Source organism: Bufo bufo, chromosome 5 (assembly GCF_905171765.1).
Source record: "Bufo bufo chromosome 5, aBufBuf1.1, whole genome shotgun sequence".
Taxonomy (NCBI): domain Eukaryota; kingdom Metazoa; phylum Chordata; class Amphibia; order Anura; family Bufonidae; genus Bufo; species Bufo bufo.
In genome coordinates, this window is record NC_053393.1 from 158,621,685 (window position 1) to 158,765,863 (window position 144,179).

Here is a 144,179-nt window from a genome sequence, read left to right on the forward strand (position 1 = left end):
CTCTAAGCAAATGACAATAATTATTGACCCATTCAAGACCATTTACCCCCCCCCCCCTTCCCTAACAAACACATCTTCCAATTATTTAGTACATGTGTCATCAAATGCCATAACTTTTCTTTTCCTATTTGGTCATTTAGATAATGTCTGCGTTTTTTGTGTGATAAGTGAGACATTTTATGTCATTTTTATTATTTTTTGTTTTTGGGAAAATGAAGAAAGAAAAAAATAGTCTGTTTTCATATTTTCTTAAGTGTTTCTGTAAGTATTCCCATGGTGGTCCCATCCACCAGAGAGGCAGACACATTTCTTTGTTTGACTCCTGGGTCCCACCGCTTACTAGGGAAGTGGCACTTTGTCACCGCATTGGGCTGCGCCTCTTTGTCAGAGTATTTCTCACTCAAAGAGGCGACCTTGGCGTGGTGAGTGGGCTTATGCTTTTTGATCAAAACGTACACTAATGCCTCTTGTACAGCATGTAGTATGGGGGGCTGTACACTTCAATATGGCGCTGAGTAGCGAGTTTAATTAGATCAAAGCATAGCGTTGTGGATATGCTATCCAGTTCTGTTTTCTCCCCCTGATATATTTATTATTTTTGGGAAAATGAAAAAAGAAAAAATAGTCTGTTTTCATATTTTCTTAAGTGTTTCTGTAAGTATTCCCACGGTCCTAACCACCAGAGAGGCTGACACTTTTTCCTATGGTGTGCAAGCACGACCACCACTGATGAATGGCAGGGTGGTCATGACGCCTGGATATGAGCAGTGTATAATGTGATTGAAAATTGAATCAAGCCAGCAATGGAAGCAATATAGACAATCACAATACATTAGTAAGTGCCTTTCATTAATTTTGTTTACGTGATATATGACATTTGTCATATTGAATTAAAAAACTTGAAAACAGACTATTTTTTCTTTTTCCCCCCTTAACCCCTTATGGATCGGGCTCATTTTCACCTTAAGGACTAGGCCATTTTTTGCAAATCTGACCAGTGTCACTTTATGTGTGAATAACTTTAAAACACTTTTACTTATCCAGACAATTCAGAGTTCGTTTTTTCATCACATATTGTACTTTATGACAGTGGTAAAATGGAGTAAAAAAAAAAAATAATGTATTTATAAAAAAATTCTAAATTGACCAAAAATTTTGAAAAATTAGCTAATTTCCAAATTTCAATTTCTCTACTTCTATAATACATAGTAATACCTCCAAAAATGGTTATACATTTTATTAATTTACATTCCCCATATGTCTACTTTATGTTTGGATCATTTTGAGAATGCCATTTTATTTTTTGGGGACGTTACAAGGCTTAGAAGTTTGGAAGCAAATCTTGAAATTTTTCAGAAAATTTCTAAAACCCACTTTTTCAGGACCAGTTCAGGTCTGAAGTCACTTTGTGAGGCTTACATAATAGAAACCACCCAAACATGACCCCATTTTACAAACTACACCCCTCAAGGTATTCAAAACTGATTTTACTAACTTTGTTAACCCTTTAGGTGTTCCACAAGAATTAATGGAAAATAGAGATAACATTTAAAAATTTCACTTTTTTGGCAGATTTTCCATTTGAATCAATTTTTTCCAGTTACAAAGCAAGGGTTGACAGCCAAACAAAACTCTATGGGCCAGATTTATCATTCCTCTGACAGCTCACTCCACTTTAACATATGGCTAAAGTCAGTTTTAGCCAAGTCAGATTTATGATCGGCCCTTTAAGACTGTAATAAATGTGGTTTGACGGTAGCAGTTTATCCGTCAGTAAGCAGCTTTACAAAAGTCGCACATCTTTACGAAAAAGTCGCACGTTTTTATGAAAAAGTCGCATGTTCTATTAAAAAGTCTCATAAGATAAGCATGGTCCTCACTGGAGTGAAATTGGGACTTTTTTGCGACTTTTTTAAATAGTCCCAATAGTAAATCTGTCTAGAGATTCATTTACATAAGAAGACACGCCCACTTTCTGAAAACTGGCGAGCATAGTGCAGAGCAGAAAAAAGTCGCAAATTTGTGCGCAGTTTTAGCGTTTGGGACTTTTTTGGGACTTTTTCACTCCATTATTCTGACCTGAGCTAATGATAAATCTGGCCCTATATTTATGGCCCTGATTCAGTAGTTTACAGAAACACCCCATATGTGGTCGTAAACTGCTGTACGGGCACACGGCAGGGCGCAGAAGGAAAGGAATGACATACGGATTTTGGAAGACAGATTTTGCTGGACTGGTTTTTTGACACCATGTCCCATTTGAAGCCCCTCTGATGCACCCCTAGAGTAGAAACTCCAAAAAAGTGACCCCATTTTGGAAACTACCGGACAGGGTGGCAGTTTTGTTGGTACTATTTTAGGGTACAGGTAACAAGAAATAGCTGTTTTGGCAGCGTTTTTATTTTTTGTTATTTACAACATTCATCTGACAGGTTAGATCATGTGGTATTTTTATAGAACAGATTATTACGGACGCGGCGATACCTAATATGTCTACTTTTTATTTATTTATGTACGTTTTACACAATTATTTCATTTTTTAAACTAAAAAAAATCATGTTTTAGTGTCTCCATAGTCCGAGAGCCATATATTTTTCAGTTTTTGGGCGATAATCTTGAGTAGGGTATGTTTTTTGCGGGATGAGATGACGGTTTGATTGGCACTATTTTGGGGTGCGTATGACTTTTTGATCGCTTGCTATTACACTTTTTGTGATGTAAGGTGACAAAAAAATGCCTTTTTTTACACAGTTTTTATTTTTATTTAGGTTAGGTCATGTGATATTTTTATAGAGCAGGTTATTACGGACGCGTCGATACCTAATATGTGTAGTGCATTTTATTTTTAATCATTGGCAAATGTGTGTTTTTATTTTTACTTTTTTTTGACCCAGACCCACTTGGTTCTTGAAGATTCAGTGGGTCTGATGTTTGTATAATACAGTACAGTACACTAGTATAGTGTACTGTACTGTATTTTAACTTTACACTTAGTCTGATCAGACTTCTGCCTTTAGCAGAAGTCTGATCAGCACCATGGAAAGCCGGAAGCCTGTGAAGGCGTCCGTTTGCCATGGTAACCATCACCCGCTGCCACAACAGAGCAGCGGTTTATGTCAGAGGGAACGGGGGCTGAAATGGCACAGCAGCCCCCGATGGGAGAGAGCTCCCTCCCTGTTAATTCCTTCCATACAGCGGTCCCTACAGGCCGCAGCATGGAAGGGGTTAAAAGGCTGATATGACAGCAGAGATGTTAGCCGTTTCAAGCAGAGTGTCAGCAATGTGCTGACACTCTGCTTGCTAACCGCTCGGCCATCCTGGAAATGAGAAGGGGCAGGCGGGATGATCGCGTGCCCTCCCCCCCCTGCACAGCCCGCTGGCAGATAACAATGAGGGCTGTGGGGGGGGGGGTTAAAAATGAATTTAGGTCATTTTGAAGTTTCTGATCCCCGAACTCCAGAAACTTCCGAAAGCGCTGAAAACCGCAGGTCTGAATTGACCTGCGGTTTGCAGCGATCGCTGATACAGGGGGGTCACAGGACCCTCCTCGGCATTGTCCCAGGGTGCCTGCTGAATGATTTCAGTAGGCACCCAGTTCCGATCACCGCCCGCCACGCGGCGGTGATCGGAAATACACAGGGCGTACAGGTACGCCCTGTGTCCTTAAGTACCAGGACATCAGGGTGTACTTGAACGAGGTTAAGTCCCGTTTCAATTTTAGTCATTTTTATATAGGGGATACACAGTGGCGTTGTGAGGGGGGGGTGACACCAGTCTAATGGGGTGTCATCCGCCGGACCCAAGTTCCCAACACCATTTGCACCTGCCCCCTTGTACTTGTGTCGCTGATCTGATCCTGTACTTGCCGGCTGCATGGTCATAAGTTCAGTGACTTTGGTGCGCAATCCCGCGAGACCTGTGACCTCCCGCGGTGGGTCTTACGGAATTGCGCGCCGAAGACACTGAACTTAACTGAGCTCATGCTCGCGCAGCCGGCAAGTACAGACTGTACAGGATCAGTGACACAAGTACGGAGGGGGGGGGGGGGAGGGACTACATAATAAAGGGCTGTGTGGGGGCAAAATTAACTTGTGTGGGGGCAAATTTACTTAGTGTGGGGGGCAAATTACTTAGTGGGGGGCAGTGTGGCGGGCAAACTACATAATGGAGGGCAGTGTTAGGGCAAAATTACTTAGTGTGGGGGCAAATTACTTAGTGGGGGGCAAATTACATAATAGAGGGCAGTGTGGGGGGGGCAAACAACATAATGTGGGGGCAAAATACATAATATGAGGCAGTGTGGGGGGCAAATTACTTAATGTGGGGCAGTGTGGGGGTAAATTACATAATGTGAGGCAGTGTAGGGGGCAAATTACTTAATGTGGGGCAGTGTGGGGGTAAATTACATAATGTGAGGCAGTGTAGGGGGCAAATTACTTAAAGTGGGGCGGGGGGAAATTACATAATGGGGGGGGCAAATTACATAATGTGGGGCAGTGTGGGGGCAAATTACATAATGTGAGGCAGTGTGGGGGGGCAAATTATATAATATGGGGCAGTGTGGGGGGCAAATTACATAATGTGAGGCAGTGTGGGGGCAAATTACATAATATGGGGCAGTGTGGGGGGCATAATACTTAATATAGGGCAGTGTAGGGGGGCATATTACTTAATGTGGGGCAGTGTAAGGGGCAGTATTACTAATGAGGGCATTCTAGAAGGGAATTACTATTGGTGGGACAAGGAGGAGCACTATTACTATGGGGACACTATTATTTCTTCAGGATAGTATTTGTGGTATTGGGGCCGAGGCACAGCGAGCAGCAGGATACCGCTGTGGGGACTCCAGGTTGGGGGATGATGATAGAAAAGTGAGGACACTAAGATGTCTGTGTGTCACACTCTGCAGAGACGAGAAGCGACTGAAAGTAGTGTCTGGACCAAATGGAGAAGATGATGAAAGAGAAGATCTACATTGGAGGAGACGTCACCTGAGGGGCCCTGGATGTGAGAGGTACGTGCTGCTGTATATGAAGTACAAAAAAGTGCGGAGGGACGGGGAGACTTAGAGAATTGGACCATATTCATTGGGGCTGTATATATAGTGTATTTATGTATGTGTACCATGTATATGGTGTATTTACGTGTATGTGTGTTGTAAATATATGGTGTATGTGTCGTGACGCCGCGCGTCCGCCGTTGAGTAGGGAACCTGTTCTTAAAAATTTTAATCCAACCCCTACCTCTTGGGTCGGTCGGCACGCTCATTGAAGGAAGTGAAGGGACGTCAGTGGCGGCAGGGCAGAGCTTGATGGACGTCCCCTACGTGACTCATCCCGAGGGGGGTGACACCATTTTCTACCGCACCGGATGACATCAGCGGTAGCAATGCCACTGGGGATACATAGGCCCCTGCTACTATTACTATCATTAAAGATTCTATCAAACCCACCATCAAACGCAGGGACAGAGTAGTATAGATGCTACCAACCCACTCACCCTTGAGGATGCTACTAAAAATCAAATGGAACATCGGCATAATAGACACCTGTCAAGGAATACAAATATCCACGGTATCTCTATATGTCCCTACCCTGCATATAGAATGCCCCTTTATGGACGGGACATCCAGAATAGGGAACAACATGGATCCATGAAAACACAAGTCCGGACGCATGCGCAGTACATCCACAGCATCTGAGGAGCTATTACCCGGAGCATGAGCTGTAGCCCGCAAACAGGATCGGGAGAATAAGGAGCATTGCGCATGCGCGGAAGGGCGCGATGGGATACTGACATCAGCGCTGGAAAGGTGCATGCGTCGCGCACCTCCTGTGACGTCACAGGTATCGAGTTATGATCGTAGCGGATTCCGGCCCTGAGGTAGGAGGTCATAGTGGACGCAAACATTCTCCCCATGTAGACTAGGGACAGCGATTGGCTGTTACCAATCGCAAAGTGAAACCGAGTGTTTAACCACTTCAGCCCCCCTAGCTTAAACACCCTTAATGACCAGGCCACTTTTTACAATTCTGCACTACACTACTTTCACCGTTTATTTATTTACCGTCATGCAACTTACCACCCAAATGAATTTTACCTCCTTTTCTTCTCACTAATAGAGCTTTCATTTGGTGGTATTTCATTGCTGCTGACATTTTTACTTTTTTTGTTATTAATCGAAATTTAACAATTTTTTTTTGCAAAAAAATGACATTTTTCACTTTCAGTTGTAAAATTTTGCAAAAAAAACGACATACATATATAAATTTTTCTCAAAAATTATTGTTCTACATGTCTTTGATTAAAAAAAATGTTTGGGTAAAAAAAAAATGGTTTGGGTAAAAGTTATAGCGTTTACAAACTATGGTACAAAAATGTGAATTTCCGCTTTTTGAAGCAGCTCTGACTTTCTGAGCACCTGTCATGTTTCCTGAGGTTCTACAATGGCATGACAGTAGAAAAACCCCACAAATGACCCCATTTCGGAAAGTAGACACCCTAAGGTATTCGCTGATGGGCATAGTGAGTTCATAGAACTTTTTATTTTTTTGTCACAAGTTAGCGGAAAATGATTTTTTTTAATTTTATTTTTTTCTTACAAAGTCTCATATTCCACTAACTTGTGACAAAAAATAAATACTTCCATGAACTCACTATGCCCATCACGAAATACCTTGGGGTGTCTTCTTTCCAAAATGGGGTCACTTGTGGGGTAGTTATACTGCCCTGGCATTTTAGGGGCCCAAATGCGTGCAAAGTAGTTTGAAATCAAAATCTGTAGAAAATGGCCGTGAAATCCGAAAGGTGCTCTTTGGAATGTGGGCCCCTTTGCCCACCTAGGCTGCAAAACAGTGTCACACATGTGGTATCGCCGTATTCAGGAGACGTTGGGCAATGTGTTTTGGGGTGTCTTTTTACATATACTCATGCTGGGTGAGAGAAATATCTCGGCAAAAGACAACTTTTCCCATTTTTTATACAAAGTTGGCATTTGACCAAGATATTTATCTCACCCAGCATTTGGATTCCGTGAGGGGTATGGTGAGTTCATGTGAGATTTTATTTTTTGACACAAGTTAGTGGAATATGAGACTTTGTAAGAAAAAAAATAATAATTTCCGCTAACTTGGGCCAAAAAAATGTCTGAATAGAGCCTTACAGGGGGGTGATCAATGGCAGGGGGGTGATCAGGGAGTCTATATGGGGTGATCACCCCCCTATAAGGCTCCATTCAGATGTCCGTATGCGTTTTGCGGATCCGATCCATGTATCCGTAAAAAACATACAGACATCTGAATGGAGCCTTACAGGGGGTTAATCAATGACAGGGGGGTGATCAGGGAGTCTATATGGGGTGATCACCCCCCTGTCATTGATCACCCCCCTATAAGGCTCCATTCAGATGTCCGTATGTGTTTTGCGGATCCGATCCATGTATCAGTGGATCTGTAAAAATCATATGGACGTCTGAATGGAGCCTTACAAGGGGGTGATCAATGACAGGGGGGTGATCAGGGAGTCTATATGGGGTGATCAGGGTTGAATAAGGGGTTAATAAGTGACGGGGGGGGGGGGGGGGTAGTGTAGTGGTGTTTGGTGCTACTTATTACGCTGGCAGGCTGGAGATCCACTCGCTTACCTTCCGATCCTGTGAACGTGCGCGCCTGTGTGCGCGCGTTCACAGGAAATCTCGCGTCTCGCGAGAGGACGCGTATATGCGTCCACCCAGAATAGCAGGGCCGCAGCCAGGATGCAATCCTGCGTACGGCGGTCCTGAGGCGGTTAAATGCCCAGACCCCGCCCCCAACACAGAACCTGTGAGTTTCCCCTGAAGACGCCGAATCGCTCGGCAAAACATGTAGGGAAGCAGGCTTCAGATTTTAGGCAGGAAGGCTATTTAGGGATCCACAACATGTGTATGTGAGCACTCAGTGTGCAGCTCAACCCTTCGGGGGCGACATTTCCCATTATGAACACTTCTCCTGTGACGTGACCATAATGATTTATAAGACTGTATGATGGCATTATGCGAGTACAAATCAGTACAGTGGAAATCGGGCAGAGACACACCGCATTATAAATCATCCTGTCACAGGTGAAATGTCCATGATGGTAAATCACACTTGGACACGCTCATTTGAAATTAGCCCTACACAACTAATCTTGATTATTACCACTGTTTCCTAACCACCAAATTGTCTAGGCATGGAAACTTTCTGATGTCATACTGTGTTAATAAAGGTCAAAGAGCGGGCAGTGGATTTAAGGGGCAGGGATAGGAGGCTGCTGTAAATTTGCGAATTGTGTGGATTGTTTATGATGGGGTTGTGCCTTTTGTGCTTGTGGTCTCAATAAAACAGTGGATTATACAGTATATGAAGAGCAGTAATGTCATAGGCTTCACATGTCTTATCCAGGAAAGACTTACATTACTCTTACCGGTAATCGTTTTTTCCCTTTAGCCTCCACAACGGCAGTAAACATGGAAGATTATCCCGCCTTCTCAGGGACAGGAAAACAGCTTTGTGGACCAGCCCATATAAGGCCCCCTCCCTCTTACCTCTCCAGTTAGTAACCTAGTACTCAGAGATAAATGCAAGGAAGGTTTAATAAAGAACAAAAGTAACAAATATCAGAGCCAGTCTGCTCTAACTTAGAAGAACATATATATTTCATCAATAGAATATATAAGTATGAATACGTATTAAATAATGTATATCTAAATATAGTAGATTTTTTTTTTTTTTTTTTTGGGGGGGGAATTCCTCCTGCCGTTGTGGAGGCTAAAGGGAAAAAACGATTACCGGTAAGAGTAATGTAAATCTTTTCCCTACGCCTCCACAACGGCAGTAAACATGGAGGAAGTAACATAGGATAATAGCCTAGGGTGGGACAACTGCAGATAGGACTCTCCGCCCAAAGGCTAAATCCCTATTTGCAGAAACATCTAACTTGTAATGTCTAAAAAATGTACATGGATTGGACCATGTGGCTGCACGGCAGATGTCCTCTAAGGAAGCTGAAGCACCCTCGGCCCAGGATGTGGCTAGGGCCCTGGTAGAGTGAGCTTTGAGAAACGGTGGAGGAGGAACACCCTCTGTCTGGTAGGCTAGATAGATACAGGACTTGATCCATCTTGATATTGAAGTTTTGCTGGCAGCTTTCCCCTTCAACATGCCCAGGTATTGAATTAGAAGTTGATTAGTCTTCCTAATCTCCTTAGTGGCTTCCAGGTATTGGAGGACACATCTCCTGACGTCCAGGTTATGAAAAAGTCTCTCTTTTTCGTTCTTTGCCTGAGAACAAAAGGAGGGAAGGATAATTTCCTGTTGGCAGTGGAATTTAGAGACTACTTTTGGGAGGAATTCAGGAGCATGTTTTAGTGTGATCCTGTCGTCAGAAACGGAAAGGTATGGAGGCAGGATAGAAAAAGCTTGTATTTCGCCTACCCTTCTGGCCGTAGTGATGGCTAGCAGGAATGATGTCTTAAGAGTAAGAATTCTTAAGGGTATATCTGTAATAGGCTCAAATGGAGGGTACATAAGCTTGGACAGTACCAAGCTTAAGTCCCAGGGAGGCACTAGGGATCTTAACCTAGGGCGAATCCTGATGGCTGCCTTAAAAAACCTTTTTATTATTTCCATGTTAGCCAGTTTACAGTCCATAAATACACTCAAGGCTGCTATCTGAACCTTCAAAGTACTTACTGCGAGGCCTTTATCCAACCCTGCTTGGAGAAAGTCCAGAATGAGGGACATCTGAGGTTCTCCTGATGGGTCGTATTTATCCTCCCCGAAGAGTAGAAAGGATTTCCAGGCCCTCAGATATATTTTCGAGGTGACTGGTTTCCTACTAAGAAGTAAGGTGGAGATCACTTTCCTAGAGAAACCTTTGTTCCTCAGGATGTTTCTTTCAGCCTCCAGGCCGTCAGACGGAGTTGGGCGACTTGAGGATGAGAGACCGGACCCTGAAGTAGAAGGTCTGGGCGAGGAGGGAGGATCCAGAATTCTTCTCCTGCCAGAATCTTCAGGATCGGAAACCATGATCTGCGGGGCCAAAATGGAGTGATCAGGATGATTCGTACTCTTTCTTCTAAAATCTTTGCTATGACCCGCTGTATGAGGGAGAATGGTGGGAATGCATATAACAGGATTGGCGGCCAGGGTACCGAGAGCGCATCCACCTTTAAGGGTTGATCTTCTACCGCCAGAGAGTAGAAATTCGGAACCTGTCTGTTTTTTCTCCTGGCGAACAGGTCGATCTTCGGCGTTTCCCACCTGGAACAGATCTGTTTGAATACCTGAGGGTTTAGCATCCACTCTCCTGCGTTTAGCTGGTCCCGGCTGAGGAAGTCCGCCACCTGATTCTCTTTTCCTCTCACATGTGCTGCTGAAAGGGACTGAATATTCTTTTCTGCCCAACTGAAGATTTTTGTCACCACCAGGGCTAGTGACAGGCTTCTTGTGCCGCCCTGTTTGTTCAGGTATGCCACTGTTGTAGAGTTGTCCGACAAGATCTTTACATTCCTCTGTAGGAGGGAGGGTGCAAATGTCTTCAGGGCTTCCCAAACCGCGGACAATTCTCTCTTGTTGGAGGAGGCTTTTTGCAGAACGAGACCCCACTGGCCTTGAGCTAGTTTCCCTTCCATGTGGGCTCCCCACCCTTGTTGGCTGGCGTCTGTAGTAATAACTACCTGATCCGATGGTCTCCAGGGTACTCCTTTCAAAAGATTTTTCCGATCTGCCCACCAATTCAAGGATGTTTTTACTGCATGAGGGATTTTTACCTTCTTGTTTAAGGATGTTTGTTTTTTGTCCCAGGTTCTTAAGAGAAATGATTGGAGGGTTCTTGAGTGGAACTGTGCCCATTTTACTGAAGGGATAGTGGATGTCATTAGACCCAGGATGACCATCATCTCTCTGAAAGAGACCAAGTGTTGTTTCTGAAATCTTCTCACTGTTGTGATCAGGCCATCTTGTTTCTGTAGAGGAAGAAAAGAGATCATTTTCTCCGAGTCCAACAGTACTCCTAGAAAGTTTATCTGGGTTGAGGGTATGAGACAGGATTTTTCCGTATTGATTATCCACCCCAGGTTGGTAAGTGTGGTCCGGATTGTCTGGAGCTGCAGGAGTAACAGATAGGATGATGGGGCTGCTATTAGGAAATCGTCTAGGTACGGAAAAAATAGAATTTCCTTTAGGTGAAAGAACTTGGATACTTCTGTTATGACCTTCGTGAAAAGCCTTGGGGCTGAGCTGAGACCAAACGGAAGTACCCGGAACTGGAAGTGGCACAGCTCTCCCTTGAACCATGTTGCCAGTCTGAGAAATTTCTGATCCTCCTTCTTGATGGGTATATGGTAGTAGGCATCTTCCAAATCTAATGTTACCATGGCGCCGTTTTTTGGGATCAGGCTGATGACTGTTTTTATGGTTTCCATCTTGAACCTTTTGTATATGATGTATTTGTTTAACATCTTCAGGTTTATTATTAATCTGAACGATCCGTTTGGTTTCTTTATCAAGAAGATCGGGGAGTAAAACCCTTTCTTCTGTTCTTGCTTTGGGACTGGGATGATGGCCCCTTTCTCCAGCAGAAGTCTCAACTGATGATCCATAGTTAGTTGGCTTATCTCCCCTGGACGAGGGTTCTCCATATATCTGTCTGGTGGGCAGGTTTTTAACTCTAGACTGTACCCATTTTTTATGACTGACAGCACCCATGGAGAGGCCTGGATATTTACCCAGGCTGGATAGAACTGGGACAGTCTTCCTCCCACTACGCTTTTGGCGTCATTGAGTAGAGGTGTGGGCCGATTTGTCAGGGTTAAACAGGAACCCTCTGCCTTTACCCCTATTGGACTGCCAGGTTGGTCTAGTGTCCTTTCTTTTTTGGTCCGGCCTACCTCGTTTCTGGGACCGAAAGGACCGTCTTTGTTGAAAAAATTTTGATTCTGTAGGAAAGCCCTTCTTTCTATCAGAAGTTTTCTCTAGAATGTCGTCCAAGGCCGTACCAAACACCCTATCTCCCTCACATGGCAGAGTGCACAGCTTGTTTTTAGAGGCTGTGTCACCAGACCAGGAGCGTAACCATACTGCTCTTCTAGCAGAGTTAGAGAGGGCAGCAGATCTGGCTGAAAGCTTCACTATGTCTGCTGACGCGTCTGCCATAAAATTAGCGGCTTGTTTTAGCATAGGTATAGAAGCTAGGATGTCTTCTCGTGGAGTGCCTGACTCTAGATGTTCCTCCAACTGTCCCAACCAAAGGCCCAGGGTTCTAGCTGTATAAGTTGCAGAGATCCCTGGTCTTAGAGTGGCCGTAGAGGATTCCCACATTTTTTTAAGGAGGCTTTCACATCTTTTGTCCATCGGATCTTTCAGAAGGCCGAGGTCTTCAAATGGAAGGGCAGTTTTTTTGGAGATTCTTGCTACTGGGGCATCTACTTTAGGGGTCTTATCCCAGGCCACAGAATCATCTTCCGCGAAAGGGTATTTTCTCTTTAACCACTTAGAGGCGGACTGTTTTTTCTCAGGGTCTTTCCATTCTGAGTGTATTAACGCTCGGATGTTAGGGTGGACGGGAAAAACACGTTTTTTCCTGTCCCCTAATCCAGCAAACAATTGGTCCTGTACTGAAAGGGGTTCTCTGGGCTCTTCCAGGTTTATTGTAGCCCTAATAGTTTTCAGAAGGGAATCCGTCTCCTCAACTGAACAGAGAGGTTTACCGCCTGCTTGATCTGAAGTATCAGAGTCAGACCCAGAGGAAATTTCACCTTCATCCAGGTCAGAGTCCTGCATATTAGAGACTATGGCTCCTGAGGTAGATGGTCTGGGAGGCAATGTAGATAACTTAGCTTCTACAGCTGCACCCACTTCTTCTCTGATTATGGTTTTCAGACTTTCAATTAAGGATGGGGTCTCCTCTGACACAACCTTGTCACAACACTTTTGGCACAATGATTTCTTGTATGTACCAGACAGCGATTTCTTGCACATTACGCATTTTTTCTTCAAAGGCGGATCCTTTTTTGAGGATTCTTTACCCTGAGAGACACAAAGTTAGAGAGGAAAGTTTTATCCTTAGTCTCTAAAAGAGAAGGGTAAAGAACCACCACCAAGGAGACCCCCATACAGGATAAGCACCCTGTTATTTTAGTAATGGGAGGAGGCTTACCGGGCTAGAGGGCCTGGAGGTATCTGTGGGCCGCCTGGGCGAATCGTCAGCTTGCTGGGACATCTTTCTCAGGAGAAGAGCGCAGGAGCTGCATCTGGACGCCGGCAGCCGCGCTCTTTTACTTCCTGGTTCCCCTGATGACGACATATGCCCCGCCCCCCCCTCGCGTCACGCGCCGGCCTTCTGACGTCACATAGAATCCAACTGCCGGCGCGCGCGCATAGGGGAAGAAGTGGGGAGCGATCCCAGGCCCAGGAACGCTCCCCCGGCTCGCAGAACAGGGCCGGTCCGCACTGGACGCGGGTCCAAAGCCCGGGGTGGCCAGCAACGCTGGGCTTAAACCTCAGGGAAGGAGGAACTTTTATAGAGTTCCGCGACCCTATCCCCTGCCTCAGCCCTCCGGCCAGAGTCGGGATACAAACCGAAAAGGCTGGGCGCGTGACTGATCCATTCCGGCAAGTCCTGACCTTCTGAGGGACAGGAAAACAACTGGAGAGGTAAGAGGGAGGGGGCCTTATATGGGCTGGTCCACAAAGCTGTTTTCCTGTCCCTGAGAAGGCGGGATAATCTTCCATGTTTACTGCCGTTGTGGAGGCGTAGGGAAAAAAAGGAATTCATATATAAGAAAGCATGGGGTTTATCTGCGTTTTCTAGGTTTACTTGTGGTTGATCTTAGGAGAGGGTGGAGAGGAACCTTGCGTGTCAGTATCCAGACTACCATTCTTGAAGCATAGTTACTTAGGTCTTTCAGTACCATGACAAAGCTTTCTGTATTCACTTGGAATGTGAATGGATCAGGAGAATGGAAAAATAGCGGTGATATGAACTCTCCCTTAGCTATATGGTTAATAGGAATGAGGTCTGGACTGACCACACCTGGGGAAAAGTAGTTATATTAAGAGGTTGGCCACTTTCTGAGTACAAGTGACTGATGTGTTTGTGAGATGATTATACGGCACTTACTAATATAGCCTTTGTTGAAATTCTGCACTATTTTCTATATTTCATGAGGTATCCCCTTGTTTACAAAGTCTTCTGTGCTGTCCACACAGAGGTCCTGTCCATAAAATGGCCGCTGATGGTGGTCATGTGACCAGGCAGATCACCTCCATGTGATTTTCCTCCAATCAAACACAGTGCACCTGCACTAAACTCCCAACAGAACAAGAGAATGGCAAGTGAATTTGTATGGACGAGAAATCATATGGAGATGATTTGCCTGGTCACATGACCGTCCATCAGCGGCCATTTTATGGACAGGACAAAAGACTTTGTAAACAAGGGAGCAAACTTATAAAATATAGAAAATGGTGCAGAATTTCAATAAAGACTATATTAGTACGTGACATATAATCATCTCAAACATATTGGTCAATAGTAACCTGAAAGTGGCCAACCCCTTTAATGTTGTTGATTAAATGTATCTAATAACTGATTTTGTATTTAGGAGAAATTTCAATAAACTCAAGTTTTTTAAAGAAAAAAATTAAAATAGAACAAAAAAAACAGACACAAGGCACAGTTTTATTACTTTCAGATCATTTATATAACTATATGCATTCATTCTTCCAGTGCAAACAAGGCACCCTACTCATCAAAAGGTGCAAAAATACAAAGAACGTCCATATTTATAAAAGTAAAAATATACATAATTAAATATTTTTGAATTTTTTTATATTTTTTTGTTTTCAGTCAAACATTAAAAGAAATCCATCACCACAACAACACAGTGCAATCTACAGGCAGTATGTTACGGAGCAGGAGGAGCTGAGCAGATTGATGTATAGTTTTATGGGAAAAGATTCCGCAATTTATTTGCTAAACCTCTTCCCTTTTTAATGAGTCAGTCATGTGGGTGGTGCCATAACTATGCGTGACTGAGTATACAGGGAAGGCTGTCAGTCACGGAGTAGGACCACCCACATGACTGATGTATACAAGGAGTAGTGGTTTAACCCCTTCATGATCAGCCTGTTTTGGCCCTTAGTGACCAAGCAATTTTTTTCCAACATCGCACTCCAAGAGCTATAACTTTATATTTCTGTTGATGTAGCCATGAGTGCTCGTCTTTTGCAGGACACATTGTAGTTTTTAATGGCACCATTTTGGGTTAGACATAACTTACTAATTAACATTAACGCTTTTTTGGGGGAATAGGAAAAACAGGAATACTCCCACAGAATTTTAAAATTTTGCAGTATTCATTTTTCGGCATAAATAACATTAGGTTATTGCATCACCACATCCGAAGACCCAATACTTTTTATTTTTCTGTTCTATAGAGCTGTGTGGGGACTTGATTTTTGAGGGACAACTTGTAGTTTTTAATTCGCAACACTTTTTGCTCACTTTTAATTCCATTTTTGTGTGACTAATACACGAACAGCAATTTCCCCAAAGTTTTTATTTTTTTTAAGGTGTCCTCCGTGATGTGTAGTATGGGTCGTTACAGATGAGGCAATACCAAATATGTGGATTTTTGCAATTTATTTCCATTGAAAAGCTTTTTTTTTTATGGGGAAAAAAGTATTTTTTAGCTGAGATTTTTTTTATTTTATAAAACATTATTTAACTTTTTTTTAACCATTTACTAGTCCCATAAGGAGACTTTAACAGGCGATCTTTTGACTAGAACGGAAAGAAAGGAAAATCCAGCACCTTGTTTTTCTTGCTTGACGGTGTTTATTCCACAAACCAAGTGTACAGCGGTAATGGAACCCTCAAAAATAAGCCCCAATGCGGTCAACCGCATTGGGGCTTATTTTTGAGGGTTCCATTACCGCTGTACACTTGGTTTGTGGAATAAACACCGTCAAGCAAGAAAAACAAGGTGCTGGATTTTCCTTTCTTTCCGTTCAAGTTCATATGCTTGGGTCTCATCCCATCCGTGCACTCTTGAAACTGCTGATGCAGGCGAGCTGGACTTTTACTATTATTTGTTGGATCTTTTGACTACTTATAAGCTTATGCAATACAGCGTACTATACTGTCAAGCACCAGTAGAGGAGCAGCCTGATAGGCATACACTGCAGGCAGGCCTGAGGCTTCATTAGGCCCCAGGCTACCACGCAAAGACATCGGCACCCCACAATCTTATTCACAGGGTGCTGATGGGAGACAGAGGGGAGTTCCCTTTGATTCTGAAGTTGCAATTGAGATTATGCGGCCCGGATCGGTGCTTTTGCCAGTCCAGGCCATTACAGCTGAAGACGGACTCATGTGAAAGGTAAGCCCATGCAGCACTTCGTGTAGGCTGCTGTAAAAAGGCGGCGGCCTAGCCTTTGGCCCATTAGTGACTGCTGTAAAAAAAAAAGCATATTAGTGGTCACTAACGGGTTAAACATATAAATTACAAGTCTTACTGAATAATTTTCCACAATACTATACATCAATCTGCTCAGCTCCTCCTGCTGTACGACATGCTGCCTGCAGTCTGCACTGCATTTTGTGGTGACAGGTCCTTTTTAAACCATATATAATTTTTGCACCATCAAATAGTGTGCTTAGCAGGAACTGGATGACATAACAGTAGTGAAGCTTTATATCTAAATTTCACATAGACCATCCAGTGCACTGCAGCACGTACAGTATCCAGGCTTTAATAGGTTTACAGCTACTCAGGCACTTAGGTGTAAATATCAGTTAAACATATACTGCCTTATTTGCCTGTGCCTAGTAAGCGCTAAAAACCAAGTATAAAAAACATGCTTGACGGCTTTAGTCTGAGACTACACATTTAAAGAAAAAGTAATGTGAGTTAACTAAGTCTTCTGTTCCTTGCCTTTTGTGGAAAAAATTGCATTGTATGGTTGTCTTCTCCGTGGTCTCTGACAAGGGGACATCTGCTCTTTTAGGTAACCTTTAGGGGGGGGGAAGCAAAGCATAGTTAATCATTTAGCTCAAAACCAGATTTGCACCTGCTGTCCATGATGCCAATACGTGTGGCCCATAATCTGGACATGCTTGTCTGCTCACATGTCAGAAATGAAAGGAATGGCACATAATGTGGGAGCAGGGAAGTGCAAGTACTGATAATTAACTGTGTAGCCATTTGAGGAACCCCCATATATTAGCAGAATGGGGGTGGCGTGAACCCAGGGTGACACTCTAGAATGGATCAGATTAGGCATTGAGATGGTCATGCAGACGTGTGGCTATGTTCACTGCAGTTTATATAGGTAGTTTTAGGAACTCAAACTAGAATAACAGAGGTGCATACCTGTACATGTATGACCACTTCTCCACCTAATCTACTCCTTTCTATCATTCTAGAGTTCAGAAGAACCCTATTCCACTACTCCTATGGAGAGAGCCATATGCATCAGGGTCGCTTCTTTTTCTAAGGGGCAAACAGATGAATGGGAACCCCCATTCTCCAGATAGGTGAAAGTCTTGGGCGTGGACCAGTCACCTATTTCACATTCATAGTATATTCAGTCTATGTGCCATAAAAGGTCTCAAATAGTGATAGCCCTTTAAGTTTTACTGCAGCCCTTGAGATTGTTGCCCCTCGGACCAGTAAAGGTTGTGCGCCTAAGGCCTTCTGTGAGGGTTTGGAAAGGACACAACTGCTTTTAGTGCCATTTAGAACAGATCATCACTATAATTATTGTGTCTGCTGCTAGATTAAGGGAACAAGAAAAGGAGTTCCATGCTAACACAAAAAGTCAATTTCTATGAAATGTAGCCATATTATAAATTGCTGTGCCTTAGTGGCTCATAGCCTAGAGCCAATGCTTGTTATCACTAGGATTTGCCATCAATGTCATATAGGGGACCCCATTTTCTAGAGTGGGTCTCAGAGGTGGGATCCACACATGAGTGGCATGCTCTCCATTCATTGCTATGGGAGTTACAAAAATAGTTCCATAGTGGTGAATGGAAAGCACACCGTGTAAGCACAGCCACCTCTCCATTCACTGCTATGAGACTGCTGGAAATAGCTGAGCCAACACTCGGCTACTTTTGCAACTCCCATAGCGGTGAATAAAGGGTTGTCACATATGTGTGGCTGCTCTCTTTTCACTTCGAGGGTCCTGTTATGTAGATAGGAGCGGGTCCCAGATGTGCTGTGGGTTAATATTTGCTAACAAAAAGGAAAAAAAAAACAACTTACCTCTTTCTTTGCAAGTCTGGGTAGAAGGAAAGCCCACCTCCCAGAAGTTTTCTGGAGTACTAGGTGGGATGTAACGGAATCTGTGCCTGGAGCAGGCTGCCAATTTTTTGGCTCTCTCTTCTTCTGGAAGGTCTGCATAGTACTGGTAAAAGTGTACAGGTAAATTAATTTAACAGTGAAAGGGGTTACCCAGACATGTTCCCCAATGCCCAGGCCCCTCATATAGATTATACATAACCCCCATATCGCTTCTGATCCCCGCACGGTTGCCGCTGCATCTCCCTGCATCAAAACAACCAGCGACGGGGGGAGCAGCCAATAGCAGGCTGCGACAGGGATGAGCCTCCCTAGCATCACGGCGATTAGGAGAGACGCAGGTGCCAGAGAGCGGGGGAACTAAGTATAATCTATATGAGGGGCCCAGGCATGTGTTAGACTTTAGATAACCCCTTTAAAGATCTGCTACTATCTGCCAGCAAAGAAGAAGAAAAAAAAAAAAAAAAAAGATATTTCTATAATACATAGATTGTAATAAGAGACACAATTGGTCTGAGAACCTCGTGTCTGCAAGTAGTGAAACAGCAATGTTCCCAAACATCTGTCTTCATATATTAATACATTTTTAAACATGATAAATAATAAACATTATACATTTCTTAAATGTCAGAGGGGTGCAGCAATTGGTTGCTAGGATCACATGACACTGAATCACTATTGATCCCACAAAATGCTAACAGGCAGCCTGTTAGGCCCTGCCACTAACAGGAGTAGTAAAATGACAGCCATGGGGGCCACTGTTAAGCCCACCCTGGCTGCCATAGCAACAATCAGTGCCCAACAATTGCCTTGAAGAAGTTGATGGAGTTGTCAATACCCTGTCAATCCCCTCAAATGCCACACTGTCACTACTGACCATGGCATCTAAGGGCTTAAATTGCCAGGATCAGAGCCAGCTGGCTGATCAGGCTCAACCCTATCACTGGATGGTACATTTACGTTGCAGAGTATAAAGTGCCTTCTTGATGCACTGAAAATGTATGCCGGAGTGACGGGAGGAGTTAACAGGATTGCCCTGCGGGATAGTACTTTTTAGACAAGAAGCAGAATCAATAGCACTGTGCTTGGCATGCCAAGAGAGGGTTGCAGCACTAAAAAAAAACTAAATAAATAAAAGCAGCATTACTCATTTGAACAATCCTTCACAGCTGCCATTATAACACTTACTAGGTCCACGCTGGTCTTAGCTTCAAGGTCCGGGACTGACACACAAGAAATGGCTGAGGCCAGCGACAGGCTAAGTAGGCATCGCTTGGTATTTCCTTCTGTGTGTCAGGCTGGAACCAGGAGGGGCCTGGTAAGCAACAGAAAGCAGAGGCCTGATAAGGAGAGTACTGCTTTTTTATTTATTTTTATTATTAATCACCATTCTGACCCTTATGTTTAAAAAAGTATATCGCCAGACAACCCCCTTAAGTCTTTGTTCTACCATTGGCATCACAGTTTTTTATTGTGATGTAAATATTTTGAGATAAAAATGTGATATACTACAAGTTTACATTATTTATAACAAAGACAGAGTCTTATTAACTTACCAATTCACATTCTTTACAAGTGTGCCCCAGCAATTTCCTCCTCTCTTCCTTGTTTCGCACAACCTCAATATGGGGGAAATCCAGTACAGACTTTTTCCTATTTATATATAAAAAAACAAAAAAACAATCATATGAGATTACACAACACTCACTCATTGCACACTGAGGCTGTATTTGCAATGAGATTTTTGTTTTAAGCAATTTTTTGTTATTCACTGAGAAAATCTTTTACCTGCTGAAAACAGGCATACATGCTGTGTATGCGGTCACCTGCTTTATGTTTTTCGTGGGTCATGTGTAGGTTTGGTTGCCAAACCTCCTGTTTAATGAGGTTTTCCAGCATTTTAATATTGATGGCTCACTCTCCGGATAGGCCAGCAATACCTGATTGGCAGTTATCAGCTCTGTTCACTACACAATGAGCAGAGCTTTATAGTTCCAACGCCAGAGCTACTGCAGAAGAGCTGATCCACAGGGGTGTCTGACCCCCCCCCCGATCAGATATAGATGGCCTATCATGAGGATGAGCCATCAGTTTTAAAATGACAGAAAACCCCTGTTCTCTGCAGTTTCACCGGTAAAAAAAGGACCGGTCACCAAAAAAAGGAGACTTTTGTATTACTTACCAGTAAAGTCTCTTTCTCGCTCTTCCTTGGGGGACACAGGAAACCATGGGTATAGCTCTGCTCCCTAGGAGGCGTGACACTAAGCGAAAGCTGTAAGCCCCTCCTCCATCAGCTATACCCTTCAGCCTGGAGAAGAGACTGCCAGTTGCGTGTCCAAGTAGTGAAAGATAACCACCAACCGGAAAAAGAACTGTCGAGCCCCAACGGGGGCAACCAAGCCGGAACCACAACTGTAACCCAATGAAGGGCGGGTGCTGTGTCCCCCAAGGAAGAGCGAGAAAGAGACTTTACTGGTAAGTAATACAAAAGTCTCCTTTTCTCGCCCATATTCCTTGGGGGACACAGGAAACCATGGGACGTTCCAGAGCAGTCCCAGAAGGGAGGGACCAGAACAAACTAGACCAACACCAGAGGCATCAATCAACTGCCGCCTGCAACACCAGACGGCCTAAAGCAGCGTCAGCCGACGCATGAGTATGCACCCTGTAGAACTTGGTGAAGGTGTGCAAGGAGGACCAAGTGGCCGCCTTGCAAATCTGCTCCGAAGAAGCCCGATTTCTCTGAGCCCAGGAAGCCCCGACCGCTCTAGTGGAGTGAGCGGTAACACCAAGGGGAGGAACCCTGCCCTTGGCGAGATAAGCCTCAGTAACAGCCATCTTGACAAAACGGGCGATAGCAACTTTGGATGCCGCCATCCCTCTGCGCGACCCTTCCGGGACCACAAAGAGCGAGTCAGTATGCCTGAAAGAGCTGGTTACTTCCAGGTAAATCTTGAGCGCCCTGACAACGTCCAGGCGATGAAGCTTCCTCTCCCGCGGATGGGAAGGGGAAGGACACAAAGAGGGGAGAACGATGTCCTAGTTCAGATGAAAGGCGGAGACCACCTTAGGAAGGAAGGAAAGGACCGGACGAAGAACCACCTTGTCCTGGTGGAACACTAGGAAAGGTTCCAGACAGGAGAGTGCAGCCAATTCGGACACCCTCCGAAGAGAGGTGATGGCTACAAGGAAAATAACCTTGCAGGACAGAAGTCGCAAGGAAACCGTCCGCAGAGGCTCGAAAGGAGAAGCCTGGAGCGCTGAGAGAACCAGGTTCAGGTCCCAGGGCGGTACCGGAGGGCGATACGGGGGAACCGCGTGAGCCACGCCCTGAAGGAAGGTCTTGACAGGACCAAGGGGGGCCAGTGGGCGCTGAAACAAAATGGACAGCGCAGATACCTGACCCTTCAAAGAACTAAGGCCTAGACCTTGGGCCAGTCCGCTCTGCAGGAAGGACAAAACGGTGGGGAGAGAAAAGCGGAGCGGAGGAATCCCCAGATCGGCACAGAACCCCAAAAAGGTCCTCCAGGTCCTATAATAGATCCTAGAAGAGGACGGCTTACGGGCGCGGATCATGGTGCGGACGACGTCCGCAGAAAAACCCCTACGCGTCAGGACGGTGGTCTCAACAACCACGCCGTCAAACGTAGGGACCCTAAACGCGGGTGGAAGATCGGTCCCTGAGAGAGAAGATCTTCCCTGGCGGGCAGCGGCCAGGGCGCGTCTGCCAGGAGCAGCATGAGGTCGGCATACCAAGACCGGCGGGGCCAGTCCGGAGCGACCAGAATCACCGAGACGCCTTCCGCCGCGATCTTCCGAAGGACCTTGGGCAGGAGAGGGATGGGAGGGAATATGTATGGGCGCGCGAAACCTCGCCAAGGAAGAACGAGGGCGTCGGCTCCGCAAGCTCCCGGATCCCTGGCCCTGGACAGATAGGCGGGGACCTTGTGATTGAATTTTGAGGCCATGAGGTCCACGTCCGGTATGCCCCAACGAAGGCAAATGGCCTCGAATACCTCCAGGTGAAGAGACCACTCGCCGGGGTCGACGGTGGTGCGACTGAGGAAGTCCGCCGCCCAATTGTCCACCCCTGGAATAAAAATTGCAGATAGGGCCGGGACGTGGGCTTCCGCCCAACGGAGAATGCTGGAGACCTCCCGCATCGCAGCAGCGCTGCGAGTGCCCCCCTGGTGGTTTATGTACGCCACAGCCGTGGCGTTGTCTGATTGTACCCGAACTGGATGACCCTTCAGCAGATGAGTCCAGTGTCGTAGAGACAGAAGGGCCGCTCTCAGTTCCAGGACATTGATCGAGAGTTTGGACTCCGATGGAGACCAAATGCCCTGGACGGATCGGGGAGGAAACACGCCTCCCCAGCCCGAGAGACTGGCATCGGTTGTAACCACCAACCAGTTGAGTGGCAGAAAGGACCTTCCCAGAAGAGGGGACTGTAACCACCAGCGGAGAGATGACCGCACCGGAGGCGAAAGATGGAAGGGATGATCCAGAGACTGCGGTGATTTGTCCCAGGAGGAGAGGATCGCCCGCTGGAGAGGGCGGGAGTGAAACTGCGCAAATGGGATCGCCTCGAAGCAGGCAACCATCTGCCCCAATACCCGCATGCAGAAGCGGAAGGACGGTCGACGGTGGAGAAGGAGACCCCGAACCGCCCCACGGAGGGTCAGACGTTTTTCCGAGGGAAGACGTACCTCCGCCGCTCCCGTGTCTAAAAGCATTCCCAGGAAGACGAGTTGTCTGGAGGGGGGAAGGGAGGACTTGGGGAAGTTGATGACCCAACCGAACCTCGCCAGAGTCTCTAGAGTGAGATCCACGCTGGCAACCGCTTGAGAAAGGGACGGAGCCTTGATGAGGATATCGTCCAAGTACGGTAGCAGAAAAACACCCCTGGAACGGAGTAAGGCTAAAACCGGGGCCAGGACCTTGGTGAACACCCGGGGGGCTGTTGCCAGCCCAAAGGGAAGGGCGACAAATTGGAAGTGGAGGTCCCCCACGGCGAATCGAAGGAAGCGATGGTGACACCGGGCTACCGGAACATGGAGGTAGGCATCCTGTATATCGATGGAAGACATGAAATCTCCCTGCTCCAGGGAAGCCACCGCGGAGCGGAGGGACTCCATCCGAAACCGTCGAAGGAGGAGAAAACGGTTGAGCTTTTTGAGGTCCAAAATGGGCCGCACCGAACCTCCCTTCTTGGGAACTACAAAGAGGTTCGAGTAGAACCCTTGGAATCTTTCCTCTGGAGGAACGGGGGTAATCACCCCCCTGTCCAGTAAGGCTTGAACGGCCGCGGAGAACGCTGCCGCGCCTTTCGGGTCCCGCGGCGGGCGGGAGTGAAAGAACCGATCCGGAGGGAAGGATGCAAATTCGATTTTGTATCCGGAGGACACAATTTCGAGGGCCCAGACGTCGGAGACGTGAGCCATCCAGACGTCCTTGAAAAGGAGGAGCCGGCCCCCCACCCGGGTGGGTGGGGGCGCGCCTTCAGGCAGAGGACTGTTTTGCTGCGGGTGTGCGGGCAGCCTGCGGCTTGCGCCAGGATGGCTGCACCCGAAAAAACGGCTTCCTACGCTTGTCCTGGGGAGGAGCCGAAGCGGCAGCTGTGGTGGGAGCCCCAGAGGCCCTGCGGGAGGACCGAAAACGAGACGCACCAGGGCGTCCGCGGGGGGCGCCCCTGGCTTGGGGTTGAGGAAGATGGGTGCTTTTACCACCCGTGGCCTCTGAAATAAGCTCGTCTAAGCGGACCCCGAAAAGGCGGGAACCCGCAAACGGTAGCCCCGCCAAGGAACGTTTGGAGGCAGCGTCCGCTTTCCAGACCTTCAGCCAGAGCTCCCTCCTGACGGCAACTGCCAGGGCGGAGGAGCGTGCAATAAGGGCTCCCGCATCAAGGGAGGCCTCACAGACAAAATTCCCGGCCCGAATAATAAGCTGGGCCAAGGAACGTAGGTCCTGGATGGGGACGTCCGAGTCCAACTCCTGTTCCAGCTGCGCACCCCAAGCAGAGATTGCTTTCCCTGCCCAAGCAGAGGCAAAAACCGGTCTGAGAGCAGAACCGGAGGCAGCAAAAATGCCCTTGGAAAGGGTCTCCATGCGACGGTCCTCCGCTGACTGAAGAGAGGACCCGTCGGGAACAGGGATGGCCGTGTTCTTTGACAGCCGAGCCACAGGGGGGTCCACCTTGGGTGGGGAAGACCAGGTGGCCACGACATCGGCTGGAAAAGGATAGCAAATGTCCAGCTTCTTTGGGTTGACAAAACGAGCGTCCGGGCGAGCCCAAGCCTTAGACACCACGGAGGAGAAATCAGAGTGGATTGGAAAGACTTTTGAGGCCTGCCTGGGTCTGATAAAGGAGACGCTAGCTGCGTCCGAGCTAGGGGGGTCATCCTGCACCTTAAAGGTGTCACGAATATCAGAGATGAGTTGGCCCATCGCTGAGGCTAGCTTGGACGGCAGGGCCGAGTCCATTTCCAAATCTGAAACCGCCAATTCACCTTCAGAGAGCGAATCCTTTGGAGAGGAGAGGCCCGTCTGGGTGCGCACGCGTGGCGGAGAGAGTGAGGCCTCAGAGGAGGAGGCTCGCTCTACTCTAATACGCTTCTGAGAGTGCCTAGCTCGGGAGGGGTTACTAGGAGAGGGTGAACCCGCTGCAGCGGCAGAAGCAGTGGACCCGGAGGGCGCGACAGTCAGAGTGGCGTCCTGCGGGGTAGGTGGCCTGTCTATTAGGCGGCCCACGACATGAGTGAGGCTTTCCACGGCCTGGGACAGGGATCTAGCCCAGTCAGGCGGGTCAGAGGAAGCAGGGAGCGACACAGCGGGCGACTGAGGCTGCGGTGGAGCTCGGCATGCAGTACAGTGCGGATCAGACTGCCCCCGGGGAAAGGGTTCCCTACAAGCAGTACAGGCATGGTACCATGGCTTGGCGGCTGCAGAAGGGTCTGACATGGTGGAAAGATGTTGCACTTAAAGTGAGAACCAAGCAACAGTACTGTGGCACGGAGGGGGTTAACAGTCCTACCAGACCCGGATGATACAAGCGGCAGCTGTAAGGGGAACAGACTGAGGAGGCTGTGGAGGAGAGGCAGCAGCACGGAGCTGAATGGCTTCAGGATCGCACGGCAGAGAGATGAACCCGGAAGTAGCGGAGCGCAGCGGCACGGAGCTGAATGTGTAAGGAAGCTCCGCCCCCCCTCTGCCGCGCTGAAGCCGAAGCAGAGCCGCGCGCGCGCGGCAAAACGATTTTAACCCCCAAGGATGTTGAAGTGCCGGCCATGAAATGGCGCCGTTCATGCCAAGAAAAACGGCTCCCGCCGCGCCTGGATGTAACAGACGGCTTGCTTGTCTGCAGCCGTCCCCTGTAAGGCAGCGTTCTAGGACTTGCCCAGATAAACTGCCCTCCAACTAAGCCCGGTAACGTCCCGATATGGGGGGGGGGGTGAAGTGGAGGTCAGGCGGTGAAGTGGAGGTCCCCTTGGACAATGTAGCAGTGGCCATGTTGGTAGCAGCGGTGGGAGGGAGGAAGGGGAGGCTGGAGCAGCCACTCTCACCATACGCTGTCTTCGCCCTCAGTCCATCCAGCGGGGGTCGCCCCTTCAGCTCCTGGCACCGCAGTGGCAGGAAGCCGGGGGAGGGACTTGGCGTGCGGGCGACCCTGAGCTGGCGGGACGCAGGGGAGCGAGGCTGCCCTGGTCCACCTTGTCTTCTGTGGGGGAGGCGGCAGTGCGGAATTACCGGCACTGGCGCAACTCAACCCCGGGAGAAACAGAGGGGTCTAATGCGCCTCTGTTGTCCCTGTAGGTAGAAAAAAACCGAATTAAAAAACAACAAATAACGTAAAAATAAAAAATCATAGGAAAACAACCCTGCATAAGCAGGGGGTGTCTTGCCTCCTTGGACACTAAGCAAAAACTGGCAGTCTCTTCTCCAGGCTGAAGGGTATAGCTGATGGAGGAGGGGCTTACAGCTTTCGCTTAGTGTCACGCCTCCTAGGGAGCAGAGCTATACCCATGGTTTCCTGTGTCCCCCAAGGAATATGGGCGAGAAATGTGGTGCAATCTGCAGGCAGCAGGTTATAGAGCAGGAGGAGCTGAGCAGATTGTTATATAGTTTTGTGGGAAAAGATTCAGAAAAATGTGTAATTTATACATTTAAATCTCTGACCACCCCCGTGTACAGCCATCTCTGTATACACATTTACATAGGGGATTCTATCAATTACTAGTATCACCTGCTCTATGTACAATCGAAGTGAGAAAAAGCAGAGCTTTAAATGAATAAATTACAGGTTTTACTGAATCTTTTCCAATAAAACTATATATCAGTCTATAGACAGTGATATGTAACAGGAGGATCAAAAGGTCTTTTGACATCACAGAGGAAGTACTAGTTACAGTTGTGTTTAAAATAATAGCAGTGTGTTTAAAAAAGTGAATAAAGCGCAAAATCCTTCTAATAGCTTTTATTCCCATACACACAAATGCAGTGGGAACATTACACATTCTATTCCAAATCAAAACATGAAGAAAAATTATTAAATTTGTGTTGTTCCTCTAAAATTTTTTTGAAGAGAAGTGAATGTTAGACTGTTCAAAAAATTGCAGTGTTTGTATTCTTTACAAACTCAAACATTCACTATATAAACTGAAAAATGCTTGAAGATTTTGCTTTCCTTTGAAATCACTGAACTAATATGTAGTTGTATGACCACTGTTTCTGAGAACTGCTGTACATCCGTGTTGTATGGAGTCAACCAACTTCTGGCACCTGTGAACAGGTTTTCCAGCCCAGGATGATTGGACTACATTCCACAGTTTTTACTTGGTTTTGCCTTAGAAACTGCATTTTTTTTATGTCACCCCACAAGTTTTCTATTGGATTAAGATTCACAATAGGCGTCCTTCTAATTGAACAGTACTCCAGGTAACTTTAGACCTTCTTTGATCTCCCTAGAGCTGATTGTTGTCCGAGTCTAGGGATCGACCGATTATCGGTTTGGCCGATATTATCGGCCAATATTGAGGATTTTGACCGTTATCGGCATCTATTTTGCCGATATACCGATAACGTATTGGGAACACAGAACGCGCTGCTCTCAGTGTTCCCTCCGCAGCACAGGGGAGAAGGAAGCAGTGTCTCCCCCCCCCCCTGTGCTGCTGCTGCCGCTGCCGCCAATGACCGGAGAGAAGACAAGAGGAGGGGAGGGGCTGTGGCCACCGCTCCACCAATGAAGATGAGTCTTTCATTAATTCATATACAGGAGGCGGGAGCTGCAGAATCACATAGCCGACTCCCGACCTCTATGAGCTGTAGCTGCGGTCCGCGGTAGTTAACCCCTTAGGTGCCGCGGATCGCAGCTAACGCTCATAGAGGTCGGGAGCCGGCAATGTGATTCTGCAGCCAGCTCCCGCCTCCTGTATATGAATGAGAGACTTATCTTCATTGGTGGCGCAGTGCGCCCCCCCCAGTATTAATCATTGGTGGCGCAGTGCGCCCCCCACCCCCATCCCAATAGTAAAAACCTTGGTGGCGCAGTGCGCCCCCCCACCCAGTATTAATCATTGGTGGCAGTGGCCACAGGATCCCCTCTCCCCTGCTCCTCCGATCAGAGCCCCAGCAGTGTAATCCTGGGGCTCTGATCGGTTACCATGGCAGCCAGGACGCTACTGAAGCCCTGGCTGCCATGTTCAGCTCCATGCTGCTGTGTGCACAAAGCACTGGGCAGCAGGGACAGTGTGAGATCCTATTCACCCTGATAGAGATCTATCAGGGTGAATAGGACAAGGGTTCTAGTCCCTAAGGGGGCTAAAAGTTAGTAAAAAAAAAAAAAACACAAAAATATTAAGTATAAATGAAAAAGATTTACAAAAATAAAATAAAAAATACACGTTAACAATAAACATATTAATTTTCAGCAGATTTGTGTAGGAAATTTTTTTTTCTCAAAAATGAAAATTCCCAGAATATCGGTATAAATTATCGGCTATCGGCCTGAAAATTCACAAATTATCGGTATCGGCCCTAAAAAATCAATATCGGTCGATCCCTATCAGAGTCCTTGCCATTTTGGCTATTCTTCTATTCATCTGAATGGTAGTTTTTCGCTTTCTTCCACGTCTTTCAGGTTTTGGTTGCCATTTTAACCACTACAGGACCACCGTACGCAGGATTGCGTCGGCCCTGTTATTCCGAGTGGACGCGCCGGCGCGTCATCTCGCGAGACGCAAAAGTTAAAAGACAAGTTCGTCATCAGCCTGCCAGCCAATGATAGTCGCTGGCAGGCTGATGATTTTCAAAAAAACGAATCAGAAGCCAGTTAACACATTATATTTATAAATATAATGTGTTAAATGGCTTCTGTGCTCCTCTGCTGGTCCTTTTCGTCGGTTGGTTCCAGCAGAGGAGCAGACATCACAGTGAGTACACCCAACACTACACTTAGCCCCCAGATCACCCTCCATCACCCCAATTAACCCCTTGATCGCCCCTGTCAATCACCTAGTGAAAGGGAAAAAAGTGATCAGTGTAAACTGTCACTTTTTTTTCCCACTGGTATTGACTGTTAGGTTTTAGGATAGTTTAGGCCCCTTTGTTAGGTAGTTAGCGATCGTTTAGCGCCCAGCCCACCGCACTCACTGATTAGCGTATCGCTAATCAGCATTTGTACTTTTATAGTATCTGTAAGTGATCAGAACTGATCACAGTCAGATCTATAATAGTATTAGTGTCACCTTAGTTCGCCCTCCACCCAAAACGCAGTGTTTGCCCGATCAGGCCTGATCGGTCGCCCACACGTGCGTTCACCCACGCCCGCCCCGCCGCAGTGACAAAAAAAATTATTTTTTTTTGATCACTGCACAATCACTTTACAAGCACTGCGGCGATAAAAAAAACAGTTTTGATATTTTTTTATCAATCGCAGCGGCCTCCGGTACTTTGCTAGCCTCCCATTTGTAAGACAGGCTTGCTTTTTTTTTCTTGGGTAGTCTTAGGGAATACCCCCTAAATTTAGTTGACCAAATGGCAAACAAGGGGTATTCTTCTGAAGAGGCCTACAGGATTCTGACCCAGTCGGATGAGGAATGGGAACCCTCATCTGACGAATCCAGAATATGAACCTGTAGAAAGCAGTGGCAGTCTGACCCAAAGTTCGGACGAGGAGGTTGAGGTCCCTGATACCACCAGGCGTACCCGGCCCCGTGTTGCTACACCACAGGTTGTGCAGGATCCGCTTCAAGGGCAGCAGAGTGGGGCTGGCGCTGTTGGATTACGTGGTGAGGCATACACTAGCAGCGCAGCCCATCCTGGACCTAGTACCAGCACTGTCGTAGAACATGGTGAAGTGGTGAGCACCAGAAGGGCAGTTGAAGCTGGTACGGTGGCACGTGCATTAGTTCCCCCGTTGCAGCCACCGCACAGACAGGCCCGTAGAGCCCCTGAGGTGCTGGTGAACCCCGATTGGCAGCCCCCAACTTCAGCCGCACCAGTAGTTCCCCCTTTCACCGCCCAGTCTGGAGTTCAGGTTGAGACAGCTCAGATCGGTTCGGCACTGGGGTTTTTTGAGCTGCTCTTGACTGCGGAGCTATTGGACTTAGTTGTGGCAGAAACAAACCGATATGCCACTAAATTTATAGCCGCCAACCCGGGAAGCTATTATGCCCAGTCTTTCCGGTGGAAACCCGTCCAAGTTTCCGAATTTAAAATTTTTCTGGGCCTTCTCCTCAACATGGGCTTAACCAAAAAGCATAAATTGCGGTCATATTGGTCCACGAACCCAATTCACTACATGCCCATGTTCTCTGCTGCCATGTCCAGGACACGATTTGAGGCCATCCTGCGTTTCCTGCACTTTAGCGACAACAGCACTTCTCGTCCCAGAGGCCACCCAGCTTTTGACCGGCTCCACAAAATTCGGCCCCTCATAGACCACTTCAACACCAAATTTGCAGATTTGTATACCCCTGAGCAAAACATCTGCGTAGACGAGGCCTTGGCCAAGCAAGCGCGCCCGGTATGGGGTCAAATTGTATAAGCTCTGTGAAAGGGCCACAGGCTATACCCACAAATTTCGGATCTTTGAGGGTAAAGATCAGACCCTGGAGCCGGTCGGTTGCCCTGACTACCTGGGGAGCAGTGGGAAGAGAGTCTGGGACTTTGTGTCACCCTTATTTGGCAAGGGGTACCATCTTTATGTGGACAATTTGTGGCACCGCGTGACCTAGTCGCCGGGGCTTCCCCCAACGGCTCGTTACCACCCGTCTTGCAAGGGGGGAGAGGGCTGCCTTGTGTAACCAAGAACTGCTCACGGTGAAATGGAGAGACAAGACAATCCAAATTGAACGAGCAACCAGTGTCATTGAAAAGCCCCTCTGTGTCCACAACTATAATTCGCTCATGGGAGGGGTGGACTTCAATGACCAGATGTTGGCTCCCTATCTACTTTTCCGCAGGACCAAACGCTGGTATAAGAAGGTGTCTGTATATTTAATTCAATTGGCTGTATATAATAGTTTTGTTCTCTACAGTAAGGCTGGGAGAACACGATCCTTCCTCAAATTTCAGGAAGAGATCATCGAGAACCTCCTGTATCCAGGAGGTTCCGTGGCCCCATCAACCAGTGTAGTGAGCCGTCTACACGAGCGAAATTTCCCCAGTGTCGTTGCTGGTACCTCAAACCGACCGCCATCCCGAAAAAAATGTTGTGTCTGTAGCAGGAGTGGAATAAAGCGTGACACCCGCTATTTCTGTCCTGACCACCCTGCCCTATGCTTAGGGGAGTGTTTCCGGAAGTACTACACACAGGTACACTTAGCATAGGGATTGCGTTTCACAGGACAGGCACACAGGGCTATTAGGGCCCTTTCACTCACAGCTGCTGCAAACCTCTCCTTTCACCTGGGACAAAGTGCATAATGTACTTCGCCACATCTTTGGACGATTTGCGCTTTGCACATTGTCCCATGGGGAAGGAGAGGTTTGTCCTATAAAAAGGTAAAAAAAAACACCGGTAAGCAAAAAAGTTAACGTTCTGTTCAAAAAGTTAAATAAAGTTTATATGTTCCGTTCAAATGTTATTATAAAGTTAATAAATTTATTGCGTTGCGGCCTGGTTTTTTCTTTTCTTTTTTTTTTACCTTCTAGGTGGACCAACCGATGAACCAACTGCAGCACTGATGTGCATTCTGACAGAAGCATTGCGCTGCTGTCAGATTACACAAAAGTCGGTGTATGCGGCACTGCAAGACGAGATTTCTCCTCTGCAGTAAAAGATACGTTTGCCTAGGCATATGAGCTGAGGGGCGGTGTTCATATGCTTTGGCAAACACTTTGTATATAAAGAAAAAATTTTAAAAAAATCCCGGCAATGATTTATTCATCCACATCGATTGATGTGAATGGAGAAATCGGGTTTGCCAGGGCATGCGAGCTAAGTGGGTTTGGATGTTGGGAGGAGCTCCTTTGTCCTGGCAGACGCCTTTCCCCTCCTTTTTTTTTTTGGCAGAGATTTTTTCATCCACATTGATCAATGCGAATGAAGAAATCTGTGTCGTTCATTTTTTCTTTCAGCCCAGAGGCTGAACGGAAAAAAAAAAATCTCATTACCCGTATGCTCAATATAAGGAGAATAGCAGAAACTCCTAATGCTGGCCATACATGTAATGATTGCGGAGACCCTCAAATGCCAGGGCAGTACAAACACCCCACAAATGACCCCATGTCATGGTGATTTCATGGAAACCGAATTACCGGTAAGTCTAATTCCGATTTTCCATATCACCATGACGGCCACAAGGAGATATCCAAAATTATAATGTCAAGGAGGGGGGGGGCTACTGCCTGAAGGACCTCAAGTCCAAAAGGACATATCAGCAGTAATGCTTTATAAAAAAGGTATGTACACTGGACCAGGTTGCTGCCCTACAAATGTCTTCCAAGGAGGCACCTGCTCTTTCAGCCTGTGAAGAGGACATAGCTCTGGTTAAATGTGCTTTTAGGTTAGTTGGACAAGAAAATCCCCGAGTGGTATAACAATGGGAAATTGTGCACTTAATCCATCAAGCAATGAAGGATCTAGACAACCTCTTCCCTTTGTTCTTCCCTGAGAACTGAACAAGAAGACTATCGGACTTCCTAAAGTTTTGTGTGACCTTTAAAGAGGACCTTTCACAACTGTACAAAATAAAAACGAACTAGATCAGTGGGCAGAGCGGCGCCCAGGGGTCCCCCTGCACTTACTAGTATGTCTGGGCGCCGCTCCGTTCGCCCGGTATAGGCTCCGGTGTCTGCGCTCCCTCTGACTGATTTCTTGTATGAGGCGTGTCTTGTTGCAGCGCTGTCCAATCGCAGCGCACAGCTCATAGCCTGGCACTTTAGCATCGGTCTTGATCTGGACAAACGGAGACTTCCTCCAGGTCACTCCCTGCGAGAGATTGCTGCTCACCTTCCACCATTTTAAGGAGGTCTTTACGTAGCCTGGAATGTGAACCTTGCGGTCTAGCGACCTTTGTCGTTTGTCCCAGATGTCCAGAATCCAGGACTGCATGGGACGGGAATGCAGCTGGGCTCCACATTACTGATGGGATACAGGCTGTCAATGTTCCCAGCAAACTCATAGCCTCTCTCACCGAACAGATTCTCTTCCTCTGGAAGGACCCGATTTTCCCCCCAAAGCCTGAAACCTTGCCTGAGGGCAGGAAGGTGGTCTGTGACTGCGAGTCCAGGATGACTCCCAGGAACCATACTCTGGTTGATGGATGTAGACAGGATTTCTGAGGATTGACGATCCAGCCCAGCTCCTTAAGTGTAGATAAAAAGATGTCTAGATCTGTTAGTAATTGATCTACCGTATCTCCTACTAGTAAGAAATTGTCTAGATAGGGGATCAGATTCAGCTTCTTCTGTCTCAAGAACGCGACCATCTCCATTACACAGTACACATCCACGCATTCTTTTTTTTATTAGGGGAATTAGAGATCCCAGGGATTCCATCCTGAATTTCCTGTAAGTAATGTACTTGTTGAGGAATTTCATGTTTATAATCATACGGAATGATTCTTTCTTCTTTTTACCAGAAAGAGACTGGAGTAAAATCCCTGACCCTGTTCTGAGACTGTGACCTGAATTACAACACCTAGCCCTATGAGGTCTTTGATACTCTGCCAAATGCCGCCCTGAGCTTTCCTCGACCCCCAGATTCGATATCAAAAATCTCCTTGGGGGGGGGGGGGGGGGGGGGGGTTACTGAAGAAAATTCTATTGTGTAGCCCGCTCTGACTACCTCCTGGACTTAGGGATTTGAGGTTATATTTTTCCAGGCAGATAGAAAATTCTTCAGTCTTCCCCCCACTCTGGCGTCATTGTTTATCTCTGGGTTTACTCTGTGGGTTAAGGAGAAACCCTCTCCCTTTACCTCCTTTGGGGTAACTCCAGCGGCCTGACTTCCCTTTCCCTCTGTAGGATCTCTCTTGTCCCTGAAAGGAACCGAAAGGGTACTTTCCTCCTGTAAAGTTCTATCATCAGGAAATCCCTTCTTTTTATCAGAAGCCTTTTCAAGTATCTTGTCTAAGACTGGCCCGAAGACGTATTCACCTGAAAAAGGGATAGAACATAATTTCATTTTTTTAAAGTTTTGTCCCTGGACCAGGATTTAATCCAAAGGGCACGACGTGCCGCATTAGAAAGACCTGCATCCTTGGCTGAAAATCTAATGGACTCCGCGGAAGCATCGGCCAAACATAGAATGTGTCGGCAGATAAGAACAGTTTTGCCCATCTAGTCTGCCCAATATACTGAATACTATGAATAGCCCTTGGCCCCATCTTATATGAAGGATGGCCTTATGCCTATCCCATGCATGCTTAAACTCCTTCACTGTATTTGAAGCTACCACTTCTGCAGGAAGGCTATTCCATGCATCCACTACTCTCTCAGTAAAGTAATACTTCCTGATATTACTTTTAAACCTTTGCCCCTCTAATTTAAAACTATGTCCTCATGTAGCAGTATTTCTTCTTTTAAATATTCTCTCCTCTTTTACCTTATTGATTCCCTTTATGTACAGTACAGACCAAAAGTTTGGACACACCTTCTCATTCAAAGAGTTTTCTTTATTTTCATGACTATGAAAATTGTAGATTCACACTGAAGGCATCAAAACTATGAATTAACACATGTGGAATTATATACATAACAATCAAGTGTGAAACAACTGAAAATATGTCATATTCTAGGTTCTTCAAAGTAGCCACCTTTTGCTTTGATTACTGCTTTGCACACTCTTGGCATTCTCTTGATGAGCTTCAAGAGGTAGTCCCCTGAAATGGTTTTCACTTCACAGGTGTGCCCTGTCAGGTTTAATAAGTGGGATTTCTTGCCTTATAAATGGGGTTGGGACCATCAGTTGCGTTGAGGAGAAGTCAGGTGGATACACAGCTGATGGTCCTACTGAATAGACTGTTAGAATTTGTATTATGGCAAGAAAAAAGCAGCTAAGTAAAGAAAAACGAGTAGCCATCATTACTTTAAGAAATGAAGGTCAGTCAGTCAGCCGAAAAATTTGGAAAACTTTGAAAGTAAGGGCTATTTGACCATGAAGGAGCGTGATGGGGTGCTGCGCCAGATGACCTGGCCTCCACCGGACCTGAACCCAATCGAGATGGTTTGGGGTGAGCTGGACCGCAGAGTGAAGGCAAAAGGGCCAACAAGTGCTAAGCATCTCTGGGAACTCCTTCAAGACTGTTGGAAGACCATTTCAGGGGACTACCTCTTGAAGCTCATCAAGAGAATGCCAAAAGTATGCAAAGCAGTAATCAAAGCAAAAGGTGGCTACTTTGAAGAACCTAGAATATGACATATTTTCAGTTGTTTCACACTTGTTTGTTATGTATACAATTCCACATGTATTAATTCATAGTTTTGATGCCTTTATAGTCATGAAAATAAAGAAAACTCTTTGAATGAGAAGGTGTGTCCAAACTTTTGGTCTGTACTGTATTTAAAAGTTTCTATCATATCCCCTCTGTCTCGTCTTTCTTCAAAGCTATACATGTTAAGGTCCTTTAATCTTTCCTGGTAAGTTTTATCCTGCAATCCATGTACTAGTTTAGTAGCTCTTCTCTGAACTCTCTCCAAAAGTATCAATATCCTTCTGGAGATATGGTCTCCAGTACTGAGCACAATACTCCAAATTAGGTCTCACTAGTGCTCTGTAGAGCGGCATGAGCACCTCCCTCTTTCTACTGGTAATGCCTCTCCCTATACACCCAAGCATTCTGCTAGCATTTCCTGCTGCTCTATGACATTGTCTGCCTACCTTTAAGTCTTCTGAAATAATGACCCCTAAATCCCTTTCCTCAGATACTGAGGTTAGGACTGTATCACTGATTTTATATTCTGCTCTTGGGTTTTTACGCCCCAGGTGCATTATCTTGCACTTATCAACATTCAATTTTAGTTGCCAGATTTTTGACCATTCCTCTAGTTTTACTAAATCCTTTTCCATTTGGTGTATCCCTCCAGGAACATCAACCCTGTTACAAATCTTTGTGTCATCAGCAAAAAGACACACCTTACCATCGAGGCCTTCTGCAATTTCGCTGATAAAGATATTAAACAATATGGGTCCCAGAACAGATCCCTGAGGTACCCCACTGGTAACAAGACCATGGTCTGAATATACTAGGGATCGACCGATATTGATTTTTTAGGGCCGATACCGATAATTTGTGAACTTTCAGGCCGATAGCCGATAATTTATACCGATATTCTGGGAATTTTCATTTTTGAGAAAAAAAAAAATTTCCTACACAAATCTGCAGAAAAATAATATGTTTATTGTTAATGTGTATTTTTTTGTTTATTGTTAATGTGTATTTTTTTGTTTATTGTTAATGTGTATTTTTTTCATAAATTTTTCATTTATACTTAATATTTTAGTGATTTTTTTTTACTAAGTTTTAGCCCCCTTAGGGACTAGAACCCTTGTCTTATTCACCCTAATAGATCTCTATCAGGGTGAATAGGATCTCACACTGTCCCTGCTGCTCTGTGCTTTGTGCACACAGCAGCATGGAGCGGACTATGGCAGCCAGGGCTTCAATAGCGTCCTGGCTGCCATGGTAACCGATCGGAGCCCCAGGCTTACACTGCTGGGGCTCCGATCGGAGGAGCAGGGGAGAGGGGATCCTGTGGCCACTGCCACCAATGAGTAATACTGGGTGGGTGGGGGGGGGGGGGGGGGGGCGCACTGCGCCACCAATGTTTTTACTATTGGCCGGGATTGGGGTGGGGGGCGCACTGCGCCACCAATGATTAATACTGGGGGGCTTGGGGGGGGGGGGCGCACTGCGCCACCAATGAAGATAAGTCTCTCAATCATTCATATACAGGAGGCGGGAGCTGGCTGCAGAATCACATAGCCGGCTCCCGACCTCTATGAGCGGTAGCTGCGATCCGCGGCACCTGAGGAGTTAACTACCGCGGATCGCAGCTATCGCTCATAGAGGTCGGGAGCCGGCTATGTGATTCTGCAGCCAGCTCCCGCCTCCTGTATATGAATAAATGAAAGGCTTATCTTCATTAATTGGTGCGCTGGCTAAAGCCCCTCCCCTCCTCTTATGTTCTCTCCTCTCATTGGCGGCAGCAGCAGCACAGGGGGAGGAGACACTGCTTCCTTCTCCCCTGTGCTGCGGAGGGAACACAGAACGCGCTGAGAGCAGCACGTTCTGTGTTCCCAATACGTTATCGGTATATCGGCAAAATAGATGCCGATAACGTTCAAAATCCTCAATATCGGCCGATAATATCGGCCAAACCGATAATCGGTCGATCCCTAGAATATACTCCTTTGACTACAACCCTCTGTTGTCTGTCCCTCAGCCACTGCCTAATCCATTCAACAATATGGGAGTCCAAGCACAAAGACTGCAATTTAGCCTTCTATGTGGGACAGTATCGAAAAGGCCGTTGCAGATTTCAGTAGGGGAATATAATTTATCTCCTCCCTGGGTGTCTTATTCCTCAAATGGGATTCTAGTTCATTCAGCCAAAGATACATAGACCTCGCTACTGAGGTCGCAGCGGTGTTAGATTTGAGATTAAACATAGAGGCTTCCCAAGATTTGCGTAATAAGCCATCTGCTTTCCTCCCCATGGGGTCTCTCAATTGTGATGTGTCCTCAGGGTCTCACCATTCCGCCAAGATAATATCCCTAATGTTTTCATTAATTGGGAACACTCTGGCTCTTTTGGTCCTTAGACCCCCAAACATCTGATCCTGAATAGAGTGTGTTTTTTTTAATGTCCTCCAAACCCATGCTGGCTCTTACAGCTTTTAGGAGATCAGACATCTCCTCAGAGGCAAAATAGAATTTCTTACTGCCCTCTGGGATCTCTCCTTCCGAAAGAGGGTCTTCCTTCTCCCACTGCCTGGAAGAGGAAGCGTTATCACCCATGCAATCAGAATAAGAGGAGGGTGGAATTATGTTTCTATTTGGAGGTAAGGGTCCCTGGTCAGATTCCAACATCTGGCATAATAAAGCCTTGACCTCTTCCTGGATCATGGAGCGAACCTCGTCCCTTAGAGACACACGATCCTCCCGGAGTATATTAGAAATGCATTCTTTGCAGAACTTTTTGGGGTATCCATCTGGTAACATTTTAAAACATGAAATGCATTTTGCCGTTTTTTTTTGTTTCTTATGAGCCTCCTTAGGCTACTTTCACACTTGCGGCAGAGGATTCCAGCAGGCAGTTCAGTCGCCGGAATTGCCTGCCGGATCCGTCAAAACGTATGCAAACTGATGGCATTTGTCAGACAGATCAGGATCCTGATCCGTATGACAAATGCATTGAAATGGCGGATCCGTCTCTCCGGGGTCATCCAGAAAAACGGATCCGGCATTTATTTTTTTCAAATTTATTGAGGTCTGAGCATGTGCAGACCGCAATGCCGTATCTGTTTTGCCGGAACACTCGGGGCCGGATAAGATATTAATGCATTTTAAATGGGAAAAATGTTCCGGAATTTTTGACGGAGATAAAACCGCGGCATGCTGCGGTATCATCTCCGTCCTGAAAAGGCAAAAAGACTGAACTGAAGACATCCTGATGCATTCTGAACGGATTGCTTTCCATTCATAATGCATTAGGATAAAACTGATTATTTCTTTTCCGGTATTGAGCCCCTAGGACTGAACTCAATGCCGGAGAAGAATAACGCTAGTGTGAATGAAAGTACCCTTAGATACCTACGAGGCGAGAACAGACCAAAAAATTTAGACGGATTGACATACTTATTGCAAAATAGGTGCACCACCGCTGTGAGCAATAATCAGAGGGAACCCTGAATAATATGAAGGGTGAACCCCAACCCCAAATGAGTGCCATAGAAAATTAACAATTCCCACAGGGAACTTACAGGAGGCAGAGTAGTAACATCAAGCTCTCTGGGCGATTGTGGTTTCGGGCATGACATCTCTGAACACCAGACCTCAGATCAGTCACACGCAGCTCCTCGTTTTGCCGCCCAGCATTTGAACACTGCGCGTCGCCCGCCTCCTACGTCACTTCCTGGACTCACCGGAAGTGATGTTATCCAATACACTAATACGCCGGGCACTCTCTCCAGCTTAAGCCACCAGGGCCAAGATCAAGCGTTTTAACCTTTCTTTGTTCCTGCCCCTACAGAGGTCAAGGGTCAATTTCCTTGTGGCCATTATGGTGATATGGAAAATATATATTTTTTCAGATTTTCCTCCTCTAAAACCTAGGCACATCTTATAAAGCAAAATTTGTCTGTATACGTGGACTTGTGGATATCTCATAGTTACTGACCCTGACAAGCAGCACGTTAGGGTACTTTCACAATTGTGGCAGAGGATTCCGGCAGTCAGTTCCGTCGCAATCCTAACACGGAGGGCATTTGTCAGACGGATCCGTCTGACAAATGCATTGAAATACCGGATCAGTCTCTCCGGTGTCATCTGAAAAAACGGATCCGGTATTTATTTATTTTTTGCATTTTTAAAAATCTGCGCATGCGCAGACCGGAAAAACATTTAATGCCGGATTCGGCATGTGTTCCGGATTATTGGCCGGAGAGAAAACTGCAGCATGCTGCGGTATTTTCTCCGTCCAAAAAATGTAAGAGGGACTGAACTGATGCATCCTGAACGGAATGCTCTCCATTCAGAATGCTTTAGGATAAAACTGATTAGGTTTTTTCCCGATATTGAGCTCCTGTGACGGAACTCAACACTGGAAAACAAAAAATGCTAGTGTGAAAGTACCCTAATGCATGGCTTAAAAAATCAATAGCGCAACATTGTATATATGACAAGATACCAACCTTGTCAGAATTGATAAATACAGTCAACTGGTTACTCAGGTTGGAAAAAGGAATATATTTAGTAAGAGGGAACATTAATTAATTTGATTAGTGTTGGGCTTTGTTGATCAACTGTTCCATGGCTGGGAAGACGTACTATACACAGTACTGCACTAATTACAAAAGAGGATTCACAAGGAGACGTGTCACCTGGCTTATGTCTACAGTTATAGACTTACATTTCGGCGTCCTGTACATAGGGCTCTACGTATGCCTTCTGCTTCTGGTAAGCTTCTCCTTTTCCTTGGTGACCTAAAGAAACACCATTGTAAACCAGCTAAGAAAATAATGCGCACCAAGAAATGCTTCACAGGATGATGTTGGGGTAAGACATTTATGTTCTGTAAATTTGCTGATATTCAGAAAATACTGCAGTTTACCGCTTCCATTTTTCAAAGAAAAAGGACCCAAGTTGTGAATTTATTGCCGGTAATGGCCATGAACCGTGTTATGTAGTAGTCAATGGTTAACATTTTCCAAGTTCCCAATCCTTAGGATAGGGCATCAACATCAGAGGATGGGGTCCGACTCTAGGCAAGCCAACCGATAACCTATTTGAAGGGGGGCACTTCTGCTGAATGCCATATTTATAATATAAGTAGTGGCACAGCGATGTACTGAAGAGATGTACCCTACACAGCTGTTAGTATGTAGACAGTGTGCAGTGTACACAATGAAGAGGCTGCATCCGTGACCCTTCAAACAGCTGACTGTCAGGGGTGTTGAGTGTTGGACCCCCACCAATCTGATACTGATGGCCTATCCTAAGGATAGGCCATCAATTTTGTGAACTTAGAAATCCCATTAACAAAAAAAGGGGGGGGGGGGGCTCTGTGCAGACTGGAATTATTTTTTTATTTTTTTGCCTTCAGTAACTTCATGTCTGGTTTTTGTTTTTTTTAACTTTATGCTGTTGAGAGCTGAGTAGATCAGCATTTATTGTATACCTGGTCTCTGACACAAGGCAGTGAAGCAACCTTATTCTCCGATCCTGCAGTGTATAGGGAGCTCACTCACCCTTTCCCATATGCATTGAAGAGAATTAGATTGCTGAGCAAAAAGAGGCAGTCAGTCACACACTGGGCGACATACATAGTGTACCTCTACATTCCAATACACAAAGATATATGTGGCATGACTTTTATCCTATATCTGTGGCAATATGACCCTCGCGCTTAAACCTACACTAAATTAGCCATTACTGAAGGCTCACAATAACTGCAGATTCAGTCATAACCATATTCGTAGCTGGGGAATCTCTGACCTCTTCCATTTAGGGATACTTTCTTGCACAGAGCAGGTCCATCAGCTTCTTCCTCAAAGTCCAATCTCTGCGAAGGGCTTTGTTCTCGGGCAAATGACACATACTGATCACATTCAGTCTTGTCAAACATTTCTGCAAAACTGTCGTGTCCTTTATTTTCCTCATCTGCAAGATGAGACATGACCAAACTCATCAGCTCTTGCGTCAGATACCTTTGGCTACTACAGTACGTTGTCTGCAGACAGGAATGACTTACATGGACTGTCATCTGCTTTCTCCTGTTTTGCTTTTAACAGCATACTTTCGCTGACATAGGTGTAATCCATGTCTTCAAACTCTGGATTGACGTGGAACCCATCCTTGTTAAAGACAATATGTTAAGCCTATTATTCATATTGCCTAAATAAGATAGATTGCTTAATCTACAGTTTTTTCACTTACCTTGTCATCTACAACAGTGTTGTCCAGTTTATACTGAGAAAGGTCTGCTCCGGGGTCAATGCTCCACTGAACATTCTCTACAGAAGCGATGTCTGAATGAGAAAACATTGCTGTAATTAGTGTTGCAGGGATTGTAATCACCATTAAAAAGATTTCCACAGCCAAGTTAAAGTTAGACATACAAGAGGTCAGAGTCCTAACACCCAGGCCAATAGGGTGGGAAATGATTGGGAACAAACATTTATATTAAACATTCATTCCGATCATTGCCGCTCGTCAGCTGTCATCACTGCTGTATGGATTAGGTATAATGATCATTACTACGATCGTTCGTCCCAATACAGTTTGACGGCAGCACAACCCAGTTTACACAGGGTGATGTGCTGCTAACAATGATTTTTTTTTTCAGATGGAAGACAAACATTTTGCTAGTTTCTTGTCTGGTCACTGGCAATTATTGGGAACAGGTGTTTGCATTAATGAGGGTGTGTATGTTTTTTTAGCCACTTTTACTAAATAAAAACTTTTTATGGCACATTTTTTAAAAGAAACTTTATCCTCTATTAGATTTTTAGGCCCACTAGGGGCATCACTTGATATGCCAATGTATGACAGTCCATCACCAACAGTGACGGGCTGTCTATTAGGCCATGCCTGTGGCACAGTCATTAATAGGCATACAGTCATGTTAGTCTCCTGGCTGCCATGACAGCCCATCGGCACCCCACAATTGTGTTTGGGGTGGTTAGGGACAGAGGGAGCCCTCTCCCTCTAACTGCCTAGATACAACGGTCGCTATTGACCAACGCCTCCCAGAGGTGAAGCAGCTGAGATTTGAGTTATCTCCATTCCTGGCCTTTACAGTGGGAGCCTGACTTCGGCCAGTGCTGGATTCCCATGATGAACCGTAGTGATGTATCAGTGCAGCCTGTCTGGGCTCTGTTTATTCCCCACTGCTCGTACCAGGATGGGCAGGATGTGCTGGGACGCTGCTAAGGACCAAAATGACTCCTGTACAAGCATTATAGAGCCCTCTTCTGCTAACCACCACTGAAAGTTACATGTGGCTCACAAAGCGGTTGGGAGCCTTGACAGAAAAAGTCTACAGGTCAAAAGAATGTGTCCCTTCTAGTGATGAGCAGCATGGGCAATATTCATTTTCACGATATTTAGCAAATTTTAGAATTTGTGATCTCCAGTCAGTATTTTCTTGATTGCGAAAATCGGCAATGTAATATGCGCGCTAGGGATCGACCGATTATCGGTTTTACCGATATTATCGGCCGATATTCAGGATTTTGAACGTTATCGGCATCTATTTTGCCGATATACCGATAACGTATGGGGAACACAGAACGAGCTGCTCTCAGCGCTCTCTGTGTTCCCTCAGCAGCACAGGGGAGAAGGAAGCAGTGTCTCCCTCCCCCTGTGCTGCTGCTGCCGCCAATGAGAGGAAGGAGGACAAGAGAAGGGGCGGGGATGTGGCCACCGCTCCACCAATGAAGATAAGTCTTTCATTAATTTGTATACAGGAGGCGGGAGCTGGCTGCAGAATCACATAGACGGCTCCCGGCCTCTATGAGTAATAGCTGCGGACCGCGGTAGTTAACACCTTAGGTGCCGGGGATCGCAGCTACCACTCATAGAGGTCGGGAGCCGGCTATGTGATTCTGCAGCCAGCTCCCGCCTCCTGTATATGAATGATTGAGAGACTTATCTTTATTGGTGGCGCAGTGCGCCCCCCCCAAGGCACCCAGTATTAATCATTGGTGGCGCAGTGCGCCCCCCACCCCCATCCCAATAGTAAAAACCTTGGTGGCGCAGTGCGCCCCCACACCCAGTATTAATCATTGGTGGCAGTGGCCACAGGATCCCCTCTCCCCTGCTCCTCCGATCGGAGCCCCAGCTGTGTAAGCCTGGGGCTCCGATCGGTTACCATGGCAGCCAGGATGCTATTGAAGCCCTGGCTGCCATGTTCAGCTCCATGCTGCTGTGTGCACAAAGCACAGAGCAGCAGGGACAGTGTGAGATCCTATTCACCCTGATAGAGATCTATCAGGGTGAATAGGACAAGGGTTCTAGTCCCTAAGGGGGCTAAAAGTTAGTAAAAAAAAAAAAAAAAACACAAAAATATTAAGTATAAATGAAAAAGATTTAAAAAAAAATAATACACGTTAACAATAAACATATTAATTTTCAGCAGATTTGTGTAGGAATTTTTTTTTTCTCAAAAATGAAAATTCCCAGAATATATCGGTATAAATTATCGGCTATCGGCCTGAAAGTTCACAAATTGAGAAAACACACAGTACAGAAATTCCTATCACACTACCTAACACCCTGCACTGGAACCTATCAGCTACACTATATCAGGATATAACCTACACTGACTATCTCCCACTAACTATCTGTATTATATATATGAGCTAACTAACTATCTAATGTAATTAAATAAGGATCCAGATGACTCCGCAAAGCACAGAGCACAGCAATGTCACTGCTCTCTCTCTCAGAACTGCAAAAAATAACTGCTGGGGAGGCAACTTCCTATTCGTTGCTAGGAATGTTGCTAAGCTCAGACAAAGACATTGCAGCCTTCTCATTGGCCCACAAGCAAGAAGCAGTGAGGGGACTAAAAAAAAAAATAATCTAGAATATTCACAATTACAAAGATATAGCAGTATATTCCACATCTTCGCGAATTCTCGAAGTGCCAACACTAGTCCCTACAGCCTGACACTGTCCAATCAGTGCTAACAGAGACAGCTTGGGGACACATAGACCCGTTCTGATGTTGCAGACTGTCGCTGACACTTGAGGAGTGACTAAGTAGTGTTTGGTACCTTGTTTAGCCTTCATGTATTGTCTTGGAAGTAATGCGTTTTCTGTATCATGTAAATATACTAAGACAATCTGTGAGTGCATTTACTGCGGAAGGTGAGCATGAACACAGAACCAGCACTGAGATAGGAATTAGCCCTTTTTTCAACCATATCAAGTACATACTCGGCATAACACGATACCTGTGCGACGCGCATCGGTCACGGACCATTAGCAAAGCTATATCTTTCCCATGCACCACTTCCCCTATTTTGTTACAGTGGCCGCTATTCATTTTCTGTGACATGTTTTTTTAGACACTGATTATACATCAAAACTTGACTGTGTTAACAGCGCTGGGTATATCAATGGTGTATTACTAGTATAATGAAATAGGCTAGAAATAAGCAGCTATTCTTCACTGGATGAACCATTAATTGACTTACTCCAAGACTACCAATTACCATACATTAGATGTATCCATCTCTCCCCTCTAGAATGGTTTGTTACAATAGATCGGTGTATATAATTGGAGCAGATGCTCGCTGTTAGATCTGTAGGGGTTGTCAGCCTCAATACAGAATGTTGTCCCAGCTGTATTAGCCTGACAAAGCCACGTCATAGGGCAGCGATACGCGTAGGGACTTTATACTCCGGTATATCACTAGGTACTCAGGGAGGCCCCTATCTACCGTATATATTCTTACATTTCAATGTATTCTTCCATTTGGTTTCTTATGGTGTCACAAATACCTAGTACCTAAGATAGTAGTATCTACATTAAATACAATTTTAAAATTGTATCTTGCTATTCATGAATTTCTTTAAAAGGTAATCTGTCACCATGATTCCAGACTATTATCTGCAGTAATACATGACTAGTTCTGCACATAAGGAGTTACTTTTTTATTTTATTTTCCTATCCCCCTCCCCCTTCGTCAGCACTCAAAGCTGCACTGAAGTCAAGTCTGAACTGCTGTGCCAACATAAAGGCGAGGATTCCTGTGCACTATGTATTGCAGTACAGCTTTAATGCTGACAGCAGAGAGTGTGTTATCTGGGCTCCTTGTATGCAGTACTACTCATCTACTACAGCAGACAATAGACCAAGATTGTGCTGATACATTCCCTTAAACCAGAACTTTTTTTTTTATTATTATTATTCATTTTAAATTTTCTATTTCTGTTCATAAATCTTGGCATTGAAAGTGGTTTTCCAGAAAACGCAATGTAAGCTGCAGACAGCATGTTATAGAGCAGGAAGAGCTGAGCAGACTGATATATAGTTTTATGGGGAAAAATTCAGCAGAACCTGTATTTCATTTATTTAAATTAGTGTTCGTTCTGGGCTTTGAAGTCAAGGAGGCGGTCCTATCAGTGATTGACAGCTATCTCTATATATATATATATATATATATCTATCTATATCTCTATCTATCTATATATACATATACAGTCAGAGGGCAGAATGTCAATCACTGATAGGACCGTCTCCTTGACTTCAAAGCCCAGAACGAACACCAATTTAAATTAATGAAATACAGGTTCTGCTGAACTTTTTCCCATAAAACTATATATCAGTCTGCAGCTCAGACACCATGTTCAAAGTGTCAAGTTCTCTTTAAATATTGATGACCTATCTTCAGCACCCTCTCCCCGGTTAGCTTTTGGAAGGGGCTATGGCACGCACTGCACCCTCTTTCTTAGCCTGTGACATCACATCCATCAGTCACATGTCCTTTTGAGCAGCTCAGTCCCATTCAAGCCAATTGGATTGGGCTGCAACACCACTGTGCTTGGAATAGTATAAGTCTCAGTGTTGCAGCCCCTTCAGACAGCGGTAATAAGACCCCCACTTCTTAGCTGTGATCTGCTGATTAGCGTATGCTATATAATGTTCAGCGTTGTATAAGTATGGCGAGTCCGAGCTTTGCAGCCCCTCAGACAGCTAGGATAGTGGATCCTCTTGAAAAGGATGTGATCTGACAACAGTTTCCGCTCATACCATCTACACTGAAAAATGCAACAAAACTCAGCAAAAAAATGAAAATCCTTTGCACATGGTTGCAATGAGGACACACAGATGGCTCAGAGGTTTAGATGAGGAGAAAATCTAGCCATGATATACCTTTCTCCGTGTCTCCGGGTTGTAGAATGTGAGGATTCGGCTGCAGTACGGATGCGTGTTTGCACCCTCTGACCATTGATCTATTTAGCCTCTTTGGAATATAGACTCCAGTTTCCTGTAAGGGATCGTGCACAGATTAAAGAACCATACAAGACAATCTAATGTCTAATAGAAAACATTATTTAAAGTAGATCTGCTATAATTTACCTGAATGTCCACAAAGAATATATCTATTCTGACCAATCTGATTCAGCAAAGTTTGGCAGGCCATACACAGAAATAATGGTTGGCCAAACACTAGTGTTTGGCCGAGCATGCATGTGTTCTCAGTAGGAAGAGGGGGAGGAAGCTACTGTCAGACTGCTCTGGCAGCGGCTTATCTCCCCAAAAGCAAATTAATTTGGCAATTTAAAAAGGGAAACTGTCACCAGGATTTTGTGTATAGAGCTGAGGACATGGGTTGCTAGATGGCCGCTAGCACATCCGCAGTCCCTATAGCTCTGTGTGCTTTTATTGTGTAAAAAAACCTGATTTGATACATATGCAAATTAACCTGAGATGAGTCCTGTCCCTGACTCATCTCGCATACAGGACTCATCTCAGGTTAATTTGCATATGTATCAAATCATTTTTTATTTTTTTTTACACAATAAAAGCACACAGAGCTATGGGGACTGGGTATTGCGGATGTGCTAGCGGCCATCTAGCAACCCATGTCCTCAGCTCTATACCCAAAATCCAGGTGACAGGTTCCCTTTAAATCAAGCATGACTAATCATTATCTCGCTCAAAATCAGTGGAGAGCCAGGAGGCCACACACACACACACACACACACATTAGATGGTTGGCCGATCCTGCTGAAATTGGTGGGTTTGGTCAAAATACATATAATGTGTAAGTAAGTCAGGTTATAGGATATACAAATGAGCTGCTTAAAAAGAGGGTTTAACCCCTCATGAATATTCATAAGTAGCCATTTTGTTAAGACAAAGTGCAGTGTAAATTGCTGGAAGAAAGTCATACAGTGCAGAATATACCGTATTTATCACTTGACTGTAATGATTGCTCCAAAGACAAAAGGAAAAACAGCATTTTTGTGACAGATGCTTTGTCAAGAGAGGACTTGTTACCACTAAATGCAGTGCAATCTGCAGGTAGTATGTTACGGAGCAGGAGGGGCTGAGCAGATTGATGTATCGTTTTGTGGGAAAAGATTCAGTAAAACTTGTAATTTTTACATTCATATCTCTGCTCAGTTGTACATAGGGGGTGTCTCATCAGTGATTAACTGTCTATACAGATAGCTGGCAATCACTGATAACACCTCCCCGGGTACAACTGAACACAAAGAGGAGAGATATAAATGTATAAATTACAAGCTTTACTGAATCTTTTCCCACAAAACCATATATCAATCTACTCAGCGCCTCCTGCTCTATAACATACTGTCTGTAGATTGCACTGCTTTTTGTGGTGACAGGTTCCTAAGGCTATACACCATAGAAAAGAGAATACCTCCATCTCTTCAAAGAGTGGGCTATTATCTTGTGCTCGGAGCTCAGTGCAGTCACCCCTTCTTGCTTTTTTATGATCTGCTGTTTGATGTGAGGATTCCTCCCTGGATTGACAACTCCCCACAGAGGACTTACTCCTGGGACCTGATTTTAAGGTTTCCTGTATGGTAGGTTGCTTCATTTTACTTCTAGGATTTTCTTGCCCTTTGCCATGAGGGCAAAATCCTGAGAACCTATCTGAAAGATCCAGGGGCTTGTCAAGAGAAATATCTCCAATGCCATTGTCATTTTTTAAGGGAAAATCATTCTCTTTATTAACAGATGCAATTTCACAGTTTGCTTCTCCTTCACTTTCTCCCTTTTTCCGCTTGCCACCTCTGCTTGTGGTTTGCTTATAGATCTCACGGTCCACGTGGTCATTTGTGTTCACCCCACTAATTACAGAGTCACTTGGGTTCCGGTCCTGTTTACTACCTAAGCATTGGCTAATTACAGAGTTTTTTTCTGTCCTGTGGCGCAGTGCTGTCACCAGGGAAGCCTCTTCAGCCTTTGACAGTACGTGAACAGAAGACCTGTTAGAATAGGAGGACTTTATGCCGACTCCAATAGGCCGGAGAGAAGTGCTACTATCTGTTTTGCCAGTGGTTTCAATTTTGGAAGTGGCCATCCCAAACACTGGAGAAACCCGCTGTGTGTCCCATTCCAGTTCATGGAGATCACTCTGCATATTGTCTGCAAATCTGTGCCAAGAAAAAAACAAAAATAGGTCTAAGTGGCATTTATGTACAGATATATATATATATATATATATATATATATATATATATATATATATCCACAAACTCACATGCAATACACAAGCAACAATATAATGGAAAACAATTTGGCATTCAGTTCTGCTTAATAGATGGCTTTTAAAAAGAAATCTATTTGGGGGGGAAAGCAACAGCAAAATGTAAGACTAAAATAGCATCAAAACTGCAAAGTGCACCTGTTTTGAGTGTTTTTTGTTTATGTTTTTTTAATTACACAAGTCCAAACATCTATGCTGATTAAAGAGGCTATCCGAACTGCAAAATCCCCATCCATATGCCCGAAGAGGGTTCCACATGAACTTCCTTCCCATTAGCCAGGGCGGTAGATCAGGCTCTGACTGACCTGGTGTCATGGAGCATGTATTATTTTGGATTTATTAATTTGGATTGGCACATAATACTACACTTATTTTCCAGTATACCAATGTATACTAATGTATTGGGATTGTCCATATTGCCTCCTTTGCTGCCTGGATTCATTTTTCCATTACATTATACACTGCTCGTTTCCATGGTTATGGCCACCCTGTACTTGTACACTATAGGAAAAAGTGCCGGCCTCTCTGATAGCCAGGACTATGGGAGCTCACATAGGCTGGTGCTTTTTTCTATAGTGTGCAAACACAGCCACCGCTGCTGGATTAAAGGGTGGTCGTAACCATGGAAACGAGCGGTGTATAACAGGATGGGAAAAAACGAATCCAGTCAGCAAAGGAAGCAATATGAATAATCACAATACATTAGTAAGTGGCTTGTTATAACTTTCTCTACATAATAAATGCCATTTGCTGAAGTGACACAACCCCTTTAAGCCAGATATATTGGATAACAGAACAAGAAGTATGTTTTAAGATTAGGAAGGGACATTTTCCTTCTCTGTTGAGGTCGTGGGAAAACATTACAATAATGTCATACTGTAGTTGAAGAAATTATGGTGTGATCCTGAAATCATGGCTGCTTTCTTGCTCTGTTAGGGTCCATTCACACATCCATATGTGTTTTGCGGATCTGCAAAACACGGACACCGGCAATGTACGTTCCGCATTTTGCGGACCGCACATCGCCGGCACGCTCATAGAAAATGCCTTTTCTTGTCCGCAATTGGGGACAAGAATAGGACATGTTCTATTTTTCTGCAGAACGGAAGTGCGGATCCGCACAGCACATTCTGGCCCCATTGAAAATAAATGGTTCCGCACCTGTTCCGCAAAATTGTCGAACGGATGCAGACCCATTTTGCGGACGTGTAAATGGACCCTAAATCCTGCTCACTGCAATGTTACATCTGGCTGCAGCAAAAACACCACAGAGCTATAACGTTAGGCCCTTTTCAAACCTGATGCACAGCAAAGCAGTTCTCAGCCATGTAAGTTAACACATGAACACAATGTGGAAGCCATCAACCAAATATCAATTTTCCAAACACAGCAGAAAACAGAGACTGCGCAAAAACTACTACAAAGATCCTGGCTGTGAAAGTGATAAGCAGTGTAGCTGCAGAGAGGAGAAAACACATGGAATTACATGAGGAGAAGATTTCTGGGTTAGTATATTGTATCAGCTTACAGGACTTACTCTGACTCACTGAGTCTTGGAGAGTGCTCTTCGTGCTTAGCAAGTGCTTGAACAACCCCTGCATTGGTCAGTACACTCTGGGATTGCTTTAATAAATGAATAAAAAAACAGTATTAATGACTCTGCTGAATTCCACATTATAAGCAAGAACAAAACACTTTGGAGGGGATGTTCTTTGGTACAGCTGTGTGGACAGGTATGCAGTGGGGGTGGGAAAGTAATAGGTTTAAAGCGTATGGCCAACTTAACTTGCTCTAACAGAAAGTACACTTTGGTTGAGGACTTACAGATTCTTCAACAGGAGCTTCAAGGCCAAGGGTTTCAGCTACCACAGCAGCTAAATTAAAGACTGGCTTCTCAGTGGTGCAATCACCCCCTTCCTGCTTTGCTGTTAAAACACAAATTCAAAATATTCTGTAAGTTAACATAAAATTCCATTCTAACCCACTAGCTGTATAACATTAACATAAAAATTATTTCTGCATCCACCTCAATGAGGTGGTTGCAAACGCTCAGTTTAAATCTTCAACTACCACCATATCTTCTGTAAGAAACGGTCAGTAACAGGGAAAGAGCTACTGTAGAAAGGGCCTAGAATCCAGCAGAGCAGTTGGAGCAATGAATGGGGAGATCTCTGGATACATGTGAGGTACAGGGCTGATTCTAGCACTGTTAGGGTCCATTCACACGTCCGTGAATGTGTCCGCACTCATTCCGCAATTCTGCGGAACGGGTGCGGACCTATTCATTCTCTATGGGTCAGGAATGGATGCGGACAGCACACAGTGTGCTGTCCGCATCTCCGGAGCGCGCCCCCGATTTTCCGATCCGTGACTCCGGAAAAATATAGAACATGTCCTATTCTTGTCTGCAATTGCGTATGCTATAATATACTATGCTGCTGAATACTTACTAGGAAGAGGGGATAACTCTAATGCACAGGTGTCAGCAACCAAGATGGCCTCTCGTTTTCCTGTATTTACTTGTGTCGATGCAAATATTCTTGCTCCAGAGCCTGAAAAACAAATGACTGGTATCAGTGGTTTATTATATATAGAGTATACCAATCACAATGACAAGTTCATTAGAGGGGTTGTCTCACAAGGACAACCATGTCCATTCAGAGGAAATGTACAGCAAGATGCAGCTTCTGCTGCCGGTAACAATTGACCACAGGGATATAAAAGCCGGACCTGCAGCAATCAGTCCTATGAACGATGGATATAGTCGTTTCTGGGTGAAATAAAAGTACAAACATTAGACGTACCGGATATTTTAATGAATTGGTTTTTCATCCGTCACGGTGGTAACCTTATAACTTTCGCTATTTGCACCATATTTCATGTTTACTTTTAACTTGGCTCCCAAAACTTTCACTTATTTTATTACAGTCAAATGCTTTCAGTATTTTTAGATTTTATTTGCATTGAGCAGAGCGATCACATTCACACTCATCTAAATGTTTCCACTTGACAATTTGCATTGTGTGTTGAAGCTGTTCTGTACAAGTTCAATGAGCTTGTGTCTCTTCAGTTTAACAGCATTAATACAGCATGAACCACATTCCCCCCCCCCCCCCCCCCCACTCGATTTAATAAAATACTGTATTTTTCGCCCTATAAGACTCACTCCCCCCCAGGCTCTGTACTCACTGCTGCCTAGTCCTTGGCCGCTCGCTGTGCAGTGACAGTGCGAGGACATGCTGTGCGTGTCGTGTGGATGTGAGAAGCGGCGGTTTCCGGAGCAGGAGAGGCAATTTCATTGTTAAATGTTTTTTAATATTTGCTCTGAGCCTGGGGGTCTGATCTGAGGTCTGCTTGGGGGTCATTTACATGGGGGGGGGGTTCTTATTCACATTGGGACTGTGATCTGAGGGGGGAAATACAGTACATCTTGACTGAATGCCTTAGATTCTACCTGGTGATGGATAGATGGGTGCCAGCGGTAGAAACACCTTACCAAGGTGTATAATAAAGAAAAAGAAAGGACACCGCAGCACATCCGTAGGTGAAAAAATGTGGATCTTTATTCACCCTTGCGACGTTTCAGTCCACTTGCTGGGACTATTATCAAGCCGGCTATATATATATATATATATCTCTCTCTCTATCTCTATTTTAATCAAAACTAAGTCTTCCCATTTTCTGGGAAAAATAAAAAAGACCCCCATATGTGATAGAGGAAGTATGCTCTCCGATTGATGGACAGAAATCCATGTTATCCTCCCCCTGGGTACATGTACAATTTAGGTCTCTCCCTGTGTAGCCTGTCAGCACTCCCCCACTGGCACCCCTCTCTTCCTACACACTGCATGGCGTTTCAGCTGGCTGAAGGGGGGAGAGCTGCTTTCTTCTGGCATATCTTGGGCGGTGTAACTGCTAGTGATTCATGCTCTATCCGCAATACAGCACTTAGAAATCAGGTTAGGAATAAAAACCGTGAGTATATGCAGCTTTGACCAAGACTCCTTTTTAAGGGCTCTAACTCGTGATTTAACATGGCTAGAGCCTTGATCTTTGTCTTAAAGGCAATGTGTCATTAGAAAATGAAAATGTTTAAATCATGTTGTTATCTAACATTTTTAAAGAATTTTTGATGATATTTTACAACAAAAAACATACAATCCTGCAGTTTTCACACTGGCCACAAAGCCTAATAATAGGCACCACTTTATAGTCTGTACAGATCACTTTACTGCAGTTACCTTCGTATCCGTCATTCTAATGCTGTCTGTAATGATATCACCTCTGTGTATAGATAAGACCATTCACAATAGGTGATTGTCAAAGCTTATCTATTCTTTCCTTGTACAATGACCTCTGTACAGATAAGGGCATGCCTAGAAATCTCTCCCATAGAAGTCAATAGCGTCCCATCCAGGCCAGGAATGTGGAGTCTGTACACCAAAGGTCTGACTCCTCTATTTTATCAGAGTCCAACTCCGGCTCCTACTCCAACCCATTCAGAAATGGCCATTGATCAGTAATAAGATATTTCCTGTAGTAAAATGGTAATATCAGGCTTTTTCTCACATTATATCAATCAGGCTGCTTAGATAGAGCATAAAGCAGATTTGTTGGAATAACATTTCTGAACAAATAACAAAACAAACAAATAACTTAAGGTAAAGTGTCACCTAGAAAACACAAAGCAAACTGGTGACATGGCTGCATATGGATGAAAGCAGTGAGACTATATAAACCTCTGTACTTGTCAGTGGCCGGAATTATGTAAAAAAATGCTTTTTATTGCCACTGTAACAGGGAAAAGAGGCGTGAATAAGGCACTTAAAAGGGTATTCCCATATTGAAAAACATGGCCGCAGGGCTCTTCGGCCTCAACCATTGGGACACTGGGAGGCTGGAGAAAACCAAAGCGGCGGAGTTACGCAATTTGGTAACTCCCATTGACTTGAATGGGGGGGTTGAGCAAATGGCATAGCCCCAGAAGCTATGCTGTTTACATAACTCTTAACGGCCTCCTGGTGTCCCTGGGTCAGGGCAAGAAAGCCAGAGAGAGCCCAGCAGAAATGTTTTTTAAAAATGGGCATACCCCTTTAAGTGTCCCAGCCCAACGCTTCTCTCAGCCTTCATGCCAATAGACAGAGCCATACAGTTTACTTGTCAGTGACTGTGCGCACTAAGTGCGGGTCCAGAGTGGCACATGCGTGGGTTTTCAGCAGGGCTCCGAGAGACCGTGCAGGCAGGGGCACTTCAGTGCCTCATTCACACTTCTTTGACCCTTTACAGTGACCATACAAAGCATTTTTTAGAAGGTTGCAGCCATAGACAAGTACAGTAAAGGTAGCCATGTCACCAGCTTTGTACACGCTTACTAAGTGACAGTTTCTCTTTAAATTCTTGTAAGTAAATATGCAATAACTGGAAAAGATTGTTATGCTTTTAATAATAAGAAATGAATGAATTTGTCCTCATAAAAATGTATTGCCTTAGTCAGATCCTCCTTCATGGATGCCCCGAGAGCAGAGAACACGCTCTCTACTACTCTGTTGGTGGCAAAGCAATGACCACACGGGCAACATCTCTGACAATAAAAGAAGAGCCTTTGATTGATATAACAGAAATATTAACTAAGCTTCCTAAGAAAGTTTCACTATACAATAATTGGATTTTTTGTACTCACTGTAAAATCCTTTTCTCGTAGTAGGCATTGAGGGACACACCACCATGGGTATATGTCCAACTACCACTAGGAGGCGACACCAGACATAAAAAAAAGTGTTGGCTCCTCCCCGTTGGGCTATACCCTCTCCAGATCAGTTTGTACCAAAAGCAGTAGGAGAGAGGAGAAAGGCAAGGAACTAACAACTCCCGTACCGGGAAAGATCAAGAGACCAGCCCGTAGAAGCGGAAGTAAAAAACATAGGGTGGGATCTGTGTCCCCCAATGCCTACTACGAGAAAAGGATTTTACGGTGAGTACAAAAAAATCAAATTTTCTCGTGCATGGCATTGGGGGACACAGCACCATGGGACGTCCCAAAGCAGTCCCCGAGGGTGGGAAAAGAACAGCCATGTCACCGGTTGGGCATACAGGTGCGGGAGAACCATGTGACCCAACAGGAGAAAAGCACGGAAAAGGCAAGAAGCCTCATAACGAGGGAGAAACCCCAAGGAAGCCATAGTGAAGACTGCCAGCACCCCAGTACAAATGCTTGGGAGAACGTGCCAAATGCAAGAAGGCGGCAAAGGGGAACACCCAGCTCAGCCGAAGGCTGGAGAGAAAGTAGGACAGCACCGCGTATTGGAGCTACCTAACATTCTAATTGTCTCAGGCGAAAGCACAAACACCCTGAGGCCAACCCCGGACAGGCCAGGCGAGCAAGGAAACATGGAATCACTGAAGGCCAAACGAGTGAGGGAAGCCATAGCAAGGCTCACATGTGAAGGGAGCAGGTCTCCCCTCACCGCTAAGCAGGTGAAGAAGTTAAGCGCCCTATTGAAAGGAGAAAATCCCAAAGGCGCTAAGGGAAACCGCCAACCCTTGGAAGGGGAGGGGGTTGTAAGTAAAAGCCAGGAAAAGAGAAAAGATAAGACTTGCATCCCAAAACCAGGAGACGAGGAATGAGCCTCTGAAAACAAAATATCGCTGAGAAGCGCAAGACCGGAGAAACTCCGGGCAAATGAAGTATCAGGGAGATGCAGGCCCAGGAAATCTCAGCAGGGACACACTGGACTGAGAGACATGGGAGGAGAAGGGGAGTACTCCCAACAGTCTAAGGAGGAAGGTTCTACAAACAGGAGGAAGTCCCCCCCGAAGGAGACCATAAGGTGGAAATGCAAACCGTAGCACTAAACCACTCAACACCAGGTACTTGACGTGGGAGGATGGGAAGATAGACACGAATCCCAAGAGGTCCACAAGGCTATTGGAACCCACAAGGGGAACAATCAACCCAGGCCCCTCCCAAACAACGATTATCATACAGAATCTGTGTGGTCAAATGAACGGGGACAGGGACTCCAGAAAGGAGTACCCGCTATGGGCTCACAAGGAACCAGGAACTGAACCACCAGAGGACAACAAAAAACAGAATATCCAAGAAAAAAATTAAAAGAACCACCATAGGGGAAGGAATTGGCCGTGCACAACTAGCCATTCTAAGAATAGTGGCTAGCAATCTGCATACATTGTCCCGGGGAGGGCAAATACAGCAGCTTGGGTTGTACCACTAAAACAACAGACGCCCATATGCATAAGGAATGGCGAAGTCGCTATAAAAGAAACGGGTGTGACTACACGAAATGTAGAAACCAGCTGCGACCGACATACAGAAGACTCCCAGAGGGAGAAAGTACCTGACAGGCGCAGACAATAGCAAGGTTCAAGGGGACTGCCCTCTGTTAGATAGTACAACTAAGCAGAGAATATGGGAACACCCGGACCCAGAAGGAACTACAGAACCCTGTCCGATGCCAGAGCCATCAGCAGAAAATTCACCTACCAGGCAGGTGTGTGGAACTCAGTGGTTCTGTCCCTGACTCATCAGGGAGAACGTCCAGCGAGGATAATGTCGCTGACCCCAGAAGGATTCCGTGTGGCGGAGGACATCCAGTGATTGCCGAAAAAAACTGCTGCAGCGGCCGGTGCTCACCAAGCTACATACCCCAACAAGTAGAAAATCCAGTGGAGATCACTGTACTCCACCAGGAATGGTCCGCCCTGTAATAGAAAACAACGCGGATACTCCTTTATAATATGGGGAACGCGGAGTGCAGCAGACAGCAGTATTTTATAGGGATGGCAATAGCAACCCTAGCACAAAAGCCAACAACCACCTGGCCATGGTGTAGGGAGCGTGGTTGTATGTTGACCACCCACCAGATCAGAACAGATCAGCCATATACTGGGTACACCAGAAGTAGCACTAGACTGACAAGGTGGAGATGGGGGTTGGGCTGGCCCACCCCTGCCAGATATGGTTACCATGTACATGCTGAACCAGGATGGCCTGTTGTGGACAGTGCCTTGAGAAAGTAAAAGGAGACCATAGAGCACGGCAGTAACGGAGTGGCAGATGTATGGAAGAACCAAAAGGGGAAGTAACCAACATCCGCAGCACAGATTAGAGCCCGGGGAAGGAAGCACCCAGTAATACAGAAACTGTATGGGCCACAGATTGCACCATAGGGCCCAGCACGTGGGTACTAAAAATACACGCCTAAAACTGAGGTAAAGTGGCTGCATGTTGCACTCTAAGGAGAGTGGAAACAAAGCCACAGCATCCGGGAATGCGACCGCATTTGGAGGGTACAGGTCCTCAACCTGTAAAGTAGAAATACGGCTGTGTAGTGTAGAGATATGACCAGACAGGTTCAATGGGTACAGCATCTTGAGATGGTAGAGGTACTAGATTTAAGATTAGAGCGATGTGGCCGCATGGTGCACCCTAGGACCAGAGAAGTGCAACGGCTGCCGCGTTAGCAATGGTACCTATATTCCGCTCGGGAAGGGGAAAATAGGGCCGCACAGTACCACAAAGAACGACAGGTGCACACCACAATTAAGTAAGTGCAATGGCAACTGAAGGAGGCCCTCTATTTCACCTGAAAAGAGGGAAACAGGGCCGCATAGTACACCATAGAGCCAGACAGGTGTAACGGCTGCAGCATCAGAGATGGTGCAGGAACTCTACCTAAGAAGGGAGTAAGATGGCTGTTTGGTGCACACTATGATGAGTTAGGTGCAGTGGCCACGGCAATACAAGGTGGCCTCAATATGTCATCCGGTAAGGGAGAAATAGTGCCGCAAGGTACACCATAAGGCCAGATAGGAGCAACGGGAACAGCCTCTGGAGATAGTGAAGGTACTCTACCTATGAAAGAAGCAAGGTGGCAGCCTGGTGCCCACTAGAACCAAACAGAGGCAATTGCTACAGCAATTGAGAGTGGCCTCTATATCTCGCCCGGAAGGGAGAAATAGTGCCGCACAGAACACAATAGAGCCTGCCAGGGATATTGGATACAGCATCAGGAGATGGTGTAGGTACTCTACCCGGGAAGGGAGCAAGGTGGCTGGAAACAGACAGGTGCAATTGCTACGGCAATTGAAGGCGGCCTGTATATCTCGCCCGGTAGGGGGAAATAGTGCTGCATGGAACACCATAGAGCCAGCCAGGAGTAATGGCTACAGCATCTGGAGTGTGTAGGAACTCTACCTATGAAAGTAACAAGGCGGCTGGAAACAGACAGAGGTAATCGCCACTGCAATAGAAGCCGGTCTGTATTCTCTGGTACAGGCACTACAAAAGAACCTTTAGAGGCCGAGAAGGGTTACCAATCCTACAAGAGGCGTTTGCCTGAATTATCAGCTTGCCTAGAACATAGCCCCTGGATAGGGGAACCAGGAAGGTCTGTCGTGTACAGTCTACAAGGGCGTACGTACCAGAGACACCGTGTAGGTGTCCCAGTTGCTAAGCACGGTGTCGGCTGCCTTACCTGTGCGGTAATTACCTGTGCAGGCAGGAGAGCGCCATCCGAAAGTCCACTAGAGGGGCACCAAACCTGGGTAGGGTAGGTTCCACCATGCACGTTTGTCTTGACCTCACAGAGGGATTCTGCATGGTGGAAGACCGCCTGATGCTCTGTTCCGAGGGAATCGGTGCAGAGGTGTCCCCAGAGGCAACTGACAAAGAAGGCTTAGTCACCAGCCTCAGGCCTGTCCTGGGGCGACCCGGAGGATGCCGAGGAGGGGTGGAAGCTAGTTGAGACCACCCGAGGTTGGTCCGTGGGCTACCCCTTGCGTGACCCTGTATCTGAGCGTGGCCCATCTGCAGGGAGGACCCTATGGGGGGGGGGGGGGGAGAGAGAGGAGACCGCAATTTGGGTAGGTAGCGCTCCAGCGACTCCGCCAGGGATTGGGCGAGCCAGGCAAGGTTCCCATGGTCCGACAGGGAGGGAGCCCATTCAGGGGGGACCTACACAAAAGGGTGAGAGGGGACGACGACAAGCCGACCACATGGAAACCTCCGTAGACAACGGACGCACGTGAAATATGTGGCGATCCAATAGGGAGGCTGGGAGAGGAGGCCCTCATAGAGCAGCAGGGCTGTCCTATCTGTCCCCGGATGCCACGTTCCCAAGAGGTGCTGCAGCAGCTATAGATCAGGTGGCAGGGCTGCAGGAGAATGAGGCAATTGAGAGGGGAGGGGGGAAGGAGCCTGCAGAGCAATTCAGCCAGAGGCTGCCTACCAGACCCCAGGAGCTGTATCCCAGCGCGCCCCATGCAGGAAAGCAGCAAGATGGCGACCCGGTGAGAGAAGGATTCGGCAGCAAGAGAAGAACCACCCCTCTGAGACAGAGCAGGGAACCTGGAGCTGGATTGGGCAGCCCCGGAAGCTCAAAAAGGGGGACGGGGAGTTGCGGCCTAGTAGGCCCAAAAAGCCAGGGCCTCAATTAGTGGAGCGCGGCCGAGGATGAACGGCGATTGTGCTCGGGAGCTGCCGCGACGAACGGGGGCCAGGTGGGGGAGAGAACTAGAGAAGCGACCCCCAAAGAGGAAAAAAACGGAAGGCCAGGGGGCTTTTGGGGCCAGGATACAGCTAAGAGATGTAGGTATCCGGGAAGGGAAGAGAGGGGGGGAACGCGTCCAGGCCCGGGGAGGAGGGTGGGAGACCCTAATCTAAGGGAACATACTCACCCTCAGACGTCTTCAGGCGCAGCAATAACCACCCCCTCGGCGGACTCAACACGATTGAAAGAAAAAATAAAAAAATTATTGAAGAAAAAATAAAATAAAAAAGTAGCAGGATGACCTGCACAAAAAGGTCAGGTCAGGTCTGCCTCCTACGGACACTAGAACCAGGGCTGTGGAGTCGGAGTCAATTTTGGGTACCTGGAGTCGGCAAAAAATGAACCGACTCCTACTAGATTTAAATTGGAATAAAAAAATGGCACTGTTATGGGGGGCCCATCCGTGGATGGCACTGTTATGGGGGGCCCATCCGTGGATGGCACTGTTATGGGGGGCCCATCCGTGGATGGCACTGTTATGGGGGGCCCATCCGTGGATGGCACTGTTATGGGGGGCCCATCCGTGGATGGCACTGTTATGGGGGGGCCCATCCGTGGATGGCACTGTTATGGGGGGCCCATCCGTGGATGGCACTGTTATGGGGGGCCCATCCGTGGATGGCACTGTTATGGGGGCCCATCCGTGGATGGCACTGTTATGGGGGCCCATCCGTGGATGGCACTGTTATGGGGGGCATATGTGGATGGCACTGTTATGGGGGCATATGTGGATGGCACTGTTATGGGGGCATATGTGGATGGCACTGTTATGGGGGCATATGTGGATGGCACTGTTATGGGGGATCATTGTGGGGGCATCTGTGGATTGCACTGTTATGGGGGCATCTGTGGATGGCACTGTTATGGGGGCATATGTGGATGGCACTGTTATGGGGGATCATTGTGGGGGCATCTGTGGATTGCACTGTTATGGGGCATCTGTGGATGACACATATATAGCATCTTATCTAATGTGTCATCCACAGATCCCCCCCCCCCCATAACAGTGTCCCTGTGTAGTGAATGGGGGCCGGCATCTGTTTCTGTAATGGCAGCGGGGCCCAGTGCCTGCTTCATTCATAAAGTGGGCGGAGCATGCGTGTGACGAAGTGAGCTACGCTACGAGCGCCCACCCGGCCTCCTGACTGCCAAGAAGTTAGCAGTAAGTAGTACAGCGCTAGATTTAAGATTATTGGAATACTTTAACAATACCCACAAGTTAGATATGATTACCGTATACTACAGTGAGCGGGGCCTGGTGTAGTAGAATACAGTGACTGCACCGGGCCCCGCTGCCATTACAGAACCAGATGCCGGCCCCAGCCCCTCCTCCCTCTCAGCCTATTCACCGGACGGTTGCAGCATTCGCCCCATAAGACGCACTGCTATTCCCCCCCCCCCCCCCCACACACACTTTTGCGAAAAATTCGGTACTTCTCTACTGTAAGAATGAAGGCCAATGCATGCAGTGCGTCATGTTACCGCAAAACGAACACGTTAAGTGACCATGAAGAAGCATGCTTTTCATATGCTTCACTATATGGCACGCAACGCACAGTTAAGGAGCGGCAATACCTATACTTTCCATTGTGTTGTGTTCCGCTGTTACAGGGAACGCAACGCCCATGGTTAACCTAGCCTCTCACTGATAACTGATTAAGTAAATATGTTTTTTGCAGGACTAGAGACACTTGTATAAGTGAAGGGAATGGATAGTCAATAGCTCAAGACTGAAGCTGTAAACCATTTGAAAAACTGCTGTCATTCAGCTAAGGCAATAAAAACTTGTAAACTCAGATTGTTAGCTTAAACTTTAAACATGACTATGGAATTCTACTAGGGAAATCGTGTTTAACAATAAATGCCCCTTCCCCTTCCTGGATCCCCCCACTGCCCTATCTTCAGCAGAAGATCAGCACACAAAGGACAAGGCAGCAGCTTCCTAGCCAGTAGTTCTGTGGTAATGACATGTATGTTGCCTTTCTTTCCTTCAAGGAATGTATAAAATATATTCACATATTAAATACAGAGGAGTCGGAAGTACCAAAAACTGAGGAGTCGGAGCATTTATCTACCGACTCCACAGCCCTGACTAGAACAAGACTGATCTGCCTAGTGCCTGTGGAGAGGGTATAGCCCAACGGGGAGGAGCCAACACTTTTTTATGTCTAGTGTCGCCTCCTAGTGGTAGTTGGACATATACCCAAGGTGCCGTTTCCCCCAATGCCGTGCACGAGAAATAGATTTTATTTATTTTTTGCTGGAGTTGGAACCTTTTCAAAATAGCCCCGACTCCACAGCCCTGCTGGAATCTTGCCACCACATGCTTCTCCATAAAACCAGTTGACATGGGAGATGTGCACTTTCTCAGTTGAATCTAACGCAAACTGTTAGGACATTACAGTATATTTGTGAGACTTGGGAGTGAGTTGTATCTAGTTCTCCATGGAACTTTTTATTGTTCTGTTGGTGAACATCAATCCCCTCCATTTAAAGGGGTTGTCCCACAAAAAATAATCTACATTTTTCAAACCAGCACCTGGATCAGAATTCTTTTGTAATTGCATGTGATTAAAAATTTAGTGAGTTATTCACCAAACTGTCTGTATAGCGCCACCTGCTGTTTGCTCTTTTTCTAATTTCTATGTCCTGCTCACCAAGATGGAAGCACATGCTCAGTTTCATCTTTTAACTGCCACCAGCTGCAGCTTGAAATAGATTTAGTAGAGCAATGAATGGGGACATCTCTCAATCCATGCGAGATACAGGGCTGGTTCTAAGTTTGTTAGAAATTGACTGTCATGTACAATATGATGATGGATTTGTATTTTTTACATTAATCATTGGAAAACCTCTTTAAAGGGGTTGCCCGAGTTATTTTTTTATTCTTTATTGTTTCTAACTAGGCCAATGTAACAGCTTTCCAATTAACTCCCTTTATCTCCAGTGGCTGGTTTCTCAGATTTCCCCGAGGGTCACATGACCTGTGATGTCAGCTTCTCTCCCTGCTCTGATAATGTTGGTGCACAAGCCTGAGAGATCTGTACACCAGAGGTCACTGTTCTGTCCACGCCCCCCTGTCAGCTGCTGCTTATTGCTCTCTCCCAGGATTCTTAACCCCTTCAGCTGCACAGGTTTAGGGCTGAAGTGTTTACTGTGTAGCTGCAGGCAGTGAGGAAACAAATGCTGGGCACAGGAGCTGAAAGAGAAGTTCTGCAGAGCATTGCAGGTAGGGGGAAGATCCTGTGTGTATTAGCAGTGTTATTGAACGGCTAATACATACAACATGCAACATGCTGCCGAGTCTCCCAGCAGGCAGAAATGTCACTCAGGGCAGCACTTTTATTCACTCCCTTAGCAGTGCAGGAGAAGGGGCAGATTATTGTTTTTATTGCAAGTAAACAAAGGGCCAGAAGAGAACCAGGGAAATTAGGAAATAGATATTTTTTTGCCAAAAACTTGCTTAGCTTAGTTATATATCGCTGACCATCGGATTTACAGTGCTATATCTTTTTTCCATAACTTGGACAACCCCTTTAAGGGTGGTTGCACTCAAACACCCATAGACTTTATAGATCAAACCCATGCAAAATGTTACACTGCATTTACATTTTTTTCCCCTCAAACAACGAGAGTCAATTAGGGCTTTCAGTTGAGAGGTTTCCTGTTCTATCTCCAGATGTACTTTACGACATATCCTTTGTCATACCTTTTGATCTCTCGCTTACCATTTGCACATTCTGATGTACTGGATTCATCCTGGGAGTGCTCTGTATACCGCACATGTTTGTTTGACTTTTTCCTGCGCATCCTGCTGACCACATTTAGAGGAAAGGAATTGACTGGTGAATCAGGGATAATGCCATCATCAACATCGCCTTCTACAACCTCTTCAGGCATCTTTTTCATTGACCTAAATATTAAAGAATATTTCAGACAAAGCGTTACACACAAGTAAAATTTGAATGATGATTAATATATGCTTAAACTATTAATGATATAATAAGAATAGTATGCATCACATGGGGATTACTATCTTTAATGGACATTGTCAACTTGCCAGATTTCATCTCAATCAAAAATCACTGATGGCTCTTCATTAGAAGTCACACCCTTGTCCAGTTTTCTTAGAATACATAATTCAGCAGCTTCCTGAATGGCTTACTTCCAATGAAAACCCAAAAGTCAGTAACTCAGAAAATTTGAATATTGTGAAAAAGTTCAATATTGTAGACTCATGGTGTCACACTCCTATCCGCACAAAACACATGCAAAAGGTTTCCTTTATCACCTTCCCTACATGTGACGTGACAGTACGTCACATCTGGTCTTTACAGACACAGCAGACACCCTAAAGTCCGCGATCAGCGGTAATGCCGATCACAGACTTTTAAACGCTCAGATGCCGGGACCACGGCATATGGAGGTGATAATAGGAATACAGTGTATTTCTCATAGACTCCAATGCTAATGAGAGAAGCAATCGGATGATTGCTGGTTATAGTTCTCTATGGGAACTACAAAAAAGTGTCAAAAATTTTATTTTATTTTTAAAATACCAAAATTTGAATCATGCGCCTTTCTCCAAAATTAAAAAAAAAAAAAACATCATGGGCCTCGACACGTGCATACTATTAACATATAAAAACATTTATCCTGTACAGCAAATAGATTCACCATTTTTTTGATCGCTTGAACTTCCACAAGAAAAAAAAAATATATAATTCTATAAAGTCACAAACTTCAAAATGGTATCAATGAAAAAGGATAGACCACCCTACAAAAAATGAGCCCTCAAAAAACTCTGTATACATAACTACAAAAAAAGTTTTTTTTTCAGTATTAAAACACAAGAAGTCTATACATATGTGGTATCGTCGTACTTGTACTGACCTGGAGAATGAAAATAACAGGTCAGTTTTACTGTATAGGGAGCACCATAATAGCAAAACCCATAAAACTGTTGCGGAATTGCATTTCTTCCCCCCCCTCCCCATTTTTTCCAGCTCCCCACTATATTGTATGCAATATTAAATGGTGGAATTAGAAAGTGCAACTTGTCCCGTAAACAGAACAGAAAAAAAAAATTATGGTCCTGGAAAGGCACGGAGTGAAAAAACTAAAATGAGCTAGCTTGCGTATGACGAGATTATGGCGCTCTGGCTTTCTGACGTCGGGGAGCAAGGAGGAGATTCTGAGGATGCGGGGCAGTGCTGGGCTCCTTCACGCTGGACTCATTTCAGGGTAATTTGCATATGTATAAAATAGTTTTTTTTACACAATAAAAGCACACAGAGCTATGAGGACTGGGTATTGCGGATGTGCTAGCGGCCATCTAGCAGCCCATGTCCTCAGCTCTATACACAAAATCCCAGTGACAGGTTCCCTTTAAAGAGGACCTTTCACTTGTAAAAACAATGTGAACTAAGTATGCTGACATATAGAGCGGCGCCCGGGGATCTCACTGCACTTACTATTATCCCCGGGCGCCGCTCCGTTCTCCCGTTATTTTTTCTCCCAGGCTGTGAGCGGACAAGGGAAGGAGACGCCCACAGGACAAGGGAAGACACCGCCTACTATAACTTACAGAGCAAAGGTACCGGAGGGCATAACGGGAGAACGGAGCGGCGCCCGGGGATAATAGTAAGTGCAGTGAGATCCCCGGGCGCCGCTCTATATGTCAGCATACTTAGTTCACATTGTTTTTACAAGTGAAAGGTCCTCTTTAATGGAGCAGAGCAGTAGAATGATAAAAGGTGTGAACCCAACCTCAGAATTAATGCAATGCTTACAAAATGTTACACTTTGATGCAAAGTTACATAAAGGCCCCCAAGATAATAAAGTGCTTAGGGTGTGGCGTAAATAATGATTTTTTTTTATCATTCAAATTTCATTTGTGGATGTCAAAGGTGTGAAAATTTTCCCTTGGCAGTGAAGATTATAAAAAATTTGAATTGAAGAGTTTGGATAACATTATATCTGATACAATCTCTAGAAAGCAAGGTTCTGTATGTATGCCTGAAGTGTAACACTTGACCGGAATACTCACTGAGCCGCCTTCTGCAAGTGCTTAAGTTGCTCGGAAAGCCTCTTGTTCTCATCCTGCAGTGTGTTCTTCTCATCCACTGTAGCAAGACATTAAAGAACATGTTGCAGCACAATCTAGATTATTCAGTCATTGCATGGACGCTTATAAACATTAGGTAAGGATAGAAGGCATCCTGAACCGCAATAAAAATCACTTCCAATCTGACAAATGAGGACAGTATATTATTTAAAATATTACAATAATATCGTAGTTCAAAAGCTATCTTTTTTTTTTGTTTTACTCCTGGAAAGTGACGTACTGCACTGAATGCCCTTTTCTCCCATGCGGATATCACTGGTGTGGCTTTACAGAATATTGGTAAAATGGCAGGTATAAGTTCTGTGGATTCTTGTAAATCCCTATGAAATAACGTTAGACTGGACAGACAGGAGATGCCAAATCAATGGCTGTGGAAGGTCACCACTGCAACCAGTGCCTGGCTCAGTGGGCATTCCCTGTGCGTTGACTTAGAAGCTAAGAAGCATTTCCTGTGTGTCAACAGCGAGAACATTGAGAGTAGGAACTGAAGATGGAGGCAAATCGGCAGAGGAGAGTATGACCTTTTTTATGCCACTCAGCCTTTAACAAAAAAAAAAAAAAAACATTATTACTCGTATAGTGTATTACTGTAGTGCAGCGGCGGCATGAAGCGCATGGCGTCATAGCAACCAATGACGCCGTGCGCTCCTGCTCTGAACAGGAATCCAGCCCGGCATACCACGGACCGCTCTCGGCCGCGTGCATTCGGCCTTAACCTGTAAAATGCACCCTGTAGCTTTAACCCCTTTTTGATCTCTGCTGTACAGGTATGGCACAAGTTGGGTCTTTAAACATGGCGCCTGCCCAGAAGCTGAGCCCTGCCACAGCTCCTCTGAGCTACGCAGTAACAGGAAAAAAAAATCTAAATGGCAAATCCGCAGTTTTGTTATTTCACCTCCCAAAAAATATGGAATAAAAAGTGATCAAAAATTCATATGCACTCTAAAATGGTATCAATAAAAACTAAATTGTCCCACAAAAAAATAAGCCCTCAAACATTTTATTTTTTTTGGTATTAGAATACAAAAAAAACTATATAAATGTGATATGGCTGTGATCGTACTGACCTGGAGAATGAAGGGAACAGGTCAGTTTTACCATATAGGAAACAGAAAAAACAAAACTCATAAAACAGAATTGCCATTTTTTTCCAATTGCACCCCATTTGCAATTTTTTTCCAGCTTCAAAAGCCCTCATACAGCTATGTGAATGGAAATATTTTTAACCAGAAAATTGCAGGGTCTTGAAGGGTTTAGGGTGTATATTACACTATATAAAATAATATACCAAACAAGGAAATCATATTCTTACTAAGTTCTGTGATAAGTTTTAGGTTCTGTTGTCTGATATTTTCAAATTCCAGTTGCTTCTTCCGCATGTGCTCCTCTGTTACTGCACACCGGTCACAAAGCCCAGCCCGTAACCTGGTTCAAAGAGGAAAAATAATTATATCATCAGCACAGAAGCTACACATATAAGATTAAGAAATGCCACACCTGCCCGATCAGCACACGGTAATAGTACGGCGCTGGGCGGCAAGTCACGTCCCACTGCGCCGTACTATTACGGCGCTGGTCGGGAAGGGGTTAAACCAACTTGTAAAAAGAAGTCCTCTCTGTGCATGTCTTTAGAAAAATAAAAAAAATGTAAAATATTAGTAAAAAACAATACTCCTTACCGGTCTTCAAGGACTTTGATAGTGTCATGGAGTGCCTTCTGCTGCTCCCTTAGCTGTTGGTTTTTAGTGTAAAACTCTTCAAGTCTCTGAGCATCCCTGTTTAGACAAAAATACTTGTGTATTTTACTTCTCAAATGATACTATAATTCTTATTGAATGAAAAGTAAAAATGAGAGCTACTGACAAAATAAACTGATTTAGCCGGCAATTATCAGGAGCATACAAAACAAGGACATGACAGCTGCATTTACATGACGCAATCGTCTCCTGTGTAAGGGGGCGAGCCACTGATACAGCGACCGCTTGTCCCATATAGGTTCATTTTTCTGGGCAGCAGATCTCCTTTTACACAGGCTGATCTGCAGCATAAAAATTATGATTTTAGGTGCTGGCCCAAGACACCATCTCCCAATAAACGAGTCTTTGCTTTTTCATCAGGTTATCGCAGGCACCTTATACACAGGACAATTATCGGGAACGAGTGTTTCCACAAAAACTCATCCTTGAGAGTTGGCCAGATTGTCGGACCGTGTAAAAGGACACGATATAATCTACACAATGCACACACACACTTTATTAAACTTACTATATGGAGTCAACACTAAGGGTAATCCTATATATTGGTACAATACCACTCTTATGTGGAAATAAAAAGATGCCCACTGAAGTACAGATCCACTGTTACATCTACTTTGCCAAAATTATTAGAAAAATGATTATGAGGAAGGTGGGCTATGGGAGAATCTACTCTAGACCTAATAAATGAACCGCAGTATGCAGCCTGCTGCTATAGTAATACTGTTAATTGTAATGGGGAATGGAAATATAAGCAATACACCAATATACGGTATATCAGCTAAGCACTCCTGAGGTGAAGGTATGTTTAAAGAGGACCTGTTATGTCCCCTGACGGATTGCATCAATACTTTAAATCACTTATCAGAATGAATAGCATATCATATATATTTTAATAAAAAAATATTACAGCTTATACATTTGAATGTTGCTGCATGTAAAGCGAGTGACAATTTGGCAAAGAACTGCGTTGGCAATCGTGGCTTGTGACCCAGTCTCAGAGATCATTAGATTCAATGGGAAAGCTTGAAAAAACATAAGGCGTTCATTGTCGCACTGGTTATCAGCGCTGAAATATTAAACCTCAGGTATTCAGCAGGGGTCAGTGAGAACAAGAATGCCTATATACAGCTATTGTATCTACAATGGGCCGCTTGTCGAGAGTCTGCAGGAATTTGTGTGGTATGCATTAAGTCACAAATGACTCATCCGCAGAAGTAGGACTGACTTCATTACGGGAAACCATTTATAAATCCCTAGATTTATATAAATGTGGCTTATTACATTATAATATTTTTTGCCAGTCTACACAACTTTTTGTTTGTACCCATAGTCTACAGGATGGACATACTGCTGATTACTAGAAACTTCTGGTGAGTCATATGATCTGCACTTAATGAATAGCTGCTAATAGATCCACAGGACAGCAGATTGCTGGGATCTGTAGTCCAGCAGGAAACCATGTGGTCTTGTTGCCTGCCAAGACTGCCCAGTTCAGAGGTGGATCTGGACCTGTAAATTGTACATAAGAAAGAAAATACTATGGATGGAGTATAAAAAGGGTCACAAGTTATACAAACGTATAAAAACATTTCACGCTGTTCAGACTTACAAACATCTTTGTGTCTTCAACTTGTTAATTTTCATTAGAAGCTCTAAAGCAAAAGCAAAAGTATAATTACTGTTAGAGGCAAGGAAGAACGCGACTCAAGATGCAGGATGACTATTACAAGGATGTAAGCAAGAAAACATGCAGGCCAAGGACAAGAAAAACAACCTGAGACACCGGGCCTCATTTATCCAGACCGCCTTAAAGAAAAGCAGTCTTTGTTGCCCATAGCAACCAGAGCTCAGCTTTCATTTCATATTTTGCTTTAGAAAAATGAAAGCTGTGATTGGTTGCCTAGCGACCAAAAACACAGCCTTCTTTATAAGAGATCTTTCACCTCCGGCAAGGGAATGTTGATATGCACCTCCATTCCCCGCTGTGTGCCAGCAAACCAGCCATGGAGTGCATTGAGAGGATTCCTGTGCACGTGATGGAGAGGACTCCAGGAAAAGTCCTCCCTATGCATTCCATGGCCGCTTTGTGGGTGCACAGCGAGGAATAGGGGTTAGTATCGACATACAAATTACTGATCTGGAGTCAGCACTAGGTGTTCTTAAAAGGGGTTGTCTCACTTCAGTAAGTGGCATTTATCATGTAGAGAAAGTTAATAGAAGGCACTTACTAATGTATTGTTATTATCCATATTGCTTCCTTTGCTGTCTGGATTCATTTTTCTATCACATTATGCACTGCTCGTTTCCATGGTTACAGACCACCCTGCAATCCATCAGTAGTGGTCGTACTTGCACAATATAGGAAAATGCACCAGACTCTCTTGTGGCTGGGACCATGGGAGGGCATATAGGCTGGTGCTTTTTCCTATAGTGTGCAAGCACGGCCACCACTACTGGATTACAGGGTGGTCTGTAACCATGGAAATGAGCAGTGTATAATGTGATGGAAAAAGGAATCCAGCCAGCAATGGAAGCAATATGGATAACAATACATTAGTAAGTGGATTGTAATAACTTTCTCTAAGTGATAAATGCCACTTTCTGAAGTGAGACAACCCCTTTAATAGGTGTTTCTGGAGGTGACAGATTCCCTTTAAGACAGTTTTGATAAATCTACCCCTTTGATGACATCATGCCGAACCTAAAGTCACAACACGTGCCACTGTACACCCCCATGCCATCAGTATAGAAAAGTGCAGAAAACTATACTCTCCTATACATTATATTTAATTTATAGGACGGATGCCAAATAGACACTCTTTTGGCATTCGTCAGGCCTACAGAAGCTGAGCCCGCTCCATTCCGGCTGTGTCGCCAGATCAGCCTCCCCGCGATGCAATTGTGGGGTACCAATCATTGTCATTGCAGCCCAGGGCATAGTGAGGGCCTCAGGACTGCCACGCTGCTGCTCCTATTACATCGCAGGTTCAATTGTCTCGGAAGGCCATAAAAATATACAAAAAATAAAAATAAAAAATCCAATAAAATACTAATACAGTCCTGATCAAATGTTTAAGGCCAATTGTGACAAAAAAATCATATTTAGCATGGCTGGATCTTAACAAAGTTCCAAGTAGAGCTTCAACATGCAACAAGAAGAAATGGGAGTGAGACAAAACATTTTTTGAGCATTCAATTTAATGAAAAGCCGGAATTAGACTTACCGGTAATTCAGTTTCCACGAAATCACCACGACGGCCACGAGGAGATTGACCCCTGACATCTGTAGGGGCAGGAACAGAGAGAGGGTTTAAATCCCCCCTCCCACCACCAGCACCAGCGTGTCCAAAATTACAGAGACAGAAACAAAGGTGGTGAAAAAAAAAATAAGTCAAGAGGATATTACTTCATAACCTCCAAGCTCAGGACCAAATTTAGGGTAGGGAATATATGTGCCATCGTGGTGATTTCGTGGAAACTGAATTACCGGTAAGTCTAATTCCGGCTTTCCACCTCATCACCACGACGGCCACGAGGAGATATAAAAAATTATAAACTAGGGGGGGGGGGGGGGGGGGGCCGCCTGAAGGACTTTATGTCCAAAAGACAAGTCTGAACTACTAGATAAATCTAGTCTATAGTGTTTCATAAAAGGTGTGAATGCTGGACCATGTGGCAGCTTTACAGATGTCCTCTAGAGAAGCTTCGGCCCTCTCGGACTGGGAAGAGGACATAGCTCGGGTAGAGTGGGCTCTTAGGTTTGAGGGGCAAGGAAGGCCCTGGATTTCATAACAAAGAGAAATAGAATCTCTAATCCATCGTGCTAGAGAAGACTTGAAAGGTTTTAGACCCTTATTCTTACCTGAGGCTATTGGTTTTACGGAATTCTTTTGTAACCTCAAGGTACCGTAAAACTGAGCGTCTTACATCTAGTGAATGGAAACTGGACTCTCTACTGGAAGGTAAAATTATCTCCTGGTCTCGGTAGAAATCGGATACCATTTTAGGAAGAAAACCGGGATCTAGCCTAAGAATAATTCTATCCTCGGTGATACGGAGATATAGTTCTTGTATTGATAGGGCTTGAATTTCACTTAGCCTTCTTGCGGATGTGATGGCAACAAGAAAAGCGTTTTTTTAGAGATAGGTGCTTAGTGGAACAATCTGACAGGGGCTCAAAAGGGGCGAGTGTCAGGCCTGTGAGCACTGTATTTAGGTCCCAGTTAGGGATCTGGGATTTTAGAGAAGGGCGGAGCCGAGAAGCTGCTTTCATAAATCTTCTAATCCACCTGTGGTTGGCTAGATCTTGATCGAAGAAACAAGCTAGGGCGGAGACTTGTACCTTCAAGGTGGAAGGTCTAAGATCTAGCTCGAGACCATGCTGGAGGAACTCTAGGATTTTCTGAAAGTTAGGAGGCTCTAAGTTCGAGGCAGGGTTACCGATCCAGGAGCAAAACCTCTTTCAAATTTTCAGATAGATCGAGAAGGTGACCTTCTTTCTACTTGCTTTCAGGGTAGAGATTACCCAATTAGAGAGACCTTGTGATTTCAACATCTGGACCTCAGGATCTAAGCTGATAATTTGAGGAAACCCGGGTTTGGGTGTAAGATTGGCCACTGGTGAAGAAGGTCCCTCCTGGATGGGAGAGGCCACGGGTTCTCTACTGATAGGTTCTTTAGGGAAGGGAACTAGCTCCTCTTAGGCCAATAAGGGGCTATTAATATTAGGGTTGTATCTTCCTGGTTGAGCTTCTGGATTATCTTGGGAAGTAGAGGCAGGGGTGGAAATGCATAACAGAGGTTCCAATCCCACCGTATCGTGAGTGCGTCCAGCGCCCAGGGATTGTCTCGTGGATTCAGGGAACAGAACGTTGGTACCTTTGTGTTCTTCTTTGAGGCGAACAAGTCTATTTGAAGGGTGCCCCATCTGTCTATTAGCATCTGAAACACAACCTGGTTTAGAGACCATTCGGTGTGGTCCATTAGCTGTCGACTGAGCTAGTCTGCTTCCACGTTTAGTGCTCCCTTCAGGTGAATCGCAGAGATGGATCTTACGTGGGACTCCGCCCAATTGAAGATCTTCCCTGCCACGAACATCAGCTTTCCTGATCTCGTCTTTCCATGGTGAGAGAGGTACGCTACTGTTGTAGTGTTGTCGGAAAGGACCTTCACATGCAGGCCCTCGAGTAGGTCCTCTGCTGCTTTCAAAGTTTTCCAAACCGCTTTCAGCTCTCTGAAGTTGGAGGATTGAGAGCGAGTTGTTGGCAGTCAGGAACCCTGAAAATAATGATCTCTCACTTTCGCTCCCCATCCTTTTTCGCTTGCGTCTGTTAGGACTTGGATGTAGGGAGTCTTTTCTCAAGGAACTCCTAAGGACAGGTTGTTTGCGCTCGTCCACCAGTCTAGGGGGGCTTTTACTGTTGGAGGAATAAGCACCTTGTGATTTAGAGAACCCTGCTGCCTGTTCCAGATTCGGAGAAACCACGACTGGAGGGATCGGAAGTGCGATTGACTCCAGGGGATAGAAGGGATGCAGGACGAGAGGAGACCCAGAAGGCTCATGGCTTCCCTTATGGGACAAGACCTCCTGTTCTGAAACCGTCAGATCTTTAATTGAAGGTTTCTGATCTTGTCTGGTGGGAGAAATGTATGTTGAACCCGGGAATCCAGGATGACCCCTAGAAACTGGATTGTGCTGGAAGGTAGAAAATTTGATTTCTTCTGGTTTACCAACCACCCTAGATCCTGAATGAGAGACAGGAAGGTTACTAGGTCTGTTTTGAGCTGGCTCTCCGAGTTTTCAATCAGGAGAAAGTCATCTAGGTATGGTACGATCACCAGGCCCTTGTGTCTCAGGAAGGGCACCATCTCGACCACTAGTTTCGTGAAGACTCTGGGAGCAGATGATATCCCAAAGGGAAGGGCCGTAAACTGGAAGTGAAGGGTTACTCCCCTGTGATCTTAAATGGCGAATCTTAAAAACTTCCGAAAGTCTGGATGGATTGGGACGTGATAGTAAGCATCCCGTAGGTCTACTGTACACATCAGAGCGTCTCTCCCTAATGGTATCAGGTATTTTAGGGATTCCATCCTGAATTTCCGATATACTATAGACCTGTTCAGGGTCTTTAGATTTATGATGGTGCGAAATGAACCGTCTTTCTTTTCTACCAGGAAGAGATTTGAGTAGAACCCCTGTCCTAGCTGTGTTGATGGTACCTGGACTACCACATCCATATCTAGAAGGTTCTGAATTCCCTGCAGGATCTTCTTGCGTACATTGGAAGAGCTCGGGTTGGTTACAATGAAGCGGTCTGGGGGAGATTGAGAAAATTCGTTCTGGTATCCGAATTTTATGACGTCCCGGACCCAAGGGTTCGGAGTAATGGACTCCCAAGGAGCCAGAAAATCCTTCAATCTCCCCCCTACTTTGGCGTCATTGTTTGTCAGAAGATTTGTTCTGGGAAGAGGGAGGGGTACCTCTCCTCCTGCCCCCTTTAGGATAGCTCCAACGCCCCGACTTCCCTTTATCCCTAAAGGACATATTCTGGCTGGTGGGGGAACGAAAGGGATAATTTTCTTTTATAGGGTCGTTCCTCCGGGAAGCCCTTTTTCTTATCCACTGCTTTCTCTAAAATCCGGTCTAATACAGGGCCGAAGACGTACTCCCCCCCCGAGAACGGGATGGAGCATAACTTCATCTTTGAGGTGTTATCTCCTGACCAGTATTTCATCCACAGAGCCCGGCGGGCCGCGTTGGAGAGGCCGGCGTCTTTAGCAGCGAATCTGACGGAATCTGCCGAGGCATCTGCCATGAATGCCGTGGCGGATTTTAGTAAGGGAAGGGACCTTAAGATTTCTTCTCTAGGGGTGTTGTCCCTAATATGAGACTCCAAGTCGTTCAACCACAACCCCATGGACCTTGCCACCGAGGTGGCAGCAATATTAGATTTGAGGTAAAACATAGCGGCCTCCCAAGATTTTTTTTAACAGGCTATCCGCCTTTCTGTCCATGGGGTCGCGTAACTAAGAGGCGTCCTCAAAAGGCAAGGCAGTCTTTTTATTAACTTTTGCTACTTGTACATCAATTTTTGGTGTTTCATTGAAAATTTTACATTCATTTGGATCAAACAACAGACGATTCCTGAAGGACTTGGACACCCCCACGCGCTTCTCGGGATTTGACCACTCATTGAGCACCATGTCGCGTACATTTTCATTGATCGGGAAGACCAGGGTCTTCTTAACACAAAATCTCCCGAACATCTCGTCCTGCACAGAATGAGCTTTTGGAGCTTCTTCTACCCCCAAAGTGGCTCAGACTGCCCTTAGTAGGTCTGGCATCTCGTCCGAGGAGAAACAAAATCTTCTGTCTGATTCAGAGATTTCTATATCAGAGGAAGCCTCCTCATCCTCCCAGGGTCTGGAGGATGAAGCGTTTTCCACAACCTCTTCCGAATCCAAGGAAGAAAAAGACGGCCTCCTCTGTCTTTTAGATGGAGGCAGGTCCCTGGGTAAGGAGGAGAGCTGGGATAAGGAGGTTTTAACTTCCTCGTGTATCATAGATCTAAGCTCCTCAATTAAGGAAGGCTGTTCTTCACGTATAACGCTAGAGATACAATCTTTACATAATCTCTTGCGGTAATTGTCCGGAAGTCGCTTAAAACGGGATACACATTTAGCAGGCTTCCTGACTTTCTTCTGAGCCTCCTTAGCTGAACACATACAGTACAGACCAAAAGTTTGGACACGCCTTGTCATTCAAAGAGTTTTCTTTATTTTCATGACTATGAAGGCATCAAAACTATGAATTAACACATGTGGAATTATATACATAACAAACAAGTGTGAAACAACTGAAAATATGTCATATTCTAGGTTCTTCAAAGTAGCCACCTTTTGCTTTGATGACTGCTTTGCACACTCTGGGCATTCTCTTGATGAGCTTCAAGAGGTAGTCCCCTGAAATGGTCTTCAAACAGTCTTGAAGGAGTTCCCAGAGATGCTTAGCACTTGTTGGCCCTTTTGCCTTCACTCTGCGGTCCAGCTCACCCCAAACCATCTCGATTGGGTTCAGGTCCGGTGACTGTGGAAGCCAGGTCATCTGGCGCAGCACCCCATCACTCTCCTTCATGGTCAAATAGCCCTTACTTTCAAAGTTTTCCCAATTTTTCGGCTGACTGACTGACCTTCATTTCTTAAAGTAATGATGGCCACTCGTTTTTCTTTACTTAGAATTTGTATTATGGCAAGAAAAAAACAGCTAACAGTCTATTCAGTATGACTATCAGCTGTGTATCCACCTGACTTCTCCTCAACGCAACTGATGGTCCCAACCCCATTTATAAGGCAAGAAATCCCACTTATTAAACCTGACAGGGCACACCTGTGAAGTGAAAACCATTTCAGGGGACTACCTCTTGAAGCTCATCAAGAGAATGCCCAGAGTGTGCAAAGCAGTAATCAAAGCAAAAGGTGGCTACTTTGAAGAACCTAGAATATGACATATTTTCAGTTGTTTCACATTTGTTTGTTATGTATATAATTCCACATGTGTTAATTCATAGTTTTGATGCCTTCAGTGTGAATCTACAATTTTCATAGTCATGAAAATAAAGAAAACTCTTTGAATGAGAAGGTGTGTCCAAACTTTTGGTCTGTACTGTACATAAATAGAAAAGTATGTAATCCCCAAGCCTGAAGAGTGGAGGAGGATCAATGGCAGGTAACCTGAAAACAGTGCAGACACAGTAACAGGGCAAAAGCGCTTTCCCCACAGGGGAACTTACAGCAGGCGGCACGGAGGGGTCTCCTGGGGAGCGGGGTTCCGCAGACATGTCGGCACACACAACAGCTTGTTGCTCGGCACTTCCATGTGCTGTGCCGATGTTTTAAAGGAGACACATCCTAAAGACGTCACTTCCTCCGTCCACCGGAAGTGACGTCTGCCGCATACCTGAAGCGCTACGGCGCACAGCCCGGCTACAGCCCTGGAGGCCCGGCGGGAGATCGCGACCGAGGAGCAGGCTCACGTACAGTAACGGAGCGAGGCCTACCACATCACCCCCTGCCCAGCATTAGTACAGAGACCGCAGGAGGGCAGGGGAACACCAGGTAACCAGAGGTGTTTTTTCGGAATGGCATCAACTTCATCTCCCTGCGGGGAGACTCTCTCTGCCCCTGCCCTCTGTAGGGACAGGAAAACACTGGTGCTGGGAGGGGGATTTAAACGCTCTCTATGTTCCTGCCCCTACAGAGGTCAGGGTTCAATCTCCTCGTGGACGTCGTGGTGATGAGGTGGAAACAACGAATAAACTGAAACAGGCTGTTTTTCAGCTGATCAAAAGTTTAGGACCACACATCCAAAAAAAAACTAAACCCCCCCCCAAAACAGAAATCCAACTTCCAAAACATGAACTCAGTAATGAGTAGCTCCACGGTTATTGTTTATCACTTCAAAAATTTGTTTCGGCATGCTTGATGCAAGCGTTTCCATGAGGCAAGTGGGAACATTTCTCCAAGTGGTGAAGACGGCCGCACGAAGGCCATCTACTGTCTGGAACTGTTGTCCATTTTTGTAAACTTCCCTTGCCATCCATCCCCAAAGGTTCTCAATTGGATTTAGATCAGGGGAACACGCAGGATGGGCCAGTCGTTTGACGCCCCTGGACTTCCTGAAGCTCCATTGTTCCACTGAAGGAAAAAGCACCCCAGACCATTATGGCGCCCCCTCCACTGTGGCGCGTAGAAAACATCTAAGGTGGGATCTGCTTGTCATGCTAGTAACGTTGGAAACCATCAAGGTTAAATTTTTTCTCTTAAGAGAATAAAACTTTCTTCCACCTTTGAATGTCCCATGTTTGGTGCTCTCTTGCAAAGTCCAAACGAGCAGTTCTGTGGCGTTCAAGGAGACGAGGTCTTTGAAGACGTTTTTTGTTTTTGAAGCCCTTCAGTCTCAGATGCCATCTGATGGTTATGGGGCTGCAGTCAGCACCAGTAAGGGCCTTAATTTGGGTCGAGGATCGTCCAGTGTCTTGACGGACAGCCAATTGGATCCTCCGGCTCAGTGCTGATGAAATTTTTTTGGGTCTTCCACTTGACTTTTTTGTTCCATAACCCTCAGGATCATTTAAGAAATTCCAAATGACTGTCTTACTGCGTCCCACCTGAGCAGCGATGGCGCGCTGTGAGAGACCCTGCTTATGCAGTTCAACAACCCGACCACGTTCAAAAAGGGAGAGTTTTTTTGCCTTTGTCATCACAACGTGTGACTACCTGACAGAAAATGACAATGAATCCACATCTTTGCACAGATTTGGCCTTTTAAAGGCATGTGGTCCTAAAATTTGGATCAGCTGAAAAACAGCCTGTTTCAGTTTAATTGTTATTTTCAATGAATTGAATGCTCAAAAAATGTTTTGTCTCACTCTCATTTCTTCTTGTTGCATGTTGAAGTTCTACTTGGAACCTTGTTAAGATCCAGCCATGCTAAATATGATTTTTTGCCATTTTTCAAGTGGTCTTAAACTTTTGATCAGGACTGTACTAAGTACTAAAACATAAAAACTATATAAATGTGGTATTAACACAAAATTGGACAGACCCATGGAAAGAAGTAATTTTTACTGCACAGTATAGGGCTCAAAAATAAAACCCCAAAAAGCAATGGTAGAAGTGTGTTTTTTTACCATTCCACCCCACAAATAATTTTGCCATTTCTCAATACATTATATGTACTGAAACTGAACATTCAATGGTGCCATTCAGGGTACATCGAAATGGCGATTTTGGCTGCAACATCTGGATTTTTTGCGATTTGCGTGTCACGACTTCAGAAAAACTTGCGAGTCACACTGCAACCTCATTCATTCCTATGGCAGCCCTGCTATACTGCAATACTTGGGCGCGAGGCGTGTCGCGGCCAAAATCGCAGAGTACATGTAAACCTTAAAAGTACAACTCATTCTGCGAAATACACCCTCATACCTCTGTATCGAAGGAGAAATATAAAGATTATGGCTCTTGGAAAGCATGGAGGAAAAATATGAAAAAGGAAACTGGCTGGGTCAAGAAGAGGTTAAATACAGATCTTATAAACTACCAGCAATTATTTGAAAGGAGTAGCACAAGGTTGGCTCTAGTGATGGTATTTTAGATAATATGATTAATATAAAGTATTAGCATTGCACCAAAAGAAACTGGCGACCACATCTGAAAAACAAACTGTAGAGATGTACCGTAAACTAAATATGCTCGGCAGTATTCGAAATGTAATGAGGTGTCAATGCATGCAGTATTAGGTTACACATACTGTTAAAGTCATGGGAAAATGTAAAACAAGAGTGCGGCAAAGTGTGCACCTGCATGAGGCCTCAGTGGAGGAACAAGGTCACACATTTTTCCTCCTGCTTAAAACATTCCAATGGTATGTGAATATGCTAAAAATACTTTCACATCTGCGTTTTTGTTGGATCCATCATGGGTTCAGCAAAACGCATCCAGTATATAATACAACCGTCTGCATCTGTTCAGAACGGACCTGGTTGTATTATATCCCAAATGAACAAGACTGATCCGGCGCTAAAACCATTGTAAGTCAATGGGTTCCTGATCCATTTTTTGTGTGTCCGTTTTTATCAGAATCCCATGACGCACTCAAAAACACCGCTACAATACTCAGTTCCATTTTGTCTCCATTGACAATAAATGAGGACAAAACTGAAGAGTTTTCCTCCAATGACGGCTCACAATAGCGGAAAGGAAAACGCTGATGTGAAAGTAGCCTAAGGCTGGGTTCACATCTGCGCTGTGCTCTGTCTGGTATATATGCCGGCTTTCAGATGGACAAAAAAGAATTACATGCAGCATTTTTTGTCCAGCCAAAACCGGCATATATGCCGGAAAACAGTCAGATCCCCGCCCAAGTGGGATCAGGCGGTGCATGGTGGTAATATAATGAACGCCAGCAGTCTGTTCCTCTGCCGTAACAAACTGGTGGAGCTCATAACACAGATGAGAACGAGGCCTAAGATGGACACACCTTCACAGTTCCAGCTGGATTTCCATGTCGAAACCACACCAAGAAGGGACATGTCCCTTCTTGACACTGTTCTGAAATCTTCAGCTGCATGAACGGCAGTGTGACGTCCAATTGAAGAAAAAAATAAAAAAATAAAATGGGTTTTCCGCCTTTTTGATATTGATGACTTATCCTTCTGAAACCCCCTAGAAAAGTTGCTTGCAGCAGCCACCAAAAACAAAAGGGATGGGGGGGGGGGGCTGAAGCAGCTCAATACAGACAGCAGAAGCCCCAATCACTGGCCTCAGTAATGCACCTATACTTTTTCTGCAAGTTAAAAGCAGATAGTGACTTTTTTATTATTATTTTCATATTCTAGATTGTGTTATTCTATTTCCTGAACAAGATTATGGGGACGGCCATCTTGCCTGTGTTGTTCTTAACAGCACTTCGAGACATGCCTTACAGGAGCCATATGGATTACGTTCGTGTGACATCCATTTTTTTGCGGACCCCATTGTAACAATGCCTATTCTTGTACGCAAAACAGGCACGGATAGGACATGTTGGATCTATTTGCGGGACAGCGGAGTAGACATACGGATGCGGACAACACACGGTTTGCTGTCTGTTTATTTGTGCACCCATAGAAAAAGGTGCCAATGCCGTCCTGCCTGGAATCACAGTGAGAGGACTGTTCAGATCAAGAAGAGATGCCTATTATTAGGCCTAGTGGCCCATGAGAAAACAGCAGGATTTTTAAATATACATAGGAACACAGAAAATTTAAAATATCACCAACATTTCTCTAAGAAACGTGATTAAAACAATAAAGTCTTTGTCCAATGACAGCAAAGTATTAAAGAGGATGTCCGAGATAAATAAAAACTGGGGCGACAGCAGCAGTAAACAGTCTCATTTTTTTTCTCCTCTACCATTTCCAACGTCTAGCTCCGATCATGCAGTCCGATGTTATCTACCTGACTACAGTTGTGAGATCCCGTACACACCAGGTCACCACGCTCAACAGTATATGGGACGTTACTGCTGAGGCCAGTAATTGTCTGCAGTGGTGACTAGTGTGTATGGGACGTCACCACTGCAGCCAGGAAATCAAACACCGGTGGTGAGGACTGGAGCATGACTGGGGAGTAGGACTTATTTAAAGGCGTTTCCATTATCTCGGACAACCCCTTTGAGGGAAGTGTAATGTAATAACGTTGTTACCTTGCAGCTCTTTGTCATGACAGTCTTTCAGCTTTGTCCACAGTTCCTTAAATAAGTCACCAGGAGCAAGACTCTCAGCGGAGCTTGGACTTCCACAACTGCTTCCTGAAATATTCATCTTAGGACAGTGTTGATCACTTGCTTCTACACGGTTCCAATCACATAGCTCTGTCCTCTGCTGCAAATAATGCAGGCGACCTGCTGGGGATATTTTAATACATTAGTAAATAACATTTTTCAAATCACACCTTACCTAAAAAGGGTGGTCAACAGACTTTTCTTTTCTTTTTATTTATTACACCCACATTCTGTTGGATCTGGAAACATGCTTACCTGCTCCCTAACGGTTCCAATGCTGTGGATCACCGCAAGTAAACTTGCGCTACTGCAGCCAATGACTGGCCTCAGCAGTGACGCGTTTCCAAGTGGCCCTTGACCCAGCGGTGGTAAGCTGCTTGAGGCCAGTCATTAGCTGCAGCGGTACATGTGAACCCTCATCCATACTGGAAGTTTACATGCAGGGATTGGATGATGATCACAGAACTGAGCCAGAAAAAAGCAGCGTGGAGCAGGTAAGTATGATTCCCTTCAAAGGCCCAGCAGGGTGGGAGCGGTATGTAAAAAAGATGGCAGTGGTGAACAACCCCTTTAAGCATATGACCACATAGGGCGATTCTTCCTGCACTTCCACAGCACAATCTTCATGTAGGAGATTAGATACAATATCATCCACTGCATGCTTGTCCATGAATACACAAGGAACATCATGGCAGAAAATCGGCCAAGGGATAGTCCAGCGATCATTCATGGCACATATAACATCTAATAGGTGGAGGTTCTACCAGTTGGATGCACACCCATCTGGAGAAGAGTGATGTTGTGTACCCCGATAAAGACTCAAAACGGAGGAGGAGACCTGAGATTCTGCCATACACGTACGCTGCGTCACGTATGGATGCATTATTACATTCATATCTTCTGGAGAAGTAACTGAAGGAAAACAATATCAATGGATAAATTAATACTTCACCAGCATCAGTAATAATTCGCTTTAAGGGTCCATTCACACGTCCGTTGTTTCTTTCCTGATCTGTTCCGTTTTTTGCTGAACAGATCTGGACCAGATCTGGACCCATTCATTTTCAATGGGTCCTGAAAAAAAAATCAGACATTGAGCTGTCCGTTTTTTTTCAGGACCCATTGAAAATGAATGGGTCCAGATCTGGTCCAGATCTGTTCAGCAAAAAACGGAACAGATCAGGAAAGAAACAACGGACGTGTGAATGGACCCTAAAATCGAGTTGTCCAGGATTAGAAAAAAACTGCAGTTTTTCCCCCAAAAGAGCACCACACCTGCCCACAGGCTGTATGTCGTTTTGCAGCTCTGCCCCACTGAGACACAACCCATGGGCAGTGCGAGTTTTTCTAGTACAGGACAAATCCTTTAAGGATTTATGCACACGGCCGTGTCCCTATTTCAGTCTGCAAACAACGGATCCGCAAAATACAGACGCCTTTCATAAGCAATCCGCATTCTTCTCATTCCTATCAATAGAAAGGGCTATCCTCGTCCACAATACAGAAGAGAATAGAACTCTGAACGGACATACGGATGAGGAAAGCACTGAGTCATCCACGTGTTCATGCAAAATGCAGACCACGGACTCAACAAAGTCAATGGCACAAGGACGGCATCTGTATTTTATGGATCCGTGGACCACAAAACGGACATGGTCGTGTGCATGAAGCCTTAGGCCCCTTCCAGACGAGCGAGTTTTCCGCTCGGGGGCAATGCATGATGCGAACCCATTGCGCCCGCACTGAATCCTGACTAGTGTTGAGCGAACTTGTGTTTTAAGTTCGGCGTCTACAGTTCTGGTTATCAAAGTATCCCGTTATGGATTCCGCTACCACGGACCATAACGGAATTTAGAATCCATAACGGGATACTTCGATAACCCGAACTTTAGACGCCGAACTTAAAACACAAGTTCGCTTAACACTAATCCGGACCCATTCATTTCAATGGGTCTGTGTACATGAGCGTTGGTTTTCAGGCATCACTTCTGCGTTGCGTGAAAATCGCAGCGTGTTCTATATTCAACGTTTTTCACGCAGCCCTGGCCCCATAGAAGTGAATAGGGGTTCAGTGAAAAACACATCGCATCCGCAAGCTCCTCCATAAAGAGGAGCCGTCACCTCTCCTGGCAGGTCTGTTTAGTAGCTACTTGTATCCCCCCCCCCCATGTAATAATTCTCATGACTGCTGTGCCTTCTATTCTTGCTGAAGGTTTATGGATATAGGTACAGATGGGTGTTACCAGCTGGGGAAGGGGGGGGGGGGTGTCCCTACACAGTGACACTATCCAATCAGTGCTGCCAGAGTGTGCAGGACCCCCCCCCCCCCCCCAACTGGTAACACCCATCTGTCCCCCAGAATAAAGGAATGACACAACATCCCATCACTTTCGGTTTGCGCCCTTACATCTGCGTTGCCCACAGTAAAGACATCATGTGACTGGCAGAACATTTCACAAGGGATGCCCATAAAGTGAAGCCAGCGGGCACTCACGGCGACACTGACAGGACGGTACAGAGCTTTAGGCTAAACGCACACGATCAGGATTGCCAGCGGAAAATCCGCACTGTAGGTCATACACGTTGTGTTCTATGAGAACTTGAAACGCTCATGCACACAGACAGTGAGCAAACATGTCAAACTGAGGACGCCCCGTGTGCATAAGGGTGTAAAGAGGAGTGCTCGGGGCAGGGGTCACGTGACGTCATATTGTACACGACTGTGAGGGGATACATGACGTCACACATATAGTAACTGGTAATAACACCCCGCCCCCACCGTCTATAGTCGATGCACACACTCTCCTCAAGATGAAGGAAGCATAAAGCAGCGACATTATACAGCAGCCCCCTGCCAGTACCTCACACATATAATACTGCAGCACTTCATCTCCAGCTGACTGCGCCGGGCGGGAAATCCAAAAACCCAAACTCAGGAAACGCGCAGTCGCGCACGAGACCCGCCGCTCTCACGTCACTGCGTGCGCGCCCCCGCCTCCCTGGGATCCTGTGAACTCCGACTCACACGGTTCCCCAACAGATTTACTTTCTGTCACACTTCTAAGGGTTCACTCATGTGTCATTGTTACCCAGCAGATTCCCATTGACTATAATAGGATCCCGCGGTGGTCCGTCCACTTTCTACGGTTGCCGCAGCGCTTTTTGTCTGGCTGACAGCCGGCATTCATACTGGGACAGGCTGCCGGATCTCCTAACACTACTGTGACTAGAGCCATGATTACTTAGGTCTTTTGCACCTATAGCACACTGTTTTGGAAAAAAAAAAATTCCACTGCCTTAAAAATGCACCAAAAAGGAAGAAAAACGCCACAAAAGTTTGTCTGTTTTTGAAAAACGCTAAGAAAAATAAATCTTTTTCCCCCAAAAAAATGTTGTTACTTATAGTGACAGACATTTACACTAAAAAGTCTGGTGTACGTCCCAATGCATTCGATGTATTTATAATGTATTAATGCTATAAATCTGCCACTAGGCTCCTTACACTCCTTTCACGTCTGCGTCGGAAGCTGCGTTCGGGGCTTCTGTCACTGAAAATGTCAAAAATATGGCGGACTGTAGATGCCATGGACTGATGACTATGGGCAAGGGTATACAACATATCAGTCTTCTGCAGCCTTCTGGTAACTGGTGGGTATGCTTTCCTTCACAGGTCCCACTGGGTAGGTTGTTTAACCTCCCTGGCGGTATGATTAGGTCAGGAATTTTGTACCAAAAGTGGTACAATTTTTTGCATAAATATTTTATGGGCACAAATGGCAGGCAAGGGGCACTGTATAGTCATCAAATGTCAGATCTGAGGTTATACAGTGTAATCCTCTCAGATTACAATGTATAACCTCTTTTATGTGTGTTTGTCACTTTTTATGTTTATATTTATTTGAATTTCCTGCCCAGTTCCGCTCCCATGCGCAGCTGCTGATCGCAGGGAACGGAACCAGGAAGTCAAATGCCAGCCGGTGTTCTGCCAGATCTCTATACCTTGCGAAAAGTCTATACCGGAAGTGACGCGGCCGCACAGGAACCAGCTGGAGGATGGTGTGCGCTGCGCAAGCGCACATCCACTGGCTTAGGAAAGAATCGTTGCAGCACCGCAATAGAAGTACTTTGTGCATCGCGCATGCGCACTTAGGGGTATAGAGATTTTGCAGCGCAAAATGTTGCATCAGATCTCCCTACCCCTGAGTGCGCACGCGCGCACAAATAATCAGATCAAATCAGGATGAACTGCAACTGATAATTTGTGCGCTCGTGCGCACTCATTGGTAGGGAGATCTGATGCAACCTTGTGCGCTGCAAAATCTTTATAACCCTAAGTGCGCACGCGCGGTGCACGAAGTACTATCTCGGTGCTGCAATGATTCCTTCCTAAGCCAGTGGATGTGCGCCTGCGCAGCGCTGCGCACACCCTCCTCCAGCTGATTCCTGTGCAGCCGCGTCACTTCCGGTATAGACTTTTCGCAAGCTATAGAGATCTGGCAGAACACAAGCGGAGGACATCGCCGGCAGAAGGTGAAGGGACTCTGCAATGTTACCCCGAGCGTGACTCAGGGTTACCGCTCCTGGCAGCGAAAATTAACCCCGAGTCACGCTCGGGAATACCGTCAGGGAGGTTAAAAGAAATACTTGAAAGCTGGACCATACTTTAGATACTCGTTGGCTGACAGCTGTTCCTCCCAGTCCCCCATACACATTCACGCTGGTGCCTGCGTTCTGAATGCTGCCAGGCGTCTCATGTTGAAACCCAACATACTCGATCCTTCTTTCCCCCCAGCATCTGCCTTTGGGGGAAAGTAGAGACATATTTTTTGGTCAGAAGGTCCCACTGAAATTGATGGGTTTTGTTGACATTAAGGGTCCATTCACACGTCCGCAAGTGTTTTGCGGTCCGCAAATTGCTGATCTGCAAAACATGGACACCGGCCATGTGCGTTCCGCATTTTGTGGACCGCACATGGCCGGCACTTTAAATAGAATTGCCTTTTCTTGTCCGTGTCTGCGGACAAGAATAGGACATGTTCTATTTATTTGCGGAACAGAAGTGCGGATGCGAAACTGATCTTTTGCGGCCCCATTGAAAATGAATAGGTCTGGATCAGTTGCGGATAGGTCATCAGTATCTGATTGGTGGACTATGACACCCGGGACCCCTGCCGATCAGCTGTTTGAGAAGGCACCGGTTCTCCTGTGAGCGCTGTGGCCCTCTCGGTGCTTACCAACCACAGTGCCTTACACAGTATAGCAGCTGTCGTGGTATCGCCCTCAGCCCCATTCACTTCCGCTATACAGTGTACGGCGCTGTGCTTGGCGAGCTGAGAGAAGGACGTGACGCTCACAGGAGCACCGGTGTCTTCTCAAACAGCTGATCCCCGGGGTCCCAAGTGTCGGACCCCCACCGATCAGGTACTGATGACCTATCCTGAGGATAGGTCATCAGTCTCGAAATCTCAGAAACCCCCTTTAATGCGTGGTTAGAGTTGCTGTTCAGCATGGTTGGCTTCTGCTGTAACCAGAGAACTATCTCCTGTACTTCAAGATAAGCAGATAGAATGACACGCTTACCTTCTCCCCGGTGAAAACATACATTTTTGGAATATTTGAACCCTATTCGGAGTTATAGAAATGTGAACAGGATTTGCAGAGAGGCATTGTCCAAAGTGACATTCAGGACCTTCAGCTCTCCTGAAACCACAAATACTTCTCCTTTCTCCTAAATATCTGAAGGTATAGCTAGTTCTCAGTGTTATATGTCAGCTGCAGGAAGCACCTCGTCTGCATAATGAAGATTACTGGACAAACTGGTACGACATCTTGAGTACAGGTAAAGCACAAAACACACCTAGACAGTAAAAGTGTGGGAAAAAACAAGGACATACAGTGGCGGAAATAATTATTTGACCCCTCACTGATTTTGTAAGTTTGTCCAATGACAAAGAAATGAAAAGTCTCAGAACAGTATCATTTCAATGGTAGGTTTATTGTAACAGTGGCAGATAGCACATCAAAAGGAAAATCGAAAAAATAACTTTAAATAAAAGATAGCAACTGATTTGCATTTCATTGAGTGAAATAAGTATTTGAACCCTCTAACAAAAAAAGACTTAATACTTGGTGGAAAAACCTTTGTTTGCAAGCACAGAGGTCAAACGTTTCTTGTAATTGATGACCAAGTTTGCGCACATTTTAGGAGGAATGTTGGTCCACTCCTCTTTGCAGATCATCTCTAAATCCCTAAGGTTTCGAGGCTGTCTCTGTGCAACTCTGAGCTTGAGCTCCCTCCATAGGTTTTCGATTGGATTAAGGTCCGGAGACTGACTAGGCCACTCCATGACCTTAATGTGCTTCTTCTTGAGCCACTCCTTTGTTGCCTTTGCTGTATGTTTTGGGTCATTGTCGTGCTGGAACACCCATCCACGACCCATTTTCAGTTTCCTGGCAGAGGGAAGGAGGTTGTCGCTCAGGATTTCACGATACATGGCTCCGTCCATTTTCCCGTTTATGCAAATAAGTTGTCCTGTGCCCTTAGCAGAAAAACACCCCCAAAGCAAAATGTTTCCACCCCCATGCTTGACGGTGGGGACGGTGTTTTGGGGGTCATAGGCAGCATTTTTCTTCCTCCAAACACAGCGAGTTGAGTTAATGCCAAAGAGCTCTATTTTGGTCTCATCAGACCACAGCACCTTCTCCCAGTCACTCTCTGAATCATTCAGGTGTTCATTGGCAAACTTCAGACGGGCCTGCACATGTGCCTTCCTGAGCAGGGGGACCTTGCGAGCCCTGCAGGATTTTAATCCATTGCGGTGTAATGTGTTTCCAATGGTTTTCTTGGTGACTGTGGTCCCTGCTAATTTGAGGTCATTAACTAACTCCTCCCGTGTAGTTCTAGGATGCTTTTTCACCTTTCTCAGAACCATTGACACCCCACGAGGTGAGATCTTGCGTGGAGCCCCAGAGCGAGGTCGATTGATGGTCATTTTGTGTTCCTTCCATTTTCGAACAATCGCACCAACAGTTGTCACCTTCTCTCCCAGCTTCTTGCTAATGGTTTTGTAGCCCATTCCAGCCTTGTGCAGGTCTACAATTTTGTCTCTGACATCCTTGGACAGCTCTTTGGTCTTTCCCATGTTGGAGAGTTTGGAGTCTGCTTGATTGATTGATTCTGTGGACAGGTGTCTTTTATACAGGTGACTAGTTAAGACAGGTGTCCTTAATGAGGGTGACTAATTGAGTAGAAGTGTCTAACCACTCTGTGGGAGCCAGAACTCTTAATGGTTGGTAGGGGTTCAAATACTTATTTCACTCAATGAAATGCAAATCAGTTGCTATCTTTTATTTAAAGTTATTTTTTCGATTTTCCTTTTGATGTGCTATCTGCCACTGTTACAATAAACCTACCATTGAAATTAGGGTTGTCCCGATACCGATACTAGTATCGGTATCGGGACCGATTCCGAGTTTTCTCGGCGGTACTCAGCCGCCGATACCCCGCCCCGATACATAAATAGAATACTATGGGCGTAACTATGGGCGGGGCCCGGTGCAGTCACTGTACTCTTACACCGGGCCCCGCCGCTCACCGAAGTATTTATAAACGTGAATCCTTATCCTGTTGTTAAGTTGAACTAACGCTGCCCTCTCCCATGTTCCCCTGTATCCCCACAGCACTTACTTAAGCTTCCATAGCAGGCAGAGCAGACGGCAGCAGTAACGTCACTCACTGACGTAGAGCGCCTGCTCCGCCCACTTTATGAGTGAAGCAGGCGGAGCAGGCGCGCGACGTCAGTGAGTGACGTTACTGGTGCCGTCCGCTCTGCCTGCTATGGAAGCTTAAGTAAGTGCTGTGGGGATACAGGGGGATACAGGGGAACATGGGAGAGGGCAGCGTTAGTTCAACTTAACAACAGGATAAGGATTCACGTTTATAAATACTTCGGTGAGCGGCGGGGCCCGGTGTATTGGGGGACACTGTTATGAGGGGGATCTGTGGATGACATATAGCAGTGTCATCCACAGATCCTCCCCATAACAGTTCCATCCACAGATCCCCATAACAGTGCCATCCACAGATCCCCCATAACAGTGCCATCCACAGATCCCCCATAACAGTGCCATCCACAGATCCCCATAACAGCGCCATCCACAGATCCCCCATAACAGTGCCATCCACAGATCCCCATAACAGCGCCATCCACAGATCCCCCATAACAGTGCCATCCACAGATCCCCCATAACAGTGCCATCCACAGATCCCCCATAACAGTGCCATCCACAGATCCCCCATAACAGTGCCATCCACAGATCCCCCATAACAGTGCCATCCACAGATCCCCATAACAGTGCCATCCACAGATCCCCCATAACAGTGCCATCCACAGGTCCCCCATAACAGTGCCATCCACAGATCCCCCACATGACAGTGCGTCATCCACAGATCCCCCAAAACGGTCACATGACATTTAAAAAAAGTATCGGTATTCGGTATCGGTGACTACTTGAAAAAAAGTATCGGTACTTGTACTCGGTCCTAAAAAAGTGGTATCGGGACAACCCTAATTGAAATGATACTGTTCTGAGACTTTTCATTTCTTTGTCATTGGACAAACTTACAAAATCAGTGAGGGGTCAAATAATTATTTCCGCCACTGTAGGCGGCCATACAAGCTGCATCATACATGTATACTGCAGTGTAGTTACTGGGATGACATACTTTTAGGATTAATAAACTGTATCTATACAACGCTAGTCCCAGCTTTTCACTAAGTTATTAAATATAAGTTGTGTTACGGTTCCTATGTGATGCTGTGCAAAAAAAAAAAAAAAACATGGGGTGTGGGGCTCAGAGGTCAGATCTTAACTGATGGGACATTGCATTAATGGAGCCTTTACTATCTGTGGTGAGAAAATCCTTTTAAAAGGAGTCTGCCAGCAGTTTTGACAGTATTAGGTACAGCTGGGGAGAGCAGTACAAGTAAACTTTTTCTTATCAGCAGTAGCATGAATATGAACTTTTATTCTGCCAGCTTCTGCTCCTGTAAGTGCCCAGGAGGCAGAGCTGTTCTGTGAAGTGCTGTCTGCATTGAGCTTCTTCCCTTCCCCTCAGCTCTGAGTGACCGCTGCGGTGGTCTACTGGCGGGATGCTACATCTGTCACTCCAAGCAGTGGGGAGGGCTTATGAAGAAGCTCAATGCAGACAGCACTTCACAGGACAGCTCTGCCTCCTGGGCACTTACAGGAGCAGAATCTGGCAGAATAAAAGTTCATATCTCCACTACTTCTGATAATGAAAGCACCACAAAAGGTATATTTATACTGCCCCTACCTAGTGCTGTCAGCAGTTTAGCATGGTCAAAACTGCTGACAGATTCCATTTAAGTATAGAACAGCTGGCGGGGATATGTTTCCTAGAAATTGTTTATATTTTGTTTTATTAAAAAAAGATATTGGATAGATCAGGTCTCCCAAATATAATGTGAAACAGTTATGTATTGTATTTAATGGCGTTGTTTTCCAGATGTCATAAATGGCCCCCATTCTCAGGTCCCCCTTCTATCAGCAGGATTATAAAGAGCTGAAAATAAAGAGGTGATGGCCAGCCAATAATTGATTGGCCAGCATGTAATACTGCAGAGACCACCTCCCCAGTGATAGCAGCTGATTGCTGGCGGTTTCTGAAGCCAGGTCCATGACTTGACTTGAATGGGTCTGCGATCCGCAATATACATCAAAGAATAGGATATGTCCTCTCCTTTGCGGTGCAGAGGCACTTCTGTGTGCTTTTGGGTCTGTTCCTCCGCACCGCAAAAGATAGGACATATCCTATTTTGCTGCTCCATATCTTGCAGATTGCGGACCCATTGAAGTCAATGGTCTGCATCCGTGATACGGAATTCAAGCAGCCAGTGCCTTTTGCGGTCCGCAATACGGGCACAGACGGCTTACAGTTGTGTGAACTAGCCCTAATATAGCAGCCAGCCAATGAGTATAGTTAAGGTCCATTCACATGTCCGCAGAATGGGTCCGCATCCGTTCCGCAAATTGTGGAACGGGTGCGGACCCATTCATTCTCAATGGGGCTGGAATGGATGCGGACAGCACACAGTGTGCTGTCCGCATCCGCATTTCGGGAGCGCGCCCCCGATCTTCCGGTCCGCAGCTCCGGAAAAAAATAGAGCATGTCCTATTCTTGTCCGCAATTGCAGACATGAATAGATAGTTCTATGGGGGTGCCGGCCGGGTGTATTGCGGATCCGCAATACATTACGGATGTGTGAATGGACCCTTAGTTAGTGTGCTAACATTGCAGTGGCTGCATATGGAGAAAACCCTGTCCAAACGCAGCAGCCAATAGATCTGACATATTCAGGGTCATTTATCGACATAGTTATGACAGTGTGCCAGAAACCCTTTTGCAATTTTTTTCAACTCCTCGACAACAATATCTTTTTGCACAGAGGTTTTTACGCCATTCTCCCTACCTGGGAGTGAAGGGGTCCGGGCCAGGACTTCTGCCCCACCAAATTTACTAACATTTACTCCTGGAAAGAGGCGTAAAAGGGGAATGAAAACTACTCCTGCCAGGGGCTGGCATAGATTTCACTCCAGGAGCACTGACTGGTTTAAAGGGGTTCTCTAGGCTTTTAATATTGATGACCTATCCTCAGGATACTCAAACGGAGATTTATCAAACTGGTGCAGCATTTCCTTTATCCTATCAGTTAGAGGGCAAATCTTTTATACTGTATCTATATATGTATAATGTATCACATTAAAGGGACACTGACAGGGCCAAAAAGCATATTAAGGTATATATATGACCGTACAGGTCTTATAAAGTGTATAAGAATCATGTAAGTATCCCCCCTGTCCACCTTATAACTACAGTAATGTGAAGTTTTATAACCTGCTGGAATCGGGTTCAATCTGCCCAAGGGGCGGTGTTTCACCTCAGCTTGCGCCCAGCCAGCCTCGCCACAACTGCTGTTTGAAGCGCCGCCCAGCTCATCAATATTCACTTCGCTGGGCGGCTACTAGTGTCCCCGGCCATCTTCAGCGCATGCGCCCGGCACCCTCACTGGCCGGGATCGCATCGCGCCTGCGCACAGTCTCATTCTCAGAGGCAGCCAATATCCTGAGTCCCCTCTGCATGGATGACGGTGGGGGGCAGTGATACATTGATGTACCCCGTCATACCAGATATTAAATGGTACAGAATATGTGTATTAATACTTATTAAGGTGAAATGCTTTGTAAAATGTCCTTTAAACATCCTGCGCTGCATGTGATAGTCAAGAGCAACTTCTGGTAATTTAGGTTAATAGTTAACCTATGCAAATGGCACCTCTCCTATCCATGGTCACAGCAGGTCACAACCAAATATGCAGTTACTAGACAGACGTTCTAAAGACTGTAAATGCAGAAAACAGTAGATCCTTGAGCTGTAGAACACTTAGGCTCCATTCACACGTCCGCAAATGGGTCCACATCCGTTCCGCAATTTTGCGGAACGGGTGCGGACCCATTCATTCTGTATGGGGACGGAATGGATGCGGAGAGCACACTATGTGCTCTCCGCATCCACATTTCCAGACCGCGGACAAGAATAGGCATTTCTATTGGGGTGCCAGCCGGGTGCACTACGGACTGGTGTATGGACCCTCAGTACAACAGGCTAACATAAATCTTTCACGAAGTATGAATTTATCGTATTTGTCGCTAGTATATGCCACCAATGTCAGATAGATATCTCTAGAACGCAGCGCCAAATGTGAAGCGCTGAGCATGGGCTCGGCTATTTCCGGCAGTTCCACAGAAGTGAATAGAGCAGTGGCCGCCCTTGCGCAGTGCGCTCTCCATTCATTTCTTGGGACTTCCGAAAATAAACGGCTATTTTCGGCACTCCCATAGAAATGAATGAAGGATGGACGCACATGCGCAGTGTGCCTTCCTTCATTTTGGGCGCTCTGTTCTAGACATAGGTGCAGGTCCCACCTATGGGGGGGGTCCAATCTGACATTGAAGGCATATCATAATGATATGCCACCAATATTTGAGGTGAGACAACCCCTTTAAAGGCAGTCTGTCTCCAGGAAAATCACTGTGAAACCAGGCACACTACCTTGTAGGACTAGCTCAGCTGAATGTAAAGATACCTTTCACTTCGCGATCCATTGTGTCACTATAGAGAAAGTACATTTAATCCATATGCAAATGAGCATTTAAGTGCACCGAGGGCGGGCCCAAGCAACTCTGTGAACTTTTGCTCTTCCTGCTTGCTTTGTTGGAATATGTTTTTATATATTTTACCAAGAGCTGACATTTTCCTTTTCTCTTAGGCCCCTTTGATTTATGATGCTATGTAACCCTTACAGTTCTGAAATGTATTGGATAATAGTGACAGCATTAAGTCAGAGTCATCTAATACATTCCAGAACTGTAAGGGTTACACAGCATCATAAATCAATATAATGCTATGGGACCCCGGCAGTGCTGTAAGTTCGGACCGGATGCCTCGCTGTGAGTCCGCATCGAGACACTCGCTCGTCTGCAAGGGGCCTTAAAGGAAATGCGAATAAAAAAACTGCAATGTTGCAACTATTATTAACCCATTTTGCAAATTATATAAAGATGCTACACTTAGATGTCAACCTAAGATGAAACACATGCATACAGTTGCATGCTATTGGGCAGATTTATCATAGCGTACACCGGGCTATGATAGCCAGACACACTGCTGGAGGCTGCGCCTGATTTATGACGAAGCGCATGCCCCTTCATAAATTAGGCACAGCAACTGGCCGTCCCAGTCTGTGTGCCTGAACTGGGGCTGGCGTAGAGGATGATAAACATGGTGCCACTGCCTCCCCATCCTCACCACGCTCCCTTTTTGGAAAAGTGGCGAGGCCATAGGAGAAATTGCATTTACGCAAAATGTTTGCGCAATTGCCATTGACATAGTCACAAATGTGCAGTTTGCGACTTCCACACACAAAAAAGTGGCAAATTCCAATGATAAATGTGTCCCTACGTTTTGAAATGCTAATATTTCAGTTATTTTTTGCCAGTGTCAACACTTTTCTTTGAATATATGACTTCTATAATCTGAAGACTGTACACCCACTAGAGATACTGGAAAGACATGAATTAGTGACCGAATCCTCCAACCATCCCTGACAATATGTGGAAACTGGTACAGATACGTTTTGATTATACCATTAAATGCACTGAATGCAGTGTAAAGCCTCATTCACATGTCACTGTGCTGTACGTGTTCTCCGCGGACTGCATACATCCCCATTCATTTTAATGTGTGTATTGACATATCCGTGTTTAAGCACGGTCCGTGGGTCATTTTTTTTTCAGCACGGATGCATTCTTTATTTTGGCAGTGTTCACGGATCCATCACGGGCCATTATAGTCTATGGGTCCGTGAAAACCACGGATGCCATCCGTGTTTCACGGATCGTTAGGAAGAGATGCTTTGAAAATAAATTTTCAGCTGTTCAGTGTCAGTGAAACACGGATGACACACGGACAGAACACGGATCCATTATGGACATCTTCACGGAGGTATCACTAACCACTTTTTCACGGATTTAAGCACGGACACAGAATTGTGAATGAGGCTTAAATCATTTAAATTTTTTTACTTGTGTGTAGAATGCATTTTCCCATCTGCTGCACATTGAAACACGCTTTGTACAACTTTAAGTAAGATTTTCAGCATTTTTAAAGAAATTCTGCTTAAGGGTCCATTCACACGTCCGCAGTGTTTTGCCGATCTGCAAATTGCGGATCCTCAGCCGGCACCCCAAAGGAAATGCAGCTGCAGCTGCGAACAAGAATAGGACATGTTCTATGTTTTTGGGGTGCTGTCCACATCTTTTCCGTCCCCATTGAAAATGAATGGGTCCGCACCCGTTCCACATAATTGAGGAACGGATCCAGACCCAAAGTGTGGATGTGTGAATGGAGCCTAAGACATCATGAGTAACCTGTACAATTACATTGTGATCTCATTTAGTTCTTTGAGATAACATAAAAGCAGTACTTGTTCATTAACATGCATTTTGGTCTTTTGTACCATATACTTAGGGCTCATGCACACGAACGTGCCGTTTTTTGCGGTCCGCAAATTGCAGATGCCTTCCGCAATTTGCGGAACGGAACAGGAGGCCCATTATAGAGATGCCTATTCTTGTCCGCAAAACGGACAAGAATAGGACATGTCTCATAATTTTTGTGGGGTCACGGAACGGAGCAACGGATGCGGACAGCACACAGAGTGCTGTCCGCATCTTTTGCGGACCCATTGAAATGAGTGGTTCCGAATACAGACCGTATACGGAATCAAAATGCGGTCCGTATACGGAACGCAAAATACTGTCGTGTGCATGAGCCCTTAGTCTGTCGTTCATTACGTTTAGCATTTTGTAATATTTTTTTCATGGTAAAAATATAAAACCGTAGCAAAATTACTTGCAAAGGGTGGGCTGACTTTAAATATTCAAATGATATACATTAAAAATTAACTAAAGCTGAGATGTAGGACTATTGACTACATTTCATAAGATTGTGTAATAAAGGTAAGATTTTTGTGTATCCATTTATTTATACTTCAGTACAATATTTGAGATCTGTCTTCACTACTATGTATTGTACATGCTTCTTCTATAAGAGATCTCTACTTTGCCTGATTTCATTGTCACACAGCAGCTTATAGAGTAATCAAAAGTTGACCATCGAGAAATCTATACAATCTACTACTTAGAAACATGATAGGCATATTCTGAAGAGTGTTCCAGGACACACAAGCATGATAAAACCTGTCTTCATTCCGTTCTATGTAGTTCATGTCAGGCATAATACAAGAGTCCTGGGGTTAATAGGTTACCCAGCTGCGGACCTGTCTTATTTGCTGTTCTAGCTAGTTGTGCTGCATCGTCCGTCAGTCCTCATAAAACACAATTTACTGTAAGTGCGGAAGGTCATCACATATTGCATGTCAACTATGATTTGTAGTAACTGTCATTTCAAAAGGCAACATAAGAATACCATGAAGATCACAGCATTAAACCTCAGTCCCAGGATTACATCTAGTAATCTACATCCGTAATTGCTCTCTACTAGTCTGCATTCATTGACAGTGGAAAAATGCAAAAATGTGACTTAAAAAAAAGAAAGAAAGGAGACAGAAAACCATACACCTACCTGCTTCTTTTAGTATGTTGAATGAATGATCAGTATCAGTGGTGTTCTTCACTCTTAGCTAAGGTACTCTATGTGGGATGTAGCCCGGACCATCCTGGGGCAACTACTGCTGGTGTGAATGTGTGCGAAGATATACCTCGAATATATACAATGTGCAAAGGATATCCTAATATGCCTTTCATTCAACTCGCTGGGCAGGTTTTTACATTCTGTGTAACATGGAATGATACCAGAATTTGCTGGCATGAGAAGCTAGTCAAACCGGTTCCTCAGTCATCCAGAAACAAGTCCAACCAGTCTGCATCAAAGGCTAGGGCAACATGCTGTGGCTCAGCACCACTAAGCTCCATCCACTTCTGTGAATGATTCATTCCCTCGTCAACTCCTAACAAATGGAAAGAAAATGTTGTAGCCTCCAGCTAAATAATTTAGAAGACTCCTGTGGGAGTGGCAAGCATCCGTGTCAAGTACAGAAAGATCCTACAGATTCATTTTACATATGTATGTGGTGGCGCAGATGGAAATAGGGCTATATTAAAAATGATTACAAGCAAAAAGATCTTATTATCTAGTTAAGGTCCAGAGGCAGAAGACAATAGGACCCTTGTGCAAGAACAGTATTTGGGCTCCTTGATTACCAACTGCTAATATCATGTCTGATTCTGAGATTACCTGGCTAAAACCAGTTGTGATATCACAGTAGTGGACCTGACTGAAACACATTTGTGATGTCATAGCAGCATACCTGACAGAAAGAGCATTGCGATGTCACCATTTAAAGGGCAGCTGTCAGCGGGCCCTGTCAATTAAAGTGGAAAGGGTGCGGCAGTTGCAGAAGAAGCAGGGCCACACCCCTGGAGGCTCATGTGCATATATTAAAACCATCTTCTCAGCAATGCAGTCACATATGAACATGGGACTGTTAGGAAATCTCAACGTCGTCCCACTTGGTACCCCTGGCACCAAACTTCTAGTATCGGCTTGGTTTGAGTTTTGTTCTGACGTCAGGAGAGCGCTTCACTCAGTAGGGAATAAAAGACACAACAATGATGTACTGAATGAACACTCTGAAGTTTATTTTTAATGCACACAGGTTATATAGAGGGGGTTTTACCCCCTTTATTAGCATATCAACGTAAGTTGTTTATTCAACCTATCATATTAACACATTCTATTCTACAGACAGTAAAAGAGAAACAAAAACGGAACTTCCATATTAGGAATATTGTCCGGGAGTAGTGCCAAAGAGATAAAATTCAGGGTTACAGAGAAAAGATACTTAACAGCAATCAGAGTTAGTTTCTAACAGAGAAATGAAACTTTAACAGAAAGCAGATTTAGTTTTAACATATAAAAACATGGATTCCTTTCAGGGACCAACACAGATGCCTTCAAATGCCAAGCACACATGTAACAGGTCAGCCAGTGTCATAAGTACAAAACTGCTGACAGATGCTCTTTAAGTAGCTTAACTGACTAAAACTAGCTGTATTCTCATCTCTTTTTGTATATTCAGCATATGTACTGGTAAAGCCTCCAGGGCATACGCTGAAGATATCAATAGGCCCCCATTCAATGGACAGAGACTAAAAGAGAATCCTTTTGACCTCCATCAGCCTTGTATGTGTTGGCATACCTCCTTTAACTGTATATGAAAGCACAGTGAATGACATTTTCCTATATATTGGGCAACCAAAGGAAAAAAAACTGTGCAGCACACTTTTTTTTTTTTAACTGAGGGCAATTAGCAACATTTGCTACTGTATACATATCCAGTGTCATACATCATAGAATATGTCCAAGGTACTGGAAGGTGATGATGTCATAGTGGTTTACGTAAAACACCACACTAAAACTGACTTGTAATGTCATGATAAAATGCATTCGGAAAGTCTTCAGAAAAAAAAAAAAAGTTTTCCAAATTCACTCTCGATCCCTATTAAAGAGAAAGTGAAAACAGGATTTTGGAAATGTTTTCAAACTTGTTAAAAAGGAAATTGTAAAATTTTATGTGGATATAAGTATTCAGACCCTTTGCTATGAAACTTGAAATGTAGCTCTGGAGGCCTCCCATCTCTCTTGATCATCTTTGAGATGTTTCTAAACCTTCATTGTAGTCCACCTGTAGTAAATTCAGTTGATTGGACATTATTTGGAAAGACACAGCCCTGTCTATATAAGGTCACACAGCTGACAATGCATATCAGAACAAAAAACAAGTCATGAGGAGGAAAGAACTGCCTGTAGAGACCAGAGACACGAGTGTGTGGAGGCACAGATCTGGAGAAGGGTACAAACATTTCTACTACATTGAAAGTTTCCAAGATCACAGTGGTCATCTTAATTCTTAAATGTAAGTAGTTTGAAACAACCAGGACTCTTTGTAGAGCTGACTGCCCCACCAAACTAAGTAATCTGGGGAGAGGGGTCTTGGTAAGAGAGGTGACAAGGCTGCAACTTAACAAAATTTGATAAAAAATGAAAGGGTTTGAAGACTTTCCAAATGCACTGCAGCTTACCTGTCTAACACCCACTTGTGATGTCACAGCAACTTACCTGACGGAAACACACTTGCAATTTCACAGTAGCTTACCTGACTAAAACCCTCTTGTGATGTCACATCAAATTACTTGACCAAAACACTTTTCTATTCACAGCAGTTTACCAGAATGAAATCCCCATGTCATGTCACATCAGTTCACCTAGCTGAAACACACTCATGATGTCACATCAGTTTGGGATGTCATGGTCGCCTAGCTCAGTGTTCCTCAACTCCAGTCCTCAGGGCCCACCTGCCGGTCTTGATTTGAGAATATCCACCAGAATGAATACCTCTGTTCCTATTACATTGACACTAATTATATCACTTGCTCAATAGTAAGGAAATCCTGAAAACATGACGAGCAGGTGCAACCTGAGGATTGGAGTTGAGAAATATCGGCCTAGCTTACTGAAACACTCTTGTGTTATAATAGCAGATGCCAATAACAGAATGCAAGACCAGCATATAGGTGCATTGATTTAAAAAAAAAAAAAATTATGATGGAGCCATAGACCACATCATTCATGGCTTTCCAAAAAATCCAACCAGTAATTGTGAGATATGGATAGGAAGGCGTGTAACCCCTTAAATGTGATCTAATATACATTTATTACTTTATATTATTTTTGTTGTTATACAGGGTGGGCCATTTATATGGATACACCTTAATAAAATGGGAATGGTTGGTGATATTAACTTCCTGTTTGTGGCACATTAGTATATGTGAGGGGGGAAACTTTTCAAGATGGGTGGTGACCATGGTGGCCATTTTGAAGTCGGCCATTTTGAATCCAACTTTTGTTTTTTCAATAGGAAGAGGGTCATGTGACACATCAAACTTATTAGGAATTGCACAAGAAAAACCATGGTGTGCTTGGTTTTAACGTAACTTTATTCTTTCATGAGTTATTTACAAGTTTTTGACCACTTATAAAATTTGTTCAATGTGCTGCCCATTGTGTTGGATTGTCAATGCAACCCTCTTCTCCCACTCTTCACACTGATAGCAACACCGCAGGAGAAATGCTAGCACAGGCTTCCAGTATCCGTAGTTTCAGGTGCTGCACATCTCGTATCTTCACAGCATAGACATTTGCCTTCAGATGACCCCAAAGATAAAAGTCTAAGGGGGTCAGATCGGGAGACCTTGGGGGCCATTCAACTGGCCCACGACGACCAATCCATATTCCAGGAAACTATTCATCTAGGAATGCTCGGACCTGACACCCACAATGTGGTGGTGCACCATCTTGCTGGAAAAACATCATCATGTAGCAATTTCGCATATCCAGTGGCCTTGAGGTTTCCATTGATGAAGAATGGCCCTACTATCTTTGTACCCCATATACCACACCATACCATCAATTGTTTTGTTCCAACAGTCTTGGAGGGATCTATCCAATATGGGTTAGTGTCAGACCAATAGCGGTGGTTTTGTTTGTTAACTTCACCATTCACATAAAAGTTTGCCTCATCACTGAACAAAATCTTCTGCGTAAACTGAGGGTCCTGTTCCAATTTTTGTTTTGCCCATTCTGCAAATTCAGTGCGGCGATCTGGGTCATCCTCGTTGAGATGCTGCAGTAGCTGGAGTTTGTAAGGGTGCCATTTGTGAGTAGCTAATATCCGCCAAAGGGATGTTCGACTAATGGCACTCTCCAGTGACATGCGGCGAGTGCTATGCTGTGGGCTCTTGCTGAATGAAGCTTGGATAGCCACTGAAGTTTCTTCATTAGAGACAGATTTCATGCGTCCACATTTTGGCAAATCCAACACTGAACCAGTTTCACAAAACTTAGCAAGCAGTTTGCTAACTGTAGCATGGGAGTTGGGTGGTCTCGTAGGGTGTCTTGCATTGAAATCTGCTGCAATGACCCGGTTACTGCGTTCACCAGACATCAACACAATTTCTATCCGCTCCTCACGTGTTAACCTCGGCGACATGTCAATGGCTGTGAACAAAGAGAAACTTGTAAATAACTCATAAAAGAATAAAGTTACGTTAAAACCAAGCACACCATTGTTTTTCTTGTGAAATTCCCAATAAGTTTGATGTGTCACATGACCCTCTTCTTATTGAAAAAACAAAAGTTGGATTCAAAATGGCCGCCATGGTCACCACCCATCTTGAAAAGTTTCCCCCCTCACATATACTAATGTGCCACCAACAGGAAGTTAATATCACCAACCATTCCCATTTTATTAAGGTGTATCCATATAAATGGCCCACCCTGTATATTATTTTTAAGTCAGCAGCGGGGCTCCTGTTCTGTAGAGCCCAGGTGCAGTTAGATATACAGGTTGCAGAAACAGCATGTCCCCTGGTAGGGTCCACAATAACTGTTAGGAAGAAATCCATAATCTGAAGGCATATAATTTAGAGTAATGTAGATATCCTTTTTAATGCAGTGAGAGTGACACCTTTAAAGATCCTCTGTTGCATTTTGTAGAACATGTACTGTATAATCTCAGTTGCCATGTCTTTCGCTATCCTACATTTTTCCTTTTAACAAACAGGATAAGTGTGAGGTTCTTGTATAATAATGGCAAAGACAGGTGCACTCTGCAGACTTACTAACCCTCAAACTGATGTTAAAATTGAGATATTAGCCAACATATCCTACTGTGGAGGACATGTCTGAGCCCAAGCACTGCGCCAAGGTTTCTCAATTAGCTCAGGTCGGACCTCACAGACAAAACACCAGTTACCAGTTGAGGTTCTTGTATCTCTGCTTGCTGGCTGCTCAGCAAAGCGAGACTCAGGTCCTATGTTGTCATAATCCGCCTGGGAACTTTTATAAAAAATACACTCTGCAGGATTTTCAGCCTTTGGAGAGAGTGAAACTTTAAAGAGGACCTTTCACCGATTCTTACCCTATGAACTAAGTATACAGATATGTGGAGCGGCGCCCGGGGATCTCTCTGCACTTACTATTATCCCCGGGCGCCGCTCCGTTCTCCTGCTATGCCCTCCGGTATCTCCGTTCCCTAAGTTATGGTAGGCGGAGTCTGCCCTTGTTCTTCTGTAGCGCTGGCCAATCGCATTGCAGAGCTCACAGCCTGGGAGAAAATAACCTCCCAGGCTGTGAGCTCTGCGCTGCGATTGGCCAGCGCTAGGGCAGACTCCGCCTACCATAACTTAGGGACTGGTATCTCCGCCTACTATAACTTAGTGAGTGGAGATACCGGAGGACATAGCGGGAGAACGGAGCGGCGCCCGGGGATAATAGTAAGTGCAGTGAGATCCCCGGGCGCCGCTCTTCATATCTGTATAGTTAGTTCATAGGGTAAGAATCGGTGAAAGGTCCTCTTTAATTACGGTTTGATTTATTTTATGCATTTATATAGCGCTCCTATATTCAGCAGTGCTTTGCAGCAATTAGCATCACGCTGTCCCCAATGGGGCTCACAATCTAAGTTTCCTATCAGTATGTCTTTGGAGTGTGGGAGGAAACCCACGCAAACAAGGGGATAACATACAAACTCCCTGCAGATGTTCTCATTGATCGGATTTGAACTCCATTTTCACTGGTAGAATGTTGGTAGAGCATGATCCTTGATGTGCTGCACAGTTCCAGCTGCAATGCTACCCCGTGACAGCATAGAACATTGTAAGGACAAAGCTACTCGTCAGTTTATATATTTCTGAATGATTTTCTGAGAAAATAAAGCCACATATAGTCACATTTTGGGTAGATCGTTGCTTTAAAGGGCATCTGTCAGCAGGTTTGTACCTATGACACTGGCTGACCTGTTACATGTGCGCTTGGCAGCTGAAGGTATCTGTGTTGGTCCCATGTTCATATGTGCCTGCATTGCTAAAAAAAAAAGACATTTTAATATATGCAAATGCACCTCTAGGAGCAATGGAGGTGTTGCCATTACTCCTAGAGGCTCTCCTGTCTCAACAACTGTGGTATCCTCTACACTTTGACTGACATGTCATTATACCTGCCTGGTCCTGTCAGTAAAGTGAAGAGGGCGTACCAGTTAAACCTAGAGGCTCAGCTCGCCCCCATTGCTCCTAGAGGCTCATTTGCATATATTAAAACCAAATTTTTCTCAGCAATGAAGGCACATAGCAACATGGGACCAACACAGATGCCTCCAGGTGCAAAGCGCACATGCAACAGGTCCGCCAGTTTCATAGGTACAAATCTGCTGACAGATGCCCTTTAAGATTCATAAACATTTTGTACTCAACCATTTTGTGTAATGAGTAAATAGGATTCAAAGGGTATCAGTGTTCCTGGAAAGAAGGAGACAACCCATGTTGAACTGGAAGCCAAGTCCAAGTTGTTATTGACAGACATAAGCTAGGATCCGCTTTAACATCTCATGAAGACAGACTCTGTCCATATGACCTATTTGGCCATACTGAAATTAAAGTGGTAGTTCATTACTTGGGACTTGAGCAACTCTGGAGGACCCTACCTGTCCATGAAATTACCTGGTCGGTCATTCCTTTGAGTGGCTACTAAGCAATACTACATTTCTGCAGCTGCTGCAAGTGAAATGAATAGTCTGATGCAGCTTCCACTGGTGAGAACAGCCGAACACCAAAGGTCGGAGAAGCCGGACCAATTTCTTTCTTTTTTAAAAGGGGTTGTCTTCTTGAGATAATCCCTTTAATACCTTATTAAAATAAGAATCGTAAATCTGGATTCTGCATCCGTGTTTCAGTGGGTTTACCCGAACATACTCTTTAGTAAAGTTCAGAATGTTTTTGCATCTCCACCAGTTCTAACTTTGTCTAATTGGTCCTGAATGAGTAAGCTGTTAAGCAAACACACCCTGTCTGCTTCAGCTTGGCTAAAATACTACAGATTCATACATGATTTTATTATTCTTGTTTCAGCAGTTCTTCTCCTGCTTAAAAAGCTCAACGATGAAAGAAAAAATGGATTTGTAGAATCTTTTCAAGCAATCTTGCAAGTCACGATAATTAGCATTAGGCCACAGGGCATAGTATCTGAAGTAGCACTGTCATCTGAAGTAATTACCATCCCTTTTAAACCAAAAGACCTCTTAAATGATGTATGGGTTATACATTTTGTGGGAAAATATTAGTCAAATGCATTTTGCATTTTGCTTACAAATTTCAGGGTTTAATCTTTTGCTCATTGTTTCATTGCTGCAGCATATTACATAATTTCCCAAAGTCAAACAATTATACAAATATTCAAATGATAGACATTCCACCTAATTGGCTATTAAAGGGGTTGGCCACTCTTTTGGTTATTGTAGACCAGGCATGCTCAACCTGCGGCCCTCCAGCTGATAGCTGTAGGCTGTTCGGGCATGCTGGGAGTTGTAGTTTTGCAACAGCTGGAGGGCCGCAGGTTGAGCATGCATGTTGTAGACCAATGTGTTTGTTAGATGATTATATGTCACTTACTAATATAGCCTTTGTTGAACTTCTGCACCATTTCTATATTTTATAAGGTTTTCCCCCTTGTTTGCAAAGTCTTTTGTGCTGTTCACACAGAGGTCCTGTCCATAAAATGGCTGCTGATGGTGGGTCATGTGACCAGACAAATCACCAACATGTGATGTCTCCTCCATTCAAATACACTGCAATAACATCTGTACTTGTTCGCTTGTGAGTTTAGTGCAGATGCAGTGTGTTTGAATGGAGTAGACATCACATGGAGGTGATTTGTCTGGTCGCATGACCCACCATCAGCGGCCATCTTATGGACAGGACCTCTGTATGGACAGCACAAAATAATTATTGTAGGCAAGTCCAAACAGAAAGCAGAGCAACACAAGTAGGCAGTGCCAGCAATACCGTGGTGCAGCACAAAATACTACCCCATCAAAACAAAATACCACAGTGCAGCACAAAATACTGCCCATACTGAGGATGGCGACACAGTTGAATTTAGGAGGACACCTGGTTGCTGGCAAGGTGCATAAGTACCTGATGCTTCTAGCATTAATTAATGCTAGGAGCATAAGATTGTTATGTATTTGGCTAGCGGCCGTGAGGACAGCTCGGGCGGCCCCCTGGACATCGGTCCGCTGGTAAATTTCCCTTTAGGGTATATGGCCAGTCCACTCCTGTGCAGCCACAATAGTTAATGTGGGCCACTGTCTATAATTCAAGGATCAGTAAGAATAACAGCAACATTTATATTATTAATCAAAAACTCACAATGAGCACATACTTTAAAAGAAGAATATTGAATAAAAGGGTAAAAATGGAGAGGATGGAAAATTGAGAAGAAAACTGAATATTAGTATTACAGAGCTCATGATAAAAGTCCAAAAGTCTTCCACAAAAGATTCAAATTTTTAGTTTGATTCTACCAAATATGAAGCATAGTACCTCTACAGGGTCCATAGTAATACAATGCGGGGACCATACAAATTTAAATTCCCATCAATGTTTGAAGCTGCTTTTTGGACTTTTTGGAAGGGTCAGTTTGCTTGTCTGCCTATTCTAAAGAGAAACTTAAGGCAATCTGTAGAAAGTGTTATAGAGCAGGAGGAGCTGAGCAGATTAATGTATACTATTCTGGAAAAAGATTCTGTAAAACTTATTATTTTCTATGCTTAAGACTTCCTCCATGTACAGTTTTCAGTGACTGACAGCTATCTCTGTATATATAGAGAATGCTGTCAATCATTGATAACCTTCCCTCGTGTACAACTGAAATCAGAAAGAGCAGAGATATAAATGTATACCATATTTTGTGCCCTATAAGACGCACCTGCACCTAGATGGAGCTAGGGTTTAGAAAAAGAAAATAGGAAAGAAATTTTTTTCATCACACCTCAGATCACACCCCCAATGTTAATCCGACCTCCAGAGTCAGTTTAGTTCTTTCATTTCAGATGGAAATGTGCCCCTGCCGGCAGCACTCCTCCTGTTTGATGCTTGCACTTTGGTATGGAGTGGGGTGACGTCACATGAGCACAGCTACGGGAGCTGAAATGGGGAAAAAATTCAACTTGTTTCGAGAACTAACGCTTCTTTTCTTCAGGGAAACCATTCTCCCTTTACTGCTCCACTATACAAGTCCTATCAGGGGCTCCTGTTTCCTGCAGCACTATCAGTTTGCATTGCGGAATAGCGCCAGTGATTACAATTCTTGTTGATATTTTAATCAGACTCCGATCAGACTACTAATATTAATTAGACTTCAACTCAGACCCCCAATGTTAATTAGACCTCAGATCAGACCCCCAGGATTAATCACACCTCTGATCAAAAACCACCTCTTCTGCTCCTGAGATCCAACACTCTACCTGTTGCGCTGTGCTGTGATTCGACATCACACAGTGTGAGGTCACAGAGTGCGCCCACGTCCTCAGGCTGTGCGCAGGCAGAAGACCAGGGATCGGTTAATACAGAGCCAGCATAAGGAGCCCTGTATTCATTGCTCTCCAGTCCTACTGTACTAATGAGCACTTCCATAACGGAAGCGATTATTAATATTCGCACAATAAGAAGCTCTGCACTTGTTCTCACACTTTTGGGTGAAAAGTGCATCTTATTGGGTGAAAAATATGGTAAATTATATGTTTTATCACATCTTTTCTCACAAATCTATCAATCTGCTCAGGTCCTTCTGCTCTATAACCTGCTGTCTGCAGATTGCACCATTAAATAGATGTCAGCTTAACCTGACGATTTTGGCAAGACCAGAAGACCATATAATGTGTATAGGTGGGAGAGGTTGTCCCAATATAGAGGGAACAAAGGGTGAGGCTTGTTGTATTTCAAGATGCCCAATACTTTGTTCTCATGCAAGGTAAGTGACCACCAAAGGTGTCTGGTAGCAGCTTACTCCCCTGTCCCTATTGAGAACACATGCTCACATGGCAAGTGTAAGTGTAGGGACTAGTTCAGTGGAAACCACACGCATATAATAGAGACAAGTTTTAATATTCTTCTTCTGTAATCCCTTTTGAAATTCTATATTCTTCCATGGCAAGCAGTCAGTGCGTTTTGTTTTTGTATGTTATCTGACAATTTGCATTAGTTTTTTTTCCTCATCATTCATTGTGTTTGGAAATCCCTTACCAGTTATGCAACAAGCATGAACATGTATCTTCAGTTATGATGCCAACTGCATTTCACCTCTGTTCCAAAAATGTAATGTTTTTATGTATAGGTAATACAGGATGTTCTTCCTGTGTGCTTCCTGTCTGGTTTTGCAGGAGATACTCAAATTAAAGAGGACCTGTCACTACAAAATATAGTGCAGTCTGCAGGCAGCCTGCTATAGAGCAGGAGGTGCTGAACAGATTATATATATATATATATATATATATATGCACAGTCATGGCCGTAAATGTTGGCACCCCTGAAATTTTTTAAGAAAATGAAGTATTTCTCACAGAAAAGTATTGCAGTAACACATGCTTTGCTATACACATGTTTATTCCCTTTGTGTGTATTGGAACAAAACAAAAAAAGGGAGTAAAAAAAGCAAATTGGACATAATGTCACACCAAACTCCGGATTCGTCATGCTCCGCATCCCTGGACGGAAAGCAAACTGCAGCATGCTCTCCGGTATGAGAACGGAACAGAATGCATTTTGGAGCATTCCGTTCTGTTCAGTTAAGTTTTATCCCCATTAACAATGAATGGGGGCAAAACTGAAGCGTTTTTTTCCGGTATTGAGACCCTATGACGGATCTCAATACCGGAAAAAAGAAACGCTAGTGTGAGAGTAGCCTTATTCTGTATATAGGGACACTGTACAGTACCATTTCTCTTGTCCTGTATACTGGGTGTAATTCTCAGTGTCTGCTCTTTTTTCTGGATCATAAATGCACTGAGCAACATGGCTGCCAACTGTCCACAAACTGTCCACTGTTCACAAAAACAGGTGTTTTTTTTCTACCCTCTATTGTGTCTGGCAGAACGGGACAAGCATACTGTCTCAGGCTCCAGGAAGGCTAGGCACACCCATGGACATACCCACATGAGAATAGTCTGAAGATACAAGCAGGTTGCAAACTGAATGGGAGGAGGTCTGAAAAGGAATGAAGGAGTGATGAGTGCAAACTAAAACTTAGTGGAAGTTTTACTAACATATGTATAAATTGTAATTTTTCCATGTTGAAGGTGTCCATAGCCTTTAAGGCCAATAGTTTGTAGTATTCTGAGTAGGAGTTGGTGTCAATCGCCACAGCACGACCCAGAAGAATCCGTAGAGAATATGTGCTATTACATTTAGCTGTCAGGAGATTATTTGAGACTTTAGAGGGCAAGAGATACAAGATTATAAAGGGTGGAGAAGAGAGTTAGCACAGAAATGACTAAGCGTTCCATTTAGAGAAGATCGGTAGTTAGCAGCACACGACAGATAAAGAGATGTTTTTTTCAGTAATGGAGAAATAAAAGAGGAGGGAAAGATATCAAAAGAAAGAGAGAGGTAAACTAATTTAGTTCGTTTCTGAACATTTTTTCTGAGTTTGCAGCTGCATGGAGATTGTGCAGCTGTAGAAGCTGGTTTTCAGTGACAGACAGATTTCCTATAGAGAAGACCGACTTTTACGATCTAATAGGGTTCTACTGCCTGTTAATCTGTCTTCACAAGCAAGGTCTGTTTCTGGTATAGCTTTTGTGGATTTGGGGGCTGCAGCTAACTTTGTTAATTTTAAGTCAGCCTTGGGTCTCATGGTATGTAAACTACCTGAACCCTTCTGGTTCCTGGGGTGGATACTACTCCATTAAGCCTCTTGCACACGACCGTATGCGGGCCATATGTCCTAGGGCGGCATTGATCGCGTGCACGGGAGCACACAGCATCATAGATTACAATGATGCTGTGGGCTCATAAGATCATATGAGTGCAGGACAATAGCCCCGTGGGCGGTCCAACGTCCACAGCATCATTGTAATCTATGATGCTGTGTGCTCCAATGCATACGATAAATGCCGCCCTTGGACATATGACCCGCTCATGGAACGTATATCTCGGAGGGCATGCGGTCGTATGCAAGAGGCCTTAGCCAGAGGGTTAATTGAGTATAAAACCCCTGAATTGGTTATAAAGATCAGGTCTACTCATTCTGAAAAGTGTTCTTTATTTATCATGAAAAATTTGTCTGCTGATGTCATCTTGGGATTACCTTAGTTAAAGGCGCATAGTCCTGTCTTTAATTGGAGTTCTGATGACTCAGTGCTCTAATCATTGTTTATCTATCCAACTCTCTGGTATTGAATTAGAGGAAGGACCACTACCTGAGTTTATTAAGGACTTTCAGGATGTATTTTCTAAAGAAGTCTCTGAAGTCTTGCCCTCTCATCGCAAGTATGATTGCGCCATCCCTGGTGCTAAACTTCCCAAAGGCAAATATTTAAATATTTCTGAGCCTGAAAGGTAAGCTATGAAAGATTATATTCAGGATAGTCTGAAGAAAGGGCATATTCGACCGTATGTATCTCCCGTGGGAGCTTGATTCTTTGTGAGCAAAAACGACAGTTAGAAACCAGTACCCCCTTCCTCTCATTTCTGATCTGTTCAATCAAATTGTTGGGGCTCAGTGGTTCACTAAAATTCACCTTAGAGGAGCCTACAATTTGATTAGAATAAAGGAGGGGGATGAGTGGAAAATGGCGTTCAATACCCCTGAAGGGCATTTTAAATACCTTTTGAGTTGTGCCCCAGGTGTGTTTCAAAATCTCGTAAAATGATATTTTCCGAGAGTTCCTGGGTCAGTTTGTTGTTGTGTATCTCGAAGATACTTTGTTTTTTTTCTCCTGACTGGTATTCTCACATTATACATTTTTGAAAGGTCCTCCAAAAATTGAGGGACCATAAACTGTTTGCTAAGCTAAGTAAATGTGAATTTGGTGTAAGAGAAGTTTCCTTCCTGGGTTATATCCTGTCACCCCAAAGTTTCTGCATGGCCTTGGCTAAAGTGCAAGCCGTAGTTGATTCGGCTAGGCTTACTTCTCTTAAGGCCCTTCAACGATTTTTCAGTTTTGCAACTATTAGAGAAAATTCATTACAAACTTTTCAGTTATTGCAAAGTCTTTGACTGACCTAACCAGGAAGGGGGCGGATCTTCTCCATTGGTTCCCTGATGTTCTGTCCTCCTTGGAAACACTGAAGGGTTCATTCATGCACTCATACTTATTCAACCTGATGTCACCAAACCATTCATTGTTGAGGTGGATGCTTCTGAGGTAGAGTGGGTGCAGTACTGTCTCAAGGGTCATGTTCCTTAACTAATCTTCAGCCATGTGCATTTTTCTCAAGAAAATTTTCCTCCACCGAAAGGGATTATGGTATTGGCAATCAGGAACTGCTGGCTATCAAATGGGCCTATGAGGAATGGTGATATTTCTTAGAAGGATCTTACCACCAGATCATTGTATCACAAGAACCTGATATATCTGGACACTGGTAAGCGCTTGAATCCTAGACAAGCACACTTGGCCTTGTTCTTCACCTGGTTTAATTTTATTGTTACTTATCGAGTCGGGTAATGTGAAAGTGGATGCTTTATCATGTAGTTTTGGTACTTGTGATTTTATCAGTACTGAACCTGGTAATATTCTTCCTCCAGGTATTGTCAGTGCCGCCGTTAATTATGATTTTGCCTTTGAAATACGATGTCAGGATATGGCTCCCAGTAATCTTCCCTCTGATAAATTGTTTGTTCCTCCAAATCTTTGTCTTAAAGTTTTGGAGGAATCTCATTGCTGTGTACTTGCAGGCAGGGCTTTTTTTCTCAGAGAAAAGGTGTTAGAACTCACCCCCCCACCCCTGGCCACGCCCCTACCCACCCCTAGGACCGCCCCCTAAAACCGCCCCTTTAGAGATGAGGGATACACTGTGCCACACAATACTGTATATTGTGTGGCACAGTGTAGAGGTATACTGTGTGGCACAGTGTAGAGGTATACTGTACATTGTGGGGCACAGTGTAGCGGTATACTGTATATTGTGTGGCACAGTGTATGCTTTATGTCTATAACATAAACATATTTCACATGAAAACTTACTGTTACTTGGCTTGGCCCTTGGGGATCTCGGACACCACTTCAACACTTTGGCCGGGGGCTCGGCAGAGCTGATGTTGTGTTTTATCCTAATGAGAGAGATTTCATAATAAGGATTTGGAGAAGGGGTTGAGGGGTCACAGAGCAGGGAGAGGCTGGTGCTGCTACTAGGGGGGGTCATACCATGGGGGAGTAATAAAGCCCACCATAATGCCCCCCAGTAGAAATAATTCTCCTTATAATGTGACAATGCAAAAAATACCCCCTTATGCCCCCAGTTGAGCTAATGTCCCCCATAATGTGCCAGTATAAAATACCCCTATATAGTGCCCCCAGTAAATGCCCCCATAGTGCTCCTCTCCTCCTTCCTCCTAGTGCCCCCCATAATGTACCAGTATAAAATGCCCCATATATCGTGCCCCAGTAGATGCCCTCAGTGTCCCCCATAATTTGCAAGTATAAAATACCCCTTCTTAGTGCCCCCCATAGATGACTCCATAGTACTCCTCTCCCCCTTCCCCATAGTACCCACCATGTGTCCCAGTATAAAATGCTACTGTACAGAGCCCCCCATATAAAATACCCCTTCTTTGTGACCTCAGTAGATGCCCCTATAGTGCCCACCAATAATGTGCCAGTAATAAGTGCCCTCAATCACGTGTCACTGCCAGTAATAAGTACCCCCCATCACGCGCCAGTAACAAGAGCCCCCCCATTATGTGCCAGTAATAAGCCCCCCATCATGTGCCAGTAATAAGCCCCCATCATGTGCCAGTAATAAGCCCCCCCATTACGTGCCAGTAATAACCCCCCATTACGTGCCAGTAATAAGCTCCCCCATTACGTGCCGGTGCCAGTAATAAGCTCCCCCATTACGTGCCGGTGCCAGTAATAAGCCCCCCCATTACATGCCAGTAATAAGCCCCCCCCATCATGTGCCAGTATTAAGCCCCCCCATCATGTGCCAGTATTAAGCCCCCCATCATGTGCCAGTATTAAGCCCCCCATCATGTGCCAGTATTAAGCCCCCCCCATCATGTGCCAGTATTAAGCCCCCACCATCATGTGCCATTAAGCCCCCCGCCCCCCCATCATGTGCCAGTATTGTAATAAGCCCCCCAATTTGCCAGTAACACTATTGTAAAAAAATAAATAAAATTTATACTTACCGCAGTGTCAGCGATGCGATGCAGGCCTCTTCCGGCCTGTGTCCCGCGCTGTATGGCTCAGGCGGCGCGATGACGTCATCGCGCCGCCTACGCCGGCCTCTGATAGGCTGCAGGCACTAGGCCGGCAGCCTATCAGAGGAAGGGGAAGGGACACGCCTCTCCCTCTCCTGCACTGCCGCAGCACAGGCAGATTACTATGGAGATGAGCGCAATGGAAGCGCTCATCTCCCTGTGCCCGGCGGCGGCTCACTAACTACGGCCCAGTAACTAAAGGGGGGCGGGGCGGGGGAAAATAGGTGGCGGAACGCCGTTCCGCCAGAAAAAAAAAGCCCTGCTTGCAGGTCATCTGGGACTAAACATCTTGTCTCCAGAGCATACTGGTGGTCTACTTGGTCATGAGATGTGCTTGCCTTTGTCTCGACATGTGATGTTTACGCAAGGGCCAAGGTACCCAGGAGATGTCCTGTGGGTCTACTTTGCCCCTTGCCCATTCCACAGAGACCTTGGACCCACAGCTCAATGGATTTCATTACTGACCTTCCGCCCTCTTGGGGGAAGACAGTGGTCTGGGTGGTCATTGATAGGTTCTCTAAAATGTGTCACCTAATTCTGTTAAAGAAACTTTCTGACGCTAAAAGATTAGCTACCTTGTCTGTTGACAGTATTCTCAAATTACATGGGATACCCGAGTCAATTGTCTCAGATACAGGAGTCCAGTTTGTCTTGATATTCTGGAGAAAATTTAGTAAGAGACTAGGGATCAAACTGTCCTTCTCATCTGCGTCCCATTCTGAGACAAATGGACAAACTGGAAGGGTTAACCAGGTACTGGAGCGGTTTTGAAGATGCTTTGTGTCTGACTGTCAGAACAAGTTGTCACAGTTGTGTCATGTTCCTATAAGTTACCTTGTATATATCTGGTCAATGTGCTTCTTCTATTAGTCAGTGTGTGTGCTGTATTAGATCTAGGGGATTGTATTAGATATTGGGGGTTGTAGTAATGGTCTGACTCTTTACATATCCCTGGTGCCAGCAAGGTATGCTGATGACCTCTGTGATCTTCACGAAATGTTAGGTTTGGGAACGCTACACTCTTACAGGGATCTCAGTGGTTTGGCCATGCCTCAAAGCATTCCTCTCTGCTGGGGTAGTAAACACCTGCCCCCTGCTAGTGATAGTACAGACATGGGAGGACAGGTGTGTTTCTAGATATCTCTGAGATTGGGGATAGTTGTCAGTTGTGAGAACAAGCTGCAGCGTTCTCTCTTCCTGTCCATCTTATGGAAATAAAGAGCTTCATTGGTGACAACTCTTACTGCTCAGTGCCCATCTTTGACATCAATTCGTGACACGAGTGGAAGAGGTTTTTGTCCCTAGCAGTTTATTACCGCCCCTGCTGTCCCCATCACTGTATGCACAGCACTCACTGTGCACGTTGTAGACAGTTTAGTAAGGGGAGATGATGTTTCTTGCTATTGTTTTGGGGATCATATGATAGTGCCGTGTATCTACTGGAGCTGCTAGGTTTTAGCAGACACAGATGAGTTCTAGAGTAAGGTCCCAAGGGCTATATATCCTGTCTAACTGGGGCTAATATGTCAGCCCCATTTGCAGGAGAAATCAGCTATAAAAAAAAAAAAAGAATGTAATGTTAAAATTACAGGTAATGGTTTTCTATAACTTTATGAGGCACAATTTGTAAAATAAAGTAAATGCAGACAAAATAAAATAAAAAAAGTAAAAAAATAACGCCACCACTAGCCCACAATGCAGCCCTCGACAATCAAACCGCAGTATCATATTTTTCGCTCTATATAAGACACATGCACCTAGGATTTAGAGGAAGGAAATAAAAAAAATTATTTCTCATTCGACCCCAATCTTCATCAGACTCCCCAAATCAGACCCAGAATCCTCATCAGACCTCAGATCAGACCCCGAATCCTCATCAGATATCAGATCAGACCCCAATCCTCATCAGACCCCAGATCAGACCCACATTCCTCATCAAACACCCATTCTTCATTAGATCTCAGATCAGAACCCCATGAGAAGTCAGGACAGGCACCGTATTCCTCATTAGACCTCGGATCAGACCCCCATTCCATATTAGACCTCAGATCAACCCCCATCAAACCTCAGATCAGACAGTAAAATAAATAACTTACCTCTCCAGCTCCGGACAGCACCGCCACTCTGCAGGTCCAGCGACTCTTCCTGCCCTCACAGTGGCGAGTGTAGCCAGCAGCATGAGTTCTGTATTCATCACTTTCGGTCCATAATGGAAGCATTTACTAGTATTCGCTCCATAACATGCACTGCCATTTTCCCCCATGTTTTCTTGGGGGAAAAATTGCATCTTATGGAACAAAAAAATACAGTATATATCCCCTATGTAAAAACAACCATAATAGAAAGTGGACACAATTAAAGGGATTATCTGGTAATACAAATTGATGACCGATCCTCAAAATTGGTCATCAATATCAGATCGGCCTCTTCCTAGGCCATGTGAAGTCACATGGCCTAGTTGCAGCTCAGCCCCATTGAATTGAATGGGGCTGGGCTGCAATACCAACCAATGCTGTGCTTGGAAGAGCTCCGGTGAGCACAGTGGCTCCTCGTAACAGCTTATTGTTAGGGGTGCCGGGTGTCAGACCCCTGCAGATCTGATGGTGAACTATCATGGGATAACGGGATAACCCCTTGAAAAATTTAAATAATAATAATAGGAATAATTATATATATATTGTAAGGGATTACACACTCAGGTAGGGCGGCGATGACAGATTCTCTTGCAGACCACAGGGTTAAAGTCCAAATGCTGCTTTATTTATCACACTCCGGCAATAATTCACTGGGGAAGGTGAAGGTCCAGCACCACAAAACATAAACCAAAGCAAAATAAACACCTGCCCATCTGGGCTCTGGCTAAAACAGTGAAGTTCCTAACTCACCTATTGAACACAGTTCACAGAGAATTCGGCATCTCTAGCCAGCAGGGCAGCCAGCTTCCTAGACTTTCTCTAGGCATCACTGGACTGTGCTGTATTTCCCCTTGACGATCCCAGCTGGCTCCAGCTGGGGATCCCTCAGGCTAGGGGTGGACTGGGGAGGTCCCTCTACCAATCCTACCTTCTCCCAGTCCAATAAAATCCAGCCCATAAACTTAACAAAACTGCCTCAGCAACCTACACATTGCTGAGACCATTTTAACCTTCTGGATTTTATTTTCCTGACCCAGTTGAGGAAGCTGGGTGGGATATACACCCCTTCCAGGACTTTACCATGCACTTTTTAGCCAACAAGCAGTGTATCCTGGTCAAAGCATCTGCGTTCCCCTGTAATTTCCCCAGCCTATGTTCAACCAGGACTCAGCCCTATTTCACCTTAAGGACTTGGCCATTTTTTGCAAATCTGACCAGTGTCACTTTAAGTGCTGATAACTTTAAAACGCTTTGACTTATCCAGGCCATTCTGAGATTGTTTTCTCGTCACATATTGTACTTCATGACACTGGTAAAATGAAGTAAAAAAAATTCATTTTTATTTATAAAAAAAGACCAAATTTACCAAAAAATTTTTAAAAATTGCAAATTTACAAGTTTTAATTTCTCTACTTTAATAATACATAGTAATACCTCCAAAAATAGTTATTACTTTACATTCCCCATATGTCTAATTCATGTTTGGATCATTTTGGGAATGATATTTTATTTTTTGGGGATGTTACAAGGCTTAGAAGTTTAGAAGCAAATCTTGAAATTTTTCCGAAATTTTCAAAAACCCAATTTTTAGGGACCAGTTCAGGTCTGAAGTCACTTTGCGAGGCTTACATAATAGAAACCACCCAAAAATGACCCCATTCTAGAAACTACACCCCTCAAGGTATTCAAAACTGATTTTACAAACGTCGTTAACCCTTTAGGTGTTCCACAAGAATTAATGGAAAATAGAGATACAATTTCAAAATGTCACTTTTTTGGGCACACGGCAGGGCGCAGAAGGAAAGGAATGCTATACGGTTTTTGGAAGGCAGGTTTTGCTGGACTGGTTTATTTGACACCATGTCCCATTTGAAGACCCCCTGATGCACCCCTAGAGTAGAAACTCCATAAAAGTGACCCCATCTAAGAAACTACACCCCTCAAGGTATTCAAAACAGATTTTACAAATGTCGTTAACCCTTTAGGTGTTCCACAACAGTTATTGGCAAATGGAGATGAAATTTCAGAATTTCAATTTTTGGGCAAATTTTCCATTTTAATCCATTTTTCCCAGTAACAAAGCAAGGGTTAACAGCCAAACAAAACTCAATATTTATGGCCCTGATTCTGTAGTTTACAGAAACACCCCATATGTGGTCGTAAACCGCTGTACGGGCACACGGCAGGGCGCAGAAGGAAAGGAATGCCATACGGTTTTTGGAAGGCTGATTTTGCTGGACTGTTTTTTTTTACACCATGTCCCATTTGAAGCCCCCCTGATGCACCTCTAGAGTAGAAACTCCAAAAAAGTGACCCCATTTTAGAAACTACGGGATAGGCTGGCAGTTTTGTTGGTATTAGTTTAGGGTACATATGATTTTTGGTTGCTCTATATTACACTTTTTGTGAGGCAAGGTAACAAGAAATAGCTGTTTTGGCACCGTTTTTATTTTTTTTTATTTACAACATTCATCTGACAGGTTAGATCATGTGATATTTTTATAGACCAGGTTGTCACGGATGCAGCGATACCTAATATGTATACTTTTTTTATTTATGTAAGTTTTACACAATGATTTCTTTTTTTAAACAAAAATAATAATGTTTTAGTGTTTCCATAGTCTGAGAGACATAATTTTTTCAGTTTTTGGGCGATTACCTTGAGTAGGCTATTATTTTTGCGGGATGAGATGACGGTTTTATTGGCACTATTTTGGGGTGCGTGTGACTTTTTGATCGCTTGCTATTACACTTTTTGTGATGTAAGGTGACAAAAAATAGCTTTTTTTACACCGTTTTTATTTTTATTTTTTTACGGTTTTCACCTGAAGGGTTAGGTCATGTGATATTTTTATAGAGCAAGTTATTACGGACGCTGCGATACCTAGTATGTATACTTTTTTTTTATTTATGTAAGTTTTACACAATGATTTCATTTTAGAAGCAAAAAAAATCATGTTTTAGTGTTTCCATAGTCTGAGAGCCATAATTTTTTCAGTTTTTGGGCGATTACTTTGGGTAGGGTATGATTTTTGCGGGATGAGATGACGGTTTTATTGGCACTATTTTGGGGTGCATATGACTTTTTGATCGCTTGCTATTACACTTTTTGTGATGTAAGGTGACAAAAAATTGTTTATTTAGCACAGTTTTTATTTTTTATTTTTTACGGTGTTCATCTGAGGGGTTTGGTCATGTGATATTTTTATAAAGCCGGTCGATACGGACGCGGCGATACCTAATATGTATACTTTTTTTTATTTATGTACGTTTTATACAATAATATCATTTTTGAAACAAAAAAAAATATGTTTTAGTGTCTCCATATTCTGAGCCAAAGTTTTTTTATTTTTTGGGGCGATTGTCTCAGGTAGGGGCTAATTTTTTGTGGGATGAGGTGACGGTTAGATTGGTACTATTTTGGTGGGCAAACGCCTTTTTGATCGCTTGCTGTTGTTCTTTTTGTGATGTAAGGTGACAAAAAAAGGGTTTATTTAGCACAGTTTTTATTTTTTACGGTGTTCATCTGAGGGGTTAGGTCATGTGATATGTTTTTAGAGCCGGTCGATACGGATGCGGCGATACCTAATATGTATACTTTTTTTTTTCCTATTTTTTACCAATTTTTTTTTACTTTATTTGGGGAAAATTACGTTTTTGTTTATTTTTACTTGAAACTTAATTTTTTGGGGGGAAAACTTTATTTTTAAAAATTTTCTTCTACTTTATTTTTTGTCCCACTTTGGGACTTGAACTTTTGGGGGTCTAATCCCTTTTATAAATGCATTCCAATACTTCTGTATTGGAATGCATTGGCTTTATGAGTAATACTGTGTGTATTACTCATACAGCTTCCGGCCTGTGAGATCCAGGAGGCTGGATCTCACAGGCTCGTCACCGGAAGGCACCTTCCATGCCATCGGGTCCCCCCTACAGCCGCATGGGGACCCGATGGCACCGCCGCCCGCTGCAGGCCGCACCAGGTAAAAGCCGCAAACCGCAGGTCTGAATTGACCTGTGGTTTGCGGTGATCGCCGACACAGGGGGGTCAAGGGACCCCCCCCGGTGTTGTGACAGGATGCCCGCTGAATGATTTCAGCGACATCCTGTTGCGATTAACCCCCGCCGCGCCGGAATCGCGATTTAAACTTAGGACGTACCGGTACGTCCTGAGTCCTTAAGGGGTTCAAATAAAAATTTTGCAGGGAGAGAAACCACCTGGTCACTCTTGCGTTTTTCTCCCTGTTTTGTTTCATCCAAGTTAAAGGAGCGTGATCTGTTACCAACTGAAATTTCCTACCCAGCAGGTAATATTTCAGTGACTCCAGAGCCCATTTAATGGCTAGACACTCTCGTTCCACTATGGAATAATTTTTTTCTGCTGGGGTCAACTTCCTACTTAGGTACAGTACAGACCAAAAGTTTGGACACACCTTCTCATTCAAAGAGTTTTCTTTATTTTCATGACTATGAAGGCATCAAAACTATGAATTAACACATGTGGAATTATATACATAACAAACAAGTGTGAAACAACTGAAAATATGTCATATTCTAGGTTCTTCAAAGTAGCCACCTTCTTGCTTTGATTACTGCTTTGCACACTTTTGGCATTCTCTTGATGAGCTTCAAGAGGTAGTCCCCTGAAATGGTCTTCCAACAGTCTTGAAGGAGTTCCCAGAGATGCTTAGCACTTGTTGGCCCTTTTTGCCTTCACTCTGCGGTCCAGCTCACCCCAAACCATCTCGATTGGGTTCAGGTCCGGTGACTGTGGAGGCCAGGTCATCTGGCGCAGCACCCCATCACTCTTCTTCATGGTCAAATAGCCCTTACTTTCAAAGTTTTCCCAATTTTTTGGCTGACTGACTTGACCTTCATTTCTAAAAGTAATGATGGCCACTTGTTTTTCTTTACTTAGCTGCTTTTTTCTTGCCATAATACAAATTCTAACAGTCTATTCAGTAGGACTATCAGCTGTGTATCCACCTGACTTCTCCTCAACGCAACTGATGGTCCCAACCCCATTTATAAGGCAAGAAATCCCACTTATTAAACCTGACAGCGCACACCTGTGAAGTGAAAACCATTTCAGGGGACTACCTCTTGAAGCTCATCAAGAGAATGCCAAGAGTGTGCAAAGCAGTAATCAAAGCAAAAGGTGGCTACTTTGAAGAACCTAGAATATGACATATTTTCAGTTGTTTCACACTTGTATGTTATGTATATAATTCCACATGTGTTAATTCATAGTTTTGATGACTTCAGTGTGAATCTACAATTTTCATAGTCATGAAAATAAAGAAAACTCTTTGAATGAGAAGGTGTGTCCAAACTTTTGGTCTGTACTGTACATCACTGGGTGCTCCTCCCCATTTATCACCTGTAACAGGACCGCTCCCAAGCCTGTCTCAGATGCATCAGTATGGACCAGAAACTCTTTTCTGAAATCCGGGGAAATGAGCACTGGTTGTTGACAGAGAGCAGACTTTAGGCTTTGAAAGGCCTTTTTTGCCTCTGGGGTGCACTTCACCATTACTGACTTAGGGCCTTTCGTTAAGTCAGTCAATGGTGCTGCAATTGAGGCAAAATTCGGTACAAACCGGCGGTAGTACCCTGTCATGCCAAGGAAGGCCCTGACTTGTTTATTTGTTAAGGGCCTAGGCCAGTCTTGTATCGCCTCTACTTTAGTGATCTGGGGTTTAACCAGACCTTTACCAATAATGTAGCCCAGATATTTTGCTTCCTCTAAACCCACTGCACACTTCTCAGGGTTTATGGTTAGGCCCGCATCACTAATGGAGTCTATAACGGCCTGTACCTTCCAGAGGTGACTTCTCCAATCAGATGAAAAAATTACCACATTATCAAGGTAAGCGGCAGCATAGTCACGATGTGGCTTCAAGATCAGGTCCATCAACCTCTGAAATGTAGCAGGGGCTCCATGTAACCCGAACGGCATCACTGTGTACTGGAATAGCCCCTCTGGAGTCGAGAATGCCGTCTTTTCTTTTGCATCATCTGATAATGGTATCTGCCAATACCCTTTTGTAAGGCCAAGGGTCGTGATGTACCTTTCTTTCCCAAGCCTCTCAATTAGTTAATCTACTCTTGGCATGGGGTATGCATCGAATTTTGACACCTCATTTAGCTTCTGGAAATCATTACAAAATCTCCAAGTCCTATTAGGCTTCGGGATTAAGACAATAGGGCTTGACCACTCACTGGTAGATTCCTCAATGACCCCTAACTCAAGCATCCGCCTGACCTCAGAGGATACCGCTTTTCTGCGTGCTTCTGGTATCCTGTAGGGCTTTAGATTCACCTTACTGTGGGGCTCAGTTCTCACGGAATGTTTTATCAGGTGGGTACGGCCTGGTAGGTCAGAAAACCTTCCTCTATTTTTCAGTAGAAACTCTTTTACTTCTTATTTCTGGGGTACTGAAAATGCCTCACAAATTTTTACCGGAGGAATTGGTGGTGACCCCTCCTTACTCATGGTCTGTGCGGCCACCAATGACTCCCGATCTTTCCAAGGCTTGATCAGATTTACGTGGTAAATCTGGTAGGGTCTTCTCCTTTCTGGTTGGTGCACCTTATAGTTCACCTTGCCCACTTTTTCCACAACCTCGTAGGGACCCCACCACTTTGCCAGAAACTTACTTTCTACAGTGGGAACTAGAATCAGGAGCCTGTCCCCAGGATTAAAGTCCCATACCTTGGCAGACCTGTTATAAATTCTGCTTTGAGCCTCCTGAGCTCTTTGCAGATGTTCTTTAACAATGGGCATCACTGTCGCTATCCTGTCTTGCATGTCAGCCACATGTTCAATGACGCTCTTATAGGGAGTAGACTCAGCCTCCCAGGTTTCTTTATCTACATCGAGTAAACCCCTCGGGTGATGGCCATATAGTAACTCAAATGGTGAGAACCCTGTAGAAGCCTGAGGCACCTCCCTAACAGAGAACATAAGGTATGGTAGGAGGCAGTCCCAGTCCCAACCATCCTTTTCTACCACTTTTTTTAACATCTGTTTCAGCATCTTGTTAAACCTCTCGACCAACCCATCTGTCTGTGGGTGGTACACCGAGGTACGTATCTGGGTGATTTTGAACAACTTGCCCAACTCTTTCATGACCTTTGACATAAAGGGGGTACCCTGGTCTGTGAGAATTTCTTTAGGGATCCCCATGCGGGAGAACATGAAAAATAATTCCTGGACAATATTTTTGGACGCCATGTTTCGCAAGGGTACCGCTTCCGGATATCGTGTGGCATAGTCCAACACAACCAAGATATACTGGTGCCCCCTAGCTGACTTAACAATGGGACCCACCAAGTCCATGGCAATTCTTTCAAAAGGTACCTCAATGATGGGAAGAGGCACCAAGGGACTCCGGAAATGTGAGGTCGGGGCACTTATCTGGCAGGTTGGGCAGGACTCGCAGTATATTTCCACTTCCTTGTATACTCCAGGCCAGAAAAATCTTTGTAGTACCCTCTCCTGTGTTTTGCTAACACCCAAATGACCCCCAAATACGTGGTTATGTGTGAGATCTAGCACCATACGTCTATAGGGTTTTGGCACCAGAAGCTGCTCCACAATTTCACTGTTGCATTTATTAACTCGATGCAGCAGGTTTCCATTCATGGCAAAATGCGGAAATTTCTGGTCAGCTTCTGGTACCTGTGGTACACCATCTATCTCATGAGAGTGGGGTCTCTCAATTGCTCTGTACCAAAGTTACCCTGAGACACCCCTAAGTCCAACACATTTTCCCCAGTTGGGGAAGCTTCATCTTCACCTGCTAAGACCTGCAATGGAATAGTGTCATTATCAGGTGCGTCACATAACCCCACATTTTCAACAGACATTTCAGTTACCATGACATCTTCATTTTGCACCTTATCGGCACCATCGTTTTCAATGGTCTCTTCCTTTAAACCATTGGATTCAATGGGCCCCTCATAGCCATGATTATTTAAAGGAGAAGGCACAGATTCTGCAGGAATGTTTCTCTTCTCCCACAACTTCCAAAACAAGGGGAAGTCCCGGCCCAAAATCATGTCATGCATAAGTCTTTTTACGACCCCAACTTCATAGGATACAGTCGCAGCCGGAGTCTCCAGCTTAATGCAAGCCACCGGGTATGATTTTGCATCCCTATGGATGCACAGCACATTTACTCTTTTGTCCGGCACATAATTCCCAGCCACGAAGCTGGCATGCACTAAGGTGACCAGACTACCGGAGTCCAACAGAGCCCTGACAGAGCAGTCATTTATCACCAAGGTACACATCTGTGGCTCAGTCTCTAGTCCTGGGGAGGCCGCACACACTGGCACCGCATACAGCGACTGTCTCCGGCTCCCGGCACACTCCATGGGTTCTGAGGTCAGAGGGCAATAGGCAGCAATGTGTCCCCACTCACGGCACCTCCAGCCCTGGGTCGTCCCGGGTCTTCTAGGTGTGGAGACCTCTCTGGGTCCAGACTGCCCGGGAGACTCAGCCTTATGCCCACACCCAACCTTTAGAGCCTTATTCCCCCTTGCACCCCTCCACACCCCCCCAACAGCCTGAACTCTCTTACCCACAGTTGACACGGGTCGGGTATTCCGGGGAGGTGTTGGTGCGGTAGGGACATCACGGAGGTAGTCCTCAGTCGCCAAGAACCTTTCCACCATGTTCACGAGCTGATCCGCAGTTTTGGGGTCTCAATGTCCGACCCACCATTGTAGCTCCGCCGGGAGGGCTCTGAAGTAGTGATCCACCACTACTTTCTACACGATCTGGTCCGGTGTAGAAGACTCAGGTTCCAGCCACTTCAGTACAAGATGGAGGAGGTCAAACATCTGAGATCGGGCGGGCTTGTCCATGGTATAGCTCCACGTGTGGATCCTCCGGGCACGAACCGCCGGTGTAATGCCGAAACAAGCCAGGATCTCCATTTTTAATTTGACATAATCCCGGACATCCTGCTCCTTGAGGTCATAGTAGGCCTTTTGTGGTTCGCCGGACAAAAAGGGTGCGAGGACCTCTGCCCACTCTGCTATTGGCAGCCTTTCTCTTTCCGCCACCCTCTCAAATACGGTTAGGTTGGCCTTGATATCATCATCAAGTGTCAGTTTTTGCAAGGCCCGCTGCACAGCCCTCCTCACATTCAAAGTCTCTGGGGGGCTTACCTCCACTTGTGGGGCTGGAGTTACAGCAGTCTCTCTTATTGCAGCAATATGCTCCATCAGAAAATGATTTGTTTCCTGTTGCCGAGCCTGGGCCTCCACCTGAGCCTGCTGTTGGGCATATAACGCCTCTTCATGCCTCTTCTGTTCCTGTGCCATGGCCTGTTGTTGGACACGTAAGACTTCTTCGTGTCTCTTTCTATCCTCCATACTGGCCTTCAAAAATATCTTCATCATTTCCTCCATGGTATCTGATGAACTTTGTAATGCTGCAGCAGCTTTCACCCATAGCAACCTGCTATTGCCTTTTTTCTAGCAGCGACGCCTGCCCGCATCCGACACCAATTGTAAGGGGTTACACACTCAGATAGGGCGGCGATGACAGATTCTCTTGCAGACCACAGGGTTAAAGTCCAAATGCGGCTTTATTTATCACACTCCGGCAATAAAAGCAACCCCAGTTATAATTCACTGGGGAAGGTGAAGGTCCAGCACCACAAAACATAAACCAAAGCAAAATAAACACCTGCCCGTCTGGGCTCTGGCTAAAACAGTGAAGTTTCTAACTCACCTATTGAACACAGTTCACACAGAGAATTCGGCTTCTCTAGCCAGCAGGGCAGCCAGCTTCCCAGACTTTCTCCAGGCATCACTCTCCCTAGACTGACAGCCTGGACTGTGCTTTATCTCCCCTTGATGATCCCAGCTGTCTTCAGCTGGGGATCCTTCAGGCTAGGGGAAAACCTGTCCCGGAATAGGGTGGACTGGGGAGGTCCCTCTACCAATCCTACCTTCTCCCAGTCCAATAAAATCCAGCCCATAAACTTAACAAAACTGTCTCAGCAACCTACACATTGCTGAGACCATTTTAACCTTCTGGATTTTATTTACCTCACCCAGTTGAGGAAGCTGGGTGGGATATACACCCCTTCCAGGACTTTACCATACACTTTTCTGTTCACCTTACCACTATATATATATATATATATTGCACTTAGTTCTACTAAACAAAATAAAAAAAGTAAACAGACAATTTTAGATTAGATTTCACTCTGTTAGGGCAACCAAACAGTCATTAAGGGATTATACATTATCAAAATTATAATTGTGCTGAGATACTGTATACAGTAATTGAAGTCAGATGTGTTCACTTCAATTCTTATTGAAAGAGCATACATATTTATACTCACTACCAAAGAAAATAAGGCACCCAGATATAAATGTTGGATTTCTTCAAGACTCTGCATGCAGTTATGTCTCGGGCAGATATGTAAATGATTACAGGTGTGGTCTGAATAGACACTGGGTGTTGCCACAACAGGAAGTAAAATTGCTTCCTCCACTGCACTATAAAAAAGGCATTCTGAGGATACTTTTGGGTAGTGTATCTCTTGGTGAGAGATCACTGATTGCTAGACATGCCTCTACGACTTACTGTAACAGCAGGTACTGTACGCCAATGTTCCTCCGTCTTATTGCCGCAGTCCCGGGCGCCGCGCTCAGCGGTGACCTGTGGTCGGTGCTTCCCATTTCACCGCTGTGGTTCTAGGCTCCGTTTCTGTAGCTGGTATTGCTTTTGAGGATTCCACTCCCCAGCTTCCACTCAGCCCCGGACACAGCATAAGTTCGGCTTATTCCTGTTACACTGCTCTGAGGGTGGAGCGCATCACTCCCTGGGCTGTGTGGGTTAGGTCAGGTGACCTCGCTGACCAATCATGGCTCTCCTGCAGGTACTTAAGTGCCTCAACCCTCTTCCCAGATGCCTCAGTGTCAAGGTCCTTGAGTTTGCCAGTCCTGATATTCTCGTGTGCTCCTGATTTATACTTCGTTCTTGGACTCTGCTTATCGTCTGATCCCTTTGCTGTCATAGATGAAGTTGCAGATAGCTGGAACTTATAAATAAACGACCGACTGGCTTGATCCCAAACTAAGGAGCATATAGGTGAGCCCTATAAAACCCTAAGAGCTCTCCCTGACTGCTATGCACATGCAAGGGTCTCAATGGTAGACAATTGCATGCCCACGTACCTAAGACTGTGTGACACCTGAAAACCCTATAATAGTGAAAGACACGACCACCGGCTCCCTGCACTTAATACGGACGGAGTCAGGGTCACCTAGAATCAAGCCAGCAAGAAAACACAATAAAGTAAAAGACTTATCTGAGCAAACAGCAGCAGCAGCCTCCAGCAGTGAACACTTCATCCAGGAAGTAGTATAAACCGCAAAGTGAGGCAGTATGGGAGGGAATATAAAGGAAGAAAATTAGTCTAAATAGGTGACACCTGGCAGAAGGAAAGGAGATGACAAAGTGAAACCAAAACAAAGAACATCATACAAGAGGTAGAGAAGAACGTCTGCCAGACCTTCTCACAGAACTGGCAGTGACAGTACCCCTCCCTCTACAGGTGGACTCCCGACACTCAGAGCCCACCCTCTCAGGATGAGACCTATGGAAAGCCCTGATGAGACGGGTGGCCTTAATGTCCGCCACTGGGACCCACATCCTCTCCTCAGGACCATAACCCTCCCAATGAACAAGGTACTGAAGAGAACAGCGGATAATGCGAGAATCCACAATCTTAGAGACCTGAAATTCAATATTACCATCAACAAAAATCGGAGGAGGAGGCAAAGAGGAGGGTACAGTGGGTTGGACATAAGGATTTAATAGAGACTTGTGAAAAACATTATGGATCTTCCAAGTCTGAGGAAGATCAAGACGGAAGGCAACGGGATTGATGACGGACAAGATCTTGTAAGGCCCAATAAACTTAGGACCCAACTTCCAGGAGGGAACCTTCAGTTTGATATTCTTTGTAGACAACCACACCAGATCACCCACATTCAGGTCCGGACCAGGCACACGTCTCTTGTCCGCCACACGTTTATATCTCTCACTCATCCTCTTCAGATTACCCTGAATCTTTTGCCAAATAAATGACAAAGACGAGGAAAATCTCTCCTCATCAGGTAAACCAGAAGACCCCTCTCCAGAGAATGTCCCAAACTGCGGATGAAACCCATATGCACCAAAAAATGGTGACTTATCAGAGGACTCCTGGCGACGGTAATTTAAAGCAAACTCAGCAAGGGACAAAAAAGAATACCAATCCTCCTGAGTCTCCACCACAAAACAGCGCAGATATGTCTCCAGATTCTGATTGACGCGTTCGGTCTGACCATTCGACTGCGGCGGAAAAGCAGAAGAGAGCAACAACCGAACCCCCAAGGAAGAACAGAAGGCCTTCCAGAATCTGGAAACAAATTGCGTGCCCCTATCAGAAACGATGTCTGAAGGAATGCCATGCAATTTAACAATGTGATCAACAAACGCTTGCACCAGCGTCTTAGCATTGGGTAACCCAGGAAAGGGAATGAAATGTGCCATTTTGCTAAAACGGTCCACTACCATCACAAATCACAGTCCTCCCCGAGGAACGAGGCAGGTCCGTAATGAAGTCCATGGACAGATGCGTCCAAGGACGGGAAAGAATGGGTAACAGGAGGAGAGAACCCGATGGCCATGAATGAGGGACCTTGGCACGAGCGCAGATCTCGCAGGCTGCCACAAAACCCTCAACCATCTTACGAAGAGCCGGCCACCAGAATCTCCGAGCAATGAGATCCACTGTGGCTTTACTCCCCGGGTGCCCAGCAAGGACAGTATCGTGGTGCTCCTTAAAAACCTTGTGTCGTAAAGCGAGAGGCACAAAGATCAGGAGCCTCTGCCTGGGCTGCCTGAACCTCTGCCTCCAAATCAGGATAAAGAGCAGCCAAAATGGGACCCGGGTCTTCAAAGTTCCCCCCTCCCGGAAAACAACATGATAGGGCATCCGCCTTCACATTTTTAATCCCAGGGCGGAACGTAACAACAAAATTAAACCTAGAAAAGAACAAAGACCATCTGGCCTGTCTCGGGTTCAGACGCTTGGCCGATTACAAGTAGGCCAGATTCTTATGGTCGGTAAACACGGTAATAGGGTGTCTGTCTCCCTCTAACCAATGGCGCCATTCCTCAAAAGCTAATTTGATGGCCAACAACTCCCTATCTCCCACATCGTAATTTCTCTCTGCAGAGGAGAGTTTCCTTGAGAAAAAGGCACACGGTCGCCATTTGGCAGGAGAGGGACCCTGAGATAAGACCGCACCCACACCCACCTCAGAAGCATCCACCTCAACAATAAAAAGTAGAGAGACATCAGGTTGTACCAAAATGGGAGCAGAAGCAAAACTCTCTTTAATACTAGAAAAGGCTTTAAGCACATCTACCGACCACGAGGAAAAATCCACCCCCTTTTAGTCATATCAGTGAGTGGCTTAACAACAGAGGAATAATTAAAAATTTACTTTCTGTAATAATTGGCAAAACCCAATAACCGCATCAGCGCCTTCTGATTCTTAGGAAGCTCCCAATCAAGCACAGCGCGGACCTTCTCAGGGTCCATCCGAAAACCAGGAGCGGAGAGAAGAAAACCAAGAAATTGAATCTCCGGAACTGCAAACACACATTTTTCCAGTTTTGCGTCTAATTTATTCTCCCGCAGAATCAGCAAGACCTGACATAGGTGGTCCCGATGAGTCTTGAAATCAGGAGAAAAAATAAAAATGTCATCTAGATACACCAGTACAAATTTCCCCATTAAATGATAAAAAATGCTGTTCACAAAATGTTGGAAGACGGCCGGAGCATTCATCAAACCAAAGGGCATAACCAAATTCTCGAAATGACCCTCAGGGGTATTAAAGGCCGTCTTCCATTCGTCCCCTTCCCTGACTAGGTTGTATGCCCCTCTTAAATCCAACTTAGAAAAAACTTTAGCCCCAACAATCTGGTTAAACAGTTCCGGGATCAGAGGAAGCGGATATGGGTCACGAATCGTGATACGGTTCAGCTCCCTGAAATCCAAAGAAGCAACTTAACAAAAAAAAAAAAAAACTGCGGCAACAGGTGACTTCGAGGGTTGGATGTGTCCCTTTCTCAGGCTCTCAAAGATATAACTAAGCATAGCGACTCTTTCAGGTTGGGAGAAATTGTATAGTCGTGATTTTGGCAGCTTGGCGCCTGGGATGAGATTGATAGGGCAGTCGTACTCCCGGTGAAGGGGCAACTCCTGGACACCACTCTCGGAAAACACTTCCGAAAATTCAGAGAGAAAAGATGGCACAGTCTTGGTAGAAACCTCTGAAAGAGACGCCGTGAGGCAATTCTCTCTGCAAAACTCACTCCAACCATTTATTTGCCTTGCTTGCCAATCAATGGTGGGGTTATGTTTAGTGAGCCAGGGTAGTCCCAACACTAGAGGAGTAGGTAATCCGCTTAAGACGAAACATGACATATCCTCAACATGAGCGTCACCCACAGTCAAACGGATATTGTGAACTATGCCCTTTAACGATCTTTGAGAAAGTGGAGCGGAATTGAACAAAAGGGGGGGTATGTAACACAGTGAGAGGTTTGGTCTGGGAAAACAGGTATTTTTCTCCCAGCATGTGCTGCTGGGCTGATTTACAGCCAGGTGAGGTCAATTGCCGGACCGGATTTTAAGTGCCGGTTTGGCAGCACCTGGCTGTCTATAAATAGGCAGCTGGGCTCAGAAGCCAGGTCTCTGTGTTGGGATCTGGGAGCCTTGTGTCTGGATGAAGGCTTACTACCTGTTTGGCGTGAAAACAGGTTGGTGCTGCTATGGTCAAGGACTCTTTGAGGCAGAATTGCCGCAAGGTGTGAATTACCACCAACACCACAAGGTTACTTTTTGCTTGATTATGACTGCTTGTTTTGTCACTTGCCTAAAGTGTGAATAAAACACTGAACTGTTTGATCCAAAGAACTTGTTGTTGCCTCTATATTGCGTCCGCTAATCCTGTCTACCAGGGGAAAACCTCACAGTAGATATATGCACTGCCCTGGAATTAATGGCACTTTAAAAGTTATAGTAATTGTGGCGAAACTAACCTCGCCACTGGGTTTTGGAGGGGCCTGTTTGCCAGCCTCTTGCCTCAGGATTATGGCCCATATACTAACTTTGAAGGAGAAGACAGACCGGCCGCATAGCCTAAATCTGTGGAACTGTTTTGGGCAGGAAAGCCATGCTTGCGGTCGGCCAAATGTGACTTCCATGGAATTCGGGAACCCGTGCTTGGATCTGGGTGATTTTTTGGATATGTTGTTCACCCAGATCAGAGCTATCCAGGGATGTATAAATTCTGGGGATATGTGGGGTTTTGAGGTGTTTTCTGTGTTTTGGGGAAAAATTTGTGTTTTCGGCCTGTGAGTGATTAAGTTAGCCCATTATGTTTGGTAATTGTATCACAGGCAGAGCCCATTGTGTTTTGGAAATTGTATTTTGTTGATTGTGTCAAAGACAATGCCTATTATGTTATTGAGTACGTCACAGGCAATGCCATTGTGTTTGTTAATTGCATCACAGACAATGCCATTGTGTTTGTTGAATGTATAGTTTTTGTGTTTAAACCGTAAAACTGTAAAGGATTGGCTGCTATGTTATGTCCTCAGTTCCCAACCAGGTCCACAGGGGTGGTACCCTTGTTGGAAAATGTGTATATAAGTCAATGCTTATGTGTTCATTAAAGAGTTCCTGTTTTACCTTTCATCATGTTGAGGCTGGTTTTTGAGTAACTGATCGACACTGGGGATTGCTATACGCTAAAGATTTTCTATACTCCCCTGACTATAACTACTAGCTCTTGTAAGAGCTGTTCCTGGTTCCTGTGGTGGTTACAGTGTCGAGTGGAGTGCTTGGAGTCCTCGGGAAGCACTAGGAGCATCCATCAACGGAGGTATCCAGTCGGGTGCCAGGAGATCCGATACAGTAATATTTTACATTTTAGGAATTTCCCTCACTTTTTCTTTCCTTTCTAATTTGTGTTTTACTTTGTACAGACATGCCCATCTATTGTTTGCAGTGAAAGGATTTTTTTTACGCCGATTCTTTAGGTCACCAAATACCCTTTTATATTTGGAAATTTCAGTAGGTTTTGTTTGTCCACCATCCTGAAAATGTGCCAGCTGGACGTAAGCTAAAAGAAGGGTCATAAGGTTTTATACACATTTGTAATAAACGGCTTCAAGCATAGACCCAACACATAAATGACAAATAGCCCCTTTGTCTGATTGCTCCACTGAATTGTTTAATATCTAAATGGAAGGTCAATGAGAAGTTAAACTAATAAGGGAAAAAGCTTTAATAATAGAAGGTGCGGCATAAGGCCTGTAGTAATAGCTGTTATAATAAGGTTAATGAGAGCATGCATCATAGCAGAAAGCCGTCCTATGCCGTTTTAATTGAATAATATTTAAATAGTTCCCCAAATAAATATAGTCCCTACATGAAATAATCATTAAAGGGGTTCTGCAGTTTTTTTAAACCTGATGATCTATCCTCTGGATAGATCATCAGCATCTGATCGGCGGGGGTCTGTCACCTAGGTTTCCTACCGATCAGCTGTTTAAGAAGGCAGCGGCGCTGGCAGTAGTGCCGCGACCTTCTTGCTGTTTATTGCATTCCCAGTGACGTCACGACTAGTATCAGTGGTCTGAGCGGGGCTAAGCTGTCACGGCTGACAGTGGGGGAAACCCTTAACCGCGCGATGTTATAGGAATAAGGGAGCTGCTAGGCCAGGACAACAGAATCAGGGAGCAGGTCACCTCCTAAAGCATCCGTAACTCTGACCCTGACTCCTAACTGTATGAGCCAACCCAGATGGTAGGAGGGCTCATACTCAGGAACCTCGGGTCCCTACTAGCCCTTAGGAAATCCCTGGACTAGGAGCAGGGTAAGACGACCTGTTCCTCCGAGACACGGACGAACAGGAGTCTAAACTGACCAAGCTGCAAGGAAAGAGAAACATATACAACATATGGATTTTTATTGAAACATCTTTATTACAATCAGTCGTCATACATACATACTTTAGTACTGTGATGCAGCACAGGCAACGAATCAGCACTTAATAAATTACTTACAATCGTCTTTGCGAGCATGGCATTGTTATGTAACGCACAGGCTAACCTACACTATACATTGCAATGAATGCTACACTAGCATACCTATTAAATCACAAAACCTTCCAACAAAGCATTTAGACAGTGATGACGGAAAGGGAGGTGGAAAGGAGGGGGTAGGGAGGGGGGATCACATGCCCTTAGCTTTATTGAGAAGACAAATACAAACGGGGGAGAGGGGGAAGGAGAGGGGTTTAGTCCTCTTCTTCTTCGTCGACGTCCAAGATGTTGTAATCCTGCAGCAGACTATGGATAAGTCTGCGGCAGTCCAGGACGGACTTGTTCTCCCTCCTGAGGATGAGCCAGTTCCTAGCAAACCAAATAGCGTCCTTAAAACAGTTCATAAGGCGCCAGGCCTCCTGGATGGCTCCAAAAGTATGAGTCCCAGGAAATAGTCCATACAGCACCGAAGTGCATTGCAGGCTGTTCCTGGGCACAGAGTCTTTGAGTTCATGTTCCAGGGCGTTCAACAGGCGCTGTGCAAAGTGGCACTCCCAAAACAGGTGATAGGATGTTTCCTCCATGTAAGGGCACCTGGGGCAATACCGGGTTTTGCACAGATTGCGGGCATGCATGAATGACCGGATTGGCAGTCCGCCCTGAATGGACATCCATGACAAGTCCTTATGCCCGTTGGTCAACCTGTTTGACGACACATTAGTCCAAACTGTCTCTGCGGTGTCGTCATGGATCCCTGGAATTGACTCCACCACATCCTTTGCTCTGATGAGTTTGTTGATAGTTTTTGGCTTCCACAAGTTGGGCTTGAGGCTCTCCAGTTGATGTTCCCTCACAAACCTGACGACGTCCCGGTAGAACCAGGGAGCGTGCCAGTTGTAAGGGATGGAGCTGTCCCACTTGTCCAAGCCCAGACCCCTCCAGAGGGGCAGGAGGAAAAAGCGAGACATAGCCTTGCCTGCAGAGCCGTTGGCAGTTCTCAGAGTCCGGCGAACGCTGTCACAAACAAAGGCGATCCGCAATAAGGTGGGCAGGTCCGGTATGCCCTTTCCGCCCTTGCGAGGCTCTTTGTACATGATGGCTCGCTTTACTCTGTCTATCTTAGATCCCCAGATGAAGCGAAACACTGTCCTGGTGATGGCCCTGGAAACGGTGGCAAGAGGGGGCCATGCCTGTGCAGTGTATTGGAGCACAGGCAAAACTTCATTTCGCAGGACGAGTGCTTTGCCTTCAATCGTGAGGTGTCTGAGGGTCCACAGTCCGATTCTTTGGTTGACTTTGGCCAAGCGTTCTTCCCAAGACTTGAGGGCTGCGCCTTCCTTCCCGAACCAGACTCCCAGAATTTTGATGAAGCCCGATTTAATGGTAAATAGGAAGGGGCAGAAGAGGCCAGTTGCCAGTCCCCGAAGAGCATGGCTTCTGACTTGCCGCAGTTGGCTTTGGCCCCTGAAGCTTGTCCGAACTCCTCGCAGGTCTGGACGAGTGCAGTCACCGAACGCCGCTCAGCGCAGAAGACGGTCACGTCGTCCATGTACAGCGAGCACTTGACCTCGTAGTGTCCAGGTCCTGGTGCGGTGATCCCTCTGATCTCTCCATTCTGCCGGACAGACTCCGCGAAGGATTCTATAACACAAACAAAAAGGAGAGGTGAAAGATGGCAGCTTTGTCTGACCCCGGAGCGAACCGAAAAGGGGTCAGTCTTCCAGCCGTTCACCAACACCGTGCTGCAAATGTCAAAATACATCAGGTCAACAAATGAACAGAACCTCCTGCCTAGACCCAGCTTGCGCAAAGCCCTGCCCATGAATTCATGAGACACTCGGTCAAAGGCCTTCTCCTGGTCCAGGCTGACCAGGGCCGCATGTACACGGCGGTCTTTGATATATTGTACCGTGTTTCTCATGAGAGCGAGGCTGTCTGCGATCCTGCGGCCAGGAATGCCGCAGGTCTGATCCGGGCGGATGATTCTGCCGATGACGACCTTCAGCCGGTTGGCTAGCACCTTGGCGAGGATCTTGTAGTCCACGTTCAGGAGAGAGATGGGATGCCAGTTTTTCAGGTCACATCTCTCCCCCTTCCGCTTATACAGGATCGTGATCATTCCTTCCCTCAATGATGGGGGCATCCTACCCTCCACCACCATCTCCTCATAGAGTTCCAGCAGGTCCGGACAGATCAGGTCCCCCAGCGCAACATAGAGCTCCGCTGGGAGGCCGTCACTGCCTGGGGTCCTGCCGGACCTAAAGGATCTGGGGGCAGAGAGCACCTCCCCCACCGTCAGGGGGTCATCCATGGCCTCCGTACCTGTCGGATCAAGATGGTTAGTGATACCTGACAGGAATTTATCGGCGGCTGTCTGGTCGGTGTTCTTCAGGGAGTAGAGGTCGTTGTAGTAGTCTGTGACAAACTCCCATTTCTTCCTCCTTCCCCGAACGCACGTTGCCGTCTTTGTCTCGAAGTTCATTCAGGGGCGTGTGGCCGACGTGGAGTTTCCTGAAAAAGAACGAGTTACACTTCTCACCCTTCTCCAGGTTTTCCACTTTGGAACGGAAGACGATTCGCTTGGATTCCTCCTCAAAGTGCCTTTTCAGACTCTTTTTGGCCTCCTCCAGCTCCTGTCTAACATTCCAGCCGCACCGGTGAAGGTCTTGCAGGGACTGCAGCTCACGCTGCAGCGCTCTGAAGGCCCTCTTCTTCTCACACGCCTGATGTTGTTGCTTGGCCTGAAAGAAACAACGAAACTGGACTTTAACATACTCCAACCAGTCACTAGTCTGTTGAAACAAGCATTTGTCATTCCGCCAGGCTATGTAGATCTCTCTAAGTTCCGCAAGCATGTCTTTGCGATTCAGCAGGGCACAGTTCAGTTTCCAGGACCCGCGGCCTGGGGGAAACCCGGTGCCTAGGGTGCACTGGACCTGAATGGCCCTGTGATCGGAGAAGAAGCAAGGGACCATATAGTGCCTACACTGCCTGACTGCCCGAGAGGTAAACACAAAGTCGATCGGGGAGCGGAGTGAGCCATTGGGTCGGCTCCACGTATAATTAATGGAGCCGTTCCCCATGGAGCCCACAACGTCCTGCAGACACGCTTCGGTCACTATCTCGATGAGCAGTTTGGAAGTGACGTCAAGCTTGCTTGACGTCCCGGAGCTGCATCCGTCCTCCTCGATCGGGCAGTTGAAATTCCCAGCCATCACTACGGTCCTAGTGGTAGCGAGTTGCAGTCGGAGGGCCTGGAAGAGCTCCAGTCGCTCACCCTTGTCAGAGGGGGCGTACACGTTGATGAGCCTAACCGGCTCTCCCGCCCAGGAGCAGTCTACGAGAAGTAGTCTGCCGCAGACGAGCTCCTGCACGGAGTAAAGTGTGAACGCGTTTCCCCTGAGGGTGGCAACCCCGGCCGACTTACAGTCGCCACCACCGGACCAGTGGGAGGGGCCGTGGGACCACTCCCTGGCCAGATGGTTGTATGACCTAGAAGGGGGGCAAAGTACACTCCTGTAACATAAACACGTCGGCGACCTGTGAAGTAAGAAAGGTTAGTACTGTCTGACGTCTGAACCTGTCCCTGATGCTCCTAACATTAATGGAAAAAAGGTTAAAATTTGCCATCATGTAAGAGAAAGAAAAAGGTTAGCGGAAACGATACATCTTAGTTACCACTCCGGACGTCCGGCGGTTTCTTTTCATCTTGCCCGCTGTCTGTGAGTGACTTCTCCAACAGCTGGCACTGTTCTGCTATCTCGTCGAGGGCTTCGGATTTCTGGGGGACTTCTTGCAGCTCGGTGGTTTCCCCGCTGGCCACTGTTACCTCCACATTCGTCGAGGCTCTCTGTGGTGTGGAGGTTTTGCTGTTCGGGGGCCTCGTTGGTGGCTACCGGGTCTTTCACCTGCTGCTCCATTTCTTCCTCGTCAGACAGGGAGATTTCCACTGCCTCGACCATCTTTTTCTTGGAGTGGTCAGCGGCTGGGCTGTCCCTCTCCTTTCTTTTACCTTTTCTTTGGGCGACACCTGGGGATTCAAGAAAGGGAAAATCCTCCAAAGAGAGGGCTGCAGCAGCTGGAGGAGAGGTTAGTGCTGCTGCAGTGGTGGCAATGGGGCGGGTTGGGCTTGGGGTGTCTACCGCAGGCGAGGACAGTTTGTATGTTTGTCTCATGTGTGGTTGCCTCTGGCAACATAATTAGGTTTGGCAGTGTAGCAGCCTGAGCTGGTTGCTAGGCGGCTCGCTGTCAAGGCATGCGGTTGCATCTGGCAACATATGCATGTATGTGTTTACTTTCCCTGTTTGGTGTGCACGGGATTTATGTTATGTGTGCATTTCCCCTTTAAGTGACACTTACCTTGTCTGGTGTTGGAAGGGTTAACTCCTTTCCTAGTTTGTGTGTGTGGGTGTGGCTACTTGGGCTATTTAACCTCTGCTGGATCCCTGTAGCTGAGGAAGAGGTACGCAACCTCGAAACGCGTATAGCAGGAGTGGATGAGATCCTTATATCAAGAAGACGTCTTACAGCATTGAAACTATCAGCAGACTGTTGCGAAAAACTAATAAACAACATTGCTAAAAAATCGCATGTACGGAGGTTGGTACCGCCTCCGGAAGACATAAGGAACTTTAACTAAGCGAATTGAACGAATTCCAGGTCACGTGGGACGTTCCGACGCTCCGATCACGCGGGACGCTGAGAACACGTGGGACGCCGAACTGAAACCGGAAGGAGGTCCCCGATCATTGCAGCAACAGCTCTGAAGAATACTGCAGGCGAACATACACCACTAGGTGAAAGAAGAGGGGTGAGTGCACTGACCTGCGGTGGGACGCCACCATGGTCAGATATAGAACAAGCAGTGAGTATCTGACTACTGAACTGCATATAACAACCCCTAGCAAGAACTAACACCCAAACAATATGCTATACAACTGAGACCTTTAAGTGACTTTCTTTTTTTAAATATTGAAGTACAAAAGTAGGATATTATTAAGTGCACCCTATTAAGCGCACCTTATAAAGCAACGTGGAATTTTCTGAGAAATTTTATGGAATAATTTTATGACATTCTAACTCACTAACAATCAACTCCTTTGTCAATTTTCAAGGACTGCATATATTATCCTTTATTAACTTTCAGGAATTTTTAGGGATTGTTTACATTGTGATTGGATTGTCTTATAATATACTATGGTGTTTTATTGATTGATATTTATATTGTGATTCAATTGTCTCATATATAACTTGGTGTTTTATTGATTGATTTTTAAACTAATAAATATGTTGTACCCAGTATTTAGTACCAGATATTGAGTGCCCACTATACCTTACTTTCTTGTAATCTTCAAATTGTGGTTAGGGTGAACCACACAATAGTGAGAGCACCTGTCTGTGATAACAAGAAGGTGAGCCACTATCCACATACCTCTTTTAAACTATGTGTTTTGTCCTGCAGTTTATGAAACTTTCAATGGGAAGTTAGATCTACAAGATACTATTTGTTTAGTTTGTTTCATGAATTTGCATAATCCAGATCCGGACCCTTCCAGATGTAGCCAAGTTTTACAATTAACACTATTTTTATTTTTGCATAGGCTCGGAGATATTATATCTCCCAATGTGGTGGCTTGTCTGACCACAAATCTAACTTCAGAAGCCAAAATCTACCTCAAAGCCTCACGTAAATAGGTAAGTATTTTGGCATTGTGTCTGTGATTCATTTGAACTGATTACTATACTGTGTGAAAAAAGTGACCTTACAGATTAATTTCTGTGTTTTGTTTTAGAACTTAAAAGGGTTTTTCGAGTTATTTTCTCTCTGGATAGGTCATCAGTATCTGATTGATGGGGGTCTGACACCCGGAACCCATGCCAATCAGCTGACTGAGATGGCAGTAGCACTTCAGCCTTCTCTCTGCTCACCAAACAGAGTGCCATGCATTGTATAGCGGCTGTGCTTGTTATCGCAGCTCAGTCCTATGCACTTCAGTGCAGCTGAGCTGCTCCTAGGCCATGTGACCGATGTATGTGACGTCACTGGCCTGCGAGAAGGCGAGCAAACACTGTTGCCATCTCAATCAGCTGATCGTGGGAGTCCTGGGTGTTAGACCCCCATTGATCAGATATCGAAGAGCTATCCAGAGGATAGGTCATCTGTAAAAATATCTTTAATCCTTTTAGCCCCTGGCGATTTTTGCATTTTCAATTTTCACTCCCTGCCTTCCCGAAACCATAACTTTTGATTCATATCATTTTGGAGTGTGTTTGACTTTTTATAAAAATATTTGGAAGTAAAGCAAGAAAAAATGACAAATCAGACTTCTTTTTTTTTTTTTTTCGTTATGGCATTTACCCTGTCTGGCCTAAATGTGCTAGCATTGCCTGCAGAATTTCCAGATTTGTCTCCCATCCAAAGAGCTTGAAAGGGGAGAAAGACAACATTTATTTATATCCCAATCTAATTTTGCCACAGATTTGTCAGAATTTGGTGTGCTATACTTTATGTCAATACATTTAATCTGAATTGTTACTCATGGATAGTTGTGGTAGCGGTTCAAGATGCCTTCTGTTGTGTATGATGTACCGTCACCTAGCTCACTTGCTCAGCTTTTCACAATACAGTCTCTGGTATTTACACAAGCACATATGGGGTCATTAATCAAACTGGTGTAAAGTAGAACTGGCTTAGTTGCTCATAGTAACCAATCAGATCCCACCTTTCATTTTGGACAACTCCTTTGGAAAATGAAAGGTGGAATCTGATTAGTTGCTATGAGCAACTAAACCAATTCTACTTTACACCAGTTTGATAAATGACCCCAATAGGCTATACCCTCAAACTCATCAGGGGAAGTCCTAAAAAGTTATTCATCCTGGTGTGCCAGTTCATTAGTTTTGTTCATGGGTTTGTTTGAGTGACTGCCCCGATGACAAATGTGCGATCGCATTCATTTTTGGAGACTTTTCACTAGGAGCAATACTTGGAGATGTCTCAGTTTTTTCCCGTTTGGTCTAACAAAAAAAAATTCCCAGCATTAAAACAACACATCTACAGTTGCAAGAAAAAGTATGTGAACCCTTTGGAATGATATGGATTTTTGCACAAATTGGTCATAAAATTTGATCTGATCTTCACCTAAGTCACAACAATAGACAATCACAGTCTGCTTAAACTAATAACACACAAAGAATTAAATGTTACCATGTTTTTATTGAACACGCCATGTAAACATTCACAGTGCAGGTGGAAAAAGTATGTGAACCCTTGGATTTAATAACTGGTTGAACCTCCTTTGGCAGCAATAACTTCAACCAAACGTTTCCTGTAGTTGCAGATCAGACGTGCACAACGGTCAGGAGTAATTCTTGACCATTCCTCTTTACAGAACTGTTTCAGTTCAGCAATATTCTTGGGATGTTTGGTGTGAATCACTTTCTTGAGGTCATGCCACAGCATCTCAATTGGGTTGAGGTCAGGACTCTGACTGGGCCACTCCAGAAGGCGTATTTTCTTCTGTATAAACCATTTACTTCTATGCTTTGGGTCGTTGTCCTCTTGCAACACCCATCTTCTGTTGAGCTTCAGCTGGTGGACAGATGGCCTTAAGTTCTCCTGCAAAATGTCTTGATAAACTTGGGAATTCATTTTTCCTTTGATTATAGCAATCCGTCCAGGCCCTGACGCAGCAAAGCAGCCCCAAACCATGATGCCCCTACCACCATACTTCACAGTTGGGATGAGGTTTTGACGTTGGTGTGCTGTGCCTCTTTTTCTAAACACATAGTGTTGTGTGTTTCTTCCAAAAACTCAATTTTGGTTTCATCTGTCCACAGAATATTTTGCCAGTACTGCTGTGGAACATCCAGGTGCTCGTGTGCAGACTGTAAACATGCAGCAATGTTTTTTTTGGACAGCAGTGGCTTCCTCTGTGGTATCCTCCCATGAAATCCATTCTTGTTTAGTGTTTTACGTATTGTAGATTCACTAACAGGGATGTTAGCATATGCCAGAGACTTTTGTAAGTCTTTAGCTGACACTCTAGGATTCTTCTTCACCTCATTGAGCAATCTGCGCTGTGCTCTTGCAGTCATCTTTACAGGACGGCCACTCCTATGGAGAGTAGCAGCAGTGCTGAACTTTCTCCATTTATAGATAATTTGTCTTACAGTGGACTGATGAACAGCAAAGCTTTTGGAGATACTTTTATAACCCTTTCCAGCTTTATGCAAGTCAACAATTCTTAATCTTAGGTCTTCTGAGAGCTCTTTTGTGCGAGGCATCATTCACATCAGGCAATGCTTCTTGTGAAACGCAAACCCAGAGCTGGTGTGTGTTTTTTATAGGGCAGGGCAGCTGTAATCAACACCTCCAATCTCATCTCATTGATTGGACTCCAGTTGGCTGACAACTCACTCCAATTAGCTCTTGGAGATGTCATTAGTCTAGGGGTTCACATACTTTTTCCACCTACACTGTGAATGTTTACATGGTTTGTTCAATAAAAACATGGTAACATTTAATTCTTTGTGTTATTAGTTTAAGCAGACTGTGATTGTCTATTGTTGTGACTTAGATGAAGATCAGATCACATTCCAAAGGGTTCACATACCTTTTCTTGCAACTGTATAAAATCAAGTATGGTGCAATGTATTACAAAGTTTTTAACAGACTCAAATCTATGCTATATATGACTTAAAACTGGAACAATACATTTAGGACATGCCTCTTTTTGGTCACTATACCATCCAAAGCTTTCTCTGATTCACTTAAATGGGAGAAAAATGCAGTAGCATTCACTGCTTCTACAGAAATTGTAACCCTGCCGAGAAGAGAACCAAACAGCATATAAGTAAATAGAAGATTAAAATGAGAGGAGGTGAGATCACAGGGAGCAGCAAGCAATAAGCCAATATATCATATAATGTCTCAGACAGAAATTACACAAAGACTGTATACAATGTATACAAATCGTGTGCAAATCAAAGTCACACAAAGGAATACCAAAAAGGTAAACAGAAAGTGAATTACCTATGCGTTTGTCCCAGACACCAAGATGGTGCCAACCTCAATACGCATTTTGGGGGTTGCAGTTAAGCAGTGATGTAAAAGTTAGTGAAGCCAGGGAATAAACAGGGGGTTATTGTAAGAAAGAATCCAGAAAAGTGGAAAAAACATTTTTTTTTCCTGTAATAAAACATATAAAATATTGTATCTTATCTTTTACTGCTGATTTATGAAAAAAATTAAAGTTAGTCTTTAACTATATGTGCTCACCCCTCCAGCCTTCAGTAACTTCATGTGGAACTCTTTGGTAGGATTACTAAAAGTCAATTGCTCACAGCGTAGATGATTTACTGGTGAATTTCCCTCAAGATTCAGAGACAAATCATATGTAAAACAGACTTTGTTGGGCTCCGCCTGCAGAACGTGGACAACAACAAAATATTGACAGGTCAAACCTACATCGATATTTCAACGAGAATGAAAATCGAAAACTAGAAATACAAGTTACCTGGTATTTCAAGTACCGTAAATTTCAATATCCGCATTCTTCAACTTTTTATGGAGGTTTCTTGCACACTACCAAATGAAGCACAAGACAAGGCTATAAAAGTGACAAGACAACAGAACAGCCGCACATTTACCATCAAATGATATTTCTGTAAACCACAAGCACTTCTATAACCAATTGCCACAGTTCTTACTAAAAGTATTTATAAGGGTAAAAGTACTTCAAAAGAAGGCACTGGCTGGATATCTCTATATCCAGGTGAAATACTGATACCAACTTAGGCCTCTTGCACACGACCGTGTGCTGGCCGTGCCCATGCTGCGGACCGCAAATTGAGGTCCGCAATGCTCGGGCACAGACCGAAGGGCAGCCACATGCGGATCGCTGACCCATTCACTTGAATGGGGTCCGTGATCCGTCCGTTCCGCAAAAAGGTAGAACAAGTTCTATTTTTTTGAGAAATGGAAGCACGGAATGGAACCCCACGGAAGCACTCTGTAGTGCTTCCGTTTCGCATCTCCAGATTTGCGGACCCATTTAAGTGAATGGGTTCGCATCCGTGATGCGGAATGCACACGGCCGGTGCCCCGTGTATTGCGGAACTGCCGTATGCCGCCCGCAATACGGCCACAGAAGCACTACGGTCGTGTGAAAGAGGCCTTAGTTGGTGCAACAGAATGTCACAGGAATAACAGTGAAATTTGACACATCACTCCACTGCTCAAAAGTGTTTTAAATGGTATTTGCCCCAGATGTTTAAAACAAATACATGCTTAGATCATATCTAAAAGTGGTCCTGTGCTAAAGTTTACATCCATTCTAGATGCAATAAATCCAAATGGTTTCATCCTGAAATGTGTGTAAATCTTCATAGATCTATTCTTTCTTGACTTATGACCCTTAGGGCTCATGCAGACGAACGTAAGGTCTCCGTGCCAGTAATGCAGACCGTTATTACATGGAGATGCAAGTGGTTACTAAATCAGACATGTCAGGAGAGGTGACAGCTCCTCTTTAGGCTACCTGCACACATTGTGGATTACGCATGTTTTTCCCGTATGGCTTTTCGTGCAATACCAGCAAAACGAGTTAGACACATCTCATGTACACTTTCCTTTTTCTTTCCACATGGAAATTGACCTGCTGAGTGAATATTGAAATCTACAGCATGTCAACTGATCCTGCAGATTTTAAGTGCGGATTTCACCCTTTGCAATACAAAGGTTGAGATCTGCTGCAAATCCGCATAAAAAACCACAAGTAACACATGCGGATTTTGATATGGATCTGGTGTGGAAACGCAGAGAAACATGCACAAAAATCTATGCGGAATTTCTGTTTTGAAACATACCCGTGTGCAGGTACTTGCGAGGGAAAGCATAAGGGCATTCATTTTATAATTGATCTAACACATGTACTTAGATTGGAAGGGGATTGTAAAAAATAGCCATCTTGTATCCTTTGGAGGAAAAAGTACAAATTCCACAGTGGGCCCCTACTCCCCCCATGCTATCTCTAACTAGACATAGTAACTAAAGGCCGAATGTTTTTGTCTCCACTAAACATGACACTTTTACTGCTTTTTGTGATAAGATGTGTGTATATATTCACCGCTCATTGCAATAAAGGGAGAAGTCATTACGAGGAGAATATTTTGTATGTGTCTCAGTGTCGTGACCTCCGGGCCGGCTCAACTGCAGAACAATTAGGACACCGCATCACATCAGAAAGTCACATTCGACAACATACCCTTGAGATAAAAAAGGTCACTCACCTCGCCTAGGTTTAGGGAAGTCATCAGGCAGCATAAAGACAACCTTCTCCACAAAAGGCTGGATGTCCATCTGTCCAGAGCCACGAACAAACACCATCCAGTTATGTGTGGAACCATCACTGATAGGCTTCTTTCTCAGTTGAGCATGGTGTCCCAGCTTGAGCGTCACCTGAACAGTGCACTGTAGAACGAGCAGCACAGAATTATTGACCACTTTGTTCCATTAATTAAAGCTAAACATATATGAGGTAAACAAGCTAAAGCAAAAAATAATATGAACTAAACAACATATCAAACTCTGCGACGCTGGTCCAGTCCTGCTGCCACTGTGTGTTGACAAGCAGAAACATGCAGGTGAATGGCACATAACTGCTGCTGCCAATGCTGGCTGCAGCTGTCACATCCCGTATGCCGACACGTTGCTTCCAGCGGCAGGAGTAGGCTGAAGAAAGGGATGAGTATGACACAATTTGTTATTTTAGCCAATTAGTAGGCTTGTTTGAGATTTGAATGCTCTCAGATGTCAAAACTACAGGTGATGTAAATTACACTCATCATTCAATTGGGCAATACATTTCATGTGAGATCGCCTTTGCGCTATCGTTGATTCCATACTCCAGCATTGGCTTCACGCACCACCATGATTCCATACTGCCCACCTTATATATGTACAGTATTCTACTCCAGTGCTAGTGTACCTCCTTCACCTAGATGTCACACTACACTTCATGATGCATATGAGCACATTGCCATCTTGGAGTTTCAGTTGATCTCTATTCTTTATACTTTCCCTTCATTTCAACTTCTTCCCATTGGTGTTTTTCCTGTTTTGTTACACTATAACCTGGAATTAAAGTGGATTTTTTTGGGGTTCGTACCATTTGATTTACACAACACGACGACCACTTTGAAGGTGCAAATTGCTAGATTACTGTGCCTAAAGCGTGTATTAGACAGATCAGCAAGCGAAGTGTTCCTTCCCGGCAATCGCTTGCTAACTAGCGGAAAAGGCTGCTGCTATTACATGCAGCGATTTCCTCAGCAATATGGGGAGTAGTGATCGCTATGCCATCGCTTGTCCCAATGCTGTATAGTGGTTTGCAGGCAGCAGATTAAACAGCACGATCTGCTGCCTGCAATCGCTGGTTTTTAGGCATGCTTAAAAATCTGAATTGCCCGATGAACGAGCATTTGCTTGTTCATTCGGCAATCGGTGGCAGTCTTACACTGCAAGGAGATTGCTAACGAGCGTTTATGCGAATGCTCTTTAGCGGTTATCAGACAAAATAACGGCCAGTGTAATGCTGCCTTAAAGTTCAAACATTTATTTCTTTTAATGTTGATGATTATGGCTAGGGATGAGCGAATTGACTTCGGATGAAACATCCAAAGTCGATTCGCATAAAACTTTGGTCCAATACTGTACGGAGCAAGTGCTCTGTACAGTATTATAATGTATTGGCTTAGATGAGCCGAAGTTATTACTTCGCAAAGTCTCACGTGACTTTGCGTAATAACTTCATAGATTAATTTTTACTGTAAAAAAAGAAAACATTTCCCGAACTCATATTCGGTTCAAAGTGGTACCTTGGAACTGAACCCGAATGAGCCCCCCATCCCCAGGGGCTTGCATCTGTGGTTAGACATATCAGGTCTTCCAACTTCCATGGAACTCCCTGAACCAAGTTCTCTCTCTCTCTAACCACCATGCCAAGTTCAGGAGAGTCTAGTCTGAGATCCTTATCTTTGAATCTAGGGAGCTGTTCTTCTCCCAAAAAGAAACGATTTACCACTGGAGAACCCTTGAGTGCAATTGTGCCCATCTTACCGCCACATGCATGATGTGAGGGACCCCAAATCAGAGATTCCCTTCCTCATAGAGCCCACTGGATTTTTTGTTAGATCTTCGATTCTTTCTATGACTGACCTTTTCTTCCGGCAATACACATTTTTGGGAAGATAAAATAAATTGTACTGGGGCACTCTCTATAGTAATGAAACCAGTAGAATTTAATGGTAGTACATAAAAAAGATAGGTAAAATCCAAATGGTTAATTGTACAGTTAATTTGACATAATAATAATGTTATTAAAATTGTTATAAA

The 144,179-nt window shown here is 45.0% G+C and overlaps 1 protein-coding gene across 5 annotated transcripts; it reads right to left on the reverse strand.

Annotated features, from left to right (window-relative positions):
- Window positions 1–15,961: 15,961 nt before the first annotated feature.
- On the reverse strand, window positions 15,962–95,908 carry RBBP8 (RB binding protein 8, endonuclease). Of its 5 annotated transcripts, none has more exons than XM_040431911.1 (19): window positions 95,750–95,908; window positions 80,446–80,643; window positions 68,809–68,851; window positions 67,122–67,217; window positions 66,755–66,867; window positions 65,365–65,440; window positions 63,043–63,227; window positions 51,197–51,298; window positions 50,571–50,671; window positions 50,284–50,369; window positions 47,895–48,633; window positions 46,379–46,493; window positions 41,431–41,522; window positions 41,246–41,348; window positions 40,990–41,154; window positions 39,905–39,977; window positions 19,885–19,981; window positions 18,293–18,434; window positions 15,962–17,035 (listed from the first exon to the last, which is right to left on the reverse strand). In XM_040431911.1, exons 2-19 carry the CDS (start codon window positions 80,561–80,563, stop codon window positions 16,938–16,940), a joined length of 2,544 nt encoding a protein of 847 aa, XP_040287845.1. In that variant the 5' UTR covers window positions 80,564–80,643; window positions 95,750–95,908; the 3' UTR covers window positions 15,962–16,937. The 5 variants fall into 5 exon arrangements, with proteins under 5 accessions (XP_040287845.1, XP_040287844.1, XP_040287846.1 ...); XM_040431910.1 differs by having other exon boundaries at window positions 80,446–80,646; XM_040431912.1 differs by lacking the exon at window positions 95,750–95,908 and adding an exon at window positions 83,385–83,437 and having other exon boundaries at window positions 80,446–80,646.
- Between the last annotated feature and the right edge of the window lie 48,271 nt (window positions 95,909–144,179).

Bases quoted from the DNA above. Each gene is read 5' to 3' on its own strand.
- RBBP8 (XM_040431911.1), bottom strand. From the start codon at position 80,563: ATGAATATTTCAGGAAGCAGTTGTGGAAGTCCAAGCTCCGCTGAGAGT. The intron at 48,634-50,283 runs GTAAGTCCTGTA...TTCTTGGCACAG, and splicing joins CCAAGACTCAGTGAGTCAGA to ATTTGCAGACAATATGCAGA. The intron at 41,155-41,245 runs GTAAGTCATTCC...CTCATCTTGCAG, and splicing joins GAAAGCAGATGACAGTCCAT to ATGAGGAAAATAAAGGACAC.